This window comes from Periplaneta americana, chromosome 11 (genome assembly GCF_040183065.1).
Source record: "Periplaneta americana isolate PAMFEO1 chromosome 11, P.americana_PAMFEO1_priV1, whole genome shotgun sequence".
Taxonomy (NCBI): domain Eukaryota; kingdom Metazoa; phylum Arthropoda; class Insecta; order Blattodea; family Blattidae; genus Periplaneta; species Periplaneta americana.
In genome coordinates, this window is record NC_091127.1 from 169,425,376 (window position 1) to 169,569,554 (window position 144,179).

At 34.3% G+C, this 144,179-nt stretch overlaps 2 protein-coding genes and 4 non-coding genes across 6 annotated transcripts; 2 read left to right on the forward strand and 4 right to left on the reverse strand.

The window, feature by feature from the left end:
* Positions 1–21,709: 21,709 nt before the first annotated feature.
* Positions 21,710–21,781, reverse strand: TRNAN-AUU (transfer RNA asparagine (anticodon AUU)). The gene has a single exon. It is a non-coding gene; the product is annotated as a tRNA-Asn (tRNA).
* A 2,875-nt stretch (positions 21,782–24,656) lies between these two features.
* LOC138709588 (kelch-like protein 5) lies at positions 24,657–78,657 on the reverse strand. The gene is made up of 13 exons (XM_069840471.1): positions 78,538–78,657; positions 75,522–75,593; positions 54,645–54,817; positions 52,287–52,448; positions 50,381–50,577; positions 48,616–48,732; positions 45,996–46,091; positions 43,169–43,358; positions 41,638–41,862; positions 40,062–40,224; positions 37,907–38,119; positions 37,119–37,290; positions 24,657–30,546 (listed from the first exon to the last, which is right to left on the reverse strand). Exons 2-13 carry the CDS (start codon positions 75,578–75,580, stop codon positions 30,478–30,480), a joined length of 1,836 nt encoding a protein of 611 aa, XP_069696572.1. The 5' UTR covers positions 75,581–75,593; positions 78,538–78,657; the 3' UTR covers positions 24,657–30,477.
* On the reverse strand, positions 59,365–59,446 carry TRNAL-AAG (transfer RNA leucine (anticodon AAG)). The gene has a single exon. It is a non-coding gene; the product is annotated as a tRNA-Leu (tRNA).
* TRNAE-CUC (transfer RNA glutamic acid (anticodon CUC)) lies at positions 68,878–68,949 on the reverse strand. The gene has a single exon. It is a non-coding gene; the product is annotated as a tRNA-Glu (tRNA).
* TRNAE-UUC (transfer RNA glutamic acid (anticodon UUC)) lies at positions 69,224–69,295 on the forward strand. The gene has a single exon. It is a non-coding gene; the product is annotated as a tRNA-Glu (tRNA).
* Positions 78,658–110,341: 31,684 nt separating the features above from the next.
* Ktl (BTB/POZ domain-containing protein Ktl) lies at positions 110,342–115,858 on the forward strand. Its single transcript, XM_069840472.1, has one exon. The coding sequence runs from the start codon at positions 110,667–110,669 to the stop codon at positions 111,411–111,413; it is 747 nt and encodes a 248-aa protein (XP_069696573.1). The 5' UTR covers positions 110,342–110,666; the 3' UTR covers positions 111,414–115,858.
* Positions 115,859–144,179: the final 28,321 nt, after the last annotated feature.

The following is a 144,179-nucleotide window of genomic DNA, read 5'->3' on the forward strand; positions in this document are numbered from 1 at the left end:
CCTCTTATACTTAGTAAAGTGATTTGTTTGTAATTTACGCCAGTATCATCGAACTCCAGTCGTGGAAGGGGGTAGCAAGCGGTGTTTCCGATCCTCAAACGTTAATCCAAAGGTATAGCCAGGTTAATATTAGAAATGTTAGTAAAAATAAAATGATGCCCCTGTATATTATCTTTCTATTTTAAGAGTCACTTGGTTAAATTAAAATATACTCTTTTATTTTGGAATCGACGCTTAAATATAATGCATTTTTTGTTACTCCTTACAAAATATTCATTATGCATTACTCGGAAACATTTAGTAGGCATAATTCCACCACTGACTCTCACAAAGAACACAAAACTCGCTGCCAAACATCTTACCGGTTGTTCTTGTGCTCGGAGAAGAAAGAGAATTTGTTATTTACATCTTCCGACCACCAATAGACTACACATGAGTGTACCATAGTTACGAAGAGAAAAATTCCAGTCTTCACTCAAGAACATGAAAGAAATCTCACTTTCCCCAAGAGTACATTTTAATACCCGTCAGTTCGGATTAGATTTACTTTTCAATCAACTTAGATTCGTCGTATTTTTAAATATCCGCTTGCAAGCTTCTATCATGTTTGAGGGACCAAGAAGATCACTCGCAACAAAAAATTGAGCTTTATTGCAAAATAACCTTCAGAAGATAAATATAGTTTGCGTCATCGAGTTGTGTTACAATTTCGTTCATGCAACTTAGAAGGGAAAGATTTAAGAGAAATGTCTCTTTGGTGACGTAATGACCAATTTATAGCTCCTTACATCTCGGTAACATTTGGTTCAAACTGTCGACGCGCTTTGAGACATTCATCTGTTCTAATTGGCAAGCAATGTTTCACAAGTCGGCATCTCTCTGCATGTTCTTCCGAAACTGCAAACGTTGAAATGGTACTTTCTACAAGTATCCAATAAACTAATTAAGCCTCTGAAAAGGAACAGCTGAAGTAAGAGGCAAATTAATTTAGCCAGAAAAAGATGATGATGATAATAATAATAATAATAATAATAATCAGCGTCTGTATTTCTTTTTTGTATTTATATGTGTTATCTGGTGGAATGGAAGAGAAGGCCTTATCCTGCCAGATTAAATAAATAAAATAAATAAATAATATCCTACGTTAAACTCAAAAGTTAGTATGGTATTGCAGACATCATCATCATCATCATCATCATCATCATCATCATAGTAGTAGTAGTACAGGGACATCATTTTATTTTTACTAACATTTTTAATATTAACCTGACTATACCTTTGGATTAATGATTGAGACCCGGAAACACAGTTTACTACCTCCTTCCACGACTGGAGTTCGATGATACTAGCGTAAAATACAAACAAATCACTTTAGTAGGTACAGGAGGGAAGAAAAGTAGTTCATCCATTTACGTAAAGTAGGAAATATCGCGATTTTGAGTGTGATAATTATAATTAGGTTTTGTTTAATCAAAATACAGTACAGTATTAACAATAAATGTTTTTACTCACCAACTGAGTTATCCATGCGAACGTATTCATTATGCAGTGTATATTATACTGTCTACAGCACATTAGCGTACGACATAGAGAATGAAGTTAAAATGAAAAATAATCATAATATGGATATTTAAACACATTTTTGAAAATGGTGGCCGTTCATTTCGATACAAGCTTCAGTTCTTTTGTGCATATTATCGCACTATAGACTATTGCATCTAATTCCAATTACCAGTTTCGTCCTTCGTACTAGTAACTTATGTTGAAATAATTCTGTACTTACTCTATAACATAGTACCTTACGTACTGTAAATTCAGTCTTCACTTCTGCCCGACCCGCACAGATAAAATTACTCAGACATGCTATCTACTGTCCGTCCAAGTGGTTATGTCGCAGGATCGTAGAAAGGGGGAGGATCACGTGATAATTACTTAACGAGGCCCTTTTATTTAAGTTATTTTAAACAGTTGCATAATATTACGTAAACGTCCAATTAACTCCTAAGAGAAATTAATGTTTTCAGAAAAGAGCTAAGAAAGCCAGCCACTAGTCTTTACAGCGGAGCGAGCAGAAGCAGATAAATCGGAATGCGACGTAGGCAAACGGACGCCAGTACCTGTGCGAAAATATGATTGAATATTGGAAGTTTTCGTCACTGGAAAAAGCGAACATATTTCTGAAACGTACTATAATCACTAACTCAGTACTGCGGTCTTGGTTCTGACTGTAGGACAGTTGGAACTTCGTTAGTAGAAGGGGTGGGAGTGAAGTACATTAAAAAACTCAGGTATAATAAAAGTTGAAGTAAAAATAAAATGATGTCCCAGTAGTAGTACAATTTTACGACGCTGTATCAACATCTGAGGTTATTTAGCGTCTGAATGGAATGAAGGTGATAATGCCGGTGAAATGAGTCCGGGGTCCAGCACAGAAAGTTACCCAGCATTTGCTCATATTGGGTTGAGGGAAAACCCCGGAAAAACCTGAACCAGGTAACTTGCCCCGACCGGGATTCGAACCCGGCCACCTGGTTTCACGGCCAGACGCGCTAACCGTTGCTCCATAGGTGTGGACATAATAATAATAATAATAATAATAATAATAATAATAATAATATCCTACGGTACATTAAATTCAAACATCAGTATAGTATTGCAGAATTCCACAGCAGGCCTACAAATTCCAAATTTTGGCTGAAAATTTATGTAATGTAGCTTTGCGTAGGAAAGCAAGCAAATAAAGCGGAAGAGCAGATGATGATGATGATGATGATGATGATGATGATGATGATAATAATAATAATAATACTTACTGGCTTTTAAGGAACCCGGAGGTTCATTGCCGCCCTCACATAAGCTCGCCATTGGTCCCTATCCTGAGCAAGATCAATCCAGTCTCTATCATCATATCCCACCTCCCTGAAATCGATTTTAATATTATCTTCCCATCTACGTCTCGGCCTCCCCAAAGGTCTTTTTCCCTCCGGCCTCCCAACTGACACTCTATATGCATTTCTGGATTCGCCCAAACGTGCTACATGCCCTGCCCATCTCAAACGTCTGGATTTAATGTTCCTAATTATGTCAGGTGAATAATAATAATAATAATAATAATAATAATAATAATAATAATAATAATAATAACAACAATGTTAATTATTATTGTCTTATTTTTACCTCTACTTTAGGCCTACACCTTCAAAGTATTTTAATGTATTCATGTTGTTTAGCATAGCAAGGTATTTCATTATGAATTGCATCGTAGCTCGGAAATATTAAAAATTTTCAGAAAAAGTTGTATAGATCATTTTAGTCTTATTTTTACCTTTACATGACATCCACAAAATATTTACATGTACTTATGAACAGGCTTTGGTGCTGGGCACAGAAACGCATGAAGTTCAGAACGCACGGACGATAGTGTTATGTTCGTCGAGTGGAGTGGGAGATGGAGCGCGCCGTTACTTCGTGTCTCAACATGTGAACAGTCCGTCACAAAATATATTTCACCCTGTACAGATGCAGAATATATAGTACACTCCTATTGTAGACAATAAATGTCTACCATTAAAGTATTAACCTTCAATCAGGTGTCCCTACGCCGAAGCCTGTTACACGTACTGCAGCCAAGCAGCAATACGCACAACGGTAATGCACATTACGGACCCACCTGTGCTGTTGCAGTCGGGTGACTGCACACGGGTTCATGACGTCATTTATACTCCGTGTACTCTAAACCACATACTGGTTACTCTGTGTCTCTAGATCTGCTTATGAAACATCCTGTATAATTTATTACGAATATCTGCAGAACTAAACACAAAGAACAGCCACTGGTGAACGTTATTGAACAACTAATAACTAATTCATTGTGTTAATATTATAAATTTGGTGGTAAATTACCTGACTGACTAGTTTCGACGTGGTTTGCGTCATCCTCTGAATCCCAGTTTAGGATTCGGAGGATTACAAAAACTAGTCGAAACTAGTCATTAATATTTATAATATTAACACAGTAAAGTAGTTATTAGTTGTTGAATAACGTTCATCAGTGATTATATTATTAAAAGAGTGTATCCAAGACACTGCCTGCTGGATCGCATCCGATAGCTGCGTAAACTGCCTGATCAACCAAAGTTATTTTACCGCTAGGTGGCAGGCAGTGCCCACCGCTATTAACATGATCAGTATATGCAAAGCCATTACCTGCCACCTAGCGGCTTCTCGCTCATAACCGTTGATTGGGCAGGCAGTATAAGCAGCCATAGGATGTGATCCAGCAGGCAGTGATCCAAGAATAAAGACAAAAGCAATGACACCAGGAAAAAAAAAGAAGACAATTGCTTTCACAAAGAATTTCAAATTTTAGATAATATACCCGTATTTCTTAAAAGCTTAACACTGATAACTCTTATTATGTGACTTCTGAATTAATTACTTGTAATTAATGACTCTTAAAACAAAGAAAATGAAAAAAAAGTGCTTTATGTCTTTTAGACTGTTGTTACACAGCTAGAATCACTCAATGAGTCATCACTCATTATTAATTCACTACTATTATTATAGTAGCAGATGAAAACAGTTGACATATGAAGTCTGAATTATACAGTAAGAAGTGTAACATAATAATCATTAAAAAGACGACTCTAAGTAAGAAATGGGATATGAACCGTTTGACTAATGACAACAATCTTGCAATAAGTATCTTGTCACTGATTTGTTACTGACGCATCAATCTCACTAATAAGGAACAACGACTGTAACAATTGTTGCTGTTATATTTTTTCATTTTTTAATGAAATACACCAGTGGCGGCTCCTGCATATTTTTTAAGAGGAGGAAAGAAGTTAACAGCGCAAAATGACACCTTCTTGAGAGAAACATGCTACAAATTATGCAAATCAAGATTTCAGGTATAACTCCCTGTAAAGTTGATTTGAATAATTTCGAGGGAAAAATTGTTCCGGAGCCGGGTATCGAACCCGGGACCTTTGGTTTAACGTACCAACAAAAATTAGATCGGTGTCGGTTAGAGTTCCCGAGTAGCTCAGTGGTAGAGCGTTGGTACGTTAAACCAAAGGTCCCGGGTTCGATACCCGGCTCCGGAACAATTTTTCCCTCGAAATTATTCAAATCAACTTTACAGGGAGTTATACCTGAAATCTTGATTTGCATAATACACGTCACTGTTCGTTAACAGAAAACCACAATTTAAGTCACACGGAGTTAGTGTGCACTCGAAGTTGGTTGCTTGACGGTTGTCAGCCCACTTTGAGGTCTGTGGATATAAAGGGAAAAATTGGATCGGTGTCGGTTAGAGTTCCCGAGTAGCTCAGTGGTAGAGCGTTGGTACGTTAAACCAAAGGTCCCGGGTTCGATACCCGGCTCCGGAACAATTTTTCCCTCGAAATTATTCATGCTACAAATTAGCCTACATGCATACATGTAACAAACAGGTAGTGTTAGGGTTGGCCTTCTCTTTCGTATAGCAATAATCTTGTAAACTGAGTTTCCTAAATTGTCCAAATATGTTTTCACTTCCATTCATTGGTGGATAATTGCACAAATTAACAATTACAAGGAAATTCACAAACTCGCAGCATTTTTAGTGCACACTACAGCATCACACGTGTTGGTAGAGACCAGCTACTAACATATAACCAGAACCGTTTTAACGGAAGTGGGAATGGGAAATAATCTGTTATGAAAGCGAGAACACAGCACCCACTCACATGGTCTGTGTTGCCACATGTACATTTTACAAGTTCAGTATCACATGCTTTTGAAGAAAGTCAGTTCTTGTAAAGTCATACTACCATTATTGTTCAAAGCTGCCGGTGGCCGATTAATTTTTTTGTGTTAAAAATAATGTAGTTTGGAGTACTTTCAATTTAAAATATATTTGTACAAAACTGACAACTTGGCTGTTGTCCTATCTAGTAGACAATGAATGGAAGTGAATTTCAGGGGCCATAAAGATCTGCGATACTAACGTAGAACTACTTCCTCTTTGTTTTATATAAATCTAACTTCAGCTTTCAGATATCCTCGAAAGTTTCAAACCATGAGTAGTAGCTTATATAAAATGCAATGAATAATATATTTTGATTTATAAGTTAAAAAAAGTTTATATGGTGTCTTTCATAGCTTTGCGTTAAAACTGTTTTTATTGTGCCTCCTCCTAGATGTGTTATAGTCTGGTTGAATGCAGCATCGTTAGATGGCAGCGGTAGCGAGTTTGCTGCAAGACCAGTTCGTTTCTATTTCCCGCCCATGCGCTGATTCAGAGGAGGATCTCCTCCCTTACTGTTCATTCGGTTGCCTTAAAACTCTACTTCTTTCTCTGGCCGCTAGTGCGCTGTTGTCTATGTGTGTTAACTGCAGTAAAGGAGGAAAGGATTTGCTTTCCTCCACACAGACAATCTCGCATCTTTCTCACAGTTTTCTAGCGGCACATGAGTGCGCGTCGTTTAAAACTCGATCAACCGAGGTTTTCTTATAGCTGTGAACTTAAAAATTATCGAATCTTGCTCGAATTTCAAGGCATATATATATATATAATTTGATATTTACTTTCAAAAGAAGAAAAATGTGAGGAGGACGTTCCTCCCTTCCCTCCCCCGAGAAACCGCCACTGAAATACACTGATCACGTGATTATGGAATGAAATTCTGCGAGTGGTAGGCGGTTATAAATCATAGCATAAAAAGAGGAAAGAAGTTAAACAGAAAAAAGCAGGATATAGCCTGCTATAAAGCATAGCTTCTCCAACTTTTAGATGACGAGACAATTATTTTCCTCACATTGCTTTAGTACGATCCCCTGAGCAAAATTTAGGACATAGTAATGTGAAATTTGTTATCAATTTAAGTAGAAACAATTTTGAGAAGGATGATCAACAAGCCAATAACGTTAACGATGAAAAGAAGTCTATTTACAACCCATGTATTCCTCACTTTAGTGAGAGATACAAAATGAATATTAATACATGGGAAGTGAAAGGACTTCTTTTTGGCGCTAGGGGAACTTCATTTAAGTTAACCAAAACCATTCTCCTTTCTCTTAAATTTTCTAATGAGGACATTAACAAAATTTGTCTAATGGTATTGAGAGATTCATTATCCATTTTACACAATCACTTGTATAATACTATGCAATTTTTTTTTACTTCATTCCATTACTTTTCAATGTATTTTCAACTCATGTTTCTCCGAAATCAAATTGTACTTTATTTTTAAATTTATCATTGTTCCGTATTCTCATATTGTATTTTTAATTTAACCTCTGCTTTGTATTCTGGATCCTAGTGGTCAGCCGTAGATTTCGGCCAGATGTCCCAAATTGTGGAATTTGTGTATTATGTTTTTATTCAACGTTGTTCTATGAAAATTTAAACATCCCATTATTTTGCTTTGAATAAAAACATAATTAAATTGGTTTCTATTTAAATTGATAACTGCTCTTCAGACCCTTAGAGGGCCGCAGTCTCCTTGCTTGAGAATCATTGCTGTGATGGACACAGCATGTTTCGAAAATTTAGGACAAACAAATTATACAATTCTCAATACACCACAACGAAAAGGCAAAACACAGCTAGGTAATCCAAAGAAAAGATTGACAATGCAAGTGTACCACTGAATAAGGTAGACTGTGACAACTTAGCTATGATATCATCATCATCATCATCATCATCATCATCATCACTTCTTAACTGGTTTCTTAATTATATACAATAAAAGTAATTTGATACAATTATATGAACACTTTTTAATGATTGAATAAAATTAATAAAATCGGTTAAAAACCATACATGTTTCGGAAGAATGCTCCTCCATCTTCAGTGGTAGTACCACGACTGTAACAAGAACATAAATTGTGTAAAGCTCGTGGTTGATAATAAAATTTTTACAAAGATACATAATTTAAAAATCAACAATTATTAAAAATAAAATGACCTAAATGTTGTAGAGTTCGCATGCATATTATAAACTTAAATACAAGATAATTAATTAAAGTAATTATTTAAAATTTTTAAAAAGCAGTGTCTAATCGTAAAAATATATGTATTAAGTACAAAATAATTAACCAGAAAATAAATAATTAGTGTATGATGTTGAAATTAACAAAATGTTAAAATATCAAGATTGTTAGAAATGAAAAAATGTGACAAAACCTAAGTATTAATCATTTCAAAGTATTTGGTAATTAAGATTAGTGATAAAATTAGAATACAAAAATAGACATTTAAGATGTCTTAAATTATACTACCTAGGTAAATCTTGTGTTTATGTTAATAAGTAAATTGAAAACTAAGTGGGAAGTAATTTAATCATGGTTTCTTAATTTTGAATGCTGCACGATTATATTGCTAAGACATCATTTCAATAACTATACTAATTAAGTAATTTTTCAACTATATAATATGTTGAGATGAGATAAATAAGCATCAGTATTACGACTTCTTTCAAATACACATACAGCCTACTTTAAAGTCACTATTTTTACAGATGACAACCTCAAAGCATTAATGCTAAATTTAAACCCTGCAAACTACATATTATAGAAAATTTAATAGTACATTATGCAACGAGCCTATAATGGTAGTAATTAAGACGCGAGTATGTTTGTTTATGAAACGAGCGCAAGCGAGTTTCATAATTTTCATACAAGCGTCTTAATTACCATTACAGGCAAGTTTCATACGACTTTTTATGCTCGACCATATTTCTAACTTGAAATTATTCATACGTATTCATGTTATGGTTGTCTAAGTGAAGAGCGGAACTGACCTTCTAAATTGTGAGATGTGTGCAGACGCGAAAGTATTGATTTTTTCCGAGGGACGAATGTCATTGACCTTGATATAATCTAGAGCAGACGTCTCAATAGGGCCTCCTCGGAGCACTTCCTCCTCTCTCTATTTTTTTTATGTAAAAGTGGAACAAGATGCGGGAGCAGTTCGTGTATCTCCGTATGACGTCATTGATCGCGACGTTTGAATAAACATCTGCAACCGCTACGATGGTGTGGCCATCTCCGAGGAAAGACTGTCCTTATTACCGCAAATGTATGAAGAAATAAAAGCGTTTATAGGGAAAGTGAAATTGTGGGAGTCGAAAGTTTCAGTGGGTAACTGTTACCACTTCATTAATCTAAAATTGTTACCTAATTTGAATCCAGACCAGTGTAACAAATATAATGAAGTACTGAAAGGCTTGAGAAAAGAATTTGAGACCAGATTTAAGATTGTTTGTGAATTTCTAAGATGTTTTGGTTATTTTTAATTATTGAAAACATCACGAACTATATTATTTAACTATTATTGTAATTAATATATTAATATTGACGTATCGTAAAAATACGTACTTTAACAACCAACAAGTTTAATTGTAATTTTATTATTATTTAATTGAATTTTATTTCATTTAATATAATAAAAACTTAAAAAAAAAGAGAGATACCAAAAACCATTTACTAGAAATGAAGTATTGTTGTTGTTTTGTCAACTGTCCGAAGACAGGTCTGAACCTCATAAGTGATACCAACAAGGCACCACTTATGAGGCAACTAGGCCAGGAGATAATGAAGTAAGGTGGCCAGTTCCTTGTGCTTAAATAATTACGTAACATGTATGGTTTTTCATGCTTCAGATGTCTTATTTTTACTCATTGATATATATGATTAGAAAATAAATTTATTATTATTATTACTGCAAACTACTTAAGAAATTTTATTCCTTCCGAAAATAACCGTCTATTGTGACAGTACAACTCAAAAGTGCAGCTTTGTGGAATTTCTCCCGCGACAGTTACAACTTAGTTCGCTCATGCTTGTGACATGAATCAGCGATCGGCTATCTTCGGGTGTTGCACTTATCTCTTCTGCTGACCACGCTATCTACACTTGCTCTCTGTAACAACTTTCATGCGTTGGCCTTGAGTCGCCTGATCTAGAGAATAACATGAACATTAGTCTTGATATAACCTGAAATTGATTTAGAATTGAAAAACGAGATGACAAATTGAATTTATTTGAATATTATTTACAATTAACACTAATTATTATAGTAACAGAACATAACCTTCTGCAACAGTATTGGATTTCCAGCCTCCGTGACGTTTCGCTAATTGCCTTTCGATTGCATATCCGAGAATAATTGATACTTGCGGTTTTATAATGGTACAATGGTGATTTCTCATTGGCTGAACTTTAATGAACAGGTGTACTTTAATGAGGTGCATTAAAGAGCTACTACCAGGTGTATAATTACTACATTTCGGCATGGTCGAGCATAAAATAACTAATGAGATTTCGTTGGTGAAAATTTTCAAAATGAATACATTTTAAGTCAATCAATGAAGAAATATTAGTTCGTCAATTCATGTTCAGTTCCTCCAGAATCACTTTCTCTCTGTTACTTTTTGATCGGACTGTGCAAGTTGTCTTACTTTATTATTGTGGTCTGTCCATGTTGTTGATGATCATCTGCTGTGTTGTTCATCTCCAACAATAGTTCAGACATCAGGGAACATTTTGTGCCAGTGGAAGCTTGTGTTCTTGACAGAACTTCATTTCCGCTTCCAAGAGTCAGCTGAAGCTCATCAAATGTTGCAGTATCACAGTCACCAGATTTCACATAGAAAGAATTGGCATGCTGTTGCATATTCCACGATTCCATTTTCATGACAAGGGAAACAAACAACGATCTTACATTTCAAGCAATTACTCCAGACTAAATTAAATAAATGTGAAATTTAATAATTTTACTTCTAACTATAGATCCATAAATCAAGGAGTACGACAAGGTTGCCCATTGTCACCAAGTCTTTTCAATATATACATGGATGAAATAATACGCCTTTGGTGTGAGGAGTACAAATTAGGAATTCAAATTTCAAGTTCCATAAGACTAAACACAGTTCTTTTCGCGGACGACCAAGTATTAGTTTCAAACTCCGAAGACATTTTACAGATGGGTATATTTAAACTAAATTAAATCATAGAAGAACATTGCATGAAGATTTCACCAGAAAAACAAAAAAATAATGGCATTTGAAGGTACAAACCCAATCCGAAGCAAAATTGTTGTTGAAAATGTGATTTTAGAACAGATAAATTCCTTTTCATATTTAGGATCTAGTATATCATACGAAGGAGAGAATGATGTAAGCAGAAAAATTAACAAATTTTTTACAAATATTAGGACTATATATTATTTTAATGTACCGAAGTACATATGATATTTCCATGCATGATATATATGATATGCGTAAATCACTTCGTGATTTAAAACAGCGCTTATTCCGTCGGATCCCGGCCAACTAGTCACTCATAACAAGTGCACCTCAGCACATGTGTGGACATCAGTCCTACGTTCATAGACATCTATGACGTAGTGCAGAGGGCGGCCACTAGAGGGAACTCAAGAGTTGGAACTTAATCTGAGAGAATTCTGTCCGATGCTGGGGTGGGTATCCGGAGTGGCTTAGTGGATAAAGCATCAGCACGTAGAGCTGAAAACCCGGGTTCAAATCCCGGTGCTGGAGAGAATTTTTCTCTGTTCCATTACTTTTTCATCAAATATTGGGACTGCTAAACCATACCCTAAAACCAAGTTTAGTACAGAAACATTCCAGAATAAAACTATATAAAACCCTTGCACTACCAACTCTCCTCTATGGAAGCGAAATTTGGGTTCTGAACAGAGACTTATCAGCAGATTAAGAGCAGCTAAAATGAAATATCTGCGACGAACTGCAGGATACACACTTCTGGACCACAAGAGGAACGAGGATATACTGCAGGAACTCAACATGCAGCCATTAGAAGAAAAAATTACAGAATACAGAAACAGATGGCTTGAACACATTTCTCGTATGGAAGCTGGCCGGACACCCCAAGAAATGCTAAAATACCACCCTCAAGGACGACGACGACCAGGACGTCCACAGAAACGTCTATTGGATCCTGTATTGCTGGAACCGAAACAGGCCAACAATGGCCTAATTTCGTGCCTGGAATATGATGATGATGATCATACTCCAGACTAGGGGGCTACAGAACAAAGGCATGTGGGAATGGGTGAAGGAACAAGGTCAAACATGATATATGGTATAGGTGTCTGACCTCATACAGTCGAAACACACATTAATAATTGTCAAGTATGAGGGAAAATTCAAAATATCTTACAGGATATAAGGTTATGGGTGATAAACAAATGAAAAGTATGAAATAAGTTCACTTGTATTTAAATAACGAACAATATTAGTGTAAAAACATTGTTTACATTAGTGTATATTTGACATGTCAATTTTAACTATCTGCATAATTTGAACAATTTAATATTTGTCTTTTAAACTATGCAACATGGAGTACTGTAATGCTGGGAATAACAAAAATAAGTGATAAATTTATCACTTTGAAAAAAAAATTATATTTTATAAATGTGACAGTACAGAAGCAAAAATTTTGTTAATACTAAGCAGATATTAAAACTGACATCTTCACTCACATGAAATATTTACAATCACAAGAACTTTTTAACATACAGTGGTGATACATTTTGATTTTAAACATTTTCATGATATTTTGTAATATTTATTGCAATAAGTTACTTATACATCTGATATGGATGAGTTACTAACATTATCTTTTCCAACAAATTGCTTATGAAGATTTTTAAATTTCTTATGAAAAAATCTGATCAATCCATGATAAACTTTTGTGGTTTCAAGTTTTGCTATTAATAAAATGTTACAGAATTCGACATATTCGTAGTAATACAAGTATATTTATTTTAGAACATTTATAATTTTTCATAGTGTAATTTTTTTCTCATAATGATATTTTTGTTACAGAAATTATTAAAGATATAAACCAAGAAGAATACAGACCTTAATTTTAACACTCAAGAATACCCATGTAACATTTACACTTGACAGTTGGAACACAAGTCTTAATGAACAATTATTATTACAAGTGTAGTTTAATACATTGTATCAAACACAGATATACCTAAAGTAAAAATTAACAATATTAATATGAAAGTCTTTTTTTTTTTCATTCTTTCATAATAAAGAATAAATCAATTATATTTTTCAGACTACAGATTAGACTACACAAATCTACTTAAATGCAAGAAATTTGCAACACATTCATTTCACACTTTAAAGAAAATTAACAATACTGGAAAATCTGTTAACATTAACATTATCATTCCAAATATAAAACTCACTTTTGAATTCACTTTTTACACATTAATACTTTAAAATTATAGAATAAGAAACAATTACTACAGATCTAACACCATAATCATTTGAAACAACATACTGGTACATACCGGTATTAATTATACCAAATATCTTGAAATCAACTGCCACCATATTTGAAACGTGTTAAAATCCAGAGGTTATTATAAAATAACGTAATTCCTCAACAACATTAAACTTTTACTGAATTTACAATCGCAACATGTACCTTCCCTCTGCTATAGCAAGACAGTGCATGTATAGCGATAAAATTATAATGATAAAGCAATCCAATGAAAAGGATACATATACGGCCAGACATAATGTACTTTTTGGACCTACTTGTATGGAGCAATTGAGATGAACTGTTAAAAAAACATGTACCAGTGAAGTGAAAGCTAATGGGTACTGAAACGATCACAAAATATCTGTGTGAAGTATGCTATATCATTGAAGCACGTCTATTGCAATAATTATTAATGACTATGAAAAAATGCTGCATTAATATAGAGTTTACTGCTGATTTTGAAGATTAATGGCCAGTTTGTCCAAGTAATGTTTAATTTTGCTTAACGAATGCTAAATTAACAGTCTGTTTATTTTTAACGCATTGTTAATGTATTTTCCATTTGTTCAACATAATTTTGTTTAAGATAACCAACACTTAACTATAACGTCTGTTAGCACTATTTTAACTACTCAACAGCAGTTGGTAATGATTCTACACATGTAAGACAATTTTTGATTGGCTAAAATTAATCTTTAAATTCTATATTATAGAGCGAGTCATGAAACTTGCATAAAATGACAACCTGTTACAGTAGGCCACGCTCCATAAACAAACAGTTGACAAATGAAAGTTGTAGGTGACGTGCTGAATAATAATTACAAAGTAAGGTTATATTTCCTCATTGCTATTATGGATACGAAATACGAAAGAAATAAAATAACACTGATGTATTTAAACAGTCCAAAGTATTTTTTAAATGTTACATTACCAGTCATATGCTAAACATTCCCTACAGAGAGACACAAAATATTAATTTCGCAACTTCTGTTCGAACAGCTGTGGAGACATCGGCCATATTTAACTAACTGTTAAACGAGTTAACTGCGCGAAATCCTACATTTAAAATTAACAAACTGTTAACAATCTGTTAAACCAAACTGGTGTTGAAAACATACAATTTTATTAATTAACAAACTGTTTAGAGTTTAACAGTCGTTAAATTTTCTAACAATACTTGGAAAAACCGGCCATTAATGTAGCTATTTTAAAATAAACCTTAAAGTAATAAACAGAAATGTTCATTTGTTACGCAATAGTTACTTTCTTATATGAAATAGTATAAATGAAAAATTCAAGTTACTTCTGTTACATATTTCAGTGTGTATATTAATTTAATTTGATTATTCAATCTCAAGTTGTTTCATGCAGATGGACGGATGGGAAAACTCAATAGGCACTATTCAGGAATGCAAATATTCCTGAAAACGTATAATAGTGTGTATTACACTATTTGGAATTGAATTTAAAAGGTCCGTAACTTGCATTTTGCTTTCAGTGACGGTTGTAGTGATTGCACTAGGTAGACATAGACCTATGAAAGAGTCTGAAACTACTTTTTTTATTCGAAAAGAATGTTTTCTTGAAATGAGTAAACAATATCACGCTCATATGAAGTAGGCTATGATACGTTACTGATTATGACGCAATGTTATTCAGAATTTTTTACAGACCAAGTAGCTGGAAATGTATGACTATTTTAATACTGAGCCAAATGCACCCAAAATAATTTTCCTGAAACCATCACTGAAAGCTTCCTGATTGAAAGGGTTAATCAAGACTTTTAAGGATGGAAAGTAATATGACTATATGAGTTTGATTTTTCAGACGACGACTTTGCTCCTACTCAACTTTTCTAGTCACAAATATGAATGCATCAATAAGATACATTTTCAATCCTCTCGATCTAATTTTTTTTTTTTCAAGAATTTTGACATGATTTGAAAATACTGTAATAAGAGGTACAAAATAATATTGCTGTAGTAACAGTGGCTGAATAGTTTGATCAACAATTAAATTAATATAGGTATCATTATTATCTACTTTTTTCAGGTCACTATACTACGGAATTATTGATGGTTATGAATATCTCTACAAGCAAAGTTCACTATGTGATATGTTACGAACTAACAACTAGTCAACTATTTTTATACTACAGTGTAAAAGTGTAAATATATATAAGAAATATGAAAACAGCTAATCTAAGAACTGTATAGCATATTCCTGCATCTAAACTGATAAAAAGAGAACAACAATTTAAAATTTGTTATGGTACTTCAAAATTACTACGGTACCGGTACTGCACATACTAGGTATTCAGACTTTGGGAGTGTCATAAAGTAACTTCCTGATCATGATCAATTATTCAAAATCATTGTTACGCTTATTACTGTGAATACATTATTGGACTTAAGTTTAGATTTCGTTGTAACATTTTGAATATCTGATGATGCCATATGGGTGAAAACGTTCATAAATTTTCTTCTGTAAGATGTATTAGCAAATAAATTTGCAAAAAATGATAAATCATATGATTGGAAACTTTAAAATAAATTTATAAACTTCTTGACACTATGAAATTTTGGGGTTTTATTCCTACAATGTGCTATATTTATGCTTTGCTGAAATTCTGAGTCCCAGGTATAAAAATACAGATTATGAGCTTAGAAGATGCATTAAATCTACAATACAAAAGTTTAACTAACTTTATCGCTGAAAAACTGTTAGAAGTAATCAGATCTAGCTGCGCTAAACTGACAAATCATGGGAAAGTCTGAATATTCCTTGTTGGTTGCTGGGGTTGGTCGTGAGACATGCCTCCTTGAAATGTGAAAGAACTTCACGCTATTTTCCATTTCCCTCCACAGCCAGCCAGCCAAGAGACAAGCGAAAATTTTCCTCACCCATAGATCCTCATCACTTTGTCCGAGTACATCTGTCGATGACATGTGCCACCATGTAGCAGTCGATGAGCAAAGAACCCAGAAAACAGCTGATTTTCTCAATCACACCAATTTACGGCAGAGAAATTTATTGTAGTATTTATAATTTTTAATCGTGAGAATTTTTTTTTTTTTTTGGATTGGCATTGCCTCAACTGCCTCAAAGTAGCTTATTAAATTATTTTATTGATTTGACTGATGCCTTCCCTAAGCAAAGAGGGATTTTTCCGAAGAATTTTTTTTATGAATACAGAAATGAAAATGCAACATAACAATAGTTTCAATTATGCGATAACAATGTGCCAATCTGGCAGCACTAGTTAAGAATAAATTACCTACAAGACTTTTAAATCATCATTAACAGAAAATATTTTTTCTACATATTTTCAATAATATTAATAATTCTTTAACATGTAAAAATATCGAGATGTAAATATTTCAAGGACGTTATTTTCGATTGTCTTATGTTACATAATGAATGAAATAGAATGATAATGGTGATAGGACGATAATAATGGCGGCAGTGGAAATAATGATGAAATGTCCTCAGGCAAAAGAAAATAAGGATCATTTTTAAATTACTACTTTCTGTCAGAGCAAACCAAAACTCTGAAAATGTTTTGTTTGTAAAGTGTAAGATGGACTCTGAGTACAACATCCACCATCACATGGATTCTTTCTTTTATCAGTACCAAAATAATATGTGCAGTAACACGGTTAATAATCAATTACGAATAAAATTATTCTTTAGAAATTTATGAATAATCTATGCAAATAACATGCGTTAATGTTCTCTTTCTATCAAACTTGACAATATAAAAAGTTCACTTAATAGTATTAGACATAAAATATTACAGCCATTATTATATCACAAAATGTACACATTTTTTCTCTTCATATTCTCCTCAACATTAGAAACACTGGACTAGCTATTAGGAGTGTAGAGCACTAACATGTTTTTCTCTAGGAATACATAAAATAGCTAAAGAAGGGCTGCCAAACGCTTTTTTTTTAACATGTGTTCAAACTATGGGTAATTTCTGAAAAATATGTTACAAATTCCCAAAATGATTCTTTGAGCTTCTTTTGTTACGATAATTGTGAAAAAGGAATGTCAAGGAGAGAGAAAACAAAACCAGTTTACAGCACTTTTAGAAAGGCTGCTAAGGTATACATCAAGATTAATAGAATATTAGTAATAGACACCAAGAGATAATGTCACATATCACTCTTTCTTACTATCACTACAACATTACGAGATAAAGCGGCCGTAATAAACAAACTGAACTAATGGATAAAAAAAAATTATTATTATTATTATTATTATTATTATTATTATTATTATTTTACCAACTGACAAAAGATAATTTATGTAGCAGTTACAAAACTATGACATATATTTATCTTTCAAATCAGTGCGACCAACCTAATAATTCTAATTTATGTTTGATTATAAAACTGGTCACTCTGAAACATGTTAACCAGTCCTGAAATATACTTTCAGTTGACAATGAACGATTTCCAGCTAATATTTTTAGTTTAATATACAATTACAAAGTCATAATATTAATAAATTAATCAAGTTAACAGTACAGACGTGGACAAATTATTAGACTAAATTAATTATATGTGCAACGAAGCTGTATTTACCGGTAGAAATAATGAACAAAAATGTATTTTGCACAGATATAATGAACAAAAAACTGAGTCTTGAGGTTACTAATATTTTGTGAACATTCCCTTACTCCTTATTAACGTGTTGATTTTGTCAGAGATGCTAGAAACCAAAGTCTAACACTTTCTTTGAATATCAGCATCATTTATCCAGATATCAGACTGTGCTTATATGAGTCTATGTTTTGTTGCAAGCCTCTTTTTGTTCACTTTCTTCTTCAGTACAGATCACAGATTTTCAATTTCGTTCATGTCCGGTCTTCTTGCAGGCCATGGGAGAATATCTTCTGCAGTATATAATTAAAACACCAGTAGTACCAACATAGCCAGAAAAAATATATTTAACCATTGGAAAAATATACCAGAAGATGTAAAGAATCATATTTACAACAATGGAGACTGTGAATTATACTGATAGTGATATGACGAATTATATTAAAAATTTTAACTTGTTAACTGCTTCCCATTGGAGGTAGCCCAGAAGGACTCAGTATACTCTCCTACATGAATTTTACAATATTAAATGTTTACATAAATTTGTTGACAGAAAATTAAAATAAACATATATGAATTGTAAAGTGAAGAAAAAGAAATTAAACAGAGTAAATATGATGACTCAGAATTTGGCAAGAGCGTTTCAAAACTGAAGTTATGATGTCCGTAGTAAGTGTCTGTGGTAGTTCAAAAGTCTTCCTGAAGCGTTCAAAGAACTTGGGAATCACACCACGAGCTCCAATAATAAGACCAATCACCTCAATGTCTTCAAGCTGGTATTTTGCTTTGAAGTAATCAACTGTTGGCAGATAAATGTTGATCTTTTCTTGATTGACATCCTCCGGCTGGCTACTCCCCATTTCAATCCTTACGGTAGGATCAATTATATAACCTTTCTTGGTAGTCTGGGAATACGCTATGATGTCAATACGTCTAGAAGAGTCATTAGTAGCAAGGCAAAAGACTTCCTCTTCTACTGTCCAAGACTTTTTTTTTTCAAAGCAGTTGCAATTACGGATCGAACATGATGATATCTGGCATTTCGGAGGAGTAAACCTCTGTTACACTGACCTTGGACGTGGCCAAGGGTTTCAGTCTCCAGGCATTATGTCTGCACAGCAATCCGTCCAAAGAGCGACCAGGTACTCCTCTAACTGCTGCTAAATTGGCATTCATTTTAAGGCAGGTTACCCATTCAGCTGTAGATAGTCCAGACTTATTAAAAATCCAGGCATTGGCTTTAGGTACTTGGCTGTACAATTCTACACCTCTGCCTCTTCCAGGCATTACTTTCCAAGATTCGAATTCTGCATTTCTTAATGCCTCTCTTAATTTCCTAGTCACAGATTTACGAAGTTCAACTGGACAAGGGAGACTTAGATGTTGATAAGAAGAATTAAGTTCAGACATCAAAGGTCGCATACTATTTACATAAAATCTAATAATTTGTCCAGGTCTGTACTTCGTTTCCAAATTCTGGCTACTTCTATAACAGTAGCCTTACACCAAAGTTTTGAATATAATCCTTATCAAAGTGTCGTCTGAGAAAGAAGAAAGCATATAAAATTCAACTTCTATTATGAGGTACTTTAGAGGTATATTCAGGGAAGAGGCAAAGAGGCTGAAAAATTCGAAATTACGAAGACTACAGATGTCTTTTACTTCTCCTCTCTTCTCTCAAGGAACCCCAGATTATATAGTTATATGAAAGACAATCTCTGCGGGAAAACCAATGATTTCCTTTCTAAGGTTCTTCTAATAAGAGCCCCCCTTCCCACATCGCGATGCCAACATGAATATAAAGAATTCTGTCACCTGCAAAAAAAAAATCTAGGAAGAAACAATGAGTTTCCAAATAAGACGAGAATTGTATATGATAAACACAAACTAGTTTCAAAACAACAGAATAGGTGCAAGTCTGTACCACCTTTAAAATTTGGTAGGCTTGACAGTTTAAACCAGACGTCTCCAAAAAGCGTATCGTCTTTCGTGCTCCGGATGCTGCCCGCCGAACACAGGGTGCTGTAAGACTAGAGAAGGGGGAGAGACTCTTACCTCAACAGATGGGAGCGATCAGTGGGGGATCGCGGCAACGGTCTGCTTATGTTTACAAATAATAACATCAAAAGAATAAGAAATAGCATACGTTTGTATATTATCTTGACATACTACGAAGCATCCTTTGTAAATAAACAACATTTACATTATTTTACAATTCATTTTTATATTTCTAAATATGTCAACACCAACAAAATCTTTACACTTGGCTTTGAACAATATATCACTTTGAATTGTTACAACTCCAAATTTATTTCAGGTCTCACGTCTGCAATGTTCATTGTAAACGGGTTCGCGAACAAGGAAAAATCTTTTTCAATGTTTCTGAAGTCTCCAAATCGTCTTTCTTTGAAATCTGTTTTGAGACTTTCCATGACTTGGCAATATGCACCTACTTTTGACTGGGGAATATTCGTGAGCAAATGCAAACTTGGAAAATGGAATAATTCATTCTCCCCCACTAACACAAAAAAAAATCATCTTCCCATTCATCCTTGAATGTACTACGTCCATGATTAGAAAACATCGTGAAATGGTGGAACACTCCGACCAACACAGTGATAATGGCAGTCTGCCACTGCTCTTCGTTTGCGCATAAACATTGAGTACAGTACAGGTGGGGACGGGTGAGACGGAACGGGCTCATTACGTACTGGCTTCGGTTCCGTTCAGGAGCTTACTCGCGAGTACGCTTTTGGAGACATCTGGTTTAAACCATAAACAAATGTTGCCCCTTTCTTATTAAAGTAATTTTTTTTTATTTTAATGCCAATTAAAGTAAGGAACTAAGCTTCTGAAATAAAATTTCATAACAACACGTTGCATGGCTTACGAATGTACTACACAAGTTTCTTAAAACTACGTAATAGTTTGTACTTGAGCGCATTCTGGCAGTTTTCTCTCTCTTTCTGATGTAGATATTGGCTGAACAAAGAAACGATACACTTTAACTATGCTATTTTTGATGATTTCCAATTGAAACCACTTTTCACACTTAACTGAAACAGAAATATATAAAAATATAAATTCATAGCATTTCCATATCCGAGATTATGCTCATTTCAAATTTGTATTAATGTTTTCCATTAGTATAGCTTTAATTTGAGTGTTACTTCATTGTAATAGTTAACTTCAAATTGATTCACGCCATTCATACATTTACTTATAAAACAATCACTCAACAAGTACAAGGATAAAAGTTATAAAATCCAATACTGGTAGTCTTGTAAAGTGTCTACTGCTAACAATAATGTAACATTACATGGAAGAAATACAATAATATTTTGTAATGAGAAGCATCTTTAGTTGCTCTAATTCAGCTACCATCAAATTCCACTCTCATCGTTCTGCGACATTATAATAGAATGCAATTATTTCCTTGATGTTCCACTGTCAACAGGTCCTGCAGGCAGAGCAGTGGTCGGCAAACATTACGGCAGGGGTGCATTGACGTGAAAACTAATTTGTAAGCTCTCTGTCGTCTAACATGAAGAAGCTACCACTCCTCTTATGCCAAGCTGGACTTTCCTAACGAACTTCAGTTCTAGGAAATTAGGTAAAATACTCTTTCCCCCTTTCTAATACCAATATGGAACGAATTTAGCAGAGCAGTATTTGTCTATAAGAGAATTTATTTTACATCTTAAATAGCATTTTTGTATGCAAATCTAGTCTTTCAGGTGAAGCTCCCTGTAAAGCAGATCTGAATAATTTCAAGGGAAAAATTGTTCCGGGGCCGGGTATCGATCCCGGGACCTCTGGTTGAATGTACCAGCGCTCTACCACTGAGCTACCCGGGAACTCCACCCGACACCGTCCCAACTTCTCCCCTATATTATATAAAGGTAGAGCGCTGGTACATTCAACCAGAGGTCCCGGGATTGATACCCGGCCCCGGAACAATTTTTCCCTTGAAATTATTCAAATCTGCTTTACAGGGAGCTTCACCTGAAAGACTAGATTTGCATAATATATACGTTACTGTGTACGTTAACAGAAAACCACAATTCCAAGTCACACAGAGATTGTGTGCACTCGTTGTGGGTCTCTGGCGTTTCGTCAGCCCACGCGAGTTGTGTGGATATAAAGGGAGAAGTTGGGACGGTGTCGGGTGGAGTTCCCGGGTAGCTCAGTGGTAGAGTGCTGGTACGTTCAACCAGAGGTCCCGGGATCGATACCCGGCCCCGGAACAATTTTTCCCTTGAAATTATTCAGCATTTTTGTAGTTGTTTTTTTTTTATTTTTGCAATTTTAGTACCGGTATTTTTATTTTAAATATACTCAAAATACTAAAAATACGCTTTTCAGGCACAAACATAGGTTTTAGGGATTTATAGGAGTTTATGATTCGTTTAGGCATTTTAGGTCCTATAAAATTTTGGTAGGGGGATCCTGTGTACATGAAACATAGAGATATCTGAATAACATACATCACTAACGTATCAAACAGAATAAGTAAGGAGCTAGAAACCCATTCCTTAGATATAACATACCGGGTAAGGTGGGGTTACTTGAGACATCGGGGATATTTGAGCCAAACCAGGTGTTTAGATGTATTCGTTTCTGTGATTTTTGTAATTTTTTAATTCAAATTTTGGAATTAAAGAAAAGAAAATTATGTGTGCATATTATCTCAGTGAATTATAGAATATAGCTAAAGATAATAAACTACATATATACTGTACCCAAATCTATAAAATGTTATCATTTAAGGTTCTATTAACTCAAGTAACCTCATATGAAGTTTAACTTGCACCACATAGCATTTTTAAATGGGTGGCCCAAGTATACCCATTTCCTGGGTAACTTGAGCCACTAATAAAACAATAAATAAATACATAACAATAGTGACAATGCAATAAAGCTGCTTGCCTATGGTTTGTATGTCGCAAGATTCAACATATAGGAGAGCAATGAAAGTTTCTCAAGTTATACGTTTTTTGTAGGAGTTAATGAAACTTTCTGAGGTGGTTCACGTATCCCCAGCTTACGGGTAAGTAACAAGTACTGAATGTAATTTTCGAACACTTGCCTGATTACGAAACTTGGCATGCAGTCTCCCAACAAGATTTTGCCATTGCTCACACAGCTGCAGTTCCAATAAATGATAAAAAAGAATGGGTTCGAAAAGAGAGTTATTAGGTTGGATTATAGCTGCTTCACTCCCATAATTTGATCCCTTGCCATTCTTACTTTTGTGAAAATTTGCAAGACCAAGTTTTACAAAAGTAATCCCACATGTTGCATTAACTATAAGAGAATATTCGGAGGGAGTGTTTATAATTAGCGTTCAAATAATGATGAACTTCTTTAATTTGTGAACAACACTTCTTTACGAAAGTGTCAAGAATGTGTATACGCAAGCATTTACAGCAGGACATCAAAAAAATAATCGCATTGTAGAAATAAAACTGAAATGCAACCTGTTCCACGTACAGGTAAATGCAATTACAATCTCAACTTCTTTAATATTTAGATTTTAGTTATGCTACCACACTAAAGTACTAAGGCCTTTGGTCTAAATTGGCATTAGCTGCTGTTGGATTCAAAGGATGAATCTCTCTTATTTCTTAATAGACAATTCTCAGATGAGTATGCCAATATAGGCGAAAGGCCGTAGTGTTTTGTTGTAGCTCTGAAAATACAAAATGTTTGTAGTAAGTATTTTGCGCTGACATTTAATACCTACTGTTTCAGACTTTAAACAGGTAAAAGGGGAGGAAAACTACAGTACTAGCGACAAAACAAAAGTCTGGAAGTTAATAGTAATTTTGGGTGAAGAAATGAATCACCTCTATTTTTTTCCCTCCACTTTTGTCAGTATTATGCTAGTATATTAGTATTCACACCGAAGTGTTCTGCAAGTTATTATTTCATAAAATATAATCTAAATACTGAATATGCTTATGAGATAATGAATACAGTACGAACAAGATGAATTGTAAAACTTACTTTTAAAATTGTACTTCCTTTGATACTTGTTTGCTAGGCCTACTTACTAAAATAAAAGGGGAAGGAGGATAGATTTCATAAAATTTTCATCTCCCTTTAAACATACATATCACATATTCTGATGGGCTGGAATATCAGTACAAGTCAAAAAAATTAATTTTACAGGAGAGCAAATTGTACAACATTAGCCATTATATAATTTAAAACTTCTCTAAAATCAGTTCTACGTGTTTTTTTTACATGTATCTATTTTACTACTAATAGATATCAGGTTGACAATGAGAAATATGTACTGATCTTGATTTTTTGCTAAAAATTGACTAAACTGTTAGTCACACCCATCAAAGAATGTCTTCCCACATGAATTATAAAGAATATATTAATAATTGTATTTTCATCAGATATAGTATTAAGCTTAGCTGGTAAAGATAATTATTATAGGTTAAAAAAATGTGAGTTTGATCTTTTCTTGGAGATACTTCCTCCATTACATAATGCACAGGAAAATGTTTCCATACATAGCTCAATGTACAGGAACTGACTTGAATAAAAACAGAAGGTATTACAGGCATATGGTTTCATAAAAATAAAATACAACATTTAAAGAGTTAATTCATACTGTGAATGTTAAAGTATTATAGACAGCTAATCTAAAATTAAAATTAAAAATTAAGGTGCAAAAAAAAAAAAAAAAAAAAAAAAAAAAAAAAAAAAAAAAAAAATCAAATCAAATCTGTAATGTCTTTACATTTTAATGGTTGTTTAAATACAGACGTGGACAAATTATTAACAAAATTGACGATTTTTATGATAATTCTGTTTACAAAATCTGACTTTTCAATTTAGACTACAGTTGACAATTTTGCATATTTCTATCATTACAGTAGATAGAAATAGGCCTATGCAAAAATGTCAACTGTATTCTAAATTGAAGAGTCAAATTTTGAAAAAAATATATAATGAAAATATTCAATGTTGCTAATAATTTGTAAAAGTGCAAAAATGTCAACTGCAGTCTAAATTGAAGAGTCAAATTTAGTAAAAATATATCATAAAAATCTTCAGTTTCGCCAATAATTTGGAAACATCCGAAATATCAACTGTAGTCCAAATTGAAGAGTCAAATTTTGAAAATATACAATACAAATCTTCATTTCTTTAATGTGCAAATACGCAAAAATGTCAACTGTATTTTGAATTGAAGAGTCATATTTTGTAAAAATATATTCTAATAAAAATCTTCAATTTTGCTAATAATTTGTCCACGTCTATATACAGTGTTGAAGACTGAGTTTTGTATATTAGATAATGTTTCCAGATAATTCTATATTATCAATGAAGACTACACCCTTTCTGGTACGCATACTATGGGACAGATGATCCTTGTTACAGCAATATATCAATAAAATTATTGTATCAAATTTGAAACATGCAGCTGCTTTTTTTTTTTTTTTGTCTGAGCCTGAGTTTTCTTAAAATTAAATAATGACTTGGAATTTTTAAATCATCACTGTATCTCACAGAAGTCTTTGTTAATATAAGTTTACAGTCAGAGAGTTACAGATGATAATAATTGGTAAGTAAAAAAAGTACCGCATGATACAGCTTCTTTTGTTCTTTTTAGTCAGTCGAATAAATCCTGTATAATATAAAGGAATGTTTGGGCTTTCACACATGGTCTCAAAGTAATACTGTTGAGATTATTAAAGTAAATAATACATTTCTGATACTTAATCAGAAACTAATACAGAACTTGTTTATTGTTCATTTCTACGTAACACATTTCTTTGAAGCAGTTTTAGTGTAAGTGGTAGCCAAACTCTATTTCAGATACTGACTGAATACAGAACACAAATGTAATTTATTTTAAGAGGTTTAACATGAAAAATGTGAAATATACACATTAAGAAAACCGCTAAGTTCTAAAATTGTCATCAATAGTTCATAGCCTGCATTAATTTTTTGGAAAGGCATAATGATTTTAGGAAATTATTTTTGTGGAAACTACATTACAAAAATGGCTGCAAAAGGGTATCTGTCGGATACAGGGGGGAGAGCCATTAATCCTTCCCATTGAAGGCTTTAAGGAACCAACCTGGACAAATACCCAATGTCCCATCCCTATCTTCCCGTGGTGCAGCTATTAGTAAGCATAATTTTACAAGCTGAACTAAAGGGAGGGGCTACTCATCAATTAGCACTGGTCAGCTTGATGAGTTAATGACTGAATTTGGTATAATTTTCCTCTATTCAATACCTAATTCCCTCTTTACCCTTTCCTATCCAGTCCTCTGATTGAACTCTTACTTTCTTCGACCCTGACAGCATTAGAGCATTCGAGGCCTAGGGGTTCATTTCACTTTCCTTCCTCCTCTTTCTACTTTTCTGTTTCTAGTGCTGACCTGCTATGGCACTAAAATCGTCGTCCAGTGGCTTAAGGAGGGAAAGCTGGTGATCAACAAGACCTCCCAGCTAGGTCCAATGGACCCGTCGACCAACAGCAGGTGTGGTCCTCCAGACACTCTGGGGGTTGTGAAGTAGCCACCAAAACGTTAAAATATGGTGTTCACTTAAATCGGCTACAACTTGCCATTTTTCATATACTGGAGTGCAAGAGGTCAAATGACTTCATTGTCAAATGCCTGGCATTAGAAAACAACAACAACAACATTACAAAAATACAGTTAAGCCTCTCTAATGTGGACATGCATTGCTCAGACAAAAACTGTTCAACCTAACAAGATACCCAAGATAAAAGAAAGTGGATTCTTTATGTAGCATGCAATGAAAATGAATTACATATTAAGTGTTGAAAGTACCGCACAAAGAAATTTACAAACATTTTAAATGATCTACCCAATGAAGTTGCCTTTTAAAAAGTCTCTGCTAAAAGTCATTTCATATTGATTGTCTCTCACGTTCTAGTCCAAATTAGGTTTCAATGATTTGTTATTTATGAAGCACGATAATACTTAACAATATAATATTTTAAAATTTTTTAAGACAATGTCAACAGTTCAATAAATCTTATGAAGATGAAGTCCAAAACTCTTCACCCAAGAATGCGTTTGGCAGCAGACAAATGTCATCACTTCGTTAATCTTTTTAAAAATTAATGCAAGATTCACTGCTGACTTCTTGAACATATGATTATAGGATATGACACTGAGGTATCTGCAGACTATCATTATAGTTTTAATAGCCTATATACAATAATTGATATTTCAAAATTACTTCTTCCTAAAGAATTATAACATGTTATTAAATTTTGCTTACCTCCTGACAAAATGTAATTTATATTGCAAGAAACTTCCGGCAGCCAATGCTTATGTCTTCACACTACACCGAGAAATATGTTGCTACACAAGAGCTGTTCAGGAAATTAAAATTATGGAGGTGATTCTGTAATGGTTCGGTAAGTATCACGTACAACAATTGTACAGACCTTGTAATTGTTCCTCAGAATCTGAATGCTGCCCAGTACATTGAGAATATTCTAAAAAATCCTATAGTCCCTACTGTGATTAAGACGAAGAAGTTCCTAAGGATGAACGAAATTGAGGTTAAGGACTGGCCTGCTGTTAGTCCTGATCTGAACCCAACTGAATAAGTTTGAGATTTGCTGGACAAGAAAGTCAGAACGAGTTAGATCTCCACAAACCCTGTAGGAACTTACGGATGCTCTAAGGGAGGAATAGTAAAACATCCCATAAGATAAGTACAAGAGCTCATTTGGAGTATGCCATGAAGATGACAAGCTGTCATCGAAAGCTGTCGTGGAGGCCATCCACGAGTCTAAAACCCTCTATTTCAGCGTTTCTCAAACTTTTTTGAAGTGGGGACCACTTTTTTAAGTCAGAACAGTTCCACGGACCACTTACTCTTGTTCCCTTCGAAAGCAAATTTAATGATTTTTGTAGCATATTTTAATACCAGTATGCTTATATTTTAAAATAGAATTAATTGATTCAAATTAATTAAATTAAATTAAATTGATTTTATATTAGTATTAGCTAAATAAGCTAATATTAATAGAAGAAAATTCACTTTTGTTTCTTTAATAATTTAAGGTTATTAGAATTTGGATAGTCTTTAACTTATTAAATAAAAAAATAAATTAATGTTGGTACTCCTATTAATGAGATGGATAAGCCTGCCGATTCTTGCACAGTTGTTCTATATTTGTATGTATGCTGGCAAGTTTAAGTCTGAGATCGTCAGATACATCGAGTCGATTTCGGTAACCTACTTTGTTTTTATTAGAGTTAGTGATGAAAACCCTTTCTCACATATATATGTAGAAGCAAAGCGCCAGTGCAAAGTTCACTAAATTCCCTTTTCACTTGTGATGGGGTCCAGAAATTAACCATACCTTCCGCTTGGAATTTCATTTTAAGTCCGGTCACATTCGAGAGTTCAATTAACTGTTCTCTTTCACTCAATGAAAGTTTGTTACCGATACTTTCAATATCGCAATGAAAGTGATCGCGAACCCATGAAAATTCGTCATATTTACTTGGAAAATAAGTTTCAAATTGTGACCTCAGAGCTGTATTATTGGTGTACGACGTACAGTACGTGATCATCTCAATGTGCAGACTGGGTGTCGGCAAAACTATTGAGAAAGTCATATATACATGAAATGGTTCGGTCCTGTGTTATGAATTTGGGTGGTCCCTAGCTGGGTTACAGGCGCAGCGCCAGATGTGCAGGGGAACGCCACGTTCATTGTGCTTTAAATCCCTCTTTTGTTGTTGCGAGTAGAGTGGGAAGGTAGTAGACGTATAGGGTAATAAATTTAATAAAATATCAGTACTGGGAGAAAAAGTGAAAGGCGATTGTCATATGTCATTTCCAAACTCTGATATTTTCAGCTATAGAGTGATACGAAATTCGTTTGAATTTTATTTTTTCCTCTGCCTTTTTTGAAGGACCACAAGGGCAGAACTCGAGGACCACAGGTGGTCCACGGACCATAGTTTGAGAAACGCTGCTCTATTTGATCTTCAAGCTTGAGTTATACCAAGATTTAACTGCTTAGTTGGGTGAATTTTGTTGTACATTTAATTATTGGCATTAAAATTCATTATTCCTTTGTTCTTATTTATGCAGTGTTAAATAGATTCTTAAATAACGTTACTGTATTCTCAATTTTCGTATCTTTACTCCTGTTTAGTATAATAGCACATTATGCAACGAGCCTATAATGAAGGTAATTAAGAAGCGAGTATGGATGTTTATGAAACGAGCGCAAGCGAGTTTCATAATTTTCATACGAGCTTCTTAATTACCATTATAGGCGAGTTTCATACGACTTTTTATGCTCGACCATATTTCTAACTTGATATTATTAATTTTCTTTGTATCTGACATTGACCAATGTCCCATATGTTGTGAGATGTGTCAGACGCGAAAGTATTGATTTTTTCCGAGGAACAGATGTTCACATTGACCTTGCTAGGCCATAAGAACCTACAGAGATAACATTGAAATTAAATTAGACATTGAAAAACGAGATGACAAAGTGAATTTATTTGAATATTATTTACAATTAACGCTAATTATTATAGTAACAGAACATAACCTTCTGCGACAGTATTGGATTTCCAGCCTCCGTGACTTTTTGCTAATTCTCTTTCGATTGCATATCCGAGAATAATCAATACTTGCGGTTTTATAACGGTAGAAAGCTGACCTGTCATTGGCTGAACAGTTGTAACCTGAGTCGTCATTGGCTGAAAGACCTGACCTTTAATGAGTAGGTGTACTTTAATGACATGCATTAAAGGTCTGCTACCAGGTGTATAATTACTACATTTCGGCGTGGTCGAGCATAAAAATATTTAAGAAATTCGTAGTGTCCCCCTAATTATTTTGAGCAGTGTATTAGGCAACTGAGATGTAAATTAAATCTGAGAAGGCAAGTGAAAGTACTCAAGTAAGAATATTCTACCGTATTGTTGAAATCTTAAAAAATAAGGTTACTGGTATCAAGATTACGAGCAATGGCACAGTAGAAAATTACATGGTAAAATTGACTTAAGCACCTCTATGCCACCTCGGTTTATATAATGTGCTAATGCACATATGTGAATAAGCTTGAGTTTTACCCAAGTACTTTTATATCTTAAACCAGAAATATGTTATCTGAGAGTTTGAAAACCCAACCACCAAAACTGCTTCAAAGACAGGACTCTACTTTCCTACACAGATAGTGAGTGAACACATGCCAAATCTGCCTGAAAGAGGCAAAGTACAACATGGTACAAACACTGTTTATAAAATTTAGACTTAATTCAATACTGTTAAGGTGCAGACTATGGATAAAGAATTAACACACTGGTATGCATTTCTTTTTCCATATCTGGTATTTCTACAGGAATTCTACAATAGTAATATTCCATCATAAAACTACTGTACTATTAATCTCTTGAGAGAAGAATTATAAAAATATAGTAATTCATTTACTTATCTGAACACCATAGACTGCATTAGGATTCAGCAGATCGATGATGTATGCAGTATTTCTCATCAAGATGAAGAATCAACAAGGCTGTGGATTTTTGATTACGACAATACATGCTCCAGCTCTCCCTGTGTTAAGTGGAGCAACCTGGAAAAGGAAAATGCAAAAGATACATTTATATTAGCTTTTATTCAGGATTAAGACACTTTTGTTTTACATGCAATAGAGTGGGCCAGTTTTATTTGATTACAGCTAAGCTACATTATTCCCGCAGTTGTGTTATGAGTTTTCCTCACATGTCTCAAGCTGTGCACGCTGGCTGAGATCAAGCCTATAGAAGTTAGGTTAAGTTCCCTACTAGATTTAAGTCGGTGATTGTATAAGGGTACAGTACATCAGTTATTCATAGATTTCAAAAAGGCATATGACTCGGTTAAGAGAGAAGTTTTATACAATATTCTTATTGAATTTGGTATTCCCAAGAAACTAGTTTGATTAATTAAAATGTGTCTTAGTGAAACTTACAACATAGTCTATTTAGGCTAGTTTCTATCTGATGCTTTTCCAATTCACTGCAGGTTGAAGCAGGGAGATGCACTATCACCTTTACTTTTTAACTTCGCTTTAGAATATGACATTAGGAAAGTTCAGGATAACAGAGAGGGTTTGGAATTGAACGGGTTACATCAGCTTCTTGTCTACGCGGATGACGTGAATATATTAGGAGAAAATCCACAAACGATTAGGGAAAACACGGAAATTCTACTTGAAGCAAGTAAAGTAATAGGGTTGGAAGTAAATCCCGAAAAGACTAAGTATATGATTATGTCTCGTGACCAGAATATTGTACGAAATGGAACTATAAAAATTGGAGATTTATCCTTCGAAGAGGTGGAAAAATTCAAATATCTTGGAGCAACAGTAACAAATATAAATTATGATACTCGGGAGGAAATTAAACGCAGAATAAATATGGGAAATGCCTGTTATTATTCGGTTGAGAAGCTTTTGTCATCTAGTCTGCTGTCAAAAATCTGAAAGTTAGAATTTATAAAACAGTTATATTACCGGTTGCTCTGTATGGTTGTGAAACTTGGACTCTTACTTTGAGAGAGGAACAGAGATTAAGGGTATTTAAGAATAAGGTTCTTAGGAAAGCATTTGGGGCTAAGAGGGATGAAGTTACAGGAGAATGGAGAAAGTTACACAACACAGAGCTGCACGCATTGTATACTTCACCTGACATAATTAGGAACATTAAATCCAGACGTTTGAGATGGGCAGGGCATGTAGTACATCTGGACGAATCCAGAAGTGCATATAGAGTGTTAGTTGGGAGGCCGGAGGGAAAATGACCTTTGGGGAGGCCAAGACGTAGCTGGGAAGATAATATTAAAATGGATTTGAGGGAGGTGGGATATGATGATAGAGACTGGATTGATCTTGCTCAGGATAGGGACCGATGGCGGGTTTATGTGAGGGCAGCAATGAACCTCCGGGTTCCTTAAAAGCCAGTAAGTAAGTAAGATTGTGTGATAGGAATTCATGTTTGTTATGTTACTATACAACTCTGCCAACAAGTGCAGAGGTTTGCAGAGAATTTTAGAGCTATTAAAGTTCTTCATCGTCCTACAGCACACAATCATGTTACAAAATTAAAAGAGAGTGAAGGCATACAAAACAAAAAGCTTAATGATATTGCATTTCGTGTGGGCAGTACTGGTACGCAGTTTTTATTTATTTATTTATTTTTTTTATTTTTAGTGTAACAACAATCAGTGGCAATGGTGACTGACTGTCCATGAGATTCTTTCACAACTCATTTCGTGGTCTGCATGAGGCGAGCTGCTACAGACCCAGAAACAAGATTTGGGCCAAATTTTGTTTCTGGCCTGTACAAAGCTATCCTTACTTACTTACTGGCTTTTAAGGAACCCGGAGGTTCATTGCCGCCCTCACATAAGCCTGCCATTGGTTCCTATCCTGAGCAAGATTAATCCATTCTCTATCACCATATCCCACCTCCCTCAAATCCATTTTAATATTATCTTCCCACCTATGTCTCGGCCTCCCTAAAGGTCTTTTTCCCCTCCGGTGAGTTATGGCCAATGAAAATGCCATTTATTGCTACGGAAATGAAACAGATACCCTCTTCTTGTTCATTATTCATATTAGGTGGTAACTAAAGTAGTCTCTCTTGTACATAAAGGTTTGTAAGATTTTTTTTTATGCAAAGTCATAACATTCCCAATGCCAAAGTTCTCTATCTAACATAATTATAATAACAACGAAAAGTGCCACTCTATACAGTTGATATATTTCAAATCCTCGAAATACATTTCTGAAAAAGCTCGTAAAAGATTCTCCCTTCTAAAAAGACTAGCAGGAAAGAAATGGGGATGCTCTAGGAATACTTTGAACACTACATACAAAATGTTTATACAGCCAGTGCTGACATACTGCGGAGAAATTTTAATTACTTCACCTTTCATAAACGACATAGAATATGTTCAAAACCAAGCTCTCAGACTCATTGCTGGTGGAATCAAAACAACTCCAATAGATTCTATGAGATTCCTCACTAATATTATCAGCATCAAAATGACAACAGAAGAAAAAGCACTGATTCAATATGAAAAACTTATTAGATTACCAGGAAACAATTGGCATTCATACAGTCCTCTCTGTAGATTGATAACTCAAAAAAGTTTCATATCCATTGTTCAAGAATTAAAACAGAAAATCATTATCCCCAATTTAAAAGAAAACCTACAAATTAAACCAAACCCTTTAACTCTATTAAATATGGAATATAATATAAATTTAACAGAAGAAATACTAAAATCAGAAGTAAACACTGAAATACTAAAACAATTGTCTTTAGAGACAATTAATATTAGATACCCTCCACAAAACTGGCTTCATTTATACACTGACGGATCCTTGATCTCCAGACAACAAGGTGCCGGTGCAGGTGTTACGTGCTGTCTCTTCTCACTTTATAGATCTCTTGGGTATGGAACAACAAGTTTTGATGGAGAAATCATTGCAATAAGTGAAAGTCTCAGGAATCTTCTATGCCACATCAGTAAATTTAAAAATGCAGTTATATTGTCAGACTCCAAAGCAGCTATTCTATCAATAGTCTCTAAACACACACCTTCATCTCAAACAGCAGAAATAACTAAAATGCTCTCTCAATTAATATCACTCAATAAAAGAATTGTATTCCAATGGATACCATCCCATTGTGGAATCCTGGGAAACGAGAATGCGGATGCTTTAGCAAAGAAGGGCAGCACTGCTACTTACAGACCTGTTACTAAATCTACGTATTACTCTGTGAAAAGATTTATTAAATCTACATACTTAGACTTCAACAAACAAAATTTGATAACACAATCCCAAGGGAAAAAATGGAACTCTCTGCATCAAAATCCACAGTTAATCCCCGATTTACCACGAAAATCGTCTGTAGCTGCATTTAGATTGGCAACAGGCCATGATTGTTTGGCCAAACATCTGCATAGAATTGGAATATATCAGTCCCCTAACTGTCCATTGTGCAACTCAAACCAAGAAATGGATTCGGAACTCTGTACTTCAGTGGCTGGTCATGATAATATCTTTGAAAAATATTGGAGTGCAAGAGGTCAAATGACTTTATTGTCAAACGCCTGGCATTAGAAAACAACAACAACATACTTCAAATCCTTGTACATAAAAATTCTCAACAGTAAGTTCACTAATATGGCAACAAAAAGATTTCAGGAACCTTGTCTTCTAGTTGGTATAAGGTGCTGAGAGTAAATCAATCACCTATAATAATTATTCTGAACCAAAATTCCCGGGAACGACGTCTGGTATTTCTTTAGAGAAAGAGAACTGCAATAATTCATCCTCTCCTCTATCAACAGGTCGCTAATGTCCCAAAAAGTCATGCACAATAGGCCTACATCGTGATTCAAAAAAGGATGATGCAAAAGTAAAGACCTCTACTGAGAGTGACAACAATCAGTGGCAATGATGACTGACAATTGTTCAAAATAGTGAAAGTAAATAGTAAAAGCAACAGGTCTCACATTATTGTGTGTTTATATACTAGTGCTACACAAAATAGATAGGAGAGGTATACGCTGAAATTTTGTCATTATTGGTGAATTGAAGAAAACACGTCATTTTGAAGTTGTATTTACTTTTGTGCGATTTCTGTTAAAGCTGATGATAAACTAATTGGCATGAAATTTCTTCTGGAGTTAGATAAGAATGCCCACCTCTTTTATTCAACATTTATATGAATGGAATAATACGTGAGTTTAGACCTACAAGACATGGACATACAGTTATCAACCGAAATTTATGTTTAGGTACACTAATCTTCGCAAATGATTTGGTCTTATTAGCTAGTACTGAAGATGACCTACAACGATCAGTGTAATTTAGAATTGCCGACAAACTTTACATGGAAATCTCCACTGACAAAACTAAAATAATGACTTTCTTCGGAATATGTATGTAAGACTTTCTGTGTTAAATTTTAACGTACCTCGTTTACATGTTTCGACCTATTTATGGCTTTTCTTCAGAACTGGTCGTTGTTGGTCTTGGCGCCACTTGTTCTGTTTCCTGTGAGGGTGTGTTCGTGTGGTATAGTGTAGAGTACATATTCCGAAGTGATACAGTGTTACAAGTTGTGTAATCAGATGTATAATGACTTTCTGTGGCAAAGAACCAGTACCAAGTAAGATTTGTATAAATGATAAAATTTTTAGAAAGAGTTAATGAATTCAATTATCTTGGCTTTAAACTATCATTTTTAGGAGATTTAGATATTCCTGCAAACATTTTTAATTCAATAAAGCCATGGGCATAATTAACAGTGTAATGGAACCTTCCCTAGTCCAAAAATATACCTGCTGTTGTCTATACAAAACTTTAGCAAGACCGGTCCTTTGTTATGGCAGTGAAACTTGAACTAAAAAAAAATGATGAAAACTGAATTACTGCTAGTGAAATGAAGTTAATGCTATACCAAATGGGATCACAAAAGAAATGAAGACATCCTACAAGAACTCAGAATGGAATCTGTACTGCAGTAGATACACTGATACCATCATGTCAAGCATATGCCTAGAACAAGGATCCCTCTAACAGTCTTGAATTACAGACCAGCAAGAGATAGATCAACTAGGACGCCCTGTGGGAAAATTTTGTACACCGGAACATTTCTTTTTAGGACTATTACATGTTAGGAAGATGATATACTTTTGTCTTCAGTTAAAAAAGGCAGAAGGATAAAAAAAAAGGTATTTTCCTAGTACCCGTTACTTGTTACATAGACCACTCTTACACTAAACCTGGAGTAATTTAAGCTTATTAATCAAATAAATGATTCTACTTACTGTTTTTTATATGCTCACCTGTATGTAATTTATATTTTATACATATTTCATTGTTATTTTCCATCCAAAGATAATTAAGAACGATGAATATTACTTAATATCTCCTATCTTTCTTCAAATAATGTTTATATGCCATGTTAATTTTCATTTGTTTTCATAAGTTAGCCATGATGCACATTGGGAGCAACATATAAGAAATTATTTTCCTACACAATGCACGCTATATTCACGTTGTTTTGAAATGACTAATCGAAGATGGTTTGCTTATTGCACGTATGTAATTTCTGTTCCATACGTTTGTTTCTATTCCACGATCATTAAGAATGGTGAATATTATTCATGCATGTTTCCTGTATTTCTTAAAATAATGTTATGTGGCATGTTAGTTTTTATTTGTCGTTATTTACGTAAAAATGATGCGCCAAAAATAAAAAATAATAATAATTTCATACTCACTCCACATCATATATTCACATTTGTTTTTCAGTGATTTATTAAAGAATGTACCGGTACCTTCAACTCAAATGTGATGGACCGATTAATTATTATAAATTACTTGCATGAAGGTTTGGGGGCCAAGTCCCCAAGAGGGGTTTTAGGAGGCGGAGCCCCCTAAAGCAAGAAAGAACACATCATAAAATATACGTGGTATCTTCAATCCAAAGTTGATGGACCGGTTTATTAGGCTACTATAAATTAATTGTATTAGGGTTTGGGGACTAAGTCCCCAGCAGGGGTTTTTAGAGGGCGGAGCCCCCTAAAACAAGAAAGAACACATTATAAAATGTAACTCGTACCTTCAACTCAAAGGTGATGGACCGGTTGATTACTATAAATTAATTGCATGAAGGTTTGGGGGCCAAGTCCCCAACAGGGGTTTTTAGGGGGCGGAGCCCCCTAAAGCAAGAAAGAACACCATAAAATATAACTCGTATCTTCAATCCAAAGGTGATAATATAATAATATAATATAATTATGTTGTACGTAGCAAGATGGATTATTCAATTGATAGGATATTTTATTTTATGAGGTTGTCACGACTGAGATATCTATTGTCAATTGCTTTTATTTGTCAGAAGGCCTTGACTGACAACAAGTTATACTAAATATGTTTAGGATTGGTAACCTATGTAACGAGTACCGGGTACTAGGAAATTACCTAAAAAAAAATTCGACTAGTCTGGGCTGTTAAAATGGCTAAATTGACTTGACTGACTCTTCTACTTTCTTCTTCTCATTAAGAATGTTCGCCAATCAGTGTTCAAAATATATGTCCACAGTGTATTGTATGCTGGTATCAGATATATGGTTGCTTACTTGCTGCCATTCATTGTTTTGAGTGTCATAGGCTTCAACCAGTTTGAGATACTGTTGCCCGTCATAACCTCCGACTGCAAATAAGCGGTCCCCAAGTAAACATACGCCTATAGCATCTCTTCCAACACTCATAGATGCAACTTGCGTCCATGTGTCCGTCTTTGGATCGTATCTATGAAAATAAATATTAATATATTAATACAACAAAATATGTGCCAAGTAACGAGACATTAACCACATTTGTACAGAAATCATAATCACTGGCATTCTGGCAATGTAAAACTGTCATTAATAACGAAATCATAGGACAAGAGTAAGTTTAAATATTGGATTTGTGCATAGCGTAAATAAATACTTGGTTGCTATGGAAACATGGACAGCAGATGAATGAAAGTACAGAAAAACACTACGTACTTATGCACCAATGCAATATTTAGGAGAAGTAATAAAATCGCAATTTAAATATACTCAATTTTAAAATTCATTACTGGTATTTTCTGGTAAGTCTACTATAATACTTGATCAATTTATTTATTTATTATTTTGCTAATAATTGTAACATAAAATATAATATATACAGAAAAACTTTAGCTCGCCCCTGAAAGAGTAGAACTCATGCTACCGGTACCTAAGTTCTATAAAACAAATATTACAACATATAATAATTTGTTATTGTATTCTATATCATATATATACATGTTATTAAATTTCCTTTTCATGTTATAAACTAATCTTGAAATTTATATTGCAAATAACAAGGAATTTTGTCTCTGATGTTATCAACTAACCTTTCAACGCAATCAAAACGTGATGCTGAAGGATTTGAAGCTGGTGCATCATGGCCTCCCAAAGCATACAGGTAACCATTGACCACTCCAACTCCTACGCCTCCTCTCCGTTTAGCCATTGGAGCACATGGTAACCACTTGTTGGTATGAGGATCATAGCTTTCTACAGTTCTCAGACATGAGCTACCATCACGACCACCCACTGCATACAACCTGTAACATCAGAAAAAATTACATTCCTCGTATGCCAGAGCCAAGGTTTTTTATTTTTTACTCAGTGGTGGGTATTTGATTTTGCGTCATTCACTCAAGCACCACATCTATGAATGATGCACCGAAACTGTAGTTTTTTCTAGTGTGAAAAGATTGAATATGATTGTTTCAAGTGTAAGTTATAGTACACTGTGTCCCTAAATGATTATCGTGGTTTCAGATGGTTGGTATGGCTTTACAAACTAAAGTAGATGTGTATTTTCTACGTGTAATGAAATAAGAGCTGTGAAAGTTTCTTATCATATGTTTGCAGCGTTTGTTTCTCATTGCTGCATCACAGTGTCAGATTTACAAAATGGCGACTCCCGTGCATAAGTCCTTTTCTGTGTTGCAATTTGCGAAGTGCGATTCTCTAGTTTCTGTATAGGGAGCTTTCTGGAGGAAATTTAGAATTGCTCTACCTCCATCCAATAACAACATTCGTCTACCTATGGCAGTATGTCAATTAATGCCCACAGGAGCAAGCGCGCGCTTTAGAGCCCAGGAGAGCCTGAGCGCTTTACAGCGGAAAGGAAAGAGACAGACGAAAGAGGTGGTATATGCCGCTTGGTCGAGCTATATTCAGGGATGGCCAGCACTGATTCAATAGATAAAGGGAAGAGAACTTATTAAAACTGTATCTATGTTAATTTTTAGATTTGTCTGAGAAGTATAAGTGCATTATAAGGATGTAAGTTTTAATTTTAATGCTCATTTTTCACAAGTTTGAATTTTTTTATTAAAAAAAAAATATTTTCTCAACTTTTTTTATAGAAAAGTGGAATTTTCAGATATAAGCCTATTTATTTAGTAGCCTTACAGAATGTTTTCGTAAATCTAATATACCGTAAATACGTATTACTGAAGATAGTGTATTGAAAATTTTGAAAATATTCGCATGGAAATTATTTGTAAGGAAATTATTTAACAAAGCAACTACTGTTACATCATAAGCAAAAGATACGTGCCCATGTGTTGTAAAAATGTCAGCTTTATAGCTTCAGCACATTTCGAGAAAATAATTTAATATTCTGATGATAGGAAGTTGCTCACAAATATCACCTTAAAAGCATAATGCGATAAGAGTTTTGTTATGTAATATTAGTTACACTTAAAACAGATACAGTACCTAGGTACCTTTGCTTTGTACTGTAATATTGTTTTGATTAATTTATTGATTACTTTTATGAGGCTAAAGGTATCATCAATATCAATTCCAACTTATCATGTCATACTCAGTCTCTTTTTTTGAGATATCACTTTCTTTATGAATGATGTATTTCATCCATTTAGTACAGTATAGTTGTACTACTATGGAATTTATGTGAATATTCCTTCTTAACTCTTTATTATGTTATTAAAATTTAAAACACAAGTGCAATATTAAGAAATTGGTATTAGTAGTTTTGTTTTACAGACAATACAGATAATATCAAACAGAAAGAAGCCATATAAAAATAACGACATAAAATTTCACGTTCCGTCTGAACTTTGTGCACCACTGTTTTCTTAATCCAACAGGCTGCTTATTCATATACCACAACCCTTCCTCTTTCCATACTTAGCGCTTGCTGCCCACGCACGACGTCAAGGTCAGAAAAATGCGCTTGCTTTGACATCACTGATCTATGGTATAGACAGTTTGAAACGACTAGATGCATCTGTAAAGGGAAGAATTCAGGACGTTCACGTGTGCCCAACGAAAGAGTCGAGAATGTGAGAGAAGCTTTTGTACATAGTCTACGGTCACCCTACCTCACATCAAGTGATTTCTTTCTACTAGTTTAGATGTCTGCTTATGCAAGAAAACGCGGAAACATTTTGAATTATATCTATACATTAGCTTAAAATGTGAATCAACACAATGCATATAACATACCCATAAACTTCAACAACCACTTACTTGGTATTGAGCACAGCAACTCCTACTGTAGATCGCTGTGTGGACATTGGGGCTACATAGCTCCACTGCCGAGCTTGGGGATCCCACCTCTCAACAGTGTTCAGGTAGCTCCAACCATCATGGCCCCCAACTGCGTACAGAGGGCCTTCTAGGACTCCAACACCTAACAAAACGTAAATCATTATTTCGCATTAAATGTTAGTCTATTCTTCCTCTAAACCAGCGTTTCTCAAAATTTTCTGAAGTGGGGACCACTTTTTAAGTCAGAACAGTTCCACGGACCACCTTACTCTTGTTCTCTTCGAAAGCAAATTCATCATTTATGTAGTATATTTTAATACCAGTATACTTACATCTTAATGTAGAAATAATTAATTTAATTCAATTAATTTTATATTAGTATTACCTAATTAAGTTCATGTTAATAGAAGAAAATTTCTTATATTGTAATCTGTAAAAACAGAAATTAAAAAAAAAAAATTAATGCAGAAACATGCCCGATTTTCAACAAGTAAAGATGCAATTTGGCACGTTCTATAATTGGTGTACGACGTACAGTACGTGACCATTTCAATGTACAGACTGGGTGTCGTCAAACTATTAAGAAAGTCATAAATACATGAAAAGGTTCGGTACTTTGGTCCTGTTATGAATTCGGGTGGTCCCTAGCTGGGTTACAGGCACAGCGCCTGATGTGCACAGAAAAGACAGCAAGAAACACCACGTTCATAGTGCTTTAATTCCCTCTTTTGTTGCTGAGAGTAGAGTGGGAAGTCAATAGACGAGTAGGGCAAATAAATTTCATAAAATATCAGTACTGGGAGAAAAAGTGAAAGGCGATTGCCATGTGTCATGTATAAACTCTGAGATTTTTACCTATTGTGTGATACGCAATTCGTTTGAATTTTATTTTTTCTTCTGTCTTTTTTGAAGGACCGCAAGGGCAGACCTCGAAGACCACATGTGGTCCGCAGACCATAGTTTGAGAAACGCTGCTCTAAACCAATGATAAACTATCCAGAAGAGTTGTAATTTGTTCTTTTTCAGTTCCTAGTAAAGTATATTAAAAACTCAAACTTTTAAATATATAATATACTTTCGCCTTCAGGTGTCATTAAAAATGGCTAAATCTGGTGTCAATAGATAATTATAGCATTTACAGTGACCCCGAAGAGTAGGATACTGTACCATTTTGTTCATGTGAAGATGAAGATAGTGCCAGCTTTCGAAACATTATTTTTTTCCATTTTGAATCTTGCGTACACTACTTTTAACACTTGAATATAATTAATTAATTAACTAGTGGACTTACTCGTGTTAATTATGTAAGTTTGTGCGGCTTACAGCTGTTTCAGTGCTTCACGCACCATCCTCAGAGCCTACTCGCTAGTAGTAAATAATTAACACGAGTAAGTCCGCTAGTTAATCAATTAATTTTTTTTTTTTTTTTTTTTACTTCACTAGTAACAAAAAACTCCGCGCTATACCTCTTCTCAATAATTTATTTGCACCAATGAATTGAAGAAATATTGTCATTGCTGTGACTTATATACAATCAGTAATGGAAGATATTTACCTAAGCCGTGTCTATGTGTAGACATGGGGGGAAGAGTAGTCCAAGCTTTGCTTTTAATATCGTAACATTCTACACTATTGAGCGTTTTGAGTCCATCACGGCCTCCTACAACGTACAGACGACCATCTACCACAGCTACGCCGAACTGAAGGCGACGCCCACTCATGTTGGCCACGTGACTCCATGTATTGGCTCTCAGATCGTATTTCTCAATACTTGTTGCTCCTAAAATAAAAAGAAAATGAATAAATAAATCTCTTAGTCAAATCTCAGAAATGTTACTGCACACTCACTGTAGCACTGACATTTATATAAATTTCCAGACTCTAGACACCCAGAAAACACTTTTAGGCCCAATTGTGTAAATCATTTAATCTTAGATCAGAGGTTAAATTGATCCTTGTTTCAGTTGAACTTGGAATTTTATGTTGCATAAAGTCCAATCTGAGATTAATTTGTCTTAAACTAAAGACAACTTTGACTGAAGAAATTTCTCCGATTAAGTTAGATGATCCAAGTTCAGTTATTTCTTTTCTGTTTGAAATATACGAGTGACAGATAGTGCAAATAAAATATCCATTATTATTAATATTAATAGATGTATTAGGTATATTTATATATATTTCTTTCAATTTCTTGCCTTAATACACAATCTTATATTTTATAAGGCTCTATTGTGTTCAGCAGTATCAAATAACATAACTTATAATTATATTATGTTTATAACAACCATTAATTATTAATGGATATGATAGGTACATTCATAAATTTTCAATCAATTGTATTACTAAATGAAAATTGTCGTTTTATAAAGCTTTATTATGTTTAGCAGTATCAAACACCATAACATGATAACAACTCGGAGAACAGTCAACCTTCTTCTTATTGTCCGCCATTATTTACAATGCACAAAACAAACCAGTGTCTCCAACAGAGTGTACGGAAAGTCGCTAAAAAGTAGTTGTAAAGTTGCTAGATTTCTCATTATCAACAAAGAAAGATTAAATTTTGTCACTATGGGGTGCTAAAAAGGTCACTAAATCCCTATTTAAGCAATATAAGAGTTAAAAGAAATTGTTGTTGAAAAAGAGTTAAAGTCGCTAGATTGGCAACACTCAACAAACCTGTATAACATGGTCCGCACATCACGTGTTTATGCGATGTTGCCAAATCCTTTTCACGTGAACTTAGATTGCATTTGAACCAAGGTAATTTGATCACAGAAAAGTTTTATACAATAGAAGAAGTGTCTGAACTCGGTTCACTTTCCGATCTTGGATCAAAGTTGATCTTTAGTCAGGGAGTTTTATACAATTGGGCCTTAATGTTATTATCGAATTATCTTTACTTGAAGCTGATATAACGACAATTTAAGAAACCAGATGTGTGCGTCTATCATTCAACTTCATTGGAAGGCAAGCTATCACAGTATACAGATAAATAAAAAGCCTAGATGAGGTGTCGTACTAACCATGGTTGCTATAATCAAGTTCAACTGTAAATAAATAGACGGACAGATACTGATTTTTACCTTTATTAGCATCCATCCCGCCTACAGCATATAGGGATCCTACAGTAGATTTTCTAGGTCGCGTGCGAGGTGACTGGAGCATTGGACGGCGTTCAGGCAGCAAGTGATACTTCAGAGCTTCCATAATAAGTTCTTGACAAACACGCTCCTCCCGAAATAAAGGATTTGTCTCTATGTAGTCAGCAATGAACTGCCACACAACATAAAGATTATACAAGTAACAGGAAAAATCACAATGAAACGAACTTATTATCATTACTGGTCAAACACAAAACAAACAAGTAATGTCGGACCATCGGAACTATGTCCCTTCAGCGCTGTCATCGTTCTTGGAAAAGTTAACGCCTGTACTCACCCCATTCCACCCGTTTCTCTCCCACTACGTCAAACAGCAGGCCACGAACCTTGCCGAATAGGGATGTTGCCAAACTTCCGTCAAACAGTGTCATGTCTCTTGAATATTGCTTATAGTAATGTAAGGTTAAGTTAGAATTTATAAAACAGTTATATTACCGGTTCTTCTGTATGGTTGTGAAACTCGGACTCTCACTCTGAGAGAGGAACATAGGTTAAGGGTGTTTGAGAATAAGGTGCTAAGGAAAATATTTGAGGCTAAGCGGGATGAAGTTACAGGAGAATGGAGAAAGTTACACAACACAGAACTGCAAGCATTGTATTCTTCACCTAACATAATTAGGAACTTAAAATCCAGACGTTTGAGATGGGCAGGGCATGTAGCACGTACGGGCGAATCCAGAAATGCATATAGAGTGTTTGTTGGGAGACCGGAGGGAAAAAGACCTTTAGGGAGGCCGAGACGTAGATGGGAGGATAATATTAAAATGGATTTGAGAGAGGTGGGGTATGATGATAGAGACTGGATTAATCTTGCACAGGATAGGGACCGATGGCGGGCTTATGTGAGGGCGGCAATGAACCTTCGGGTTCCTTAAAAGCCATTTGTAAGTAAGTAAGTAATGTAAGGTTAATTATTACTTATTCATAATTTAATTTAAGTAGGTCTAATGACGCTGATTGACTTATGCAAAATGCTATTACTTGCTTAATAATATTTCTTTCACCACTCCGTGCTACAGTATTCATGTTGAGTTGACAACACTGGACTGCAAGTGCAAATAAACTGTCCTGCAAGAAGGCTCAAAATTGTGAGTAGTGGGGGAGAGAAAGAGAGAGGGGTAGAAAAGAGAGAAATAGGAATACAGGGAGAGAAATGAATTGCCGAGGCTGAAAAGGAATTAAGGATCAGTTCGCATATCTTATGGGAGCACAGATCCGATGGTCGGACTATAAACAGCACATGACAAAACAAAATAAAAATGTTAAGTTGTTACTGTTGGTGTCACCGTGGTGCACATGCTGTACTTTTTATTTTATATCATTGGAATTCATTTACTGCACTTATAAGAATCTATGCTTTAAAAATGTAATGTATTTGAAATTAATTAATTTTAATTCAGCAAGTGGATTGTTGTACTAAATTTTGTTATGGAGGGTCGAATAATGATATTTTTAAAAATACAGATATCTTGAGAATCGTTTTTTAATTTTTTTCAATTTGATTGCAATATGATTTGCAAGTGGGTGACCAAATTACATAGGCATATTCCAATTTAGCGCGAACATGACAATAAAAAAGGAGTGTCAAAGTCGAAGTGTTTTAAATTGTTAGATTTCTAATAATAAATCCCAGATTTTTTAAGCATTATTTGTTATATTAAATATGTGATTATGAAAAGTCAAATTATGATTAATAGTTACACCGAGATCTTTTACACAATATATTCATTGTAAATTATCTCTTAAATAAGATATAGTCCTTGTATAAGTCATATAACAACATTTTTTATATTAAAGTTTAGCCCATTATTTAAAAGCCATTGATAAATATTGTTGATATCAATTTGAAGAAATTCTAAATCGGACACATCTTGTATTAATTTAAGTATCTTTAGATCATTAGCATAATGTAAACATTTTGAATATTTAATTACTTTAGGCAAATCATTAATATAAATCAAGAATAATAGTGGGCCAAGATTTGAACCTTGAGGTACTCCGGAATTAACAACGTAAACATATGAATATATTATGAACTATTACATCTCATTGTAGATAAAGTTTGAACAATTCCAACATTATAATTTATTTTAAATTTTGTGTCATACTCTTTAAAATTGTAATTATAAATTGAAGACATTAATGGATGAAGGGGTTATGTTACAAATACTACCACAGAAAAATAACACTCTTATCCACTAAAAAGAGACTTGCATCTGTAACATACGTCCTTCATTCTTCTTATATTTCTATACTGTATGACAAGATAAATTGAAACAAGGTGCTATGTGAAAAAACACTACATACCACCTTCATTGACTAAGAAAATTCAAATTTTACATATTATTCCTTTCACTCATTAATGTCTTCAATTATCGCTAAATGATTGTTGCGTACCATTATTTCTTTTCCAAATTAAATAATTATTTCTTATATATAAGTAATGAATGATTTATCTTTGGAGACGAAGTTCTCTGCTCCGAAAATAATTATGTAAGTATAAATGCAACTGGTCCAGTAAATTTAGCTAATAAACACATGTTTATGAATGTCCCAGTTCAGAGAATGCAAGGACGTTTCTTTAACTGCTATTCTATAATGAACACCAACAATAACGTATTACAGTACTCTATACTGGTTATAAAAACGAAAAAACTTTTAAGCTTGGGCAATGAAGAATAGAGACAGGCTATTAAGAATGATGTAAAAAGTACTATAGAACTTAACATTTAATATAATGTAGCCTTACCGACGGCATTAAGAGGGGCAGCTTGACTAGACTCAGAAGACGACTTACATCCTTCTTCCTCGAAGCAACATCATTCTTCACCCACATCATTAAAGCCTGAAGAAAATAATGGCTAATTATAATTAAACATAGGGGAGACTGTTGTACCTTTAGCATAGTGTACCTTTGAACATTTTTTTGTTTTTAATTTTTGCTCCTACCTAGAGGACTCAAACTGAAGTAGATTGTAGAGAAAGCCGCTAAGTAGCTCTGGTCGTAGTTTCGGTTTGATTTGTTGCAAAGTGTGAGTTCCGTGGACAAAAGAAGTTTTTTTAGTATCAAAAGTAAACATTTCGTTCATTGATATATGTTTTCTAACACAAAACCAGATTGCATTTGTTAATATCTTTCAAGTACGGTGTGTTCCCTATCATCTGGTGAGTAATAACATATTTTAGTTTCCATGATTTATTAGAATCTCTAGTTTTGGGAGCCATATTTGTTTAAACGTGCACCCTCTTATACCTTTGAACACAAACCATCTTGTACCATGGAACATGTTCCAAATTACACGATACTATCGGTTTTTGTTTTTCTTTTATTTTAAGATCATGTCACGAAATAAGTCTGGAGTTAAGAGATCCCCAATTGATCCGAATGCCTTGAAGAAAGCTGTTGAAGCAGTTTCCTCCAGGAAATAAAATCTCAATCAGAGAACCCTGCTCTGGTTTATGATGGCAAATACATTTTAAATATAATTGTCAATTTTTAAAGCTATATTCCCACCTATATTCCATGTGTTCCAACTTACAAGAAGGTATGTTCCAAGGTACATGAACCTGTTGTACCTTTGAACACATTACATATCCCTTCATTTTATTTTTTCCTCCTTAATAGATCTGTAAAACAGGAAAATACATACAGGAAGTTGTAAAGGAATCTTCAATAATTATTTCAAGCACTTTATTATTTAAAAAATTTCATTTCCCAACATTAAAAAAAATAAAACGTGAAAAGTGTTTAAAGGTACAACAGTCTCCCCTAAAAAAAACAGTGAACTGCAAATTGTAGTGAAAGAAATTAAACTGTATATTATTATTACATAATAGAATAAAATTCCTAAGCTTGAAAAGAATATTTAACATTGCCTTCATCTCTCATCGTTTTCTCATCCAATGGCGAATACCAGTACTTGACTTCAAGTCATTCACACAAATGTTCCCTTCTAGGAGAGATGCGCCTTAATTGTATATCTTTTAGTCACTAGCATTGCTTTCGTTTAGTCATGGAAGGCAATCATCAGTACATAACATTGGATGAGGATGATGATGGTGATTAATGAAGCAATGATGGAATTCTGGTACATATTGTTGAAGTATTTATTCTTCACCACACAGAGAGTGATGATAAAACAGCCAATCATAAAAAAGGAGAAGGAGGTGGTGGTGATTATCATGTAGAAGTGATGCTGGCAGTTGCTGGTGAACATGCGTGAGAAGATAGATGGTGGTCACGTGATTGAGAAGAAGTCAGAGCGTGGCTCAGTCGGTTAAGGCGCTTGCCTACCGGTTTGAAGTTGCGCTCGGGCGCGGGTTCGATCCCCGCTTGGGCTGATTACCTGGTTGGGTTTTTTCCGAGGTTTTCCCCAACCGTAAGGTGCATGCCAGGTAATCTATGGCGAATCCTCGGTCTCATCTCGCCAAATACCATCTCGCTATCACCAATCTCATCGACGCTAAATAACCTCGTAGTTGATACAGCGTCGTTAAATAACCAATTAAAAAAAATTTAAGAAGTCAGAGACAGTGGTGAAAGTTTACGAAAATAACAAGGAGATGACAATGATTTCAAAAATTATTTTGTAACTTAATTAGGAATGTCTCACTTCTGCCATGTAGGCCAAATTCATTGTTGTAAGGAAGTAGCTCCCTGTTATTATTAGGTTCATTGTTAACATCGTTTCCATTTTCCTCTTTCGCCTATTTCTTTTTTCATCTTCTTAAGGTTTGTCTACTTCCCACAAAATGATTCAAAATTCTTTGTCTTGCATTGTATCAAGTTAATAATATTATACTAGAGCTGCGTTTCTCAAACTACGGTCCGTGGACCACCTGTGGTCCTCGAGGTCTGCCCTTGTGGTCCTTCAAAAAAGACAGAAGAAAAAATAAAATTCGAACAAATTGCGTATCACACTGTAGCTTAAAATCTCAGAGTTTGCAAATGACACATGGCAATCGAATTTCACTTTTTCTCCCAGTACTGACATTTTATTAAATTTATTACCCTACCCGTCTATCGACTTCCCACTCTACTCTCAGCAACAAAAGGGGGATTTAAAGCACTATATACGTGGTGTTACTCGACTTTTTTCCCTGCACATCTGGCGCCGCGCCTGTAACCCAGCCAGGGACCACCTGAATTCATAACAGAGGACTAAAGTACCGAATCTTAATTCGATTTTAAAATATAAGTATACTGGTATTAAAATATGCTACGAAAATGATAAATTTGCTTTCGAAGGGAACAAGAGTAAGGTGGTCCGCGGAACTGTTCTGACTTTAAAAAGTGGTCCCCACTTCAAAAAAGTTTGAGAAAACGCTGTTAACTAGAGGAAACTGTTGCTGCTGTTATATTTTCTTACATGGAATATTTCTTCTTCTGAAGGCACATTGAGATCATCCGACGCCAAAAGTTTGGCTACTTCATCAGCTGGCAACATCAGAAACTCTTGATTTGGAATTACTTCCATAAAATGCTCCTGAAAATACAAGAAAACTATTTATTATCATTTTTTTTTTTTTTTGCGTAACAGACTAGTTAAAAGAACAATACTCATACATTTATTAGTGTGTCAGAACACAAATTTGATGTTTTGTTTAAATAGTATGAATGAACATATTACAAACAAAGACAAAAAGAAGATGTGGTTTCAGACTGTCACTGGCTTAGTAACAAGTTGCACTTTAGAAATTTATGTACATATTTTATAACTGATACTACATTAAGTGTCTATTCAGTATATTCAGTGTTGTACAGTCTGTATTACTAAATAACACAGATGCAGTTTTACTTTCATTTAAAAGAAATTTATTAGAACTAAACCATTTTTTGGCTTTATTAAAAACGGAATTAGTAAGAGTTTTCAATTCATTAATATCACTATGACTTGTCACGAAAGTGGTGTCATCAGCGAATACCACAGAATAAGCAGAGACATTGCACATCAAGTAATTAACCATTATTAAAAATAAAATGGGAGCCAACACTGATCCTTGAGGCACACCATATTTTACATTCATGAGCTTAGATTTATTTATATATATTTTTTGATGTGCCGAAGTACATATGATATTTCCATGCAGATATTCTGCGTCATCACATGATGAAAGAGTGATGGAACGGAGAAAAATTCTCTCTGGCGCCGGGGTTTGAACCCGGGTTTTCAGCTCTATGTGCTGATGCTTTATCCACTAAGCCACACCGGATACAATCCCGACGCCGTTTAGAATCGTCTCAGATTAAGCTACATCTCTTGGGTTCCCTCTAGCGGCCGCCCTCTGCACTACGTCATAGATGTCTATGAACGCAGGACCGAAGTCCATACATATGTTGAGGTGCACTCAGATGAGTGACTGATTGGCCGGGATCCGACGGTATGGGCGCCGTCTTAAATCACAAAGTGATTTATTACGCATATCATATATATTTTGATGTACCGAAGTACATACGATATTTCCATGCAGATATTCTGCGTCATCACATGATGAAAGAGTGACGGAACGGAGAAAAATTCTCTCCGTCTGATCCCGGCCAATCAGTCACTCATCTGAGTGCACCTCAACACATGTATGGACTTCGGTCCTGCGTTCATAGACATCTATGACGTAGTGCAGAGGGCGGCCACTAGAGGGAACCCAAGAGATGGAGCTTAATCTGAGATGATTCTAAACGGCGTCGGGATTGTATCCGGTGTGGCTTAGTGGATAAAGCATCAGCACGTAGAGCTGAAAACCCGGGTTCAAATCCCGGCGCCGGAGAGAATTTTTCTCCGTTCCATCACTCTTAGATTTATTGCCATCAATGAAGACACACTGCTGACGGTTACTAAAATAAGACACAAATAATTTTAATTCATTACCTCTAATACCATAATATTGTAATTTTTCTAATATAATATCATGTGAAGCTCCTGTATTGGTAGGCTGAGTAGAAAGAGAATTCTGGTATCTCTTAATATTTTGTTTTATTTGTTGAGTAAGTAGTAATTCATAATATTACTACTAATAATACTTATTATAAATTAATTATATAGTATACAGCAGTGGTATTCAATCCATGATATGTGTACCCCGGAGTACACGGTGTTATCTGTGTTACATTGTTACTAACAACATAAGAGTTCTTACGGTTGTGAAATTGTGGGCTACTTTAAGCAGGTCCATGCAGCCTTGTGTATCAGCGAAAAGACGGATACCAATACAATTCGAAGGATGGAGCTGCTTCATTAGAAAAGCACAGCATGCGTCCACAACTTCGTTCAGTTGTAGCAGACAGGCTGTACTTAGTAGGGTCTCCACTGTATCCTCTCGAAGTTCAATACGACCTACGGAATAACAACAAAGGAAGAAATAATATTTGTTAATCAACAATACTTCTCTCCAAGAATAAGCTAGTATTCTTTGTAAAATATGGGATGATTTCCGCATAAAAGTACGAATATTAGAGTTACTACTTCCTTAAAGTAGCTTGTTGCTAACTTATAAATAATAATATATTCTTATGAGCTAAGTACCGAGTATCTTACAATTCATTTTGGTTTTTGAGATAAATCAGTTCAAGATTATAAATTTATTTTAAGTTTTCAATCATATGATTTATCATTTTTGCAAAATTATTATTTGCTAATACATCTTACAGAAGAAATTTTATGAACGTTTTCACCTATATGGCATCATCAGATATTCAAAATGTTAACAACGAAATCTAAACGTAAGTCCAATAAGGTGTGCACAGTAATAAGCATAACAAAGATTTAAATAATTAATCATGAGTAATAAAATCTGATGTTGGTGTGAGAAATGTTCAATTTGACTAATCTGTGTTGTTTCGCCAAATTGCCGAAAAGTGAATTATAAAAATATAAACAATATAAAATATGAATGTAAATTACATAGAACTCATGTTACATTTGTTAAAGTCACTATTATATATATAAAAATTGATAAAATATAAAATATTTAATATTTGTACTTAATGTCTGTGAGACGGATTCTACGTGGTGTTATGCAAATATTACTGATGTTAACAATTAAATGGTGTATGTCTTATATGCAAAACATTTGTTGAAAATCTTCTGTGATGATTGTTCACCAGGTTCTTGATCTGTATTGTGTACATGTGGAATAAGTGCGGAATTCATTCATGCTATTTTAAGGTATATCAAGTTTTGTGATCGTTTTGGATTTGCGGTCACTGGAATATAAGCCTACACATTAAAGGCGTACTGGTAATTGAAATAATTATTTTGATGAACTTGTATGAAGGTTGTCCCATATTAGTATTGGAAAGATGAAGAGTTTACATGTTTATGTATGTGTGTCCACTGAAGTGTAAAACGTGTTCTCATTGTGAATTTACTGCGTACTGGGTGTTGGATGACTACATATAGAGTGTTTGCTTACATATTATAGGTTAATCAGGCAGCACACGATGGGCATGAAGACCATGCAAAATGTGGCAAACCATCTTCAACACACTTGGCAGTCCAGGATTGTGTTCGTGAAGTGTTTAGATTTAGGAATGGTTCTGTTGACATTATATTGCGTATTATTATTCTTCTGATTGTGTTAGTGAAGTGTTTAGATTTAGGAATGGTTGTGTTGACATACTGCGTGTTATTATTCTTCTGATTGTGTTAGTGAAGTGTTTAGATTTAGGAATGGTTGTGTTGATATACTGCGTGTTATTATTCTTCTGATTGTGTTAGTGAAGTGTTTAGATTAAGGAATGGTTGTGTTGACGGTAGATTGCGTGTTATTCTTCTGATTGTGATAGTGAAGTGTTTAGATTAAGGAATGGTTGTGTTGACGGTAGATTGCGTGTTATTCTTCTGATTGTGTTAGTGAAGTGTTTAGATTAAGGAATGGTTGTGTTGACGGTAGATTGCGTGTTATTCTTCTGATTGTGATAGTGAAGTGTTTAGATTTAGAAGTGGTTGTATTGGCGTTAAGATTGCTGTTTAGATTTAGGAGCGGTGGTCATAAACTATGTAAGAAGCAATGGTAAAACAGAATTATAATGTACCTATCCTACCTGTATAGCAGTAATGAACAAGCATCCACAGAGCATCTCCATCCACATCTTGAAGGACCACTTCACTCTGAGTGGCTTCACGCAGGTCACTCGTGAACATAGCAGCAAAATACTCAGAGCCAGCACTGAGAACAAGTCGATGTGCTGGTATATGTTTTGACCCTGCAAATATACAAAATATGCTGTTAAATATAAGGTTACCAGATAATCCCTGGCAAAAATCTGTCATCAGTTTTTAATAAACTTCTCAAGTTGTCCCTGATTTTCTAACGCAATTTTAGATTATTTTTGATAAGTCCTTAAGATCTACCATAAAACATTACAATAAAGATGGTGTGAGCAGATGACAAACAAAACTGTTAATATTTAATACAGTTCTCAAATAGACAGTATTGTATTGTATTGTATTTATTAACATTCCATGGTATTCATACATTGCTTACAGCTTGCAGTTTTTATACATTTTTTAGCACACACTGCATTGTTTCCTGCTTACTTCCAAGTAAGACCATTTCGTTCAGAATTGAGTTAAGCCCACATATTGCTTCCTAAGAATGAATTATAATGATTTATACAGTTTGAATTGAAAAGCCACTAAATTTGAAGCAAAAGGTTTGTTAAAAGTCACTGTTAGGTTGAAAATTCCCTCTATTTTCCACCAGTTGCTGTCAAAATCCTTTAATTTGTGAAACAGGATAGAGGGAATTTTGAATCTATAGGATTCAAATCTGCTATGAAGATACAAATGGGTATGATAAGAAGAAAGGATGGAAGAAAATGGAAGCAATTAAAAAGGAAGAGAAGGAAAGCAAAAAAGGGAACAGAAGATAAAGAAAGAAAATAGAAGAGAAGAAATAAGAAAAGAAGCAAAAGAAAACGAACTGAATAAAGAAATAGGAAGAAAGCAGCAAAGGAAGAAAAAGGAAAGGGGAAGTAAATTGAGAAGAAAAATAAACATCAATAAAAAGGAAAGAGAAAGAAAAATAATAAAAGTGGAAAGTAATGAATTTTATATTTATTAAATTACTAGCCGTACCCGTGCGCTCCGCTGCACCCGTTAGAAATAAATATAAAGCAATTACATAATTAAAATAGGACGTTTGATCCAGGGAACATTCGTGTTTGATAGAAGGATAAATCGTTTAATATGTTACTTAATTTAAATTGTATTTCTAAAATTAAAATGCGATCATTTTGATCCAGAGACCACTCATTTGGTCATAAAAATTATTTTAGGAAATACAGGACACAAATGTACAGAATAGCCTATCAAGTTTTCTGTGCATAAGAAGCTATTTTAATCTTACCTGTCCTCGATTCACTCAGAAGTTACTGTGATAACATTATAGCATTATGTCCATCTAGAGAAACTACACTTTCCAATGGTGAATTAATAATTAATTATACAAATCGGTTAATTTAGCTTCCGATAATACTTCATACAAACCAGAAACATACTCTGTAGGCTATCTTTCATAGCTTTCGATTGTTGTTGTCCAAGGCCCCTTATAGCCGAAGTCATTGGTTTTTTATTTCATTACACCGCCTTAGATGGCGATGTTATTGTAATTTTGAAACTCATTTATCTCATTAAATATCGGTCCTATCAAAATTTTGGATAGAATAAAACTTATCGGAAATTATTTTTAAAGAAACTTTTGTTATGTAATATTTTTCATTAAGGTTAATAATAAGGGAGATATTTCGATTTATTTAATTAAAGCCACCTTATAACCCCCCTTTTAAATAAAATATTTTGAATGCCATATAGCCTAAATTCTAAGTTACAACGAACTTAATTTATATTCCAATTTTCATATAAATCGGTTCAGCCATTTTCGCGTGAAAAGGTAACAAACATCCAGATAGACAGACAGACATACAAACAAAAATTTCAAAAAAGCGATTTTCGGTTTCAGGGTGGTTAATCATATATGTTAGGAGCAGTTATTTTTGGAAAATCGAAAATTACCAGAAAAATTTCGGCTACAGATTTATTATTAGTATAGATATATGGGTGTACTGCAAATATGGTATGAAGATACACGTGGGTATGGTAAGAAGAAAGGATGGAAGAAAAAATAAGAAATTAAAAAGAAAGAGAAAAAAAAGAAAGCAAAAAGTGGAATAGAAGATAAAGAAAGCAAGTAGAAGAGAAGAAACATAAGAAAAGAAACAAAAGAAAAAGAAGTGAATGAAGAAATAGAAAGAAAGCAGCAAGGAAAGAAAGTGAACAAAAAGAAGAAAGAGAGAATAAAACTGAGAAGAAAAATAAACATGCATAAAAAGAAAAGAGAAAGAAAAAATAATAAAAGCAGAAAGTAATGAAGCTTATATTTCTTAAACGATATACTATACCTGCTATTAATGTAACATCGGTGAGCTGGTTCTTCAATAAGTACGCCTCCATCCTGTTGAGACTCATCTCAGCATGATGTAGGGAGCGGAAACACTCATCATGAGCTGCGAGGCTTGATAGACTGTGCTCACTTCCTCCATCCCTTGGACTGGTCAGTCCATGATCAGACTGACTGTAATTTAATACCATGAATTGTAAGATGACAGCACAAAGTTGCACTGACCTCACAACTACATTTTGAGAGTGGGAAATTCCAGGTATTTCTGACAAAACTTATGAATGCACTTTTAAGGGGAGAGGATAGTAATTTTTAAAACTTTTTTCTTATTTGGTGTAAAATATTAATTTTTTGTATGTAGAGAGCTCATGGCTATAGCAACTCAACAAAATATAAATATTTTGAATAAATTATTTGGGAGGCAGATTTGAAAAAAAAAATGTACCCAATGCAGGATTTTACTAAACTCGATATATCTAAGCCATTTTTAAAGATAAATTCAAACACTATGTTACAATTTATTTGTAAAAGCACGCTTTACAAACTGTCTGTAACAGAAATTTGATATTAGTTCCTACATTTGTAAAATAAACAATTAAAATTTAATAACATTTTTTTTATTTTCTTTCTTGCAAACAGAGAGACTTATTTTTAAAATGAAATCAATTAGGGAAATTCCGTTACAGAGAAAAGTTTCCTAGTAGTCTAGAGAATGTGTATTCTAAATTTCATTCATATATCTTTAATAGTTCAAAAATTATATCGATTTTTGTCTGGCTATGTAGCGAAAAAAGTAAAGTTCCAGAAACAGCAATCAAAAGGGGGTGTGATTTAATAATCCAGAGCGCAGGAACTTAAAAAATGGCGTCTCAACATCCAATAAGGGCACAGATACCCACACAATGTTATACAATGTATTCCACACACATCACAGAGTATTTTAAAGAAAAATTTGGTTTTGAAAAAAAAATGAAGTTCCGGAAACAACAAACAAAAGGGCGGTGTGATTTAAAAATCCAGAGCGCAGGAAGTTTAAAAATGGCGTCTCAACAACTGATAAGGGCACAAATACCCACAAAATATTATACAATGTATTCTACACATATCACAGAGTATTTTAAGGAAAAAAATTGTTTTTTGAAAATTTACTCATTTTTCACCAAAAAATACCATCCTCTTCCCTTAACACATTTACAGAGTTTTAATTTTCCAAATAAATCTCTGCCTAATACATTTTGTGCACTGGAGCCGCTATCAAATTACATATAAATGGACGTCCAACAACATAATTTATGAATCTCTAAAGATTTACCAACTGGCCAGTAAGCAATTATTCGTAGTACTCATTTTTACTTAATCCATTATATATTGTATAGAGAAAAGATACAAAAATACTCTCAGATTGATTTTGATTTTGTGACAAATAGATTTTCGGTGTAGGCTATACTGTATAAAATCACAAAGAGCAGTTGAACATTCTGCTGTTTAATGCGGTTATTTCTCTTATTTTATTGGACGGTGTTTGTTCATATTCAGTATTTGCAAATCATATCATATAAATGTATAGCTGATACTGCATTGTTATCAAGATATGGCAGCATTGCGTTATTTCAAAGTCAGTCCATCAATTACCGTGGCTAAAATCGGAACTAACAGTCGGTGTTGTTTTGTGATTAAAAAGAGATGTATTCATAGTTGGCCATGTCTTGTAGTTATGGTGATGTTTTGTTGATTCATGATGTTGAGCATTGTAACTGAGATTAGTGTTATTTTTACTTTACTGAGTCCCGCACTTCGGGAGTTACGATAGATAGCGAAATCCGGTTGCGAAAGCCAGCTATAATGGCTGCGGAAATCATCGTGGTAACCACACGATACCGCCATTCTGGTTGGATGATCGTCCACCTCTGCTTCGGCATGTGAACGTGAGGCCAGCAGCCAGCTGGTCGGTCTGGGCTCTTCAAGGGCTATGGCGCCACGTATTATTATTATTATTATTATTATTATTATTATTATTATTATTATTATACTTCACTGAATTGCATAACATAAAAGTTGGCACTAGTACAGCATGGAGGAACCATACACAAACAGTGAAATTACTGATATGATCTTGATTTACGGTGACGTAAAAAACTATTCTGCTGCTTGCACCTATGCATCCCATTCTGTAGAAGTCATCTGGGGAGACAAGACCTGTCCTATGAATGTGCTGTGGCTATATCATCAATGGGTACAAAGCGGGATGAGAGGTTTTAGTCTGAGATGAACTTCCGTGTCGGTAGATACTATAATATTAACCATCAGGAAACAAACTCTCTTTCTGATGGCTTATTCTTTCCCCTTTCGCACAGGTCTCGCCTCCTCATCTATACCATGGATGTCATACCTACATTAGTTCAGCGAAACTGGGACAGATTTTTAAACTGATCTCTAATACCTGTACTGTGGTTATACTGAGACATTATTTTATTTTTACTAACATTTTTAATATTAACCTGGCTATATCTTTGGATTAAAGGTCTAGAACCGGAAACATCCCTTGCTCCCCCTCCAAGACTGGAGTTCGATGATACTGGCGTAAAATACAAATCACTTTACTAGGTATGGGAGGGAAGAAAAGTAGTTCATCCATTTACGTAAACTAGGAAATACCGCAATTTTGAGTTTGATAATTTTCATTAGGTTTTTGTTTAATCAAAATACAGCACTGTATTAACACTTAGTGTTTTTACTCACGAATTGAGCTATCCATTCGGACGTATTAATTATGCAGTGTATATTGTAGCCTACTGTTACAGCACATTAGCGTACACTATAGAGAATGAAGTTAAATTGATAAATAATCATAATATGGATATTTAAACACATTTTTTAAAATGGTGGCCGTTCACTTCGATACAGGCTTCAGTTCTTTTGTGCATATTATCGCACTATAGACTATTGCACCTAATTCCAATTACCAGTTTCATCCTTCGTACGAGTAACTCATGTTGAAATAATTCTGTACCTACTCTATAAAAGAGTACCTTACGTACTGTAAATTCAATCTTCACTTTTGTCCGACCCGCACAGATAACATTACTCAGACATGCTATCTACTGTCCGTCCAAGTGGTTATGTCGCAGGGTCGTAGAAAGGGGAAGGGGGAGATCACGTGACTATTAATTACTTAACGAGGCCCTTTTACTTAAGTTATTTTAAACAGTTGTATAATATTACGTAGACGTCCAATTTCTAACAGAAATTAATGTTTTCAGAAAAGAGCTACGACAGCCCAGCTACTAGACTTTACAGAGGGGCGAGCAGAAGCAGGTGGGGGAAACCGGGATGCGACGTAGGCAAACGGACGACTGTACCTGTGCGAAAATATGATTCAATATTGAAAGCTCTTTCGTCACTGGAAAACGCGAACATATTTCTGGAACGTACTATACTCACTAACTCAGTACTGCATACGCGGCCTCGGTTCTGTGTCGAGAACGGTTGGAAGTTTACTAGTAGAGGGGGTGGGAGTGAAGTACATTCAAAAACTCAAGTACAATAAAAATTGAAGTAAAAATAAAATGATGTCCCTGTACTTCATGGCACGAATCAATGTTTAGGGAAGGAGCGAAACGAGTTTTCTAATTTTGACGAGCACATTACCTGTGTAACATTATAAACGTGTTTCATACGTCATTTTTTTGTATGACAGCATTATAAAACGATTAATAAAGAAATAACATTAAATTTGTAATGATGGGTATTTGATATCATGGTCTATAAAGAAAAGGGTTGCTATGACAACAACTACGATATATTAAAATTAACAAGGCAAATTGTTTCACAATTATTTATATTAACTTCCAGATACGTTATGCCGTCATAAAAGAAGTCAATGATGTGGCATATTATGAACGATTTTCACTAACGATAAAGACAGCTTATAATGCTTGAGTGCAAAAAAATGAAGTACGAGTATTCTATACCCTTAGCTTTTAATATCAAGCATGAAGAATAGTTCTGATTAAAAAAATAACGTAATCTGAATGATATATTACAATTTTTATAGTAAGTATCTTATTTTGGTTAAAAATCAACTCATGATAAAATGAACTTACTTTTTACCAAAAATAGACCTATTGACAAACAATAACTCAGGTACTGAAATAAGAATTTAATTATTTTTAGTTTGATCTTGTTTAGAAAATGTAAACGTGTTTACATATTTCCACACAAATAAACATTAGTATATTACAATACAAAGTTGGGAAGTGCTTTCTACAAAATCAAGGAAAAGTTTGAAAAACGAGCAGAGCTAGTTTTTCAATTTCCGAGATTTTGTAATGCACTTCACAAACGTGTATTATACAACATTTTTTTCACGAACATATTTTTAAAATTGCAAATACAAAATCTTTTTTGGTTTGAAAATTTAGAGCAATATTATTCCAAAGCAACAAGTTTCTGTGTGGGAATTCTATCAAGGCCTAACAACAATAGCTGTAAATACAGCAACAAACACGATCGTGCAAAAACGTATTTTTTTCCTCTGATTAACGTGCATTCAGAGGTACATGCATTAGAATTTTAACTACTCTAGAATTAAATGCAGAGAGGAACTAATTTATATTAATCATACATTATTTTACGAAGTATATATTATATATAAAGAATATTTTCTAAATTTCACAAATCCTATGCAAAACACAACAAATAGATACAAGAAAAAAAAAATATGGCAGCGGTGGGATTCGAACCCACGCCTCCGAAGAGACTGGTGCCTTAAACCAGCGCCTTAGACCGCTCGGCCACGCTACCGTGCTTTGCAAAGCAAGCTAAACACACATACCATCATGCTTCAAATATGTTCTTGCCTTGATCTATATCTGTACACATTATTGAGGCTGGCACTCCTATTAGCCGTCGGTCGTTCTCCACGTTTCTGTGACGACGAAGAACTGAGCTGACTTGCACTTGCACTGTAGAAACGTCGTTTATTTGGAGATGAATTCAACACTTTTCGCATAATGCACGCCTTTTTTTTTTATCTCGAGAGCCACGAACAAATAATAGAATATAGGCCTAATATGTTTTAATTCAACTCAATTGTTTTACGTAATGTGGTAATACCTATTATGTAATAGGACAGTACTGCAAATTGCCTGTTAATAATAACACGATTGCAAACTTTATGACAGTTTCTTCTTCTACAATGCATGAAATGTGTTACAATTGCATTCACATACAAGCAATTACATCATTGATATACCACGCGACATTCATTCATGTAGCTTCTTCCCCCCCAATAAAATCCATAGAGCTAGCTCCTGTGGCGTTTTACCCTGCAGAGACGACACCACCCACCACGCACAGAGCTTCCCAGGCGACTGCTGTAATACGCTGTAATGCAGCACATCGGACAGCGCAATGCTTCGGTACCTGATAGAGCGCACACTGATAACGGGATAATTTGTTTCCGACAGATAAAACAAATGCACATATAGGTAGGTAGGTCTACCTACTAATGAATATAGAGAGCGGAGAGCGTTATATACTTATACAGGGACATCGTTTTATTTTTACTTCAATTTTTATTGTACCTGAGTTTTTTAATGTACTTTACTCTCACCCCCTCTACTAGTAAACTTACAACCGTCCTCCACACAAAGCCAAGACCGCGTACACAGTACTGAGTTAGTGAGTACAGTACGTTCCAGAAATATATTCACGTTTTCCAGTGACGAAAGAGCTTTCAATATTGAATCATATTTTCGCACAGGTACTGTCCGTTTGCCTACGTCGCATCCTGGTTTCCCCCACTCGCTTCTGTTCGACCCTCTGTAAAGTCTAGTAGCTGGGCTATCTTAGCTCTTTTCTGAAAACATTAATTTCTGTTAGGAATTGGACGTCTACGTAATATTATACAACTGTTTAAAATAACTTAAGTAAAAGGGCCTCGTTAAGTAATTAATAGTCACGTGATCTCCCCCCTCCCCTTTCTACGACCCTGCGACATAACCACTTGGACGGACAGTAGATAGTATGTCTGAGTAATGTTATCTGTGCGGGTCGGACAAAAGTGAAGATTGAATTTACAGTACGTAAGGTACTCTTTTATAGAGTAGGTACAGAATTATTTCAACATGAGTTACTTGTACGACGGACGAAACTGGTAATTGGAATTAGGTACAATAGTCTATAGTGCGATAATACGCACAAAAGAACTGAAGCCTGTATCGAAATGAACGGCCACCATTTTAAAAAATGTGTTGAAATATCCATATTATGATTATTTTTCAATTTAACTTCATTCTCCATATTGTACGCTAATGTGCTGTAGACAGTACAATATACGCTGCATAATGAATACGTCCGAATGGATAGCTCAATTCGTGAGTAAAAACACTTATTGTTAATACAGTACTATATTTTCATTAAACAAAAACCTAATGAAAATTATCAAACTCAAAATTGCGATATTTCCTAGTTTACGTAAATGGATGAACTACTTTTCTTCCCTCCTATACCTAGTAAAGTGATTTGTATTTTACGCCAGTATCATCGAACTCCAGGCTTGGAAGGGGGAGCAAGCGGTGTTTCCGGTTCTAGAACTTTAATCCAAAGATATAGCCAGGTTAATATTAAAAATGTTAGTAAAAATAAAATGATGTCCCTGTATATATAATCTAATACAGTATGTTTATTTTTGTCATGTGCCGAATGTTGCAGCATTAAGAATCATTCTTTAACATTGACGGCCGGCTAAGGAGTCATCGCGTCCTCCCTACTAAAAATTTCGAATTTATATTATTATTATTATCATCTCTGCAAGTCAATCTTTTTTCAGCAGATGTACGAATAATGCGGTTAGATCTTCAATTTAAGCTCACAGTGTTACTATGTGATGTTAAATGAAAGCTAGATGTAAGGACTTGCCAAATGTTGAACTTTTCAAATCTTTGCCAAAAAACAAATATCCGAAGCTTCGTTCTTTCGCTTGCTCTGTTGAAGCCATGTTCGCTACAACTTACGTTTGTGAAAAATTATTTTCAACAATGAAAATAGTAAAAACCAAATTTAGATCACGATTGACAGACAAATACCTTCGTGATCAACTACGACTGGCAGTAAGTGACATAATTCCTGATTTTGAAACTCTGTCGTAGAGACATTCTGAAGACAGTTAATTTTAGGTTGTGATAATGTGTCCTATGTTTTCTTGTTCATTCCTTTCTTCGTTACACATACTAAACATTAGTTTGTAGCCTTGTACTGTATAAAATTTTATTTAAGTGCTTGACGTAAGGAAAATGAAAATCCGTTAATAAGTCAGACAGTTGCTTCACTTCCCCTTCGGGTGTCCGCCTCCCTCCATATGTGCTATGCAGGTTGCAGGTTACACTGTGGCTCGGCGCACGATTACATTTTCGCCACGGCTGCTCTAGAGTATGCCATTAGGAAAGTTCAGGATAATAGAGAGGGTTTGGAATTGAACAGGTTACATCAGCTGCTTGTCTATGCGGATGACGTGAATATGTTAGGAGAAAATCCACAAACGATTAGGGAAAATATGAGAATTTTACTTGAAATAAGTAAAGAAATAGGTTTGGAAGTAAATCCCGAAAAGACAAAGTATATGATTATGTCTCGTGACGAGAATATTGTACGAAATGGAAATATACCTAAAAATTGCAAATTTATCTTTTGAAGAGGTGGAAAAATTCAAATACCTGGGAGCAACAGTAACAAATATAAATGATACTCGGGAGGAAATTAAACATATGGGAAATGCCTGTTATTACTCGGTTGAGAAGCTTTTATCATCCAGTCTGCTGTTAAAAAGTCTTAAAGTTAGAATTTATAAAACAGTTATATTACCGGTTGTTCTGTATGGTTGTGAAACTTGGACTCTCACTTTGAGAGAGGAACATAGGTTAAGGGTGTTTGAGAATAAAGTGCTTAGGAACATATTTGGGGCTAAGAGGGATGAAGTTACAGGAGAATGGAGAAAGTTACACAACACAGAACTGCACGCACTGTATTCTTCACCTGACATAATTAGGAACATTAAATCCAGACGTTTGAGATGGGCAGGGCATGTAGCACGTATGGGCGAATCCAGATATGCATAAAGAGTGTTTGGCCGGAGGGAAAAACGCCTTTGGGGAGGCCGAGACGTAAATGGGAGCAGTGACGTCGCCAGAATCAGAATAAGTGGGGTGCGGATGGGGTGCGAGATTTAAAATTGGGGGGCGAGCTGTAAAAATGTGGTACATAAAAAATCCAAAATGCTCTTTCATACACTTGCGCGCATACTACGAGTATACATCTGTTTAATATTATTATTATTATTATTATTATTATTATTATTGCTCATCACATCCATTACGATACACTATGGGACGTAGTTTTTTCACATCCAAGAAATTGTTTGTTTTTGTTCTTCAAAATAATTTATGCCTAGTATTTTGTTAATAAATTGCCCTTTGGGGTGCGGAAAGGGGTGCTCCGATTTTTTATGGGTGCTTGCGCACCCTTTCGCACCCCCCTAGCGACGTCCCTGAATGGGAGGATAATATTAAAATGGATTTGAGGGAGGTGGGATATGATGATAGAGACTGGATTAATCTTGCTCAGGATGGGGACCAATGACGAGCTTATGTGAGGGCGGCAATGAACCTCCGGGTTCCTTAAAAGCCAGCAAGTATTATTATTATTATTATTATTATTATTATTATTATTATTATTATTATTATCAGGGCCTGAATTTTGATGACCTAAAAATATCTATAAAATTACCTGAAAATCAATAAAATGATCTAAAAATGACTTAAAAATTGTTGTCTTCATTTTAGGGTATGACAGTACAGCACAGTTATTACTTCTGTAACGTTAGAACTGAAATTAAAAACTAATATTAATTTAAACTTGGGAATTTGTATATTCTAGGAAAGATCACGTATAAAAAATATTACCTTATTCAGAATTACTTCCACCAGCATGCGCAGGTTCTCGAAAGCTAGGGAACGCCTGTCGTCGGAAAGCACGTTTTTGTCTTGTGAAAAACTCCTTTTCACATCCGCTGATACAACTGACTGGCAGTGATATCTTTTTCAATGCTTCACAGAAGTCTCTGTAAAAATCTGACGATTTATTCTCTTTCGTGGATACACTTTGATGTGTTAAAAGTTGCGTGGATTTTCTTCTTACTTGCGAATTTCACTGCCCGTATATGCTCATCGCGACCCACATGTTGAACAGTGAATTTTCTTTTGGCTGATATCTTTGTTTCGCACAACTTACAAAATAATATTTCACCGTCCGTAGAGGAAACATCATCTCAAAATTCAGATATAATCTGTCTTAAAAATGACTTTATTTTAGGCCTGGCTGAATGGAACTATGAAAACTGAACACCAAACATTCCTCTCTGATAATGTGTAATTAACTAAATCTGTGATAGTGAAAACAACCAATCAAACGCTAGCCGTAACAGGAAGTAGCTAAAATAACTTCTTTCAACATGTACGTATGTACATTGTCGAGCGGCATGTTTTTTTTTTAATACAGGCAGATTGGAAATACGAAAATTGGCTGCAGTGACAACAATAAGTATATCCCCTGATCATAATATTGTGGTTTAAACCCCTGATCAGGGATTACCATGGATTGCAAGACGCAACAAGAAAAGTACATGTATCCATCAAAACTTACTAAAAAAAAAGAGGTACAATGCCGCCCCTAGACAGTGTTAAAAATTTCCGCTTCCATAACTCCCACAAACAATTTTATAAGCAGCTATTATACAGGTCACGTTTCGTTTAAATTAGTTTTAAATGAAATGTTAACAATAATTCAGAAAACAATAAATTACTGGGATCAAAATACATGAATCTTGTGAATTATAAAGATTTCCTTCGCATTTTCTTCACTGATGATGTCATCAAAATCGATCTGATGAAGCACATCAGACCTGCAGAAAAGTATATTCTATTATCCATGTGCTAAAAAGGGTAAATGTTCATCTCCCCTCTTGCTTAAAAAAGTCCCTTGTGCAGACACTTGTATTTCCCTATTTTGACTATGCTGACATTTTACTGACTGACCTCTCCAGCGACAACAAAATGAAACTTCAACGTACTCATATTTTGTGTGTACGTTTTGTAAGCAATGTTCGTAAATATGATCATATTACCCCATCCCTGGAAGCAATAGGTTGGCTTAAACTAGACAAGAAAAGAAATTTACATTCACTTCTCCTTCTCTTCGAAATCTTGAACTCTTCTATTCTTTCGTACCTGTCGTCTCGCTTCACTTACCTTTCTTCCCAACATAATCTGAACACACGCTCTCGCCATGAAACAATACTAACAATACCATCCCATCGCACCTCCTCATACTCATCCTCTTTCACAATAGCCCTGCCAAGACTCTGGAATTCGCTACCTGCTAGCATCAGGGACTGTCGAAATAAAATTGAATTCAAACGCAAACTTACTAGGCACTTGGTCAGTAATTGATTTCTTGTAAATAGTTCCTTTAATCTATCACAAAATATTTCAATATCCAGTAATTTCATCACTATACAATTTTGTTATTCTAGGTTTAATTTGTAATTCAGTAAATATAAAATATTCTTTGTTTTTGTATGATAAATTATCTAGCTTTAATTAGTCAGGTAATCTTTTCGTACTTTGATTTTTATTGTAGTTGTAATTGTAAATTTAATACTAATTGTAATTTTAATTGTAATAGTAAATTTAATACTAATTGTAATTTTATTCTTCATATTATAGTTGGAATCTCCTGGTATAGGGGCAGAGAAGGCCTAACGACCTTATGTCTACCAGGTTAAATAAATAAATACTAATACTAATACTCGATATAAAGAAACATATTCAAACTTATTCATTGTTGAAACAAAATTGATTTGTGAAAGGCAGGCTGTGGTTTATTTTTAAGCATTGGTTTTGTTGGTAGTATAATTATTATTAGTATTTCCAAAATAAACTCCAACTTTTTGCAGAATAAACCTTTCATATCGAATATTATATAGTGTACATACTGGAAAGTGATTAAATACAAGGGCAACCGCAGGATCCAATCTCAGTGGTAGCATGATGGTTAGAAAATTATAGGAAATGGATGGACGAGGAGAGAGAAAATTGAACATTAAAATAGCCAGTTCTGAAAACTAAATTACCTTGCGCGCGCATTCATAGTTCATAGCACTCGTTTTTGTTGAATTGTTTACCGAGAGTTTGAGAAAACATGCATCGTGCACGCAGAGAAATAAAAAACGTGTAAAAATAAAAATTCCCCCCTGTGGGCGTCCTTGATTAAATAGTATTGTTGACGATATAATTTTATAGCAAATGTAACTGAGAGTCGTATAGCGATAAATAATATACACACACATCAAATTTTATTTTCAAGAATGCATTCTTGTTTATGAGCGACAATGCGACTTCCACAAGGTGTTCAAGAAGAAACTTCAGAAAAGATTTACCAACAAGCAGGGTTGCCAGATTTTAGATATACCAAGGAGGGACATATTTCCTCCATCATTACAGCACTTACGTTTCGTCTTAAAAAAAAAAAAAAAAAAAAAAAAAAAAAAAACTGTGGCCGTAAGGAAAAAGAGCCTAAGTAAAAATTGTATACTTTTCAGGAGAGCAGTAGAAAGATTGAAACTGGTGTCAATTATACAGTTTTTTTAATTAAGAGGTTTTCCCTGGATGTTATTTGTTTATATTTCTTCTAAAACAGATAATGTTGCTCATTTAACAATTTTCTTGATTATTTCCAAAAATAGCCGCACTTAAGCCCTTTTAAAACTAGAACCCAAACTGAGTAGAAGGGACTATGCAAACATAAGACCTTTTTCATGTCAAGATAAATGAGAAATGTAAATTATTAGGAATGGGTCTTAAACAATTATAGGACTGTTTACCCTGGTGCTTAAAGTTTTAAATATTAAATATGGTTTATTTAACGACGCTCGCAACTGCAGAGGTTATATCAGCGTCGCCGGTGTGCCGGAATTTTTGTCCCGCAGGAGTTCTTTTACATGCCAGTAAATCTACTGACATGAGCCTGTCGCATTTAAACACACTTAAATGCCATCGACCTCGGCCGGGATCGAACCCGCAATCTCGAGCATAGAAAGCCAGCGCTATACCAACTGCGCTACCGAGGGTGACTTAAAGTTTTAAAAGGAAAGGGCGTCAGTATGTGATAAAATGGCTAAAATACAAGTTAAACCTTTTTAATAGGCAAGCATGGAAAGTAAACATGTGATGTTTGTAAGGAATAAAGTATTAAATATTCTCAAGTCCTTTATTCTGTGTGTGGTCGATTCAAAAAGTACTTAGGACATCTGGTAACGCTCAATAAATCCAGTCAGGAGTCTTATTTCACTTTAACCGTTTTACCAGATTGTAGAGAATTGTTTCTGCTTTCAGAATATATAAAAATCTCATTTTCACAAAAAATTGACTTAAGACCTTTTTCTTCCCGGCCACAGAAATTATCCTCTATATGCAGTTCAAGTGACTAATAATAACCTCAAAATTTCAATTTTAATAAAAAAAAATATGTTGTAGGTACAGGTTTCCAAGTACAAAACAATATTTACCTGGCTGTAAGTTAACATCACGTTTCTCAGGCGTCTTTCAGAAGGGCTTGTGGCAATAATATTATGCCAAATTATTAACTTAATGACTTAATAATAGTTCTGTCTCATAGTTTTCCCCAGCTGTTTATTATTAAAAGTAAAGCACAAATTCCAGAAGATGCATCACACGTGACGAAAATAGTTACTAGGCAACGATAAAATTACACAAGTGATGTTAATTTTCTGAAGGAGGGACTTTTTGCGTCCCGTCTCGAATCGAAGCGGAACTCGGGATTTTTATATGAAAATCGGGACATCTGGCAACCCTGCCAACAAGTGTTTTTGCAGTCCGTGTTTTGTATTTTATAACATTTTATTTGCGATATTCTCATTATCAGCATTTTGATCCTACAGTATGTAACAGCCCAAAAATATTTACGTTCCGCCATATTAGTTTCAAACTAGGCAGATCTTTCATAAAAGTTAACAAGAGCACTTACATTTTATAAAATATATTCTATCAAAGAAACTTTTATAAAAGAAACCCATTACACTGTCATATATTTTATAAAAGATCTTTGACAAAGAACTTTGATAGTGTAATACCAGCCTAATACAGGTCTACCATTTGTTCATAATATCATTAATATCTAGTGACTAGTATCTATTAAAAAATCAGTCAATTCATCCAGGAATGACGACCTAGTTCTCGGATGACAATCATGAAATTGAATATGTTTATTTAAAAAGAGAGGCAGACGCTAAATAACCAAAGATGTAGATAAAGCATCATAAAATAACCTACTAAAAATTAAAAAGAGAGGCAGAAAACACGAACGGGAGATTTACTCGCTATCAGATCTAATAATTTTCTTATTCATTTCTTTCTTTTATATATATATATATATCGTTGTTGGTAACTCTATAGCAGATTATACAGTTTCATTTATACTACTCAGAAGGCCTTAATTAAGGATATGCTAATTTTAAATATATTTTTTATTTATAAGTATAATTTTATAGTCATCTTCTAAGATTTTATTTTATAATTGATAATCAATGGTGCTTAATTATTACATCTTATTTTATAACAATATTCATATTTAATTGATTACATTTGTTTGCTATTAATTTCCGGATCCTCGTGGTCATTCTTAATTAAGGCCGGACGAGTTATTTCTCTCTCTCTCTAGATGCTTTATGGTTGTGCTAACAGATGGAGTTCTATAAATATGAAATGGAAAATAAAACGGTATAATCAGACGACATGTCTCTTAAATATTTATAAAATATGCTTCGAATACTACAGCCACACACATGCCAACTTTTGCGGTTAAGGATATCTACATTAATTAGTTTGAAAAAGTAACATTGTAAGCATTGATGAACTTCTGCCTAAGCATAGTTGGCAGCTACATAGGGGGGCCCGGTTAGGGAGAAAAAAAACGCACCTTAAATAAATAAAAAATAAAAGTAAAGTTTGTTTTTGCTAAATTAGCAAAAATGGGGACTCTATTAACTGCCTAGGGGCCCTGGGTTTCTATGTCCAGGCCTGAATAAAAGACGTACGCGTGCTTATGGAATATTTTGTGATAAAACATTGAATGAGGGGAAAAAAAGAGATGGAAAAAATTTCCGGTACCGGGAATCGAACCCGAGCCTCCTGGGTGAGAGCCAGGTATCCTAACCACTAGACCATACCGGAATGCTACAAACAATAGTTACGATATAAATATAATATAATTATAGAGTTCGAATATTTGAAATTGTGAACTTCATAGTGCCTAAGTCACGGTTACTCTTATCTACCAGTAAAATCGTTGTTAAACTGAGTTTTCATAATCTGATGGAATGTAAAGGATATAAAATAAATAGCCTATATAACGCTTCAAACAAAATTTAAGTAATGCTATTTTCACGATCGATCCTTACAATACGTGTTGCCCTTATACCAAGCTATACAGCAGTTTCTTCATGTATCCCATGTGGTCTAGTGGCTAGGATACCTGGCTTTCACCCAGGAGGCCCGGGTTCGATTCCCGGCATGGGAATGTTTTTTTTTTTTTTATTAACGAAGGGACTGCTATATAATTGTATGAAAATAACTAATACTATAATTTCATTAGTAGGTTTCTATTAAGCAACTAACTTATCTAGACATAAAATCGTAGTTCAGGTTTTGGTTAAGTCTCAGGAGATAAGTAACAGATGACGATGATGATGATGATGATGATGATGATGATGATGATGATGATGTAATCCTAAAACAATCTAAAAGCTATGTTATGTAAATGTCAATGTAATGAATACATAAATATACTAAAATGAACAAATACAGCAGTGAGACGTGTTTCCACGAAAAAAAAATAAATCTATTATTGGGGGTTTTAGCAACAGGTGATGACATTAACAAAGCATTTAGTAGATGTCTTGGTATTTTTTTTATAGGAAGTGCTTTATAAATTATTAGAACTGGCAGTTCCATTGGGCTAGGCATGTTCAATCGAATGATGATTTAACAAACAGATCAGAAGCCATATTTAGAAGTATAAATTATATACGTACAATATAATGCAATCAATAAAATCGAAATGATAGCCGTCCAAATCTTGGATTTAAAATATCGGCATCCTAATCAATCCAAATGAACAAAAAGAGAAAATGTAAATTAATTTAAAAAAAAAGTACATACTGAAATTTTAAAAAAGAATATTCTGCGACAAGATGTGGTGGCTATCAAAATGATAAAAATTTATTGAAAATACATAATACACATTGAATATTATAAAGATGAATAGAGATGGTGATTGATGATGTTCAATGAAGATTTTAAAATGGTTGATGGCAATTGTCTGAAGAGTCTTTTCAGGAACCTTTAATTTTCTGAGGATCTCCAATGTAGTAACAAAACCAATAGATTTTTAATAAGAAAAACAACTAAATTTTATACTTAACACAACCATTTCTCTCTCTCTCTCTCTTTCTCGATCTCTGTTTTATAAAGATAGTAATTTGCAGAGATGACTGGTGCCAGGCAAATAATTAAAAATCCTACAATTCCAGAAATGTTTGTTTCATAAAATATATTTTCTGTCACAAAAGCAGTTGAATATTTTTGTAAATTTCCGTAACGAGTTTTCAACTTTCATAAAAATTTTTACCACACAATAAGATTGTCAAATTTGATTGCTTTTTTTCCTTTCACGAAACTAATTTATTTCTCGATCCTTTTCACAATCTCACATGATTTACATTTTCAGAAGAATTCTACAGCTCAAGTGACCAAATGATTAGTTACGTATATGATAGGTTATATAGCAAAAGAACTATAAAGCAATAGTAAGTAAAAGTTATATTAGTAATAGTGATAACATCCTATTGATATGGAGCATTTACTTAAGGTAGAATTTTCAGACACACAATAATTATTAATTTAACTTATAATTTTAATGACTGAGTGTTTAAAGAAAACTTTAGTATCAGATATCAGTTGAACATGTATTTACTTACAAATGGCTTTCAAGGATTGTCGCCCTCACATAAGCCCGCCATCGGTCCCTATTCTGAGCAAGATTAATCCAGTCCTACCATCATATCCCATCACCCTCAAATCCATTTTATGTCTTGGTCTTTTTCCCTCAGGTCTTCCAATTAACACTACTGTATATGAATTTATCAGTTGAACATTTATTAAATAAAATAGGACAAAATCTTAATACTCAACAATCTCTATGTTATTAATAACTTATTAGGATAATTGAGATCTGTTATGACAAGCAATTATGTAAATTTCATATTATGAAATGGCTTTGACAATTTACAATTTCTTCCCTGTCGCACATGTCAGCATTGTTGTCTAACAGAAAACAGTTTTATGTAGAATTCTTATACTTTTATAGTCTGTCAAGTGAAAGACACACCGAGAGGCATTGTGTCATGCTAGTCAGTTTGGTGTAGAGTTTGTTTGTTAGTGAGTTAATATGTTACTCAATTCTATGTTAAAATTGTTATCATTATGCGAAAGTTATATTGTTCGTTGTTAGTTACTTGGTAACATTGTAAAATTCCTTTGCAGAACGAAAAGTTACATTAAGTACAGATCAAATTTCTGCACATTTAAAGCACAAAATTAAAATTCTTTCAATAACTTAGTATGATAATATTCTGCTCTCCTAAATTGACTGAGCATATTGAGAATTAAATCAATGGCTTTCCCAAAACACTCTATGAAATGCTTTATATAAAATAATTTTTTTCCCCGAAAGGAACCAAAAAAGAGCAAAATAATTGTATTAGACTTTTTTGTTTGAAATATCTCAAAGAATAGCCCCTTAAAATTAAAGACATTACATTACTATATATATATATATATATATAGACACACACACACACACATTCATTCATTGTTCTGTCCAAGAGCAGATCTTTCAATGTAAACCCAGCTTTCTTTAATCTTTCCTATTTTCAGCCTTCCTCTGTCTCTCTTATAATAATAACCATATATCTTAATGTCGTCTATCATCTGATAGTTTCTTCTACTCCGAACTCTTTTCCCGTTCACCATTCCTTCCACTGCATCCTTCAGTAGGCAGTTTCTTCTCAGCCAGTGACCCAACCAATTCCTTTTCCTCTTCCTGATTAGTTTCAGCATTATTCTTTCTTCACCCACTCTTTCCAACACAACTTCATTTCTTATTCTGTCTGTCCATTTCACACATTCCATTCTTCTACATATCCAAATTTCAAATGCTTCTATTCGTTTTTCTTCACTTCGTCGAAATGTTCACGTTTCTCCCCCATACAATGCCACACTTCATACAAAACACTTCACTAATCTCTTCCTCAGTTATTTTTTCAAAGGTCCGCAGAAAATGCTCCTTTTTCTATTAAGAGCTTCCTTGGCAGCAGCTCATGTTACTGCTTATAGTACACCCCAAATATTTGAAGTTATCCACTTGCTTTACTGCCTCATTTAGAATTAGCAAGTTTACCTTCTTTATTTTTCTTCCTATGACCACGGTCTTCGTCTTGTTTGCATTTATCTTCATCCCATACTGCTCACAGTTGTCATTTAGCTCCAGTAGTATATCCCTTAGTATCATCTCCTCTTTTGCTAACAACACCATACTATCAGCAAATCTTATGCACTTTAGTCTTCTTCCTCCTAGTACATAAATTTCCACCAAAATTATTATATTTCTTGTGTACCATCCTCAGATATATTGACTTGTAATTACTGAATATGAACACAACACCATGTATTTTAAAAAGGAGTGCCTGTATTTTTTTTAGGGATGATACATATTGAACTATTAAAATTGATATGTCTGATTTCTGAATCAAACAGAACAGGTCTACTGAAATTTGTGGGATTCAAATAGGTGGCCAGTTATCGTATTTTATTATATTATTTTTTTATAGAGCACGAGTAGAACATTTCTAAAATTTTATCTCCAATTTAGATTTACTGTTGAAAAGACTTTACAAACCGCATATAGAATTTTTGATTTGTAGTAATATAAACATATGATCTCTCAGAAACTTTCCATAAACGTTAATAAAACCTTACTCATGTGATAAGCAGGCTTCGAGACTTTGGACCCGATACAATAAGTTTACTGTGCATGTACTATAGGTTGTTGACTCGCTGCAGGTAGTGAAAGGTAGAGATGAGTTGAGGTAACAACGTCGCTATTTAGAGTAGAGTACAGCAGTATGGGGAAACAAACACTTATGTACATTCTGAAAGTAAATATACATTACACAATGACAATGTCAAGACAATGTGAAAAACATTTATTCTCCTGTCTTTTATAAGCATTTGTGTTTAATTATAAGCAGTGTTAATGGTGGAAATAAACATGTAGCAATTTTAGTTTCTTCATTTATTCTATTGGTCGTCTTTAGGAAGTGCAGTTACAGTACCGAATTGCAATGTACTACAAGATACATTTTCAGTGTCTCAAACGTAAATCTTTTTCGGTTATCTGCCAAACATAGTTTGTACTGTGAAAAGCTGCGCTCTACGTCACATGACGTGATAGGAGGAAAACGAAAAAACCTAACATCATTGCAGTCGCTAAGAGACAGTCCTTTATTCTCGGGTGACTCTATGTCCAGTAATTTGCAGTTTATGTTATATAAAGTTCCATAACCGTTATTTTTACATAAAATTGATTTCCACTTCTGTTTTACACGTTCAGTAACCGGTGTACTTGGTGTCTCATTAATTCTCTGTGTCATTTCCTCAACTAATTTGAGAGCTTCCGGCATCTCTTGCTCTGACTTTTCTAACCGTGTAATAGTTTCAGACACAGTTTGAAAATAGATTTGTATGAAAACCAAATTATTCGTCAAAACCTTCAAATCCAGAGCGTTTTTCTTTGCGTATTTGTAGGCATCCATTCTACAGTACCCCCACCCACTGTACGCTTTACCACTATACTCAGTACGTCGTTATGCAGATTTCTCAATGAAAAACTCTATTGGGTCCGAAGTCTCGAAGCCTAGTGATAAATTTCCCAACCAGAATATAAACTGGAAATAGTACACCCATTCATAATATTTGACAGAAAAAAGTGGACTGAATTCCTATTCGGCAAAAGCTTTTCTCAATGGCCTGTCTGATCATGTGATCATGAAGCGCAAATTTTAAGTTTCTTGAATGTCAGTGAAAAATTCCATGAAATCAATTTAAAGAGAGAGGATTTTGGGAAAATGTAAATAGTGTGCCACTGATATAAATACAAAATTTAACGTATTTTTAACTAAATTAATATTAATCATTCGATTAATGTTTTTCAGTCATGATTACAAAATAATCCAAAGTAAAAGCACGTGGATAACTCAGGGAATTAAAATATCAGGTATTACAAAGACAAATCTGAAGAATATATTTAATGAGTAAGAATAATAATTATCTTCATATTATGAACTACTCTGTCCACTGAACTCGCACTCTTGTGAACCAATATTAGAAATACACACATCGGAACTCCTTGCTTATGTGGTCAGCATCAGACAATACTCCACTTAGGATAATTGAGGAACTGACGACAAGAAACCCATAGCTAGAGAAATAAATATCAATTTCCATTTCGAGAGAAGGAATATAAAGGTACTGTAACAAAATACGGTAATTCTTCAGAAGAAGTGAACCAAAGGGGGGGGGGGCGACACAATTCATTTCATTATTGCCTTCTGCGATATCTCTACAATGTAAATATGTTGTTTTAGTTTCCGTTTGGAAATAGTTTTAACATAACAATCGAGAAGTATTTAACCTACTTGTATGTTCTGGACGGCTGTAGCTACGCCATATTGACAATAGAAAGTTCTCCCATTTACTGAGAGATCCAGGGAGAATTACTGAAGAATCAGAAAATTCCATTTCACATATACTGATATTTTTACTTTCACAGAATTAAGCAATTCTATAATACACTGACTACACATGTGCCATTATTCTCAGTGGATTAATTACTTTAGTGCTAATGTTATCCTTTTCTCTACGATTACACATAATTCCCTTTCATTACGACATCGAAGTTACGCTTCCCACTTGGATTTCCCCTGGACCTCTTATAGCGACAGTAAGCTTATATGAGGAAGCCGTGAAATGTTATATTCAACTGCTAGGTACTGTACTGTAAGTGATATAGTGTCTCACTGGAATCCAACGATGGATGGTCCAAATTTACTTCAAGTAAGAATTTATAATTAAAAGGTTATACTTTTTTTTTAAATTGGTTATTTTATGACGCTCTTTTAATTGCTATGGGTATCTAGTGTCTGAATGAGAGGAAGGTGATAATGCCAGCGAAATGAGTCCAGGGTCCAGTGCCGAAAGTTATCCAACATTTACTCTTATTGCGATGAGGGAAAACCCCGGAAAAAGCCTCAACCAGGTAACTTGTCCCAACCAGGATTTGTACCCAGGCCCGCTCGTTCCATGGTCAGGAGTGCTAACTGTTGCTTCACAGCAGTGGATAGTTTTATGTTAAGTTCCCTTCTGATTACAAGAATATCACAGATAAAGATATATATAAAGGGAAGAGAAAACTAATTTCAAAGGCGTAGATGCAAATAATACCTAGTAATCAAATTTTTAATCTTACATTTGGTTCTTTCATTTTCTCATAGATGACTCTCCTCCACTAACCTAAGAATCCTTCTTTTTCCCTATCGCCTGAATGCTTCTTGTGGTGGCGGAACATGCAGTGGTGGTTCACTTCTTCTGAAGAATTACATAAATAACTTTTGGAAGGAAAACATTACCTATCTGATGTGTCATCCGGACTACTTTTCTCTCTCCTCTCTCGGCTAGGACTGGCCATTGTGTCAAGAACCCTGCAAGAAAAAAAATTGCTCTATACTAATGCATTAAAGAAAATAACTTATTGATAAAACATTGCTAAAAAATTTCTAAGTTCTAGTGCTTGAATGGAACGTTCTGATTAACATTATCAGAGGATTATATATATATATATATATATATATATATATATATATATATATTTTTTTTTGACCGTATCATATTTATATATTTGAAGAGTCCACTGCAAGAATGATGGATGTCATTTGGAATACATTTTTTAGGAGAAGCAATTGAAAGTTTGAAATGCTTAGCGCTCAAAACTTAACTATGATTTTCCGATCATTACTGGACAATGACTATCAGTGTTTATTTTAGTACGTTATTTTACGACGCTTTATCAACATCTCAGGTTATTTAGCGTCTGAATGAGATGAAGGTGATAATGCCGGTGAAATGAGTCTGGGGTCCAACACCGAAAGTTACCCAGCATTTACTCATATTGGGTTGAGGGAAAACCCCAGTCTATCAGTGTTAATGCCATATAACTCTGTATGTACATTCTATATGTCTTAAGCTATGCATTGACAGTCTTGGTTCATTTTCGACAAGAAAGTGACATCCATCATTCTTGCAGTGAACTCTTCATTTATTTTCATATTTATTCATAATTTAAATTTGAAATGGGACATTTGAATAGATACCCGAAATAAGAATGTGCTCATGCTCGGGTACAGCAGAGTCTACATAAATTTTACAGACATCAATAATAATGTTGATGATAGAAATAATAATAATAATAATAATAATAATAATAATAATAATAATAATAGTAGTAGTAGTAGTAGTAGTAGTAGTAGTAGTAGTAGTAGTAGTAGTAGTAGTAGTAGTAGTAATAACAGAATAACAGTGACGGAGATAATACAAAAATAGTAATACTAATTAATTAATACTAATAAAATAAAATATTAATAATAAAATAATAACTAATACTGATAAAATAAAATATAAAAACCACTTAGCGAGAGTTAACACAACTTAAATAAGCATATAATAACCAGAAAAAAATAACGAACTCGAAACCAACAGAAAAGTTCGTTATAACACAGACGACAGCAACCGCCATAATGATATTGTGTTATGCATTATTGGCAGGAGGGGGGGAGCCAAAGGTCTACATACTAACGTTTTCTTCGAATCTTCTAATCATAGGAAGTTAATGCTGAAAAACAAAGTATCTACGAGTCAAACTGTTCATTATTACCAGGATAAATATAATAATAATACTGGAATATAGGAAATTTCAGTTACAGGTCTCCCCTTTGGTGCAAGAGGTATCATATCAAGATATTTTATGAATGGCGGGGAAAATATAAATTTTAAGAACTCTCTAGCGACAGAGATAGTGACAAGTACAATCAAGTGTATCTGTGACGATGCTAAGAAATTATTACTGTGGAAACATATACTGTTATTAATTAAGAAAATGATCTATTTATATTTATTACAATGTTTTATCTTATAGTTTACATGCATCAGATAAATACAATAAATATTAGTAACATAGGCTATAATGCTAGTAACACTTAAAATAATAATAAAATGAAACAAATATCATACAAACACTTTTACTTTATTTTTAAACTTAAGAATGTGTAAATTGCTTAGGTCTGGATTATTTTTCAATACTGAATTTGTATAATCTTGGTCCATAATTCCTACTGTGTCTTAATCCAGCAGTAAAGTGGCATTTAAGTTCTGCCAAAAGAGTTGGGATATTTCTTCTGGTGTTATGTATATGTTTGTCAGTTATAAAATGCATTCGATTTTTGTGAAAATAAATGAGTAATGTATGTTTATATATTTTCTCAAGTTTTAGCAGTGGCGTATACTGGTTAAAGGGTTTGGGCTACCGCTGACCCTATTATTACACAAAATATATCTAACAATTACTTTAATTTTAATTACTATGGTAAAACTCATAACACAAAATTATTACATTGTTATATTATAAACTTTTTCTTTTGTAATTTCCTTGGGCTACCACCGGTAGCCCGCAAAATACGCCCCTGAGTTTTAGTACTTGGAATTAAGAATAAATAAATTGTGTCAGATAATCAAGTGTTTATGCAGACAAATTTTGATGATACGTTTTTGTAGTAATATTAATGGAGTTAGGACAGTCTTTGTCATTCCACCCCAGCCTATAGTCTACATTCTTTTTCTGAATTGAAACATTCTGTTGAAAAGAAAAACAGTGAATGCTTTTGTATGTTATGTTGTATGCCCTATGCCCCATAAATAATTGGTAAAATTTTTAAGGAAACTGTTTAAATAAAAAAGTGCTAAAATTAATAGATAAAAAAATGATAAAGGGCATTTTAATAGCCCTACATTAGTTCTCCCACTGTGTACTTATTTGATTAATAATGTCCCTTAGAATTATAATCCTTTGGAACTAACAAGGGTTCTCTTTAGAGGATTCATGCTTATTATTTTCATGAAACATTACGAACTTGGCAACATATGTTTGTCAATAATAAACATTAAAATAATGTTTGAACACTTCGACTGCTCTTGTGAGGTATACAATAGCATTATATGCAAGAAAAGTGACAAAATACTTTAAAATTTTAACGACAAGCTACATATTTCGTACTTGTCACACAACGCTCTCTCTTAAACATTTATCTTTTGTTAGTAAACAATGAAACCTGCAAAATATTCTGTGTAAATACATGTATAAAAATCCTAACCTATATTTAAATTATTAAAAGTCATTAACTGCACAATGAAAAAAGTGCACGTAATATCGCCAAGTGTGTACTTTTATTTGAAACCAAAGTATGTAATTTTTCATACATAAATAATAACTTGGCCTGAGTATTATACGTGTCAAACGAACTGTCAATGTCAATGAACTTTAATACGAGAGATTAATTTTATGTGTAACTGTTTACTGTCACCAAGGAAACGTACCGCAAAAATTGCAATAATTATACGTATGAAACTATCATTTATTCTATGAAAGCACTTATTTCCCACGACTTTGCACAAAATACACAAAATTTAAATTTATACTTGTTGCACGGCTTCCTAGATGTCTTGTCAATTGTTTACACTCCGTAAGCCCCTGCTATCGCGCTAATCAAGGCCGTCTTGCGAATACATAATTGTATGTAATTTTGTCACTATTCAAATTAATCGTAAAAACTACAATTATTTATTTTTATGCAAGAAAAGTAATCATATAATTCATAGTTTGTATTGTTCTTTGTGTGTTTTATGTTTGAGTCGCCATCTATTAGACACATTTGTAAATTTTACAAGTTACATGTCTAAGTATGTTACCAATAGATGGCAGCACATAGCGTACTGCTGCACGATAAAATGGCTCTTGTTTCGAACTGTTTACACAGAGAACTGAAAAAGGCGCACATATTTTGTTTTCTCTATGACACAGTAAAATAAAAAAGGAAAGAAATGATTATAAATATGAAAAGGAATGATCCATTATCTAAGCGAGCATACATTAATGAGATTAAAAATGGCGTCACGTTTCCCTAAATTATTGTTGAAATATTTCTCTTTCTTTTAATTTATTTAATAAGCCTGTAAAACATTAATTAATTCTATGTTGTTTCCATCAGATGTCATCGTAATGAATTCAATAAAGACTATGTTAATTACAAAATATCATTTAAAAATGTGTCTTGCATGGACTTCCATAGTTTCCTGAAGGAAAGGCAAATTCACTCATCAAAGAAATATGATGCTAATTGTACAGTTCATCTTTATGGAGGATATTAAAATAGTTAAAAGGTAATATGAGGCAAATAAAATATTATGAAACAAGTTCAGAATACAGTGAATGGATATAATGTAAGGTCCAATTAACCTGAAATATTTTTAAACAGATAAGTTAACCTAATTAATCCAGACTAGTTGCAATATAAGAAAATGGTTGATGTAATGTATACCTTCATTTTATATTTGTCATAATTCATAAAATAATTCGTAATATTACGTTAATGTCGTGGTGTCTGTTGAGATGTGTAATGATTCTACGTAATATAAAATTAAATTTGCGTCTTTTGTTTGTTGTTTTTAAGCTTAGTTTGTGCTTGATGACATTGGTGTGCTATTAAGTCATTCTTGCATATCTGCAGAATATATACGTTTATTTTAGGTTGAAATAGATTAATTTAATAATATTTTGGTTATATGGATTGAAATTCAAAATGTTAATATAAATACAATATTAACAAACTTACATGTACACGTTTCCATTATTAAGTTGACGTTGTTAGTATAATTCAGTTTTTGAAGAAGAATTCTCAATGTAGTTTCATATTAATCTGTAATATTATTATTGTGCAAGTTATATTATCGTAAAAAAGATTTATGTGAAATTTGTGTCATTTGAAGTGAACGTACTTGTGTTTATTGATGAACGAGTTGTATGTAGTAGTCTGTTCTCGTTCAGAAGTTGTAACGTACTGGCTATTGTTGGCTACTAAATTTCTTTCAACAAATAAAATACATAAAACTCGTGAGTCATTATTACATATTATTGCTTTTTATTATAACACCAATTTGATTCTTTACTAAAGAGAAAACAAAAATTCCACTATGTAATTTAGATATCGTAGAAGCAAGTTGTATCTGATGATGTCGTAAAAGACGAAAACTTCTATACATTATTAATTTTATATTCAACATGTATTAACAAATGTTAATATTAAATTGATAAGTCATAAGTTTGAACATTTTAACATTATTTATTGTACTTATACCTTGACCAAAACTACTTCCGACTTGACAGCTTATAGAGAAGGGGGAGCAATGTTGTCATGTTGCCCATCTTTCGTGTAAGCGAGCGCGCTGCCGATAGAGTGCAGTAATGAACGGCTGACATGCACACATACATTTCTAACCAATTTGTTGAACACTAGGCATTAAAATTTGTGTACATTATTATTTTTATTAGCCTATAATAATAATAATAATAATAATAATAATAATAATAATAATAATTAGTATTAGTAGTAGTAGTACCGGTATTCTTCAATGTAAATACCGTTAGAAAAGCGTCGAAAGGACTGTAAACTGTAAAAACAGTTTTAATTTAATACAGAGCCTCTACTTTTATGAGTGTTGGTATTCTTCAATGTAATATTGTTAGAAAGGCGTTGAAAAAATTGTAAACTGTAAAAATATTTATAATTAAAAATCTGCACGGCCTTTTTCTTTTCAAATATTGGTAACAGTGCTCTTATTAATTTTAACACAAGCAACAGTTCTCATTACGACTTGCGCCAAAGATAAAAGAGGCCCGCCATTATCTTTTCTCCTGTCAAAATACTCTCTTACATAACACGCCATCTCTCGCGCTTGACTCTTTAACGGGGCACCTTGTCCAATATTCTTTATTCTCCGCCTGCCTTTCCTTCCTTCCTGCCGACATTGCACAAGTCATCTATTTAAAAACTCTAGCAGAAACTAGAAAACACACACTCCACCAATGACAACGAAGATAATAGTGTAATATAATTTAAACACAATAATTATCGATACACTAAAACAATAATACAACTAAATAATATTTTTAATTCGCACAAAGCACGTATTAACCAGCCAACTCAGTCATTCCGGCCACTGTATTCACCACTAGGCCCTGGTATTCACGTGCAACTTGTAAACACAGACAAGGCAACACCGTCCCGTTACCATGGTTACGCGTCTCTTGTGATTGGTTGATTTGAATGGTTGCCATGGTAACATGCTAAAGGCGCCATTTGTCAGGTCGGAAGTTGTTTTGGACAGACCATAAATGCTGTAGTAATTATTAAATGAAATGTTTGTACATTAATATGTTGACTGACAATGTTTTAAAATGTAAGAAGATCCTTTTGAAGTTTTTGCTCTTAAAGTTAAACATATCTGAGTTTTACCTTAAATTTGATATCCCCAAGAGTGTTGAAATGGAATAACAAGCGGTGACTCGGTGATTGCGCTACTCTACTACATCCACGGATTCTGTACTGCTGCAATAATAATAATAATAATAATAATAATAATAGATGGCTTGTGTTTATGTAACTGATTCTAGATTTTAATTAATGTTTATGCTCGAACATGCCGAAATGTGGTAATTATACACCTGGTAGCAGACCTTTAATGCATGTCATTAAAGTAAACCTACTCATTAAAGGTCAGGTCTTTCAGCCAATGACGACTCAGGTTACAACTGTTCAGCCAATGACAGGTCAGCTTTCTACCGTTATAAAACCGCAAGTATCGATTATTCTCGGATATGCAGTCGAAAGATAATTAGCGAAAAGTCACGGAGGCTGGAAATCCAATACTGTCGCAGAAGGTTATGTTCTGTTACTATAATAATTAGCGTTAATTGTAAATAATATTCAAATAAATACAATTTGTCATCTCGTTTTTCAATGTCTAATTTTATTTCAGTGTTATCTCTGTAGGTTCTTATGGCCTAGCAAGGTCAATGTGGACATCTGTTCCTCGGAAAAAATCAATAATTTCGCGTCTGCGCACATCTCACAACATACGGGACATTGCTCCAGATCAGATACAATAAAATTAATAATATCAAGTTAGAAATATGGTCGAGCATACAAAGTCGTATGAAACTCGCCTATAATGGTAATTAAGAAGCTCGTATGAAAATTATGAAACTCGCTTGCGCTCGTTTCATAAATATCCATACTCACTTCTTAATTACCTTCATTATAGGCTCGTTTCATAATGTACTATTATGATATTGGTGATTGAGGCGGTGATAAATCATGGCATGTAAATTTCCAATCCGTTATTCGCTTTTATGACTGAGGGAAACCACGAAAAACAACTCCAATGCGAGTCTAAAACGCTACCGTCTGACCAACTCGCTCTGTTTGTTTTTATTGTTGATCATTTTTATGTAATTTTATGTAACTTTATGTAACAATGTGTTGATCAAGCAGATCGCTACGTTGAATGTTTTGGTTTTCAGAAGTTGCCGAAACTGTTTCTAAAACGTTATTATCTCGGCGAGAACAGAAAACAAATGAATGAGGTGTATAAACAATTGAATGCTCTTTCATATTTAAGTATAAAAATATAAGGGTGCTATTTAAAATTTCAAAATGGTGAGAGACTGGGGGTGCGGGGTGAAATCTAAAATGCAATTAAGTCTGGTTTCAAACTTCCCCCTCAATATCTAAATTGACGTGTTTTTTATTAAAATTGAATTCAATTTAAATAGTTGATAATTGCTCTCACTTTGAGAGAGGAACAGAGATTAAGGTGTCTGAGAATAAGGTTCTTAGGAAAATATTTGGGGCTAAGAGGGATGAAGTTACAAGAGAATGGAGAAAATTACACAACGCAGAGCTGCACGCATTGTATTCTTCACCTGATATAATTAGGAACATTAAATCCAGACGCTTGAGATGGGCAGGGCATGTAGCACATATGGGCGAATCCAGAAATGCATATAGAGTGTTAGTTGGGAGGCCGGAGGGAAAAAGACCTTTAGGGAGGCCGAGATGTAGAAGGGAAGATAATATTAAAATGGATTTGAGGGAGGTGGGATATGATGGTAGAGACTGGATTAATCTTGCTCAGGATAGGGATCAATGGCGGGCTTATGTGAGGGCGGCAATGAACCTCCGGGTTCCTTAACAGCCAATAAGTTATAATAAGTTAATAATTGATTAAATGGCGATCTTACTCGTGTTAATTATGTAAGCATGTGTGGCTTGTAACATGTAACATGGATTAAATAATTAGTTATTTAGACTGGGAAATTTTGAAATGAAAGCCCTGTATAATGTTTGTATGTAATATTTTCTTATAACAATGTTTATGGAAAAAGTTCAACAGAATTAAATTGTAAACTTGTTTAATATAATGAAAAAGTTAAATGTGTTGGACAATGAACAGGTTTTGGGAAACAGATTTCAGTTATTCTTTTTTTGAAAGAAAGACAACGGAATTAGATGTGATTTAATACAAATTATACTTTATCTAAATTTAAATATTTAACTTGTGTAGTTTATCCCAAACATGGATAATAACAATTTGTAGGGCATGAACAATAAGAGTGATGTATTTTAATTTTGAAAGTCGAATTTATAGTCACGTCGCTCTAATTTCCGGCAGCCAATCGCGTTGCAGGTCGGCTACATTTAAACGTGTGCGTCTTGTGATTCTCTAGTGAAGACGTTATTCATTTCCTAAGGCTCGATAAATAGCTACTTAATATAATTGCCCGCCACTTTGGCTCTTTCGTTGGCGTTTGCATAAAGCACACGAAAACGTTATTTGCTGCTCAATTATTTGCTGAATGACAGTGCGTTTGATTTATTTCATAGGAGCTACGACATGATAATGTTTAACGGTGTGGCAAATAGATTCCTCGTATGGTAGCTCGGCAACGAAAGAACAAAAATGGCGAACGATACTACCTACCTAAACTTTATAGAGCCTTCACTTCCTAAGACGTAAGCAAAGAGGAGGAGTCACGCCGGGAATAACAGCGTCGCGACTATAGTTTCCAAATATCAGTTATGTTTAATGAAAATAAATTAACTTTAATTTTGTGACATTTAAAGAAAGCAGATTTGACAATACTCATGCTTTCACTTGAGCAACTGTAAATAAATTTCCAACTTTGCAACCAATCATGGTATCATCTTCATATGATATAATAATATCGTTGTATATTTTTGATTAGTATTTAATAAATCGTTAATTTATAGAGCTATATGCATATTAAAAATAAAGTTGGTCCTAATATAGGACATTGCAGAACACCAATATTGATTCTCATTGTGTCACAATATAGTTAATCAATTATTGTCATTTGAAATATCATTTAAATATGGCCGAAATAAATCCGAAGCGACGATTGTTCAAATTAAACTCGTAGGTTGGGTTCTGACAGGTGGACCATTCTGCCTTATCCCTGATAGAGCCAGGGCCATCCCTAGACGAGTACCTGATAACCCTTATGGTCTGGAGTCCCATACCTTCAATCTTCCCGACCATTTGCCCGAATCCAATAACCCTGTAGACGTCGTAAAGAATGAATTTGTCCGTTGCTAGGAAACGATGCTTCGGTTTCAGATTAATATAACAAGTGTGCACGACCACAGCAAAGAAATAAGGTTTTGAGATTTGGCACTTGGAACGTAACTAGTCTTTATAGAACAGGAGGGGTAACATTAGTAGCAAAAGAACTAGCTAGATATAGAATAGACTTCGTGGGAGTACAAGAGGTTAGGTTAGATGGGAATGGCATATCACAAATAGGAGATTAGTTGTTGTATTATGGGGAAGGAAACAATAATCACCAATTAGAAACAGGATTCTTTGTTCATAGAAGAATAAAATCAGCAGTAAAAAAGGTCGAATTTATCAGTGACAGGTTATCATATTTAGTACTTAAGGGTAGATGGTGCGACATCATAGTTATAAATGCTCACGCCCCTACAGAAGAGAAAGACGACCATATGAAGGATAGCTTCTATGAGGAATTGGAACATACTTTTGATCAGTTCCCTAGATATCACATGAAAATTTTATTGGGGGATTACAGCGCTAAAGTAGGACGGGAGGATATTTTTAGACCAACTATTGGAAAAGAGAGCCTACACGCAATTAGCAGTGACAATGGAGTTAGATTAGTCAACTTTGCCACATCGAAAAATTTAATTGTCAAAAGTACAATATTCCCCCATAAGGATACACATAAATATACTTGGACTTCTCCAGATGGATTGACACACAACCAAATAGATCAATCTTGATAGATAAACGGAGACATACTAGTATAGTAGATATTCGAACTTTCAGGGGTGCAGACTGTAATTCTGACCATTATTTGGTGATTGGAGAATTAAGAGAAAGATTATCAGTAGCCAAGCGAGTAGAGCAACAAGTTAATATTACTAAATTCAATATTTTGAAATTAAAGGACGAGGAAGCTAAGCAAAATTATCAGGTCGAAATTTCGAATAGGTTTGCCACTTTAGAAAATTCCGACGAAGTTGAGAAAGAATTAGATGTTAATAGCGTGTGGGAAAATATCAGAGATAGTATCAAAATTGCAGCTGAGCAGAGCATAGGTTATTATGAAACTAAGAAAAAGAAACCGTGGTTTGATGAAGATTGTTGCATGGTAGTAGAAAGAAGGAAACAGGCAAAATTGAAATTCTTACAGGATCCAGTTGAGGAGAAGAGAGATAATTATTTCAATGAAAGACTGGAAGCAAGTCGTACACTTAGGAATAAAAAGAGAGGTTACTTGAAGGAAAAACTGAATGAGGTAGAAACAAATAGTAAGAATAAAAACATTCGAGATTTATATAAGGGTATAAAGGAATTTAAGAACGGATATCAGCCAAGGGTAAACGTGATCAAGGATGAGAATGGTGACTTGCTTGCAGACTCTCCATCAATCCTAAACAGATGGAAAAACTATTTTGCGCAACTACTAAATGTACATAGGCCAAATAGAAATGATCGGGACGAAATTGAAATACAAACTGCTGAGCCATTTATACCCGAACCCACGCTTTCAGAAATCGAAATTGCGATAGAAAATCTGAAAAAGTACAAGTCTCCAGGTATCGATCAAATTCCAGCAGGATTAATACAAGAGGGTGGAAGTGCATTATATAGCGAAATTTATAAACTTGTAGTTGCTATTTGGGAAAAAGAAATTGTACCAGAACAATGGAAGGAGTCCATAATTGTACCTATTTTTAAAAAGGGGGACAAAACCAACTGTGGTAACTTTCGAGGAATATCACTTTTGTTGACGTCGTACAAAATTTTGTCCAATATTCTTTTTTAAGAAGATTAACTCCGTACGTAGGTGAAATTATTGGGGATCATCAGTGCGGTTTTCGGCGTAATAGATCGACAATTGATCAGATTTTTTGTATTCGACAGATAATAGAGAAAAAATGGGAGTATAAGGGTACAATACATCAGTTATTCATAGATTTCAAAAAGGCATATGACTCGGTTAAGAGGGAAGTTTTATATGATATTCTTATTGAATTTGGTATTCCCAAGAAACTAGTTCGATTAATTAAAATGTGTCTCAGTGAAACATACAGCAGAGTCCGTATAGGTCAGTTTCTATCTGATGCTTTTCCAATTCACTGTGGGCTAAAGCAGGGAGATGCACTATCACCTTTACTTTTTAACTTCGCTCTAGAATATGCCATTAGGAAAGTTCAGGATAACAGGCAGGGTTTGGAATTGAACGGGTTACATCAGCTTCTTGTCTATGCGGATGACGTGAATATGTTAGGAGAAAATACACAAACGGTTAGGGAAAACACGGAAATATTACTTGAAGCAAGTAAAGCGATCGGTTTAGAAGTAAATCCCGAAAAGACAAAGTATATGATTATGTCTCGTGACGGGAATATTGTACGAAATGGAAATATAAATATTGGAGATTTATCCTTCGAAGAGGTGGAAAAATTCAAATACCTTGGAGCAACAGTAACAAATATAAATGACACTCGGGAGGAAATTAAACGCAGAATAAATATGGGAAATGCGTGTTATTATTCGGTTGAGAAGCTTTTATCATCCAGTCTGCTGTCGAAAAATCTGAAAGTTAGAATTTATAAAACAGTTATATTACCGGTTCTTCTGTATGGTTGTGAAACTTGGACTCTCACTTTGAGAGAGGAACATAGGTTAAGGGTGTTTGAGAATAAGTTGCTTAGGAAAATATTTGGGGCTAAGCGGGATGAATCTACAGGAGAATGGAGAAAGTTACACAACACAGAACTGCACGCATTGTATTCTTCACCTAACATAATTAGGAACTTAAAATCCAGACGTTTGAGATGGGCAGGGCATGTAGCACATATGGACGAATCCAGAAATGCATATAGAGTGTTAGTTGGGAGACCGGAGGGAAAAAGACCTTTAGGGAGGCCGAGACGTAGATGGGAGGATGATATTAAAATGGATTTGAGGGAGGTGGGATATGATGATAGAGACTGGATTAATCTTTCACAGGATAGGGACCGATGGCGGGCTTGTGTGAGGGCGGCAATGAACCTTCGGGTTCCTTAAAAGCCATTTGTAAGTAAGTAAGTAAGTAAGTAAGTAAGTAAGTAAGTAAGTGTCCATACTAGAGTTTAACAAAACTAACTGCCGCTCTCGCTCGCTGTGTTCGTTGCATTTGTCTTTCGAGTCTCGTCCCGTCATTCTCGTGCGCTTCGAGTCTCGTTCATCATTCTCGAAATAGCATTTGGTCGGCGTGAAAAGATTTCGTATTTTGAATAACATACATCACTGAAATAAATAACATTATAAATGTTTAAATGATAGAAAAAGACAAAACAGAACAGTATCTTAGTTATCAAAATGTTCAGGTTCTATTATATGATAATACCTATGGTTATATAAATAGAAAAATAATTTTCAAATAAACTTCCATTTCTAAGAAACATAAAAGATAACGTAAATATCTTTTTACTTGAGATTATACACTTGATCTCAAACATATGAAAAGAAAATTCCTAGCCTTTTAATAAGAGCCTAGAAATTAAATAAAGACTGGGGAACGGATTATTATACACTGAAAGATAGAGATGATGTTTCAAATAGGCTACTTGATTGTTTATACATATATAACAGTTGCCAAAGTAGATAAAAGTTCAGTCAGGTATACACAACTGTAGCGATTCAAGGCTGCTTGACGTTCGGGACTTCGGGAGTGATCAATCTCGACGTCTCGAAACACTCACAGGCAGTCTTTACGTTAAAAAAAAATATTATTTGCAACCGGCCAGACAACATCGTCTCTTCCCACTACTTCAAAAATCTCGTAAGTGGTTTATCGTTACATTTTCTTTTCGATCCTCCTAGGTTCCTTTATTAAAACTTTTCTTATTGATTTTTGCAGATTTCACTACACGCTGCCATTTCATACGTCGTGATGACTGATGCAAATAATATTTTTTATTTTTTACTGTTTTTTACTTTGTCTTTTTGCACTGATATTTTACTATTGTAATTTCACTACACGCTGCCATTTCATACGTCGTGATGACTGATGCAAATAATATTTTTTATTTTTTACTGTTTTTTACTTTGTCTTTTTGCACTGATATTTTATATTGTAATTTCACTACACGCTGCCATTTCATACGTCGTGATGACTGATGCAAATAATATTTTTAATTTTTTACTGTTTTTTACTTTGTTTTTTGCACTGATATTTTACTATTGTAATTTCACTACACGCTGCCATTTCATACGTCGTGATGACTGATGCAAATAATATTTTTAACTTTTTACTGTTTTTTTCTTTGTCTTTTTGCACTGATATTTTAATATTGTAATTTCACTACACGCTGCCATTTCATACGTCGTGATGACTGATGCAAATAATATTTTTAATTTTTTACTGTTTTTTTCTTTGTCTTTTTGCACTGATATTTTAATGTTGTAATTTCACTACACGCTGCCATTTCATACGTCGTGATGACTGATGCAAATAATATTTTTAATTTTTTACTGTTTTTTACTTTGTCTTTTTGCACTGATATTGTAATATTGTAATTTCAACACGCTGCCATTTCATACGTCGTGATGACTGATGCAAATAATATTTTTAATTTTTTACTGTTTTTTAATTTGTCTTTTTGCACTGATATTTTATATTGTAATTTCACTACACGCTGCCATTTCATACGTCGTGATGACTGATGCAAATAATATTTTTAATTTTTTACTGTTTTTTACTTTGTCTTTTTGCACTGATATTTTATATTGTAATTTCACTACACGCTGCCATTTCATACGTCGTGATGACTGATGCAAATAATATTTTTAATTTTTTACTGTTTTTTACTTTGTCTTTTTGCACTGATATTTTAATATTGTAATTTCACTACACGCTGCCATTTCATACGTCGTGATGACTGATGCAAATAATATTTTTTATTTTTTACTGTTTTTTACTTTGTCTTTTTGCACTGATATTTTATATTGTAATTTCACTACACGCTGCCATTTCATACGTCGTGATGACTGATGCAAATAATATTTTTAATTTTTTTTTTTTTACTTTGTCTTTTTGCACTGATATTTTATATTGTAATTTCACTACACGCTGCCATTTCATACGTCGTGATGACTGATGCAAATAATATTTTTAATTTTTTACTGTTTTTTACTTTGTCTTTTTGCACTGATATTTTAATATTGTAATTTCACTACACGCTGCCATTTCATACGTCGTGATGACTGATGCAAATAATATTTTTTATTTTTTACTGTTTTTTACTTTGTCTTTTTGCACTGATATTTTATATTGTAATTTCACTACACGCTGCCATTTCATACGTCGTGATGACTGATGCAAATAATATTTTTAATTTTTTTTTTTTTACTTTGTCTTTTTGCACTGATATTTTATATTGTAATTTCACTACACGCTGCCATTTCATACGTCGTGATGACTGATGCAAATAATATTTTAAATTTTTTACTGTTTTTTACTTTGTCTTTTTGCACTGATATTTTATATTGTAATTTCACTACACGCTGCCATTTCATACGTCGTGATGACTGATGCAAATAATATTTTTTATTTTTTACTGTTTTTTACTTCGTCTTTTTGCACTGATATTTTAATATTGTAATTTCACTACACGCTGCCATTTCATACGTCGTGATGACTGATGCAAATAATATTTTTTATTTTTTACTGTTTTTTACTTTGTCTTTTTGCACTGATATTTTAATATTGTAATTTCACTACACGCTGCCATTTCATACGTCGTGATGACTGATGCAAATAATATTTTTAACTTTTTACTGTTTTTTTCTTTGTCTTTTTGCACTGATATTTTAATATTGTAATTTCACTACACGCTGCCATTTCATACGTCGTGATGACTGATGCAAATAATATTTTTTATTTTTTACTGTTTTTTACTTTGTCTTTTTGCACTGATATTTTATATTGTAATTTCACTACACGCTGCCATTTCATACGTCGTGATGACTGATGCAAATAATATTTTAAATTTTTTACTGTTTTTTACTTTGTCTTTTTGCACTGATATTTTATATTGTAATTTCACTACACGCTGCCATTTCATACGTCGTGATGACTGATGCAAATAATATTTTTAACTTATTACTGTTTTTTTCTTTGTCTTTTTGCACTGATATTTTAATATTGTAATTTCACTACACGCTGCCATTTCATACGTCGTGATGACTGATGCAAATAATATTTTTTATTTTTTACTGTTTTTTACTTTGTCTTTTTGCACTGATATTTTACTATTGTAATTTCACTACACGCTGCCATTTCATACGTCGTGATGACTGATGCAAATAATATTTTTAACTTTTTACTGTTTTTTTCTTTGTCTTTTTGCACTGATATTTTAATATTGTAATTTCACTACACGCTGCCATTTCATACGTCGTGATGACTGATGCAAATAATATTTTTTCTTTTTTACTGTTTTTTACTTTGTCTTTTTGCACTGATATTTTACTATTGTAATTTCACTACACGCTGCCATTTCATACGTCGTGATGACTGATGCAAATAATATTTTTAACTTTTTACTGTTTTTTTCTTTGTCTTTTTGCACTGATATTTTAATATTGTAATTTCACTACACGCTGCCATTTCATACGTCGTGATGACTGATGCAAATAATATTTTTAATTTTTTACTGTTTTTTTCTTTGTCTTTTTGCACTGATATTTTAATGTTGTAATTTCACTACACGCTGCCATTTCATACGTCGTGATGACTGATGCAAATAATATTTTTAATTTTTTACTGTTTTTTACTTTGTCTTTTTGCACTGATATTGTAATATTGTAATTTCACTACACGCTGCCATTTCATACGTCGTGATGACTGATGCAAATAATATTTTTAATTTTTTACTGTTTTTTAATTTGTCTTTTTGCACTGATATTTTATATTGTAATTTCACTACACGCTGCCATTTCATACGTAGTGATGACTGATGCAAATAATATTTTTTATTTTTTACTTTTTTTTTACTTTGTCTTTTTGCACTGATATTTTATATTGTAATTTCACTACACGCTGCCATTTCATACGTCGTGATGACTGATGCAAATAATATTTTTAATTTTTTACTGTTTTTTACTTTGTCTTTTTGCACTGATATTTTAATATTGTAATTTCACTACACGCTGCCATTTCATACGTCGTGATGACTGATGCAAATAATATTTTTAATTTTTTACTGTTTTTTACTTTGTCTTTTTGCACTGATATTTTATATTGTAATTTCACTACACGCTGCCATTTCATACGTCGTGATGACTGATGCAAATAATATTTTTAATTTTTTACTGTTTTTTACTTTGTCTTTTTGCACTGATATTTTATATTGTAATTTCACTACACGCTGCCATTTCATACGTCGTGATGACTGATGCAAATAATATTTTTAATTTTTTACTGTTTTTTACTTTGTCTTTTTGCACTGATATTTTAATATTGTAATATCACTACACGCTGCCATTTCATACGTCGTGATGACTGATGCAAATAATATTTTTAATTTTTTACTGTTTTTTACTTTGTCTTTTTGCACTGATATTTTAATATTGTAATTTCCTCACGTCGTGTATTTTATTACATTTCATTATGTTATATTTCCATCCATGTCTTTATGTGAAAAGCTTAATAATATGCAAACCAGACCTGAAGCTGCTATTATAATAGCGAAAGCGCTAGCCGCATATGTGTTTTATGTGTGTAACCTAAATTAATCTTTTGTATTATGCATTAGGTTTAAAAAATAGATAGTTACTGAAGGACCTTTGATATTTATCTTCATTTACATACATGAAGTTCCATCTAGTATTCTCGGTAGCAACCAGAATCAGGGGAATCGTCCAGGAATATCAAGGATATGAGAAAACAAATGACAGGTTGACAAACTTAAGTCGCATCGGCTATAATTTTTCACTGTGATTATTACTACTAATTACAAATGGCTTTTAGAGAACCCGGAGGTTCATTGCCGCCCTCACATAAACCCGCCATAGGTCCCTATCCTGAGCAAGATTAATCCAGCCTCTAGCATCATATCCCACTTCCCTCAAATCCATTTCAATATTATCCTCCCATCTACGTCTCGGCCCCCAAAAGTTTTTTTCCCTCCGGCCTCCCAACTAACACTCTATATGCATTTCTGGATTCGCCCATACGTGCTACATGCCCTGCCAATCTCAAGCGTCTGGATTTAATGTTCCTAATTATGTCAGGTGAAGAATAGGCCTACAATGCGTGCAGTTCTACTTTCTCCGTTCTCCTGTAACTTCGTCCTGTTATTTTTTTCACTGTGATATTTAAATTAATTAAAAGAAGGAATTACAGCATTAAACACATTGTAATAATGTAATATATGTAGGGGAGAGTCGGGTAGTATCGGACATCGGGTAATATCGGACAGTGCGTTTCTTTCATCTACCACCATATGGTAGTACCTGAATGACATGGTTACGTTTCTCTATGCGACATCACAGAAACGTAACCATGTCAATCAGGTACTATCACCGTGTGGTAGATGAAAGAAACTCACTGTCCGATATTACCCGATGTCCGATACTACCCGACTCTCCCCTAATCTTTGTTTCATTTGTGAACTTTCGTTGGCGACCATTTCCCCGAATAACCCGAAGATGTCATTGAGATTAAAATTTCATTTTCGGGATTCGAGATCATTGACGTTCGGGGCAATAGCGCTCAGGGGAATGGATTCGGGTTTATGGACTCGGGGAATTTATCTATTGCAGGAAATGGCCATTCGGGGTTTTTGATTCAGGATTTTGTACGGAAATCCCCATATAAGCCGTATCACTTATATCAGCATCGGAGACCCATACTATCATACTGTTCATTACTAGTCATACCATGCCAGAAGTACAGTCTTACTAATAAACAGTGTATAGTTTTTATACGAGACTTATGCAGAGTTGAGACAGAACACGTTGCTAATAAACCGTGAATAAGCTATGGACGTATAAACAGTCTGTTACTATACAATGGGAATTGCTTTGCAGTAGTTAAATACACGAAACCCCTTGTTTAAGCGTTGTATATAGCGAAAAAATGGCCGCCCCTCTAACAGCTGTTCATATCGACTGTCATTTTATGATGTATGTATGTACGTAAGTATGTATGTATTTATTCACACTGCAGTGGGTATATACCCGGTTGCAGTGTTAACTAATTACACTCAATAATGACAATAATAAACTTAATTAAAATAAATTAATAATAATACTAATAATTAATACTAACAATAATTAATAATAATAATAATAATAATAATAATAATAATAATAATAACAACAACAGGGAATATACTAAATTAAATGAAACGATCATTTAAAATAACAGTAACTTAAAATAACATTGACACTTAAAATAACATGATGGTTACCTTGTAACCACAGAAGAAAAAACCAAAGATCATAGAATATTAGAATAATATTGCTGTAGCTTGTAGACTTTGACTAAAATGTAGTGTGGTAATCGATTAGAGCCAGTTGTACTATCGATATTTAACACGCCACACTAGAGCGCTCTACCGGATGCAATAGAGAACCTCAGATATTCTATTACCTTTCGTAACGAAGTAATGACGAAACTATGACGTAGCTGTGCAACAGTTACACATGACATATGTAGTGATTATTAGTAAGGAATTTACACACGACTTATAAACGAGCTACTCATTGTATAAGTATAAGACAGTTAAACGTCTGTATATAGGGTTTTTATTAGTAAGACCGATACAGTCTTACTAATAAACCGTGTATAGTTTTTATACGAGACTTATGCAGAGTTGAGACAGAAAACGTTACTAATAAACCGTGAATAAGCTATGGACGTATACACAGCTGTAACTATACAATGGGAATTGCTTTGCAGTAGTTATATACACGAAACCTCTTGTTTAAGCGTTGTATATAGCGAAAAAATGGCCGCCCCTCTAACAGCTGTTAATATCGACTCATTTTATGATGATGTTTACCCTGTAACCACAGAAGAACAAACCAAAGATAATAGAATTATTAGAATAATATTGCTGTAGCTTGTACTCTTTGACCAAAATGTAGTGTGGTAATCGATTAGAGCCAGTTGTACTATCGATATTTAACACGCCATACTAGAGCGCTCTACCGGATGCAATAGAGAACCTCAGATATGCTATTACCTTTCGTAACGAAGTAATGACGAAACTATGACGTAGCTGTGTAACAGTTATACTGTTATACACTACCAGTCTTACTAATAAACCGTGTATAGTTTTTATACTAGACTTATGCAGAGCTGAGACAGAAAACTTTACTAATAAACCATACAGAAGCGATGGACGTATAAACAGCCTGTAACTATACAATGGGAATTGCTTTTCGGTAGTTATATACACGAAACCCCTTGTTTAAGCGTTGTATATAGAGAAAAAATGGCCGCCCCTCTAACAGCTGTTCGTATAGACTGTCATTTTATGATGGTGGTTGCCTAGTAACCAAAGAGGAACAAACCAAAGAACACAGAATAATTAGAATAATATTACTGTAGCTTGTACTGTTTGACCAAAATATAGTAAGGTAATCGATTAGAGCCAGTTGTACTATCGATACTTAACACGCCACACTAGAGAGCTCTACCGGATGCAATAGAGAACCTCAGATATTCTATTACCTTTCGTAACGAAGTAATGACGAAACTATTACGTAGCTGTGTAACAGTTATACTGTTATACATGACATATGTAGTGAGTATTAGTAAGGAATTTACACAGGACTTATAAACGAGCTACTCATTGTATAACTGTAAGACAGTTAAACGTCTGTATATAGGGTTTTTATTAGTAAGACCGAGAGCGGTTGCCTAACTTTTTGAAGATGCGACCCACTGTTCTGTGAAACTTCTGACTGCGATCCTCCCCTCCCCGTTACCTCTCCGTACTTAACCCAATTAAAAAACTACAAATTCATGTAAAATTGAAACCAGTAACATTACTAAAAAACAGTGGATACGATCAAAATAGACGTGTACTTACTTACTTACAAATGGCTTTTAAGGAACCCGAAGGTTCATTGCCGCCCTCACATAAGCCCGCCACCGGTCCCTATCCTGTGCAAGATTAATCCACTCTCTATCATCATATCCCATCTCCCTAAAATCCATTTTAATATTATCCTCCCATCTACGTCTCGACCCCCCAAAGGTCTTTTTCCCTTCGGTCTCCTAACTAACACTCTATATGCATTTCTGACTTATTGTAGGGATTCGTAACAAGCTATTTTTTACGGTGATGGGTTGTCAGCCCTTCGCCCAACCCCCAAGCTGGAGAACCACCCCTTATCGGCTGTCCACGACTGCTTATTCAATATATTCGCAGCTACCCTCCATATCTGGAGGCCGTCTCCTCTATCCGCAACCTGAGGACGCGCCGTGCCGTGGTGATAGGGACCCACAATACATGGCAAAATAGAAATGGATGGTGGAAAAATGATACGAAATATTACGTAAACACCATTTCTTGTAGGTGTGTGTATGTATTTATTAAACACTACAATTGGGTATACACCCAGTGGCAGTGATATATAATATACAGGGACATCATTTTATTTTTACTAACATTTTTAATATTAACCTGTCTATACCTTTAGAGAACCGGAAACACCGCTTGCTCCCCCCTCCAAGACTGGAGTTCGATGATACTGGCGTAAAACACAAATCACTCTACTAGGTATAGGAAGGAAGAATAGTAGTTCATCCATTTACTTAAAGTAGGAAATATCGCGATTTTGAGTTTGATAATTTTCATTAGGTTTTTCTTTAATCAAAGTACAGTACTGTATTAAGAATAAGTGATTTTACTCACGAAGTGAGTTATCCATGCGAACGTATTCATTATGCAGTGTATATTATACTGTCTACAGCACATTAGCGTACAATATAGAGAAAGAAGTTAAATTGAAAAATAATCATAATATGAATATTTAAACACAATTTTGAAAATGGTGGCCGTTCATTTCGATACAGGCTTCAGTTCTTTTGTGCATATTATCGCACTATAGACTATTGCATCTAATTCCAATTGCCAGTTTCGTCCTTCGTACTAGTAACTCAAGTTGAAATAATTCTGTACCTACTCTACGTACTATAAATTCAAGCTTCACTTCTGCCCGACCCGAAAATATAAAATTACTCAGATATGCTATCTACTGTCCGTCCAAGTGGTTATGCCGCAGGATTGTAGAAAGGGAGGAAATCACGTGACAGTTAATTACTTAACGAGGCCCTTTTATTTAAGTTAAATTAAACACCTGTATAATATTACGTAAACTTCCAATTCCTAAGAGCAATTAATGTTTTCAGAAAAGAGCTAAGACAGCCCAGCTATTACAGAGGGACGAGCAGAAGCAGGTGGGGAAATCGGGATGCGACGTAGGCAAACGGACAGTACCTGTGCGAAAATATGATTCAATATTGAAAGCTCTTTCGTCACTGGAAAACGCGAACATATTTCTGGAACGTACTATACTCAGTAACTCAGTACTGCTTACTATCTGCGGTCTTGGTTCTATGTGGAGTTGGAACTTCCTTAGTAGAAGGGGTGGGAGTGAAGCACATTCAAAAACTCAGGTACAATAAAAATTGAAGTAAAAATAAAATGATGTCCCTGTACAATAATAACATTAAAATAAATATTAATAAAATTTACAATAATTGCAGAAATAAAAACAAATGAAAATAAAATAAACGTAAATCTAATTCTAACTATAATTAAATAGATGCAATAAACTTAGGACTATAAATAAAAACTATGCTATACCTAATAACGCCTACAATAAGCAAAAGTAAACCTAACTTATAAGAACTTCTATTAAACCCAACTATTATCAACTTAAGTAATTACATATCGCCTTAATTAATTACATATAAACTTAATTACATATCATCTTAATTTATTACATATCATCTTAATTAATTACATGTCAACTTAATTAATTACATGACAACTTAGATAATTACACTGCACCTACAGTACTTAAAACTAATACCGTCTTGGCGCTGCGGTAATAGTTCAACACAAATCGAAAATAATGCCTGAGCTTTGTGTTACCCAACGGATTATGGTTTCTAGTGGTTTCTTAAGGCTGGTTCACAATAAACTGGGAATGGAAACGTCAACGAGAACGAGAACGGAAATTTGTTAAGATAAATATATTTAAATGTGAGCATTCACAATTAACATTTAAATGCATGTAACATTATTTCCGTTCTCGTTGTCGTTTCCGTTCCCGGTTTATTGTGAACCACCTTTAGTCAACTTCACTTTACAAAAAGAACTCATTGAAATTTAAGATACGTACATTACGACAAATACTGCATTATTTTTTGGTGATTTGTAATTAAATTTGCATGATTTAAAAAAATCCAGTATTTTCCGGAAGAAACTCAAAACATTTACGACAGTCACACATACATGCTGAATCCGTTTTTCAACGGGTTATGTTCAATTGGCTGAAATTAAAAACAACTGAAAAAAGTTCATTGAACTATGTACCTACTGATGGAAAGTTTAAACTAGACATTTTTTTTCGCAGAGCGCGGAACAAATTTTGATAAAAGAATGTAAAAATATCTCGATTTCTTTTTTCAGAAAAGTTTTTAAAATTTTGATATTTGCATCCTCGTATTTATGCAAAATAAGTTTCTTGTCTGTTTTTCGTGGAAACAAAGGCGAAAAAAGTCTGATTTTGTAACTGGACGGTGGAGAGTGTTCCTGATACTGTAAGGGAGTGGATCCTGAATTAATCATATCACATTTTCGGATGAAGCATGCTTCGAATTACAAAGTCACGCCATCTCACAAAACAATCTATACTGGAGTTAAAAATAAATCCCCGAATTGTGCATGAATTCCAACTATATTATGAATAGAGAGATGTATGTGTTGTGGTTTGAATACACATACAATAATAGCGCCTATTTTTTATGAAGGCAATATCAATGCTGCAAGATATCGATCGGCAACATCAAGGCTTTTTTGAAGAAGTAACAGACATTGAAAACCAGCAATCATTCTTTCACCAGGATTGTATTGTATTGTATTGTATTTATTAACATTCCATGGTATTCATACATGCTTACAGCTAGAATATGGAACAAGTCAAAAAACTTAATACTATTATAAAATCTTAATTTATAGTCACAGTCTAGATGAAATATATAAAAACGAGATTTACAATATAGTCTACTAGTACAACACAAAGTTTAGTATCAATTTCATGAAGTGTTATTGAATGTCATGAATTCACCTACAGAATAGAAGGCGTGAGAAATTAGGTACTTCTTTAATTTGGCCCTAAATAATTTTATGTTTTGAGTTTCATTTTTTATATCGATAGGGAGGCTATTAAAAATTTTTACTGCCATATAACGCACTCCTTTTTGATAGCAGGATAGACTTGCCGATAGAGTATGAAAGTCATTTTCTTGAGGTGTATTTATGCTATGAACTGTTGAATTAGTTACAAAGTTTTCACGATTACATACGAGGAAGACTATTAATGAAAAAATATACTGACAAGCCATGGGCATAATTTGTAGTTTTTTGAAAATAGTCCTACACGATTCCCTAGATTTGGCACCGAGTATTATTCTAATTACTCTTTTTTGTAATAGAAATATATTGTTACTATCTGTGGAATTTCCCCAGAATATTATTCCAAAACTCATTACCGAGTGGAAGTATGCAAAGTGTATTGTTTTTAAGGTATTGATATTTACTATCTTTTGCATAGATCTAATAGCAAAACATGCTGAATTTAGTTTGGGGGTAATTTCTTTAATATGAGTTTTCCAATTTAACACATTATCGATTTTTAAGCCAAGAACTTTGGTTGTTGTTGTTTCTAATAGGGATCTATTGTTAATTATTGCGCTAGAAATTTGCGACGTTGAATTTGGACAGGATTTAAATTGAATTATGTTAGTTTTGTTACAATTTAATACTAATTCATTGACTGAGAACCAGTCACATATTTTGAAGAGAATTTCCTCTGTTGAAGATTGGAATGTGTTGGAGTTATTGGCTGTAATTACTATACTTGTGTCATCTGCAAATAATATGGGATGACCTACATCTTTTATAAGGGGGGCAAGATCATTTATAAACACTAGAAAAAGTAGGGGACCTAATATTGATCCTTGAGAAATTCCATTATTAATAGTTCCCCATGTCGATGTGCAACCTACACTGCTTACGAATGAATACATTTTACATAACAGAGTTTTGAGAATCGAATTATTAGCACTGGGTTGTGGCCTCCTCGTAGCCCTGATATCAGTGTGATTTTATTTGCGCAGAAATTTAAAAGACACAGTTTATAACAATGACCCTCACACGATAGAAGAACTAAAAGAAAATGTCAGTCGAGAAATTGCTTTAAGCGCACCTGAGGAACTTAATTAATATTAACGGGAATTTTATACTCAGTTTTCGAGTATGTGACATCAATTTCAACAACTCTTGTAACGCGGGTAAATGCTTTTCATTATCAGTCTTAAATGTCAATTTATGCTTTCAGTAAAAAATGACGCGATTTCTTTTTTGGAGGTTGAAGTATGCATGGATTTCCGGGTTCTCTAAAAGTCATTTGTAAATAAGTAAGTAGGTAGGCAAGTATTGACACATAACCAGATAGATCACATCTTGATAGATAAAAGAAGACATGCTAGTATAGTAGACATTCGAACCTTCAGGGGGGCCAGACTGTAATTCTGACCATTATTTGGTAATTGGAGAACTAAGAGAAAGAATATCAGTAGCCAAGCGAGTAGAGCAACAAGTTAATATTAGAAGATTCAATATTCCGAAATTAAAGGACGAGGAAATTAAGCAACATTATCAGGTCGAAATTTCAAATAGGTTTGCCGTATTAGCTAGTTCCGACGAAGTTGAGGAAGAGTTAGATGTTAATTTTGAGATGGGCAGGGCATGTAGCACGTATGGGCGAATCCAGAAATGCATATAGGGTGTTAGTTGGGAGGGCGGAGGGAAATAGACCTTTGGGGAGGCCGAGACGTAGATGGGAAGATAATATTAAAATGGATTTGAGGGTGGTGGGGTATGATGATAGAGACTGGATTAATCTTGCTCAGGATAGGGACCAACGGCGGGCTTATGTGAGGGCGGCAATGAACCTCCGGGTTCCTTAAAAGCCAGTAAGTAAGTAAGTAAGTAAGTAAGTAAGTAAGTAAGTAAGTAAGTAAGTAAGTAAGTAAGTAAGTAAAATATCTGGTGTGTATAGGCCTAGATCTGCTGGAGAATCTTTCCACGAAATGCGGGACAATATGGATGTTGTTGTTTAGTGTATTGTATTGTATTGTATTGTATTTATTAACATTCCATGATATTCATACCTTGCTTACAGCTCGAATATGGAACAAGTCAAAAAACTTAATACTATTATAAAGTCTTAATTTATAGTCACAGTCTAGATGAAATATATACAGACGAGATTTACAATATAGTCTACTAGTGCAACACAAAGTTTTAGTATCAATTTCATGAAGCGTTATTGAATGTCATGAATTCACCTACAGAATAGAAGGCGTGAGAAATTAGATACTTCTTCAATTTGGCCCTAAATAATTTTATGTTTTGAGTTTCATTTTTTATATCGATAGGGAGGCTATTAAAAATTTTTATTGCCATATAACGCACTCCTTTTTGATAGCACGATAGACTTGCCGATAGAGTATGAAAGTAATTTTTTGACGTGTATTTATGCTATTAACTGTTGAATTAGTTACAAAGTTTTCACGATTACATACGAGGAAGATTATTAATGAAAAGATATACTGACAAGCCATGGGCATTATATGTAGTTTTTTGAAAATAGTCCTACATGATTCCCTAGATTTGGCACCTAATATTATTCTAATTACTCTTTTTTGTAACAGAAATATACTGTTACTATCTGCGGAATTTCCCCAGAATATTATTCCAAAACTCATTACCGAGTGGAAGTATGCAAAGTATATTGTTTTTAAGGTATTGATATGTACTATCTTTTGCATAGATCTAATAGCAAAACAAGCTGAATTTAGTTTGGGGGTAATTTCTTTAATATGATTTTTCCAATTTAACACATTATCGATTTTTAAGCCAAGAAATTTGGTTGTTGTTGTTTCTAATAGGGATCTATTGTTAATTATTGCGCTAGAAATTTGCGACGTTGAATTTGGACAGGATTTAAATTGAACTATGTTAATTTTGTTACAATTTAATACCAATTTATTGACTGAGAACCAGTCACAGTGCAGTGCTCATGGAGTGTGTCTCGAAATTTTGGAATTGAAATAGTAATATACGTTACAAGAGCGGTATGTTGACGTTTTCATGGTCGAGGAAAAGATTGAAAAAGCGAAACGTAGTTGAGGTTTTTTAATTTCCGAGAACACGAAAACAAACATACCGCTCGTGTATCGTACATTATTTTGTGCGAAGATCGTTTATTACATACCTGAAAGACGAATTTCTAATTAGTTGCAATGAAATCTCCATGTTGGTTTCTGTTTAATGACGGCAACTTCGGAAAACCAATATATCTTTCTTCAACATTGTTGCTATAAAATTTTTTCTGTGTTTACTATACTCCAGCAGGCCGTGATATACGTCTGTCTATTCCCCCCCCCCCAAGTCTATAAATGCGAACTTAAAACAAACGGTAAAGTTATGTAATGATTTATTTTTCATTTTAATATTTTAACAATATTATTTATATAACATATTGCAGTAATAACATCGGCATCTGGAATCTTGTTGATTTTTTCACGGCTTCCTTAATGTTACTTGTATCAGGAATGCAACAAGTTTCGTGGAGTAGTAGACTTTACTTAATTTTTGCAAATATTTAAAAACAATAATTAACAGTGCAATTTAGGTGAAATTGCAGTGGTAAGTTTCCAATTTATAATTATTACTACAGTATGTTAAACGTCTCTAAAAATAATATGTTAAAAGCCTAAAGCAGTAAAATGAATGTGGCGCTTAAGCGGTAAGAAGAGGGAAATTGTTATGTGTGTTACTTTGGGAATACTGAATGTGGTATTTCACACTTACCGCGTATTGGTTCTGTGCGGAAAACAAGCAAATACGCACGATCTGGCACAAAATAAATTTTATGTCATCCAAAAAGTCTCTTGACAACGCATTTTTTTATTTACAACGAAGTCTTTGATGTTATATTTTATTTGGGACAGACTTTACCAATGAGAGTGAACATCTGGAACATTGCTCAGTTCAATTTTTCTGCCTGGCGATAATTCGAATGAAAGTGAACACCTGCAACAATCCTTCGTAATTCGTTTAATCTTCCCACTTAGTAATAAACAGAGTTTAGAATCATCAGAACATATTGGTCAGTTTCAGTATATATGTGAGTGGGTCATAGTGCGATTATTTTATCAAAACTGCTTTATTTAGATTTTCTATGAACAAATTTTTAATTAAAAAAACTCATTCTGAATTAAGTTGTGGGTTAGATGACAACAGTGCTAATTCAAATAATGTGAGCGAAAGTTCCCTTCAGGGTTCACAAAAACGTACTTACTTACTTACAATTAATGGCTTTTAAGGAACCCGAAGGTTCATTTCCGCCCTCATATAAGCCCGCCATGGGTCTCTATCCTGTGCAAGATTATTCCAGTCTTTACCATCACACCCCACCTCCCTCAAATCAATTTTAATATTATCCTCCCATCTACGTCTCGGCCTCCCCAAAGGTCTTTTTCCCTCCGGTCTCCCAACTAACACTCTATATGCATTTCTGGATTCGCCCATACGTACTACATGCCCTGCCCATCTCAAACGTCTGGATTTTAAGTTCCTAATTATGTTAGGTGAAGAATACAATGCGTGCAGTTCTGTGTTGTGTAACTTTCTCCATTCTCCTGTAACTTCATCCCGCTTAGCCCCAAATATTTTCCTAAGAACCTTATTCTCAAACACCCTTAACCTATGTTCCATACAGAACAACCGGTAATATAACTGTTTTATAAATTCTAACTTTCAGATTTTTTGACAGCAGACTGGATGATAAGAGCTTCTCAACCGAATAATAACACGCATTTCCCATATTTATTCTGCGTTTAATTTCCTCCCGAGTGTCATTTATATTTGTTACTGTTGCTCCAAGATATTTGAATTTTTCCACCTCTTCGAAGGATAAATCTCCAATTTTTATATTTCCATTTCGTACAATATTCTGGTCACGAGACATAATCATATGCTTTCACAAAAACGTACTGCGTTCCGTAAATATTACAATGATGAATACTTGCAATATGGTTTTACGTGGCGTGGAGATGAATATAAACAAAACCCCGCGTGTCTTACAAGCGGAAATATTTTGTCAAATCAGTCGATGGTGCCGAATAAACTAAAAAGACATAGAACTGCCGTTTTCAAAGTCATATTTACTGAATGTGAATCAGCATTTTCTACCATGAAAATAGTGAACTCTAAACAAAGTAACAGACTGCTGCATCTTGAAGATGATTTAAGTGTTGGCCTGTCAACCATAAACTTTATGCAACCCACCAAGCGCAGACTTCACATTAATTAAATATGTGAGTTTCCAAAACAGATAATAAAAATCTTTTATCGGGCATCCAGAATAGAGAGGTTTTAGAATTTTCGATTGCGTGTTAACATCGACCTATTTGCAACACTGGATGTCCGACACTACATAGAAATTGTTATTAGTTCTCTTTTCTGACGGAACGCTCTGGAACGGCATTCCGGTACCTTTTTTGTTACATTTTTCATCATGGAACCGAAATGTGTGTGAATAACTATGTTTTTAATATTATTTATCTTTGAATTCCTTTTAGACCTCAAAAGTCTTAGTTGGACAAGAAGGAGGTTAAAAACGACAAAATTCTCGTGCAGTGAACGGTAATCATTAGGGACCGGATTTTTTTTATGTAATTACATATTACATTCATTTCAACCTAACCGTACATAAATAACAAATCTTTGCGAATCTTGTAATTACCATTAATATATTAAAATTTGATATTACATATTTTTACATATTTACCCCACATTACATATTATGGCTTGATATTACATAAATCTACATATTTAGGAGTTTTATTCATTTTTACTCCTCTAAAACGGGGGGGGGGGACTTCTGCTGGGGAAGTTTACAATTTGAAATACACAGATTTAAAAAGCCTATTTGTCTACCCAAGAAAGGATATCTTTCGGGACGAAACATAACGTCCTTAGTTCCAGAAAGTAATAGAGGCACTCACCCCATACCGCCCACTGTAAATATGAGTGAACAAAAGACAATCTTTCTCATACAACTACCTTGTATTGTACAATCACTCAGAAAGTATCGTTGCCTTCATGCAGTGAAGTGGAACGAGGACGAAATGATTTGTCTCGAACTATAAATGTTCTGCACACGTCATAAGAAGCCGTTCCCATGCAATTTGGAACCTTACCCACCCTCTTCCTAATCCTTCCATGGAAAACCCGTGTCAAGTCTGACATGAGCAGCAATAAAGTAGCCGACTTTTGAAAAGAAGCTGGAATAAAGGAACAAACTGGAAAGATGTTCAAAGAATAAATAAATAGCTTTTCAGGTTATTGCTTGACCTCTTTACTTTAAATTTAGTAGACCTAGGCTATACGGAAATGGGATTTTCCGAGCAATTAGAAAGTATGGTTCTCGGCTGGAATAATCCTACCCTTCTGAATGAGACAGGAATATCACTGCAAATCTAGTCTTTTAGGTGAAGCTCCCTGTAAAGCAGATTTGAATAATTTCAAGGGAAAAATTGTTCCGGGGCCGGGTATCGAACCCGGGACCTCTGGTTGAACATACCAGCGCTCTACCATTGAGCTACCTGGGAACTCCACCCGACACCGTCCCAACTTTTCCCTTTATATCCACACAACTCGCGTGGGCTGACGAAACGCCAGAGACCCACATCGAGTGCACACAATCTCTGTGTGACTTGGAATTGTGGTTTTCTGTTAACGTAGACAGTGACGTATATATTATGCAAATCTAGTCTTTCAGCTGTAGCTCCCTGTAAAGCAGATTTGAATATAATATAGGGCAATATAGGGCAATAATATTCAAATCTGCTTTACAGGGAGCTTCACCTGAAAGACTAGATTTGCATAATATATACGTCAATGTCTACGTTAACAGAAAAACCACAATTCCAAGTCACACAGAGTTTGTGTGCACTCGTTGTGGGTCTCTGGCGTTCCGTCAGCCCACGCGAGTTGTGTGGATATAAAGGGAAAAGTTGAGACGGTGTCGGGTGGAGTTCTCGGGTAGCTCAGTGGTAGAGCGCTGGTACGTTCAACCAGAGGTCCCGGAACAATTTTTCCCTTGAAATTATTCAGGAATATCATTTTTCAAACAACAGTTTCTAACTGCTTACAGCTTGAGGTTTTAATAGGTACTTTGTTTCTTACAGGGAGTAGCTAAAATGCATGTAGCTAACTAAAATGGCCCCTGTATCTTCAATCCTAAGACAAAAATAAGATCATGAATTGCGATGGACGAAGCTTTAACTACAGGTGGAAAAGTAGTAATGTGTCAAGTGTGCGGTAAAAAAGTCGGGTGCTCTATGAAATCACAACTGGAGAGTCTTAACTATCCTATATCTGCCAGATATTGATATTCAATATTTTCATAATTTTACATATTTTGCTACATATTCAGCTTATTTTTCTTACATAAATATGTACATATTTCACATCTTGATATTACATAAAAATCCGGTCCCTAGTAATCATCTCCCCGTCCGCTATAAAATGTTCTACACAGAGTTCCACCACCTTTTTCTCCAGAAGAAAAGCACTGGTTGTTATTATATCATTAGTTTTAATAAAACAAATAAGTGTGTCGCGATATCGTGGGCATTCAGTAAAGTGTGTCGTCAGTCAAAAAAGGTTGGGAACCATTGGTTTAGTGAACTGTCCGAAGACAGATCTGAACCTCACAAGTGATATTAACAAGACTCCACTTATGAGGCAACTAAGCCAGGATATAATGGGGAAGGTGGCCAGTTTCTTACCCCCTCCATTGCATACATCGCCGACTGGCTACATACTACACCAATCAGAATGATCGACCCGGTTTCCTAGCAATAACGTCACTTCAAATTTTCCATACTATAAGCAGATTTGACAGTAATGAAGACCGACAAGTTAGACGACATCATGATAAATTGGTTGCTATTATGTAGATATCTTTTTTTGAAAAAAAAAAAAAAAAACCAAAAAAGTTCGTGTCCTTATTAGGATGTTGCAGTAGATAAGCAGTTAGTGCTATTCAGAGGACATTGCTCTTTCAGTTCGTTTATGTTGTGAGGGTAGTATGGTATAAAGTTGTAGTTACGTTCTGACGTAAAAACAGCACAAGTTTATGCAGCGGAAATGTACACAGGAAAGCCAGAAAACGGACCACGATAAACAAACCAAGGCAGAAAAGTTATTTTTAGACTCCTTGAAAGCGCTGAAAAGATTGATCGAAGCATCACCGACAATTGAAGGTTTGCTGCAAGAAGAAGGTAGCTCCAGTTTTAAAAGTTTCGAGAACTGGGGGGGGGGGGGAAATTGAACATTTGAAATTTCAACTTGCGTGAAAATAATGAGTTTCAATAGATTCCTTAAGGGTTCTAACACATTAGGATAGTATGTTCACTCAAAAATACAGGATGTCCGAGACAACACAGACTGCCCAAAAATGCAATAGGTGCAAAACATTCCTCTATAGTCGCGACGCTGTTATTCCCGGCGTGACTCCTCCTCTTTGCTTACGTCTTAGGAAGTGAAGGCTCTATAAAGTCTAGGTAGGTAGTATCGTTCGCAATTTTTGTTCTTTCGTTGCCGGGCTACCATACGAGGAATCTACTTGCCACACCGTTAAACATTATCATGTCGTAGCTCCTATGATAATAAATCAAACGCACTGTAATTCAGGAAATAATTGAGCGGCAAATAACGTCTTCGTGTGCTTTCTGCGAACGCCAACGAAAGAGCCAAAATGGCGGGCGATTATATTAAGTATTTATCGAGCCTTGAGAAATGAATAACGTCTTCACCAGCGAATCACAAGACGCATACGTTTAAATGTAGCCGACCTGCAACGCGATTGGCTGCCGGAAGTTAGAGCGACGGGACTATACCAAGTTTATTAAGATATTTATTACAAGTGCTGCCTACTTTAAATTTTGTAGTTAATTATATGTCCATATATTATTACTGGTAACTGAGATTCAATGCGTTTTTTTTTTTTTGTACAAAGGCTTCAATAGAAGGAAGAATTTTCAAGTGTCACATAAACACATTGTTTTTCAAGCCCTGGGTCGAACTGATCCTTTCACCATAATAATGTGACAAAGTTTCGAAGACAACACAAAGGTTAATTTACCTAGATTCTCACAGTTTTGGCCTGGGCGATGGGGCTGGTTTTTTAAATATTTTTATTTGGTTATTTTACGACGCTTTATCGACTGCTGTGGTTATCTAGCGTCTGAATGAGATGAAGGTGATAATGCCAGCGAGATGAGTCCAGGGTCCAGCGCCGAAAGTTACCCAGTATTTGCACCGTAATGGGTTGAGGAAAACCCTGGAAAAAACCTCAACCAGGTAACTTGACACAACCAGGATTTGAACCCGGGCCCGCTATTATATTTGTAATATTCGTAAGTATGATCATGTTTCCCCGTCTTTCCAAACTCTGTCTTGGCTAAGGCTAAGCGATCGACGAACCCTGCATTCTCTTGTTCTCTTATTTCAAATTCTGCGCACCGCTACCCCAATCTATTTGGCTTCTCGTTTCTAAAATTTATCCGCATATCATCAGCTAAGTACCAGGTTTCATCATAACAATTTACTCATTATACCCTACCACAAGACATCTTTATATTCTTCATCCTATACAGTTTCAGTTGCTAGAAATTGGAACTCGCTACCGAGTGATGTAAGGGACTGTTGGACAATAACTTCATTTAGGTCAAAATTACATAAATTCTTACTTAACAAATTAATTGCTGATTAATATTTATTAAATATAATGAAACTAACGTCTGCCCATTCTTATTATTATCATTAATTTCTCTAAATAGTTTTACAAAACCTCTAATAATAATAATAATAATAATAATAATAATAATAATGATTTATTTTAGCTGGCAGAGTTAAGGCCGTAAGGCCTTCTCTTCCACTCAACCAGCAAAAAGTGTATATACATATGCATGAACTTACAAAGAATCCAACAATTTGATTTAGATGAGAGTTACATGTATACAAAAGTTATTTACAAATTAAACAACAAAATACTATGAACTATTAATTAAACACTGAAATAAACTGTGTAGCAGAATTAAACTAAAATACATAGAATGTTAATATATTTAAAATAATATTAGATAATAGAAAGAGATTATTACGAGACAATTAAAATACAGCACAATCAGGATGATGTCTAAAGAAAAAAAGTAACAATGTAGTCAGTGATAGTTTAAATCAGTATGATTGGAGTTAAATGCTAATAAGGTTATCTTTTAAGCTGTTCTTAAAGGTGTTTATTGTCTTGCAGCCCCTAATACTTTGTGACAAGGAATTCCATTGACGCGAGGTGGATATTGTAAAAGATGATGAATAACAAGATGTTCTATGAAGAGGTATACTTAGCGTGCCACAGATAAGTGATCTGGTATTTACGTCGTGGTTAGAGTATAGATAAGAGAAACGAGACGAAAGGTAATTTGGTGTTGAAGTGTGCAGAATTCAAAAGAGTAAAGACAAAGAGTGCAAAGTTCTACGTTCTTTAAGTCGCAATGGCAATTACATTAATATCTCATTGTAGAAATATATTATATATATATATATATATATATATATATATATATATTTTCTTTTCTTCCTGTAACATAGTTCTAGTAAACTTATATTAAATTAATTTTCATCATTTTACTAGCTATCTCAAATCTCAAATTAATTATAATTGATTGAATTATATTAGCTCATAAATTAAGTTACTACTTTATTTTATAGATTTATCTAAATTTAAATAAATATGTAGTCTACTAGTCCTTAAAACTTAACTGAAGAATATTGCTGGAGAACCTTTTAAGTGTAGTGTAAATATTCGTAATTTAAATATGTATTGTATTGATCAAGGCTGGTTGAGTGGAAGAGAAGGCCTTATGGCCTCAACTCTGCCAGCGAAAATAAAACATTATTATTATTATTATTATTATTATTATTATTATTATTATTATTATTATTATCTTACTCTTAATTTGAAATTCAGTAAAATATCTTTTTTTTGTTCTATTTTCACGTTCAGACGTGCTAACCGTTACTCCACAGCGGTGGACATGGGGCTGGTAAAATTGACGATGAAATGAAAGTTGCTGCGCGCTTGGATACGGAGGGCTGTGCGTACGGAAGGCAGTTTTTGCACAGCCTGCATTAATGAAGAGATGCGTAGTGAATGCTTGCGAGATGAAAGATCTGGTGAGAATTTGTCTAATTCCAGCCGATGCGATAGAAATCGTTTGGCGGGCGGCCCGGCGCTGGATGCGCGGCGGGGGTGCGCAGAGCACCAACCGGTGGATTGTATTGATCACTAAACACGGTTAACAGAGAGAGTGGACGGAGCGAGACGGAGTGCGAAACCCGGCATTTCCATCGGAGGAAAAGAATATTAAAATTAGGAAAGAGAGAACATCTTGGATGCAGAAATCTAGAAATGTAAACCGAGGATGGGAAATGAGAAGGTAGCGCGAGAAAGGAAGCGGGGTTGGGCACGGAGAGGGACGGAGCGAGCGAGAGAGGAGAGGAGCGGAGCGGAGCGGCGATCCGGCCCGTGCAGCAGTCGCTAGTCGCTCGGTTGGCGGTGAGCAGGCAGCACTGGTGTCTGTGATGGCTCAGGCAGAGGGTGCGAGGCGACGCTGAGGCTCAGACATGCAAGAAGACTCCTCCGCTGTAGACATGGCGGATTTCTCGCCCGTTGTGGAGCTCAACGTGGGCGGCGTCTTCTACACCACGGCCCTGAGCACGCTGACCCGAGAGCAGGACTCGCTGCTGGCACACATGTTCTCGGGCAAGACGTCGCCGCCGCCGAGGGACGCCAAGGGCAAGTACTTCCTGGACCGCGACGGCGTGCTCTTCCGCTACGTGCTGGACTTCCTTCGCAACCAGGCCCTCGTGCTGCCGGAGAGCTTCCGGGAGAAGCAGCGGCTGCGGCAGGAGGCGGCGTACTTCCGCCTGCCCGCCATGGCGGAGGCCGTGGAGGCGTACACGGACCCCGCGGCGCCCGCCAAGAGCTCCGCCCCCGGCTACATCACGGTGGGCTACCGCGGCAGCTTCGCCTTCGGCAGGGACGGCCTCGCCGACGTCAAGTTCCGCAAGCTGTCCCGCATCCTGGTGTGCGGCCGCGTGACCCTGTGCAGGGACGTCTTCGGCGAGACCCTCAACGAGAGCAGAGACCCGGACCACGGCCTCACCGACCGCTACACGTCGCGCTTCTTCCTCAAGCACTCCTTCATCGAGCAGGCGTTCGACATGCTGCAGGAGCAGGGCTTCAAGCTGGCGGGCAGCTGCGGCTCCGGGACGGCCGGAGGAGCGGCCGCCGAGCAGCTCAAGCCCGGAGTCGACTCCGAGGAGAACCGCTGGAACCACTACAACGAGTTCGTCTTCGTCCGCGACTAGTTCACACCAAGGTAACGATAGAAACATTCCTTCATATCTCTCATTGACTTCGTGAAGCCTATGCCGCAGTAATAGTTAGGGCTGCACCCCACCTCTCATCACGTACAGACGGAGACACAAGCTTGCGCTATACTTGATGAACTACAGTCGGGTAGGTATTAAACAAAGCGACACTCGTTGCGCTTGGCGTAGAGATAAGAAACCTTCTAGTAAAGCAACACAGCTTTAGTATTTTCATCTATTCTGCCGAGTGAACGTCACGTGGCAACAAGGACAGCGCGCACAAGAGAACGGAACGACAGTGGTTGCGGACTGTGCTGTAGTGATGTGTGAACAACAACCTCTGTCTGTGTAAACTTTTAATCAAAATCCTCTTTCATGTAACACGCTGGTTGGCCGACGAGCGTCACTTCAGAAGAAGGTATTGGCTCCCTTATACGTGTCAACTGTGGAAAGTCGCTACTCTTATCGCCATTCCGAACTTCCACATAATTTAGGCTATATAGACATGATATATTCATTGCATATCCAAGTCAAATGTTCCTCACAAATAATGACCAATAACGATCATTTAATTTAGATAGAAATTGAATCGGTGTATATACTTATTTGTGGTAATGAGATCACCATCTAACGCTTTAAATACGATCACCGGAGGTGAGTCAAGATATCATGAAAGTACCTTTATATGTGAGGCAGAATCCCTTCGCGTACAAATTCGCTAAATAATCAATAACGGTAGACCTAGGAAATTGATCCATTTCTTTATTTATATCTTAGTGACCGTTTGTTTCTCGGAAACAGGGTACACGAGCATTCTGATACATGTCATTGGTCATTATTTGCGAACACGGGCCGCGAGGCTGTACTATTATATGTCATAATGTGTCCCCTGTAATACATGTGTGAAGACTTCCATGTGAGCATAGCCCTGTGTACCTCAACAGACTGGAATAGAGCGTTCAGTACTTCCCCTTGTGATTGTTTCTTACATTTATAATGCAACATTTAGCTCGTGAACCTCAAAAAGTGCGCCCCTCCAACGACCACAATCAATATGTATTTGATGAAAGCACAGGAGGAATTAATATGCCAATCTTCTTATTTATAAACACTCTTAAAGAGAGAGGATGGTATTTTTTTAAACTTTTTTTTTCCTATTTGGTGTAAAATATTAATTTTTTGTATGTAGGAACTCAACCAAATACAAATATTAAAAAAAAAAAAAAATATTTGGGGGCCCAAATTTGAAAAAAAAAAACCCAATGCAGGATTGTATTAAAACCGATATATCTAAACCGTTTGAAAAGATAGATTCAAACTTCTTTTTGAAATGTATTTGCAAAAGCATGTTCTACAAACTGTCTGTGACAGAATTTTGATATTAGTCCCTACGTTTGTAAAATAAACAATTAAAATTTAATAACAGTTCTCTGATTTCCTTTCTTGCAAAGAAACGAACGTATTTTTAAAATGAAATTAAATAACAAAATTCGGTTACCGAGAAACGTTTTCTAATAGTCTGAAGAATGTGTGTTCTAAATTCCATGCATATATCTTTAATAGTTCAGAAATTATATCCATTTTTGTCTGGCAATGTAGCAAAAAGAAAAAAAAAATGAAGTTACTGGAAACCGATAAAAGTGGGCGTGTGATTTAAAAATCCATAGCGCAGGAAGTTTAAAAATGACGTCTCAACATCCGATAAGGGCACAAATACCCACAAAATATTATGTAATGTATTCCACACGTATCAAAGGGTATTTTAAAGAAAAAAAACATTTTTTTTTAATTTAATTTACCGGAAACAACAATAAAAGTGGGCGAGTGATTTTAAAATCCATAAAGCATGGCGACTCAACATCCGATAAGGGCATCAAATACCCACAAAATGTTATGCTATGCATTCCACGCAGATCACAGAGTATTTTAAAGATTTTTTTTTTTAAATTTACTCATTTTTCACCAAAAAAATACCATCCTTTCCCCTTAATTTTAGACTCAACCGCGGTAAGTAGCTTTGCATAGACTGCTTTATTTAAACGTTATTACAGTGTTAAAAACGTAACATCTTGAAAGTTTTAGTTAGAGCCGTTCCAAATAAGAAACATTATTTTTCGTGTGTTTAAATGTCTAGCTAAATGAGCTTATTCCTTTTATAAAATTGAAAAATATATCGGAATATTGACTTATTTAAATTATTTATACATTTTTTACATCAGTTGCGTGGTTTCAAGACATTTTTATATTGGACTGCATTTTGTACATTTATGCACTGCATTGAACTCTCCAGAAATGTTTTTCAGCATTACCCTCAGAACTCCACTGAACAATCGACAACAGTGGTTCTGAAAGCTGTTGTCAGCTTGTTTCTGTCTTTAAACGACAAAGAAGAATGAATAATCTTCATCTGAAGGCAGAAACTCCTTCTTGAGGTTCACGACAAAATGTTTGATCTCGGAGGTAAAGGTGGTTACGTCCTATGTAAAATATAAAGTCCAGGAAATTCCATCATGCTAATTTACACTGTGATTCTATATATATTCATGCTACGAGTAGCAGGCCCTTGTTTTCACGGTGGCGTTACATACACCACTCATTTGTAAAATTTAGGGGAAACTTGAGCTTCTAAGAACATTATATGGTATAAGTAAATGCAGATTCCTTTAACATTTACAGTATTTTGGCAGTTTATTAATGTGGTAACTTAGTCTTTCTTTGTAACTTCTCTATGATCAGAAGCATGTTTTGAGAAACCGTATTTGTATGAGATTTTCGCCTTTGTGTGTCAGAAACAGTGAATTAGATTCTAAAACTTCGGATGATATTAATTTTACACATGTTGACCAGTGGTGACTGTACTGTAATGTACTGTATTATATCGTACGTATATCATTATAGAAACCAAGTAGGATATCAAATTTTAAATAACTGATAAGCAGGCTTCGAGACTTGGGACCCGATACAATAAGTTTACTGTGCATGTACTATAGGTTGTTGACCCGTTGCAGGTAGATAGAGATGTGTTGCGGTAACAACGTTGCTATTTAGAATAGAGTACGGTAGTATGGGGAAACACACACATATGTACATTCTGAAAGTAAATATACATTACACAATGACAATGTCAAAGAATGTGAAAAGCATTTATTCTCCTGTCTTTTATAAGCATTTTTATTCAATTATACACAGTGTTAATGGTGGAGATAAACATGTAGCAATTTTAATTTCATTTATTCTATTGGTCGTCTTTAGGAAGTACAGTTACAGTACCGAATTGCAATGTACTACAAGATACATGTTCAGTGTCTCAAACGTAAATCTTTTTCGGTCATCTGCCAAACACTGTTTGTACTGTGAAAAGCTGCGCTCTACGTCACATGAAGAAAAAACCTAACATCATTGCAGTCTTTAAGAGGCAGTTCTTTATTCTCGGATGACTCTATGTCCACTAATTTGCTGTTTATATTACACAGCGATCCATATCCGTTATTTTTACATAAAATTGATTTCCACTTCTATTTTACACGTTCAGTAACCGGTGTACTTGGTGTCTCATTAATTGTCTCTGTCATTTCCTCAATTAATTTGAGGGCTTCCGGCATCTCTTGCTCTGACTTTTCTAACCGTGTAATAATTTCAGACACAGTTTGAAAATAGATTTGTATGAAAACCAAATTATTCGTCAGAACCTTCAAATCCAGAGCGTTTTTCTTTGCGTATTTGTTGGCATTCATTCTACAGTACCCCCACCCACTGTACGCTTTACCACTATACTCAGTACGCCGTTGTGCGGATTTCCTACTGAACTGCTCTATTGGGTCCAAAGTCTCGAAGCCTGCTGATAAGTTTCCCTTTAAAGTTAATTATATTCTGTTTGCCTGATCCTCGGAGGAACACAGTAACTTAATCTGTATTCTTTTGCAAAATAGAAAACTTATGAGTACAAAATAAGTCATGCCTACAGTTTACGCACACTTTCATTTACAATTTAGAAAACAGTGAGCCCATTTATTATGAGGGTTAAGAAGAGTGCAGCTTGAGAAGGAAAATTATTAGAAAAAGAATTCTACGAGGAATGTGAATGTGGTAGCTCTATGGAGCTTATCATGAACCACCAAAGTCGCTTGTTCTCCAAACATTGGTCTCAAAAACAAAGGGAACTCCACATTAATGTATGCAAACGAATGGAGAACAACTTCTCTCGAGAAACTATTAATGAAATGTAAATTCTGGTTACAACAAAGTACGCAGATGAAAGTGACTGTCGGGAATGTGTTTCCCTTCTTGAAATATTAGATTTCATTGTTTCATCATAGTTGTGTAATTATCATATAGTTCGGGTAAAATGATGAAATTCTATTCTAAAATTGTAAAAACTAATTTATGAACTAAATTTACGATAATGTGGACCAAATGTGCTGAATTAAAATATTATCAAACTATATTGTATGTTTTTATCTTATTAATATCCGAATGCCCATACATTAAGAGCAATTCGTATATTGTGGTGACAGAGCCGCTTGAACCCGAGTATTTTAAGATCCTTTTCCTTTCTTAGAATCCAGACATCTGCAATATAATATTATAAGCAGTAAGAACACAACATACCGATGAACTCACGAAAATCAAATTCCCTAGCTATCTTCTACGTTAAGGACCTTGGGTACAGGCTTTTACAAATAGCAATAACAAACACTTAGAGGTATTTTGTATTATAAGAGCACAAATATGGTCATAGGTGAGTATATAACAACTCGAATTCAAATTACTTTTCTTAACTTCTAAGTGGTATTCATTTTTTGCCAATATTTAATTTTAATCTTGTACTGTTGCACGAAAATTACCACCAATATACAGCATAAACCATAAGTAATTCCATTAATTTCAGGGGGTTATTCTTTGAGAAATTTCAAACGGAAAAGTTAAATGCAGTTTTGTTCGTTTTTTCTTCCTTTTAGAGATAAAAACTGTTTCATATGTAACATTTCATAGCGTGTTTTGGGAAGGCATTGATTTAATTTCCAATATGCTCAGCCGATTTAAGAAAACAGTGTATTATGATAATAAATGATTGAAATAATTTTAGTTTTGTCCTTTAAATGTACAGATATTTCATCTGAACGAATGTAACTTTCGTTCTGCAAAGGAATTTTAAAATGTTACATTTGTTCGGATCAAATTTCTGCACATCTGAAGGACAAAAATAAAATTATTTCAATAATTTATTATCACAATACATTACTCTCTGAAACTGACTGAGCATATTGTGAATTAAATCAATGGCTTTCCAAAACGTGCTATGAAATGTTTCATGTAGAATATTTTTTTCTTGAAAATGAAGCAAAAACGAGTATAATTATATTGGCTTTTTTGTTTGAAATATCTCAAAGAATAACCACTTGAAATTAATGGCATTACTTATGGGTCACCCTGTATATTATTTGTGAGCTTCTCGGCTTCCAACATTGTGCCAACATTTCTAGTGTTTGTACAGTGTTAACAAAGTAGAGACGTCCAACGTTTTGACATAAGTTTCCATATCAGGAAGGTGGAGAAACGGGAATCCTGCCGGTTGGTCCGTTACCAAGAGCTGTTCTCCAGGAATGGAGCTACTATTCAGTGTGATATAATGTAATATTGTTTTATTTGGAGTTCAGTCTAATTGACATATCACAAATTTAAAATCAATGACATTTACATATGTAAATGATCATTGTGTATTATGAAAATTAAAACAAACGTTTTTGCCCTTCGGGCATCATCAGGCATTTTACATACAATATCTTGTACATTTTTATGTCTTTGTTGTGGAATGTGTACAAACTGATTAAACACAACCTTTATATAATAATGAAACAACTATTTATGATTAACTTATGATGATTAACAATCTAAAATTTAAAAATGTAGGTATAAAATTTAAGTAATTGATTAATTAGCGGACTTACTCGTGTTAATTATGTAATTATATGCGGCTTACAGCTGTTTCGGTGCTTCATCACCATCTTCAGAGCCTACTAGATCTCGGCGTCATCTCTAACTTCTCTGCCTGTTATGTGGGTGCGTTTGATTGTTGAAAAGTGGAGTCAAATAGTGTGTGTGTGTACTGAAATTGATCTGTGTGTTGAGAATTTGATCGGGGTGTGTTTTCTTATTATCACCCCTCCGAAGTCTGAAGACAGTTCTTCACTAAATACTAAAAGTAAATGTTCAACAGTATAGATGATAAAGGGCATCCTTCTCGTACTCCTCTCCCTATTTCACTTCCTTCTGACATTTCTTCTCCATTTATTTATTTGCGTGGTGAATGTTTGTTCTATGTTGTAAAAATATCTCTGCTAGTATGCTAGATATGGGTGATCCCATTGGCAATCCTTCTGTTTGGGTGTAGTATTTGTTGTTGTGTGTGAAATAGTTTTGCTTTGTTATGACGTCTGTGATTCAGAATGAATAAAATTTAATATATAATAATAAAATTGTGACTGTACTGTTGGTCTTATGTTTAAATTATAACATTATAAAATTGCAAACATGATAAAAACCAATTGATTCCTCTTTAAACTTCATAATAGCTTCCATTACTTGGATGTTTTGCTGCGAGCCTTGGTCTCAGTGATTCATCACTCGTTTTTATGGTGAAATATTATTTAAGAACGTGTGTACTGCACTGCGAGACCAAAAAACATCCAACTAATGGAAGCTATTATGAAGCTTACAGAGGAATCAATTGGTTTTTATCATGTTTGCAATTTTATAATGTTATAATTTAAACATAAGACCAACAGTACAGTCACAATTTTATTATTATATGTTAAATTTTATACCTACATTTTTAAATTTTAGATTGTTAATCATCATAAGTCAATCATAAATAGTTGTTTCATTATTATATAAAGGTTGTGTTTAATCAGTTTGTACGCTTTCCACAACAAAGACATAAAATGTACAAGATATTGTACGTAAAATGCCTGATGATGCCGAAGGGCGAAAACGTTTGCTTTAATTTTCATAATACACAATGATCATTTACATATGTAAATGTCATTGATTTTAAATTTGTGATATGTCAATTAGACAACTCCAAATAAAACAATATTATATTATGTCATATTGTACTGACTATCTGAATATCTTTTTCATCATGCTTTCTAAGATACTATTCAGTGGTCCAATCCTGGGCAATAGTACTTGATAACAGACCATTAGAACCAGATCCACTCCTGGATAACGAATCCAACAAGAGGATTCCGCTTTCCCTGTTTTCCTGATGACAGAGTCTTACATAGCTTCGAAACATAGGATGAGTCTATAACACGGTGTAAAAACCTATAAAGCCTGCACTATCACGAATATGGGCCAGGCTGTTAGGACTGGTAATACTGACTAATAAATCTTTCATATTGTCTGTCACATACATGGTAATTTTATGGCTTTGTTACAAATTTTGTAAGGATGATAGAGATCATTATGAACAACTTTCATAGAGGAACTCGGTTCTGAAACGTTTCGCTTAATAATAGCAAATGTGATGTTTGTGCTAATCGGTTTAAGTAACATTGTAACGTTCGTCATCTATATTATATAATTTGAACTGGTAATGGAAATTACGGGAAAACGGCTGAACGGATTTTAATGAATGATCCGTCATTTTGAAGCTTGGTATGCAAGGATTTTCAGAAAAATAGTAACTTTCAGCGAAGCGTTAGCTTTCCTACATAATTTTCCTATTTTTCAAAATCCATCTTTCGTCAGTTTTGAGAACTATTTCATTTCAGAATAAAACAAAACACACACTACAATAAACAATAGGCTGTTAACACGAAGGCCATGACTTGCAGGATTGCTGACATATTTAGAGTTCAAATTCAATTGGTTATTAAAAACTTCAAGACTCGCTAAAAATAATTTACAGGTCTGATTCTGCGGTGTGTATTTTTCTGAGTACAGCTGTGTATTGGATATTAAAATCTACAAAACGTGAGGTGGTTTGATGATATTATTACCATTAGAAATGAAATATTGTTATAGTTAATGCCATGATGTGACTATTTTTAATTAGTTATACATATTAGGCCCTAATGTTATATTGATGATATGAAAGTGAAACGTTTTGGGGTTATATAAGTAGATGTAGAGAATATCTTAAAGTAGATTTCATTTCTATAATTTACTGAGTGGCGACTATTATAAGATAATAATAGTTATTAAAAATTAAATATTTTTATAATTATTAATCAAGTGAGGTTGGGTCTTTTTCATATACTTAATGGCGGTGTGGTGTAGATATTTATATGCGTCATTCTCTTCAGTATTGGCTCGAGAGAGCGCAAAAATTACAGTTCCTAAGGAAAGACCAAAAAGTATTATTTACTGATAAAATAAGAGGCCTACAAAATTGTGTAGTCTCCCGATCACTTCAGCAAGATCTCTTAGCAGGATAAAATTATTTTACCCTTTACATTTCAAGCTCTACATGCAGCAGCTATACCAAGATGCTATGTCTATTGTTCAAAAGCATAGCAAACGTGACTTTTTTTTTTAACTTTCACCTACAATCCGCAATGACCTGAATTAGCTATTGCTTTACTCCCACATGAAAAAGTCACTGATCGTCCTGACATTGTTACTTATGTTTTCGCGTTAAAACTCAAAAACTGAAGATGGATAGGTTCAAGAAAAAATATTTGGCATTAAAAAAAATTCAGAGAGAGTATGTTTCATTATTATGGAAGCAAATAACTTTCAAAATGTCTGGTATTCTTCATTGAAAAATTTTTATTTGAACGTCTAATGAACTTAGTTTGCAGCATTTTCTGCACAAGCCACTAGTTTTATTATAATGCACAGCGTACATACAACATTACGAATATAAACTTTGTACAATTTACAAACGTCACCATGACAACACCTAAGTCTATATTAATAACAAAACAATGATTTACTTAACCACTTACACTAAAAACTGTGGCTAGATAAAGCATTCTGATAACACACACATCATATTATGTAATGTATTACCGACTGAAACGTTTTCGGACACGGGGTCCGGTATGTATATGGAAGTTGAATGAATGATCTTCTCTGTCATCCGTAAAAGTATGTATCAACCATAAAATCACCTGGTGTATAGCAACTAAATGTGTATGGATAAAACATACGTCACAGTAGCGTTGAATGAATATTGAAGCTAGCTATAGCGTTCGACTTAAATACCTTAGAGAACAATGTTGAAAATCCGGACGTGTAAAACACACAATACGAAAATCTTACGGCATAAATTATTAACGGAAAGTGTGTATGTAATAAATGAAGAGTCCACTGCAAGAATGATGGATGTCATTTGGAATACATTTTGCAGGAGAAGGAATTGAAAGTTTGAAATGCTTAGCGCTCAGAGCTTAACTGTGATTTTCCGATCATTACTGGACAATGACTATCAGTGTTAATGCCATATAACTCTCTATGTACATTCTATATGTCTTAAGCTATGCATTGACAGTCTTGGTTCATTTTCGACAAGAAAGTGACATCCATCATTCTTGCAGTGGACTCTTCAAATGTTAGTGACATCCGTTATTTCTGGCGTCAGTCCTTATTTTCAATTATTATTCTCTGAGAATAAACGTCCCCGTTTTTGTCTCTAGAAAACAATTTTGTCCCCTGAAGTTTACCTTTATTGCATTAACATTTTACTTATAGATGATATGAGCCCTTAAGAGCAGAAGTGGTGTAAGTCAAAAATGGGTAATGAGGGTTAAAGTAAACATTCTCTAAAATACAGCGCAAAGTAGCAATTAATATTCAATTTATTTAAACTATTAGTAGTCAGTGGATAGCACGAAAGACATATTAATTGCTACTTTGCGCTGTATTTCGCAGAATTTTTACTTTAACCTTCATTACCCATTTTTGACTTACACCACTTCTGCTCTGAACGGCTCATATGTTGGCGGAACTGTCGCGAGCAATCTAGATATTATCTGGACGGTACCTTGTTGGACTCAGAAAACAGTTATTGATGACGTATTAAGGATAAAGAACGAATACGCAATGAATATTATCATCCTAGGATATTTTTAATGCTAAGAAAGTATATTATATAAGTTACTTTTTATTCTTTGAACTAAAGAGTGTACCAACAAGAACGCCGGATTCAATGATGTGAATAAAAGCAACAAAAGCAGATAGCAGTGCCGCCAATCCAACATTAACAAGACATTGTTGGAGAATTGCGCCATTGTTGGTTTGGCGGCGCTGGTATGTATTCTGTTAAGGCCCGTTCACAATGAAAATTAAACATAACCGTAACATAAACACAGAAGTTTTCGCCCAGGCTACCAAATGGGATCATTCACAATGATTCACATAAGCATTGACATAAACATTACCGTAAGACGTTAACATGAAAGTTTGCAAACTCCAAACTTTCATGCTTATACTTACGTGATTTGCAAACAGAACACAATCGTGGAGCGTTGAAGTATACGACAGAATATGAGGAAATGGCGTCGTTGTTATGTTTCCATGGTTACCAAGTATGTTTGCTGTTATGTTTATGTTCCCATCGTGAATGATGGTATGACTTCTTGATTTTAATGTAACGTTATATTCTTAAGTTAACGCTTACGTTATGTTTAATTTTCATTGTGAATGAGCCTTTATCCGTTTTTGTTGCATTTATTCACATTATTAAATTCAGCGTTCTTGCTGGGAAATTCTTTATATTTTTTGAACGTATAATTTTGTTATAAACTTTCATTGTGTGCTACTCAAAGAGTTAAAAAATATCTTACATTAAAACAGCTTATAACTGGCGCTTTTATTTCTCAATTTTACAACAGTTTTCGACTTCATAAGGAAAGTATTTACTTACTTAGAGACTAAATCTATTGGACAATTTAAACATAATATCTGTAATTCTGAAGACTGAATATGAGTGAAACTAATTTACGTCATGTGTGATGTTTAACGAGTGCGAGATTTTTGGATATTTGCATCGAGTCACAGATGTAAAAGACATCTAAAGTTTTGGAGCTATGTAACGGTTCCAACATCAGAGATAGGAAAAATATATCTCTTGGATCCGTTACCAGGAATTTTTCTTCAGTCTTGATAACCTGCCTTTCCTGGTAGTGGAGCCGATGCGAAGGTCTACATAGCTGCTAAACGTTGGATGTCTCCACAACTATGAGACGATGCAAATACCCAACAAGCTGATACAACTAATTTACTCTAAGCATAACTGTAGAAAGAAGCAATATTGAGTTATTAGATTTTTAGATTGTATGGAATTGCCAATATCATTACTATGTATACGGAAACAATACAGATATAACGTATTTATTATGAAATACGAGTTGTATCGAAATTAAAATAAATTAATAATTCTCAAATAAGGGACGAGTAGAATTATGTACAAATTTCGGTGACGTTAAATTTTGGAACAGCTGAATAAAATAGCAGAATAAAACCTTCTGTAGTAATTAATTTACTTGTAATCGATTTTGAGAGGAAATATTTTTTGTTTATTTATGATAATCTATCCATGTATCAAACGGCGCTTCGAGGGAAAACATTGAATTATTCGTTAATTTTCAGTATTGAGACCCTTTGCAACCATTCTAATTTATAGTGCTCTTAGATTTTTAGTATAGCTGAAACATTCATGAAATCAGCACATTTCCTTTATTTGTAGGTAGTGTATGAATTATAATTCCTATTGAAACGAGCTGAAAAAGACGCGCATGCTAATTTTAAATTTAATTTAACGAAACACTCAATCATTGAATATAGGTATATTATTAACTAGCCGTACCCGTGCGCTCCGCTGCACCCGTTAGAAATATATATATAAAGTAATTACATAATTAAAATAGGACATTTGATCCAGGGAACATTCGTGTTTGATAGAAGGATAAATCGTTTAATATGTTACTTAATTTAAATTGTATTTAAATAATTAAAATGCGATCATTTTGGTCCAGAGACCACTCATTTGGTGCAATGACAATTCCTTTAACATGTTTCTTAATTTTTATTACATGCAACCATATTTTAATGACGATTGACATCATTAAATATGTGTACATAAACATTATTTTAAGAAATACAGGAAACGAATATTCAGAATAGCCTATCAAGTTTTCTGTGCATAAGAAGCTATTTTAATCTTACTTGTTCTCGATTCACTCAGAAGTTACTGTAATAACATTATAGCATTATGTCCATCTAGAGAAACTACACTTTCCAATGGTGAAATAATAATTAATTATACAAATCGGTTAATTTAGCTTCCGATATTACTTCAGACAAACACAGAAACATTCTCTGAGGGTATGTTTCATAGCTTTCGATTGTTGTTGTCCAAGGCCCCTTATAGACGAAGTCATTTGTTTTTTTATTTCATTACACCGCCTTAGATGGCAGTTATTTTAATTTTAAAACTCATTCATCTCATTAAATATCAGTCCTATCAAACTTTTTCAAAGAATGAAACTTATCGAAAATCATTTTTAAAGAAACTTTTGTTATGTAACTTTTTAAATGAGAATCAATAATAAGCGAGATATTTCGATTTATTTAATTCAGGCCCCCTTATAACTCCCCTTTTAAATAAAGTATTTTGAATGCGATATAGCCTAAGATCTAAGTTACAACGAACTTAATTTATATTCCAGTTTTAATCGAAATCCGTTCAGCTATTATAGCGTGAAAAGGGAACAACATCCAGATAGACTGACAGACATACAAACAAAAATTTCAAAAAAGCGATTTTCGGTTTCAGGATGGTTAATTATACATGTTAACAGCAATTATTTTTGGAAAATCGAAAATTACCAAAAAAATTTCGGCTACAGATTTATTATTAGTATAGATATAGATGTCAAGGAAGCGCAGGTTGGACATTTTTCAAAGGCTGGTGACGAACAGAGGGATCTGACAATATTTTGAAGAGTGCTTCCATGTTTCGTGCTCGGTGGGGACGTTACAAAGGGCTAAATCCATCAACGACTGATAGCACAGTCGGAATATACTGCTTCGCACTATGATAGCAGCCATTGATCGGTCAAGTGAACTGAGCCGGTAACAGCGACCCTAACGAGCAGGACTCCCTCTTCACCCGCAACTTTTTCACTTGAGTACGAAGGTAGAATTAACCTTCGAAACGTTACGAAATTCTTAAACAGCAACGGACAGAATTCAAGCTACATCTCTCTTAAATATTTGACTATTGCCTCCTCATTAATTTGAAATGCTCATTTTCATAGTTTAATAAAATGAAATTATACAGATCGACACAAAACCAGACGTGTTCCATCTCTTTAAGGGCCGATTGTATAAACCATTTAATCTTAGATCAGAAGTTAAATTGATCCTCGTTCTAGTTGAACTTGGAATTTTGTGTTGTATAAAGTCTGATCTGAGATTAATTTGTCTTTAACTGAAGTCAACTTTGACTGAAGAAATTTCTCCGATTAAGTTAGATGATTCAAGTTCAGTTATTTCTTTTCTGTTTGAAATATACGAGTGGCAGATTGTGCAAAAAGAATAACCATTATTATTAATATTAATAGATATGATAGGTATATATATATTCAATTTCTTGCAATTATACACAAACATTCTTAAATTTTACAAGGCTTTATCGTGTTTAGCAGTATCAAATAACATAACCTATAATTATATTATGTTTATAACAACCATTAATTATTAATGGGTATGATAGGTACATTCATAAATTTTCAATTAACTGTATTACTAAACGAAAATTGTCGTTTTATAAAGCTTTATTATATTTAGCAGTATCAAACACCATAACGGTCGACCTTCTTCTAATTGTCGGCCATTATTTACAATGCACAAACAAACCAGTGTCTCCAACAGTGTGTACGGAAAGTCGCCAAAATGTAGTTGGAAAGTCGCTAGATTTCTCATTATCAACAAAGAAAGATTAAATTTTGTCACTATGGGGAGCTAAAAAGGTCACTAAATCCCTATTTAAGCAATATAAAAGTTAAAAGAAAATGTCGTTGAAAACGAGTTAAAGTCGCTGGATTGGCAACACTGAACAAACCTGTACAACATGGCGCGCGCATCACATACTTCGCCTGTTTATGCGATGTTGCCAAATCCTGTTCACGTGAACTTAGATTGCATTTTAACCAAGGTAATTTGATCGCAGAAAAGTTTTATACAATAGAAGAAGTGTCTGAACTCGGTTCACTTTCCGATCTTCGGTCAAAGTTGATCTTTAGTCACGGAGTTTTATACAATTGGGCCTAAGACTATACATAATAATTACATATGTAAGGTTTTAAAACAAAATTGTCTAATTTACTAATAATCATATGTACGATCACGGTAGCTCTGAAGTAACTTAATTTCATCAGGAGAGAAATGTCGCAAGATTAGATTACTGGGAGCTCTGAGAACAATATTTGTCACATTTTCAATTGAAATATGGATAAAAATCGGAGCTCCAAATATTGTAAATGTAAGAATTCTCATACTACAGGGAGCATATAAGGTCTTTCCCTGATTACAAACATTTATTACTGACTATTACACTTTTACTGCGTCATACTACTTTTGACCAATAAAGCGATACGAAAGGACGTCTTTTAACCTATCATGGCTGCTTATCGCACAATTTTATCGCTTCCCTAGCGTTTGTTTAATTTTATCGCTTCCCTAACATTTGTTTCTTTTTATCACTACTGTAGCATTTGTTTCTTTTTATCACTACTATAGCATTTGTTTCTTTTTATCACTACTGTAGCATTTGTTTCTTTTTATCACTACTGTAGCATTTGTTTCTTTTTATCACTGCTGTAGCATTTGTTTCTTTTTATCACTACTCTAGCATTTGTTTCTTTGTTTGCCAACATTTCAAACTGCAAATTCTTCACGGTACTATAAAACATGCTTTGCGATCATCATTTGTTTATAGCATACACAGTCAACTGAAAATGACGACTCCGTTCAAACGTTCTGGTGAACATTAGTGAAATAGAATTTCAGTAAGTCAATTAATATTTCGTTATATTAGAGTACTTTATTTCTTCTAATCTTTATATACTTTCTTATAATCGTGTAATAGTCAATTAAATCCCGCTCGAGTTTTAATTTTCATTATTCCCAGTTTAATGTGAAGAGGCGGCATTATAGTCCCTCGTTTCACCAGACATTCTCTAATGATATTTTTCCCCCCCAGGATTCACTGTTGTTCTAGCAGGCCATTTCTATCCTAACCCGATCGTGTTCAGTCACTTTAGGATAAATTATATCGATAGCAGTATAAGATTACGGGCGAAATTTAAATATTTCTCAGTTAAGGAATTGCATAAAAACTGTGGGTGTTTGACGAAAACGAGTTTCATTTTTTCAGAGAGCATGAAATAGTAATATGCGTTACAAGAGCGGTATGTTGAAGTTTTCATGTTCGAGGAAAAGTTTGAAAAAGCTCGTGTATCGTACATTATTTTGTACGAAGATCGTTTATTACATACCTGAAAGAGGAATTTTTAATTAGTTGCAATGAAATCTCTATCTTGGTTTCTGTTCAATGACAGCAAATTTGCAAAACAAAAATATCTATCTTCAACATTGTTGCTTTAAAATGTTTTCTGTGTTTACTATACTCCAGCAGGCCGTGATTCATATACGTCTGTCTTTTTTCCCCCAGTCTATGGAATCTTGTTGATTTTTTCACGGCTTCCTTAATGTTACTTGCATCATGAATGCAGTAACTTTAGTGGAGTTGTAGAGTTTACTTAATTTTTGCAAATATTTAAAAACAATAATTAACAGTGCAATTTAAGTGAAATTGCAGTGGTAAGTTTCCAATTTATAATTATTACTATATTGAATGTCTCTAAAAATAATATGTTAAAAGCCTAAAGCAGTAAAATCAATATGTCACTTAAGCGGTAAGAAGAGGGAAATTGTTACGTGTGTTAGGTTGGGAATACTGAATGTGGAATTTTAGACTTTCCGCGGATTGGTTTTGTGCGGAAACCAAGCAAATACGCACGATCTCGCACAAAAGTCATTCAAAATGACCCTTAGTTCATATGTAAAGCCAAAACATTATAACCCTGTGTTATCTGGTTGGAATCTCTCCGACATTTTCCCCAACTGCAAATCGAATGTCATGTAATTCCATAGCGAATACTCTACCTCATCTCGCTAAATACCATCTCGATATCATCAGTTTCATCGACGCTAAATAACCTAGTAGCTGAAACATTGTCGTTAAATAATCGGCTTAAAAACGAAGACAAGACTAATCTTTTCTAGACTGTTTGAGCTTATTGATGAAGAATTCTATTTCGCATAATTCTATGTTACAAACTGAACTGGTTCACAAGTGTCATAATATAATCTTTGGCTTCATTACTATGGGGAAAAAGATGCGAACGATTAACTTCAAGGCCGTAAAATTACAAGTCAGTGTCAATCAGTGTGACACTGCATGTGTTATCGGACCCCTTTCATACGCGCGCTGCAATTCTCTCCATGAACAATGCAATTCAACAGAGGTGAATAGTCACCACGGTGATAAGGAAAGTGGGTCGTTGTGATAAATTTCAGCGAACCCTGTGGTGGTTGTCTGTTCACTTATTTTCTCATTATACAAGTTATAAAGTACCGTCACGATAAAAACAATTTTTGGAAAAGAGCATTTTCAGCTTCTCTTATACAGAGATATCATTTTATTTTTACTTCAATTTTTATTGTACCTGAGTTTTTGAATGTACTTCACTCCCACCCCTTCTACTAATGAAGTTCCAACTGTCCTCTACACACAGATCCAAGACCGCATATAGTAAACAGCACTGAGTTAGTGAGTATAGTACGTTCAAGAAATATGTTCGCGTTTTCCAGTGACGGAAGAGCTTTCAATACTGAATCATATTTTCGCACAGGTACTGTCCGTTTGCCTACGTCGCATCCCGATTTCCCCCACCTGCTTCTGCACGGCCCTCTGTAAAAGCAGGGCTGTCTTAGCTCTTTTCTGAAAACATTAATTTCTGTTAGGAATTGGACGTTTACGTAATATTATACAACTGTTTAAAATAACTTAGATAAAAGGGCCTCGTTAAGTAATTGTTACGTGATTTCCCCCCTTTCTACAATCCTGCGACATAAGCACTTGGACGGACAGTAGATAGCATGTCTGAGTAATTTTATCTGTGCGGGTCGGGCAGAAGTGAAGATTGAATTTACAGTACGTAAGGTGCTCTTTTATAGAGTAGGTACAGAATTATTTCAACATGAGTTACTAGTACGAAGGACGAAACTGGCAATTGGAATTAGATGCAATAGTCTATAGTGCGATAATATGCACAAAAGAACTGAAGCCTGTATCGAAATGAATGGCCACCATTTTCAAAAATGTATTTAAATATCCATATTATGATTATTTTTCATTTTAACTTCATTCTCTATAGTGTACGCTAATATGCTGTAGACAGTATAATATACACCGCATAATGAATACGTTCGCATGGCTAACTCAGTTCGTGAGTAAAAACGCTTATTCTTAATACAGTACTGCATTAAGATTAAACAAAAACCTAATGAAAATTATCGAACTCAAAATTGCGATATTTCCTAGTTTACGTAAATGGATGAAGTACTTTTCTTCCCTCCTATATCTAGTAGAGTAATTTGTTTGTGTTTTACGCCAGTATCATTGAACTACAGTCGTGGAAGGAGGTAGCAAACTGTGTTTCCGGTTCTCTAAAGGTATAGCCAGGTTAATATTAAAAATGTTAGTAAAATAAAATGATGTCCCTGTACAAAATGACTTTATAAATATATCTTTTTCTGTCCGTGTGTTGTTTCTTAGATTACTGAAGAACTTCCCACATTGAATATTTGAGTTTGTTTTGACTATTACACTTTTACTGCGTCATACTATTTTTGACCAATAAAACGGTACGGAACAACGTGTTTCAACCTATATGGCTACTTATCCTACAATTATTTATATCACCTCCCTAGCATTTGTTTCATTGTTTGCCAACATTGTACTTTTAATAACTGTACCTTTTAAAATGATTCATGTGTATTTCATCATCCTCAATTAAAACTTTTCTATCATATCTTGTTTATATTATTTAGGTTATGTTATAAATTCTGCTGTATGACATTATGGATAGTCACTTATTTAAAGATACACTGCTATTAATGACAAATATATTGGATAAATAGTCGCTTAAACGTTAACATTTGTGATGAAAATTCTTTTCTGCTTCTTCACTTCTAAGGTCGCCGTACAGAAATGCGGTTCCGTTTTCCCTGCGCTTCCTGTGTTGTTCTTTTCCCTTCTTTCTTTTAGTTTAGAATTTAATGTTGTTTTATAATATCTCTCATCTTTCATTCTTGACAAGTACTCCATTCCATATTGTCGGTAATTCAATATCATAATTCTTAATTATTTTATCATTAATTTAACCATGTCATCTTCATTTCTAAACCTTGTTTTTATCTTGTGCAGTATTTGATACTTATAAAGACTTTCATTTCGTTAGACTGTACTTAAATGTTTGCATTTGGTACCCGGATTTCTCTTAAATACACAAATATTACTATCTTACGTAATGAAAACATATTATGCATTTGGAAAGTACAAGATAACAGAGAGAGTTTGAAATTGAAGGGGTTACATCAGCTGCTTGTCTATGCCAATGACGTGAATATGTAAGGAGAAAGTCCACAAACTATTAAAAAAAATACAGGAATTTTACTTGAAGCAAATAAAGATATAGTCTAGGTTTGAAAGTAAATCGTGAAAAGACAAAATATTTCATTATTGAACAGCTTGTCTATGCGGATGACGTGAATATGTTAGGAGAAAATCCACAAACTATTAAAGAAAATACAGGAATTTTACTTGAAGTAAATAAAGATATAGGTTTGGAAGTAAATCGTGAAAAGACAAAATATTTCATTATTGAACAGCTTGTCTATGCGGATGACGTGAATATGTTAGGAGAAAATCCACAAACTATTAAAGAAAATACAGGACAAAATATTTCATTATTGAACAGCTTGTCTATGCGGATGACGTGAATATGTTAGGAGAAAATCCACAAACTATTAAAGAAAATACAGGAATTTTACTTGAAGTAAATAAAGATATAGGTTTGGAAGTAAATCGCGAAAAGACAAAATATTTCATTATTGAACAGCTTATCTATGCGGATGACGTGAATATGTTAGGAGAAAATCCACAAACTATTAAAGAAAATACAGGACAAAATATTTCATTATTGAACAGCTTGTCTATGCGGATGACGTGAATATGTTAGGAGAAAATCCACAAACTATTAAAGAAAATACAGGAATTTTACTTGAAGTAAATAAAGATATAGGTTTGGAAGTAAATCGTGAAAAGACAAAATATTTCATTATTGAACAGCTTGTCTATGGGGATGACGTGAATATGTTAGGAGAAAATCCACAAACTATTAAAGAAAATACAGGAATTTTACTTGAAGTAAATAAAGATATAGGTTTGGAAGTAAATCGTGAAAAGACAAAATATTTCATTATTGAACAGCTTGTCTGTGCGGATGACGTGAATATGTTAGGAGAAAATCCACAAACTATTAAAGAAAATACAGGAATTTTACTTGAAGTAAATAAAGATATAGGTTTGGAAGTAAATCGAGAAAAGACAAAATATTTCATTATTGAACAGCTTGTCTGTGCGGATGACGTGAATATGTTAGGAGAAAATCCACAAACTATTAAAGAAAATACAGGAATTTTACTTGAAGTAAATAAAGATATAGGTTTGGAAGTAAATCGTGAAAAGACAAAATATTTCATTATTGAACAGCTTGTCTATGCGGATGACGTGAATATGTTAGGAGAAAATCCACAAACTATTAAAGAAAATACAGGAATTTTACTTGAAGTAAATAAAGATATAGGTTTGGAAGTAAATCGCAAAAAGACAAAATATTTCATTATTGAACAGCTTGTCTACGCGGATGACGTGAATATGTTAGGAGAAAATCCACAAACTATTAAAGAAAACACGGGAATTTTACTTGAAGCAAATAAAGATATAGGTTTGGAAGTAAATCGCGAAATGACAAAATATTTCATTATTGAACAGCTTAGCTATGCGGATGACGTGAATATGTTAGGAGAAAATCCACAAACTATTAAAGAAAATACAGGAATTTTACTTGAAGTAAATAAAGATATAGGTTTGGAAGTAAATCGTGAAAAGACAAAATATTTCATTATTGAACAGCTTGTCTATGCGGATTACGTGAATATGTTAGGAGAAAATCCACAAACTATTAAAGAAAATACAGGAATTTTACTTGAAGTAAATAAAGATATAGGTTTGGAAGTAAATCGTGAAAAGACAAAATATTTCATTATTGAACAGCTTGTCTATGGGGATGACGTGAATATGTTAGGAGAAAATCCACAAACTATTAAAGGAAATACATGAATTTTACTTGAAGTAAATAAAGATATAGGTTTGGAAGTAAATCGTGAAAAGACAAAATATTTCATTATTGAACACCTTGTCTATGGGGATGACGTGAATATGTTAGGAGAAAATCCATAAACTATTAAAGGAAATACAGGAATTTTACTTGAAGTAAATAAAGATATGGGTTTGGAAGTAAATCGTGAAAAGACAAAATATTTCATTATTGAACAGCTTGTCTATGCGGATGACGTGAATATGTTAGGAGAAAATCCACAAACTATTAAAGAAAATACAGGAATTTTACTTGAAGTAAATAAAGATATAGGTTTGGAAGTAAATCGTGAAAAGACAAAATATTTCATTATTGAACAGCTTGTCTATGGGGATGACGTGAATATGTTAGGAGAAAATCCACAAACTATTAAAGGAAATACAGGAATTTTACTTGAAGTAAATAAAGATATGGGTTTGGAAGTAAATCGTGAAAAGACAAAATATTTCATTATTGAACAGCTTGTCTATGCGGATGACGTGAATATGTTAGGAGAAAATCCACAAAGTATTAAAGAAAATACAGGAATTTTACTTGAAGTAAATAAAGATATAGGTTTGGAAGTAAATCGTGAAAAGACAAAATATTTCATTATTGAACAGCTTGTCTATGCGGATGACGTGAATATGTTAGGAGAAAATCCACAAACTGTTGAAGAAAATACAGGAATTTTACTTGAAGTAAATAAAGATATGGGTTTGGAAGTAAATCGCGAAAAGACAAAATATTTCATTATTGAACAGCTTGTCTATGCGGATGACGTGAATATGTTAGGAGAAAATCCACAAACTGTTAAAGAAAATACAGGAATTTTACTTGAAGTAAATAAAGATATAGGTTTGGAAGTAAATCGTGAAAAGACAAAATATTTCATTATTGAACAGCTTGTCTATGCGGATGACGTGAATATGTTAGGAGAAAATCCACAAACTGTTAAAGAAAATACAGGAATTTTACTTGAAGTAAATAAAGATATAGGTTTGGAAGTAAATCGTGAAAAGACAAAATATTTCATTATTGAACAGCTTGTCTATGGGGATGACGTGAATATGTTAGGAGAAAATACATAAACTATTAAAGAAAACACGGGAATTTTACTTGAAGCAAATAAAGAGATAGGTTTGGAAGTAAATCCCGACAAGACAAAGTATTTGATTATATTGAACATAGTACGAAATGGAAATATAAAAATTAGAAATTTATCCTTTGAAAAGGTGCAAAAAGTCAAAAATGTTACAGCAACTGTAACGAATATAATTGACACTGGAGAGGAAATTAAACGCTGAATAAATATGAGAAATGGCTGTAATTATTCGGTTGAAAAGCTTTTGTCATCTAGTCTGCTCTTATAAATTCTAACTTTCAGTTTTTTGAAACAGTTATATTACCGGTTGTTCTGTATGATTGTGAAACTTGGACTCTCACTTTGAGAGAGGAACAGAGGTTAAGGATGTTCAAGAATAAAGAGCTTAGGAAAATATTTGGGGCTAAGCGGGATGAAGTTACAGGAGAATGGAGAAAGTTACACAACACAGAACTGCATGCATTATATTCTTCATCTGACATAATTAGAAACATTAAATCCATACTTTGAGATGGGCAGGGCACGTAGCACGTATGAGTGAAACCAGAAATGCATATAGAGTGTTAGTTGGAAGACATGAGGGGGAGAAAAGACTTTGGAGAGGCCGAGAAGTAGATGGGAGGATAATATTAAAATGGATTTGAGGGAGGTGGAATATGAAGCTAGGGACTGGATTAATCTTGCTCAGGATAGGGACCGATGGCGGGCTTATGTGAGGGCGGCAATAAACTTCCGGGTTCTCTAAAAGCCATTTGTACTTTACATGTGGAGTGTATCCCCTAACTGCCCTTTGATTTCGATGTCATAAAGCGGTTCACAATTGTTTTAAAAATTGTTTGCGAATATTCGGACGAAAAAATCGTAAAGTACCCGTTCTGAATTAGAATGAAATAATATTCCTCCTTGGATGGGGCCTCCTCATATCTTTTAACGTAGGTCTATTCCCACTAACACAATGAAGTTCCTGTCCCTTAAATTCGACATTTCAACATGTTTATTTAACATGTGAGAATAATTCACACGCATTATAAACTTTTATTTTCTTCATAAATGGGGATCTAGACTGAAACATTCCTGGACTAATCACACTATCATTGAATGTAAAATTTCTTTCATAAAGAAACGTGAAGCATGCGTGATTTGTCTAATGTAATATAGCATATTTCGCTGCCAATCAAAAAGTTTATATAAAGAAGATAAGTGACAATGTTGCCAATCCGCGGTTATACAATGAATAAGTGAATACTTTTGGTTAAAGCAATTGTAATGTTTATTTTGAGATTATTATTTTGTTTTTATTTAGATAGTTTTAATTATGAATTATTTTTAGAATAACTCTTTTTTTTTAACAGTTTCTGTTTTTGAGGAAGTTTTGGGTTGGTTTTAAAGTGACTTGTTAGAATTTTATTTTGTTAAATTGTAATTTATTATTATTATTATTATTATTATTATTATTATTATTATTGTTAATTTTATTGACATTTTTTATTGAATTATTATTTGTTTATAATTACGATTAAATTAGTAATTATAATTATTTTTAAATATTTTGTTCAGCATCAATCCATCTCAGAACGGAGTCAATATTCCATTAACGCATTTTTTTTTATAAATAGTGAAACACCAGCGAAGTTCAAGGGTAATGAATTGGCCACGTGATTCTAGGTTGCGTTCCGACGTGAGTTTGAATCCTGGTTGAGTTGAATTCGTAATTGGGATTTTTCCGAAGTTCTCTCGACTGTAAGGCGATTATAAGGCAATTCAAGGCGAATCCTCGATATCATCTCACTATCACCAATTCCACCGACGCTAGATAACCTTGCAGTTGATACAGCATCGTTAAATAACAGATTAAAAGCACAGTTTAATTATTGCACTATCACATTTCATGTGAAAGGATATTTTATTTTATGCTCGACCATGCCGAAATGTAGTAATTATACACCTGGTAGCAGTCGTTTAATGCATGTCATTAAAGTACACCTACTCATTAAAGTACAGGTGTTTTCAGCCAATGACAACTCAGCTTACAGGTGTTCAGCCAATAACAAGTCAGCTTTGTACCGTTATAAAACCGCAAGTATCGATTATTCTCGGATATGCAATCGAAAGAGAATTAGCGAAAAGTCACGGAAGCTGGAAATCCAATACTGTCGCAGAAGGTTATGTTCTGTTACTATAATAATTAGCGTTAATTGTAAATAATATTCAAATAAATTCAATTTGTCATCTCGTTTTTCAATTCTAAATCAATTTCCAGGTTATATCAAGACTAATGTTCATGTTATTCTCTAGATTATATCAAGGTCAATGACATTCGTGCCTCGGAAAAAATCAATACTTTCGCGTCTGCGCACATCTCACAATTCAGGTCAGTTCCGCTCCTCACTTACATAACCATAACATGAGTACTTATGAATTATTTCAAGTTAGAAATATGGTCGAGCATAAAAAGTCGTATGAAACTTGCCTATAATGGTAATTAAGACGCTGGTATGAAAATTATGAAACTCGCTTGCGCTCGTTTCATAAACAAACATACTCGCGTCTTAATTACTACCATTAAAGGCTCGTTGCATAATGTACTATTGTAATCGCGTGCATATATCAGATCAACATAAATTGTGTCCATCGCTGTGGAGTAACGGTTAACATGTCTGACCGTGAAACGAGAGGGTTCGGGTTCAAATCCTGGTTGAGACAAGTTACCTGGTTGAGGATTTTTCCAGGAGTTTCCCTCTACCAATTAAGAGCAAATGCTGGGTAACTTTCGGCGCTGGACCTTGGACTCATTTCGCCGGCATTATCACCTTCCCTCTCAGACGCTAAATAACCATAACTAGACTTCGTAGAATTGTCACGAGAATCGTAAGGTTTACTGCGCACGCGGTATAGACTGTATGAGAAGGAGGCGTGCAAAGGATGGAGTATGCCTCTAATGTAAACACTGAGCAGTATACTGCGGTTACAATAAAACCTGTATCCTGCATTCAAGAAATATAGTGAATGATCATTGAAGTAGGAAATGTCTAAACATGTAAATACACAATTATTTTATAGTGAGATATATTAACTCTTAAAATATAATGTAATATACTCACATCATCCTTGAATATGTGCATTGCAGTGAAGAGTTACTACATTTTGAGCGACTGCAAAGTAACCTCCTCCGATGGTCACTTAAACAGTTTTTATATTTTAGGAAAATGTACGTTCAACATCATTCGATATAATAGGTGCATATTTGAAGAACGCGAAGTCACTACTTTTTAGTACACCAACTTCAGATGTCTTGTCGTGACCTGATAGTATATCATTTATAATACGAAGTTGTGAATGGGCAGAATTTTTAGCAATAATGTTTGTCAACTTACATTTCACTTTTTCTCAAATTAGTGAATTATTATTTTGGATAACAGTTTATGATACTTTATCCACTATACTAAGGGCTTCTGAGAGTTGTAGTTTAGACGATTCTATCAGGATGATGCTTTTGGACACGATTTTAAAATTATAATCAATGAACAGAATATCTTCCAATAGCTGTTCAGAAGGCAATGATTTTACAGCTGCAACAGCGGAACTGTCTGTGCTAGCCAATGCATCAATAACCTCCATTATTTTGCCGTAATGTTCTGCATAATAATTAACTGGATCCAACACGTTCCCCACCATGTCAAGACTGGCTGCGGAGGTAAGGGTATTCCAGGGGCAATTGTTTGGAACAGCAACACTCTCAATGTAGTATGTTTGATTGAATTCTTGTCTGCACTGAATAAATGTTAAGCTTTGACTATTCCAACCACAGTAATGCAAAAACAAGTGCTTACATAGGTATACATTAGCTGTAGCTGCTCTATCTATTTGAACCAGTCACAACTCTTAATATGAACTGCTTATACTACGAGACCGGGAGGTCGCTCACCTCTTCTATACTACTGTACATTGGCAACCTGATTGCATGCTGTATGTGGCAATTTCCACGAAGTCTAACCATAACAGTTGATCAAGCGTCCTAAAATAACCAATAAAAACATAAATTTGTGAGTATGTTTGAAGATGTAATGGAATATAAAGGTAGAGAATAAATGACACAATATCATGTTTTGAGGGATCGCATAATGCGATTATTTATGGTGTCACCCTCACTGAAGGGTGTAGAAAATCTATACTGCTACTCTTGGAGAGCCGAGAACTGTTTCGTTTAGAACAGGAAAGAGAGTCCCTGCTGTCCTTCCGTTGCGTCAGGAAGCTGTGACGCAATACCGCTGGCGCCTTCATTGTGTACCTTACTCATTTGCCTCAATAATCCTATTGCTTCCGTTTTAATAAGATTAACGTGATGGAAGAAAGGAAGTAGTTTCAGCTAGGCCACAACTTCAAACTTTTTTTTTTTTCATTTTTATCCAGATGTTTACACTGCTTGGTATTCTACTCCATACAATTGAAGAGACTTGCATGTTCTACAAGTGAACGAGTGCTGTGTATACCACTAAAGAATACTTTTGACTGCGAGTTTGCTTCCAGCATCCCTGAACAGAAAGGTGGTTTTTGTTTTATCTTTCTGTGTCTGTGAGCAACCTTTTCTTCTAAATGACTGTATGATTTTATTCTTATTGAAGTCAAAGTTCTATTCTTCTTCTTCTTCTTCTTCTTCTTCTTCTTCTTCTTCTTCTTCTTCTGGAAAATAATACACGTGTCCAAAACTAATTTTACTACAATATCGAAACAAATATGTAGCTAAAATGGCTAAATATGTAGATAAATATGGATTAATAATAATAATAATAATAATAATAATAATAATAATAATAATAATAATAAAGGTGCGCCTGATAAGGCATTTGAGATCTTCTTTAGGTCAGTTCTTAGCGTATTCATTAACGGTCTTACTAATAAAAACTCTATATACAGACGTTTAACTGTTTTATACTTATACAATGAATAGCTCGTTTATAAGTCGTGTGTAAATTCCTTACTAATAATCACTACATACGTCGTGTATAACAGTATAACTGTTACACAGCTACGTCATAGTTTCATCATTACTTCATTACGAAATGTAATATAATATCTGTGGTTCTCTATTGCATCCGGTAGAGCGCTCTGGTATGGCGTGTTAAGTATCGATAGTACAACTGGCTCTGATCGATTACCACACTATATTTTGGTCAAAGAGTACAAGCTACAGCAATATTATTCTAATAATTCTATGCTGTTTGGTTTGTTCTTCTGTGGTTACAAGGCAACCATCGTCATAAAATGACAATCGATACGAACAGCCATTTTCTCTCTATATACAACGCTTAAACAAGGGGTTTCGTGTGTATAACTACTGCAAAGCAATTCCCATTGTATAGTTACAGCCTGTTTATACATCCATCACTTATGCATGGTTTATTAGTAACGTTTTCTGTCTCTACTCTGCATAAGTCTCGTATACAAACTATACACGGTTTATTAGTAAGACTATTACAGTCTTACTAATAAAAAACCCTATATACAGACGTTTAACTGTCTTATACTTATACAGTGAGTAGCTCGTTTATAAGTCGTGTGTAAATTCCTTACTAATAATCACTACATACGCCGTGTATAACAGTATAACTGTTACACAGCTACGTCATAGTTTCGTCATTACTTCGTTACGAAAGGTAATAGAATATCTGAGGTTCTCTACTGTATCCGGTAGAGCGCTCTAGTGTGGCGTGTTAAATATCGATAGTACAACTGGCTCTAATCGATTACCACACTACATTTTGGTCAAAGAGTACAAGCTACAGCAATATTATTCTAATAATTCTATGATCTTTGGTTTGTTCTTCTGTGGTTACAAGGTAACCATCATCATAAAATGACAGTCGATACGAACCAACGAGCACAGAATACAATAGAGTAGACACTAGCATCTTAATACCATTGGACGGAGTGAAGCCGGTTTGATGGACCTGACGCCATCTTGTTGCTACCAAAACATTGCAAAATAGCTATTACGTTATAGAAGATCTTATGATAATAAGAATTCCATATGTCCCTAATTTCTTGTAGGACTCACACTTTCTTGTTTGTTTCGTAATACAGAATCGCTATGCACGTATTTTTAGCAAAAATTACGAAACTGTCGTCGATAAATCACATATATACAGGTTATTTAAATTGGCAGCTCTTCAAATTGCAGTATGGTATTTAATAGATAATCTGGAAGGTTAAACAAACAATAATGATAAAAAAGGAAAATAACAGTTTGACCTTATTTTGCTACTAGTCCAATAAAAATGCTACCCTATAATAATTACTTTTATAGGTTGATCCATTTGCTTCGATTTAATAATGAAACTTGCTTCTTAACGCAAATTATCATTCTCTTCCTTTTGCCAGTATTTCGTATAGATGTCCCGATTTTGTTTGGAGAAAAAATGGAATGCTCTTAACCATATAATATTTGATAGGCTCTTCGTTTATAGTATATAATTAGATTATAACGGCGAACAAAAGTGAAGTTTTATTACCAAGTGGGTCAAGTCAGTTCACGACCGAGTTAATGAAGCTACTAAGTCTGTAAAGCATAAGTCTGATTTCGTGATTATAAAAATTAATTACAATAATATTAATACACTATTTCTTTTTCTTCATCAAACGAATACGTGCATTCGGTTTAAGAGAAACTTCGGTACACCCGTTTTCTATAGCACTCGACACAAACTTCCAACATGGGTTGTTAGGTTAGCTTCGCTCGTAAATGCTAAGTCTGCAAAGCATGTCTGATTTCGTGATTATAAAAATTAATTACAATAATATTAATACACTCTTTCTTTTTCATCAAACGAATACGTGCATTCGGTTGAAGAGAAACCTCGTTACACCCATTTTCTATAGCACGCGACACAAACTTCCAACTTGCGTTGTTAGGTTAGCTTCGCTCGTAAATGCTAAGTTTACAAAGCGTGTCTGATTTAGTGATTATAAAAATTAATTACAATAATATCAATACACTAATCCTTTCTCTTAATCAAACAAATACGTGAACAATACGAATCTAACCGACTAACTTAGGCTAAATCATTCATTACCGTACCTAGCCTACCGGTAATAAGTACATTTCACACATGCATATTTACCCGTGAAAAGTTATTCCAGGAATTTTTTTTGAAAACCTGTTTGTACAGCCATAAGCAGAACATGTAGGCATATTGAAATTAGTTAATTTATTAATTAAAACAACGATGCAACATCACAATCAACTGCCCATGTGCTAACCGGGAGCCCAATGTTTTGGTAGCATCATAATGGCGACTGTCCACAAAAGCGGCTTCACCTCAAAGCTGTTTATATCTACTCTATGCATTCTGTGCTCGTTGATACGAACAGCTGTTAGAGGGGCGGCCATTTTTCCCTATATACAACGCTTAAACAAGGGGTTTCGTGTATATAACTACTGCAAAGCAATTCCCATTGTATAGTTACAGCCTGTTTATACGTCCATAACTTATTCACGGTTTATTAGTAACGTTTTCTGTCTCAACTCTGCATAAGTCTCGTATAAAAACTATACACGGTTTATTAGTAAGACTGTTAGAGTCTTAGGGTGGTATTCATAGACATTTCGCAGAACGCGCTACGAGCGTACTAAGCTAGCCCCGGCTATCCACTGGTTAGCCTACTAGTACAGAATTCAAATCATATCCTATCGCTAACACTGGTTTATGAATACGAAAAACCCTGATCATCCACCGGAAGCCCGCGCTAAAAATGTCTAGGAATACGGCGCTTATCGTATTCTTGTTAGATGATATCCTTCATATTTTAAATTGCACAATTCACATACACAACTTTCACACGGTTCGTGGCAACTTTTTGTCTTGCACAACTTATGGTGAAAACCATGTATCGCGAAGCGGGTTATTACATGTCTTTGAGTCTGATTTTCTTTAGTCCAATTCCTATCTACCATAGCACCTGTGGCGTAGAAATCGGGGTCTATCGTACGGCGTTTGTCTTCTCTTCTCTCTAGGAGGCCTTTGTAGGGTTGTGTAGATTGCAGTAGTATTTAGAGTCTGATGTCTTCTACGTAGAAAGTTTCTCTGGCCATCTCGTACACTAGTCTTCAAAGTGCGTTTCTTCCTATTCCTAGTGTGCATTTGAGAAAGCGTGCTTTGACTTTCTCTATTCTCTCTAGTCGGTGAGGGTTAGTTTTTCCCATAAGAGGGTGAGTCCATATGTAAAAGCTGGTTCACAATAAACCGGGAACGAGAACCAGAATGAAAACGAGAAGCAGAGGACGTGGATATGAAAATTTTTGATTCGAAATATACCGAGAAAGTAGACGACTATGCATATCGATATGTATGTCAATAACGATATGTAAAGTCGATATTACGCATTCTGATGTTATTTGTGTATAATTGACCAATGGCATTCTCTCATGTTAAGAAGGAGGACAAGACTAACTGTAGTAACTTTCGAGGAATATCACTTTTGTTGACGTCGTACAAAATTTTGTCCAATATTCTTCTGAGAAGGTTAACTCCATATGTAGATGAAATCATTGGGGATCATCAGTGTGGTTTTAGGCGTAACAGATCAACTATTGACCAGATATTTTGTATTCGACAGATAATGGAGAAAAAATGGGAGTATAAGGGTACAGTGCATCAGTTATTCATAGATTTCAAAAAGGCATATGACTCGGTTAAGAGAGAAGTTTTATATGATATTCTTATGGAATTTGGTATTCCCAAGAAACTAGTTCGATTAATTAAAATGTGTCTCAGTGAAACGTACAGCAGAGTTCGTATAGGTCAGTTTCTGTCAGATGCGTTTCCAATTCACTGTGGGCTGAAGCAAGGAGATACACTATCTCCTTTACTTTTTAACTTTGCTCTAGAGTATGCCATTAGGAAAGTCCAAGATAACAGAGAGGGTTTGGAATTGAACGGGTTACATCAGCTTCTTGTCTATGCGGATGACGTGAATATGTTAGGAGAAAATCCACAAACGATGAGGGAAAACACGGAAATTTTACTTGAAGCAAGTAAAGCGATAGGTTTGGAAGTAAATCCCGAAAAGACTAAGTATATGATTATGTCTCGTGACGAGAATATTGTACGAAATGGAAATATAAAAGTTGGAAATTTATCTTTTGAAGAAGTGCAGAAATTCAAATATCTGGAAGCAACAGTAACAAATATAAATGATACTCGGGAAGAAATTAAACACAGAATAAATATGGGAAATGCCTGTTATTATTCGGTTGAGAAACTTTTATCATCCAGTCTGCTGTCAAAAAATCTAAAAGTTAGAATTTATAAAACAGTTATAATACCGGTTGTTCTGTATGGTTGTGAAACCCGGACTCTCACTTTGAGAGAGGAACATAGGTTAAGGGTGTTTGAGAATAGGTGCTTAGGAAAATATTTGGGGCTAAGCGGGATGAAGTTACAGGAGAATGGAGAAAGTTACACAACGCAGAACTGCACGCATTGTATTCTTCACCTGACATAATTAGGAACATTAAATCCAGACGTTTGAGATGGGCAGGGCATGTAGCACGTATGGGCGAATCCAGAAATGCATATAGAGTGTTAGTTGGGAGGCCGGAGGGAAAAAGACCTTTAGGGAGGCCGAGACGTAGATGGGAAGATAATATTAAAATGGATTTGATGGATGGGAGATATGATGATAGAGATTGGATTAATCTTGCTCAGGATAGGGACCAATGGCGGGCTTATGTGAGTGCGGCAATGAACCTTCGGGTTCCTTAAAAGCCAGTAAGTAAGTAAGTAAGTAAGTAAGTAAGTAAGTAAGTAAGTAAGTAAGTAAGTAAGTAAGTAAGTAAGTAAGTAAGTAAGTAAGTAAGTAAGTAAGTAATTAAGTAATTAAGTAAGTAAGCAAGTCATTCTCTCATGAGTACAAGGCAGCCAACATAAACACAGGTTAGCCAACTTCGAAATTTCAACTGAAACACTTCATTAGGTACGGTACTATAAATATGCCCATGCATCTTTATTATCACAACCTATTTTAAGTCTACCATAACGTAAAATAATTAGAGAAGAAACATTTGTAATAGAACAAAAATGAACACAACAGTAGTTATTGAATTGAAGCGTGAATATGTAGTGTGTAATACAACCAATATGATTCGCTTCCGATCGGTGTTCAAAGACGCAGCTATTGAAAGCCAAGTATTCTCCTTCATTTTCTCATCTTTATACGAGGCTTATCGTAAACGTGAGAATTTTCCTCAACACTCAATATTAGAATCTCATCAAATAAAACTTGCTCCATGATGCACAGCACAGAACAAAATAATGCATAGGTTATATCACGGTCTTCTTGCTACAAAATATACGACGAAAAAATAGCTTTTAGATGGCAATAGAATGAATCTAGTGGGCTGTGATCGGAAACGTGAACGCCAAAGTTGAAACTTGGCCAACTCTCTGTTCCCGATCCCGGGATCTGGCAAGCTTCTCGTTAATTGTGAATGCTCTCATTTAAATGTATACATTTTAACAATTTCACCGTTTTCGTTTTCGTTCCGATTCTCGTTTCCGGTTTATTGTGAACCAGCCTTCACTTGAAATGTAAGCTTTACTACATATATTTTTTGCACACTGATAAAAATTACAGCTGCACATGTGATTTAATCTCATTTAATTATTGTTTGGAAGCGTAATTAATAATTAAATATTTTTCGTTATTTTCTGCAGTCATTGATTGTCTCATCAACGGCAACCCATACGTAGGAATCGCTAAGCTGTAGTCGTCTAATCCTTTCCATTGTGTCAGTGTAGCTGGAGTTCAAATAATTTTTCCGGAGTGTTGATTCATCCGGAATATTGAAGTTGCAGTATTTACGTAGGAATGCTTGAAACTTTGGCAAGCCAAGTTTATACCACGGTATGTTTGCAGCAACCATTATTTATTTCCAAATGAAAAGAAGTTAATACAATGTAAGATAAACTAGCCCACTCCAGAATGAGTAAGACTCGTGTTCAGGAGGGGATTCCAATACAAAAAAAAAATAATAAAATTGAGAGTGAATACAGATTAAAAAGTGTTAAATATCTTGAAACCCAAACTAATCTAATACAATTTTTTAATTATTTTTATTAATTTGGAGAGGATTAATGGTTAAAATAGTATTGGAATAAAATT

Bases quoted from the DNA above. Each gene is read 5' to 3' on its own strand.
- Ktl (XM_069840472.1), top strand. From the start codon at position 110,667: ATGCAAGAAGACTCCTCCGCTGTAGACATGGCGGATTTCTCGCCCGTT.
- LOC138709588 (XM_069840471.1), bottom strand. From the start codon at position 75,580: ATGGCCAGTCCTAGCCGAGAGAGGAGAGAGAAAAGTAGTCCGGATGAC. The intron at 38,120-40,061 runs GTAAGTGGTTGT...CTGATGTTACAG, and splicing joins GTTGCTGTGCTCAATACCAA to GTTGTATGCAGTGGGTGGTC. The intron at 30,547-37,118 runs GTAAGCAACCAT...TTCCTTTTCCAG, and splicing joins AAAACAATGAATGGCAGCAA to GTTGCTCCACTTAACACAGG.